This window comes from Pan paniscus, chromosome 19, assembly GCF_029289425.2.
Source record: "Pan paniscus chromosome 19, NHGRI_mPanPan1-v2.0_pri, whole genome shotgun sequence".
Taxonomy (NCBI): domain Eukaryota; kingdom Metazoa; phylum Chordata; class Mammalia; order Primates; family Hominidae; genus Pan; species Pan paniscus.
The window spans coordinates 60,140,474-60,284,652 of record NC_073268.2 but is presented as its reverse complement, the minus strand read 5'-3'; the positions used below and the strand labels follow the sequence as shown (position 1 = coordinate 60,284,652).

At 40.7% G+C, this 144,179-nt stretch overlaps 1 protein-coding gene across 1 annotated transcript; it reads right to left on the bottom strand.

Moving 5' to 3' along the window:
- Positions 1-30,526: 30,526 nt before the first annotated feature.
- Positions 30,527-139,434, bottom strand: HS3ST3A1 (heparan sulfate-glucosamine 3-sulfotransferase 3A1). The gene is made up of 2 exons (XM_003829387.8): positions 136,595-139,434; positions 30,527-33,305 (listed from the first exon to the last, which is right to left on the bottom strand). Exons 1-2 carry the CDS (start codon positions 137,191-137,193, stop codon positions 32,684-32,686), a joined length of 1,221 nt encoding a protein of 406 aa, XP_003829435.2. The 5' UTR covers positions 137,194-139,434; the 3' UTR covers positions 30,527-32,683.
- Positions 139,435-144,179: the final 4,745 nt, after the last annotated feature.

Sequence of the window (144,179 nt, the reverse complement as noted above, 5' to 3'; positions counted from 1 at the left end):
GTGGCATTTGGTTAACCAGCTCCCCAAAAACAAAACAAAACAAAAAACGAAAACCCCAAAGAACCAGGTCATATTCATAGTGTTTGCCAATTCCCATGGTTTACATACTCCCACTGTGGTAGTTCTCAGGACCCCAGCATAATATCACTGAATGTGGAATCCATGAAGTTGGGAGGAGATGCAAACAACTGTCTATACTGAGACCAGTGGGAATCAGCTGTGTCACACCATTGGCTCACAGGCTTGTTGGTTGATTTTACAAAGCTGTAATAGGTGTGGTTACAGAACTTCTTATTAACCTGTATTCCTGAAGCCAGCATGGATAGTAAAAAGGTTTCTGACCCAACTGATGGAAGGAAGTACAGGGGAGGGGTGTGGCGGTGGGTTGTAGCCTGAGCTAGATGGTATAATGTGCTTTAAGCTCCAGATTAAGACCAAATAGTTAAGAAGAACCATTCATTGGCCACTCAAGATGTTGAAGCAGGCAATGGGAACAGCGCTCCTGTCTTGATCCTCAAAATCCTTCTAAAGTGAGTCCAGATTATAAGGAAAAGCAGAATGGGGAACCAAATCTTATTTATTCAGCCCTGTTAGAAATCATCAGATTCTATTATGCTGGGCAGGCAAGAGAGGGAATCTGATCTGGTTTGACTGTGTCCCCACCCAAATCCCATTTTGAATTCTCACGTGTTGTGTGAGGGACCTGGCGGGAAGTGATTGAATTATTGGGGTGGGTCTTTCCTGTGCCATTCTCATGATAGTGAATGAGTCTCACAAGATCTGATGGTTTTAAAAATGGGAATGGGAGTCTCCCTGCACAAACTCTCTTTGCCTGCTGCCATCCATGTGAGATGTGACTTTCTCCTCCTTTCCTACCACCATGATTGTGAGTTTTCCCCAGCCACGGGGAACTGTAAGTCCATTAAACCTCTTTCTGTTGTAAATTTTCCAGTCTCAGGTGCATCTTTATCAGCATTGTGAAAATGAACTAATACAGAATCTAACTACCTTTGGGGGAGAAAAAAAAATGATCCTCACCAGTTATTTTCTATGTAAGTTGCTTTGGCTAAAATAAACTTGCATGAAGCCAACTCTACTCCCCCAACCACTGATCAGAGTTTGTTTAAGGACTGTTTAAAGGTTTGTTTAAGAATTGGTGCTTGATTCAAAAAGCAACTGCATAGGGGCTGGGACGATGGAAGTCAATGGACTTTGAGGTAATTTGAGGCTGACAGTTTCCAATAGGGTCACTATACTTCATGATGGCAAAATGACCCAATGGGGACCCTTTGTGGGAAAACATAAATGCGAGGTAAACACAGAAGAGTTTAGTCGTTTGCCCTCAGTCGGTTCTCTGTGAGGTATGAAAAGCTGCTTTGCTGCTTCTTTGTGAAATGTAAGGACATCCAGTGCAGTAACAGCTGGGCCCTACTCTCCCTCCTCTATATCCTTCATCACAGTACCCATGTCTGTCTCTGTTTCCATCCCACAGTAAAACCTGTCCAGCCCTGAAAAAAAAATAAGTTACAATCTAGGAATATAAAACTTGTCTATAAATAACAACGGACAATTTGAAATGTTATGAAAGGGCACAGATAAAGAGCTATGGGAAGAAGAGGAGATCACCTGAAGTTATGGAGTGATTGGAGAATAGGTTATGATAGACACAGTGTTGGAATTGGGCCTTGAAAGAGTCACAGTACGAAGAGCGGTGGAGACATTAGGAGGTGGGAGAATGGAAAAATATCGCAGAAAAGAGGCACCAGTGTATTGCAGTCAGGGAGGAATGACCCTCAGGTAGAGAGTAGGAGAGAAAGAAAGGAGTCGCAGAAAATAACATCTTAAAATAATAATAATTCAGACTTGGCACAGTGGCTTACACCTGTAATCCCACCACTTTAGGAGGCTGAGGCGGGTGGATCACCTGAGGTCGGGAGTTCGAGACCAGCCTGACCAACATGGAGAAACCCCATCTCTACTAAAAATACTAAATTAGCCAGGCGTGGTGGTGCATGCCTGTAATCCCAGCTACTTGGGAGGCTGAGGCAGGAAAATCGCTTGAACCCAGGAGGCGGAGGTTGCAGTGAGCTGAGATCGTGCCATTGCACTCCAGCCTGGGCGACAAGAGCGAAACTCCATCTCAAATAATAATAATAATAATAATTCAGACTGGATCATGGGAAAAATTTAAATGGTAGACTGAGAGGCTGGACTTCACAATGTAAATAGTGAGCTAAGGAAAATGTTTGACCAGGCAGGAGACTCCAAGAATTTCTGGAAGATTATTGTGGTGACAGTGTGAAGTCAGGAACAAAAAGGAAACAAGATCCCACCTCACTGATACATCCAGATAAATAATCCAACATTGAAACTTGTTTTCTGATCAGGATGCCATTTGTGTTAAAAGACGACAACTGATACGCTATCTGGCATCAACGAAAGGGTATGAGAGATCTCAGAGCCAGCTCTGGAGGTAACTTACTTCTGCCAGGATATTCTGCCAAGGCTTGGGTCACTGCCACAGGTGAAAGGCGATTCCTACCTAGGCTTACTGCACACAACAGTATGAACGAGGTATGAACAGTTAAAGAAAGGGAGAGAATAGGATTCACTCATTACATTTTTCTTTTGGATTTCTCTATAAAAGTGGAGTCTATAGAAAATGGCATCAATTCCATTACAAAGCTACTCTCAACAAGAACAAGGTTAGAAGGAAATGAAATAGATTCATCACGGTTGTTGGACAAAATAAGTATAAAATCATCTTAGCGCTATGCTTAGCATGTAGTAACTGCTCATAAATGCTTCACTGATATGACTTGTCTTTGAAACTCTCAAGTACAGAGTCCATAGTGGTTATGTTCCTTCATATCCAAGAGGCGGTAGAGGCTTGGCTAAGAATGAAGGTTCTGAAACCATCCTGTCTACTTTGCAATTAGGCTCCATCACTTGCCTCCTTTGTAATTTTATGTGAGCACTTGGCTAACTCATGCCTCAGTTTCCTTTTCCATAAGTGATGTTCACAAGGGACGGACCACAAAATGTTGTTGGGAATACTAAGGAAATCAATACATTAACTTAGAATAGTACTTAAACCATCACAAGAACCCAATAGATATTAGACAGGACTACCTATCAACTTCTCTTTGCTGAACGCTTACCTTGGTCTTAATCAGATATCATCCTCTGGCATCCAGACCAAAGCCAACACATGTTCATGCTTCTGGAATATACCTGTAGTGTTGTGTTCCCTGCTGCTTGTCAGAGATGTGGTCTTAATTAAGCCCATTTCAGTCTGTGAACTCCCTGTCAGAGTCTTTCTTGGGTGGCTTTCCAGAGTCTTTAAGTTCTCCTGAATGGCTCTGGATCCTCCCCAGCCTGCCCTTTTCTGTCCGTCTCATGCCAGGCCCAGCGCTGTCCCTGGAAGGATGTGAAGATGGAGTGGGAAAGCACTTGGCAATGGATTGTTCAGCAGCAGCATAAAGCCTTCTTTCCTCCTGGAACTCGCTTCCCTCATTGTCTAACTGGGCCCTTTAAAGTGGCCAGGTCTTTTTAAAAATTTTAACATTCTTAGATCACCACCAACTTCTTTAACTGTTTCTTAAGCAAAACTATAAAAAATGCTTCATTTTGTGCTGGTGGGTGCTAGTAAGAAATGTGACGGGATATACTCAGGTCTGTGCCACACACTCCATTACTACTTACTGGCCCAACAACATGAATTTGGATATTTGGAACTCTTTCCCCACTCCTAGTTCATGCCATTTCTTATTTCGGAGCTGATTTTATTCCAAGGTACTATATTTTCCTTCCTTCCTATATATATATATGAAGTATATACATATATAGGAAGTATATATATATATTTGTATATATATAGAAGTATATACATATACTTGTATATATATATAGGAAGAATATACATATACTTGTGTATATATATAGGAAGTATATACATATACTTGTGTATATATATAGGAAGGATATACATATACTTGTGTATATATAGGAAGTATATACATATACTTGTGTATATATATATAGGAAGTGTATACATATACTTGTGTATATATATATGGGAAGTGTATACATACCTTTGTATATATATACAGGAGGTGTATATACATACTCGTGTATATATATACAGGAAGTGTATATACATACTCGTGTATATATATACAGGACGTGTATATACATACTCGTGTATATATATACAGGAAGTGTATATACATACTCGTGTATATATATACAGGACGTGTATATACATACTCGTGTATATATATACAGGAAGTGTATATACATACTCGTGTATATATATACAGGAAGTGTATATATATACTCGTGTATATATATACAGGAAGTGTATATATATACTCGTGTATATATGTACAGGAAGTGTATATATATACTCGTGTATATATATAGGAAGTGTATATATATACTCGTGTATATATAGGAAGTGTATATATATACTCGTGTATATATATAGGAAGTGTATATATATACTCGTGTATATATATATAGGAAGTGTATATATATACTCGTGTATATATATAGGAAGTGTATACATATACTCGTGTATATATATACTCGTGTATATATATAGGAAGTGTATATATATATAGGAAGTGTATATATATACTCGTGTATATATATAGGAAGTGTATATATATACTCGTGTATATATATACTCGTGTATATATATACTCGTGTATATATATACTCGTGTATATATATACTCGTGTATATATATACTCGTGTATATATATACTCGTGTATATATATACTCGTGTATATATATAGGAAGTGTATATATATACTCGTGTATATATATAGGAAGTGTATATATATACTCGTGTATATATATAGGAAGTGTATATATATACTCGTGTATATATATAGGAAGTGTATATATATACTCGTGTATATATAGGAAGTGTATATATATACTCGTGTATATATATAGGAAGTGTACATATATACTCGTGTATATATATAGGAAGTGTATATATATACTCGTGTATATATATATAGGAAGTGTACATATATACTCGTGTATATATATAGGAAGTGTATATATATACTCGTGTATGTATATATAGGAAGTGTATATATATACTCGTGTATATATATATAGGAAGTGTATATATATACTCGTGTATGTATATATAGGAAGTGTATATATATACTCGTGTATGTATATATAGGAAGTGTATATATATACTCGTGTATGTATATATAGGAAGTGTATATATATACTCGTGTATGTATGTATAGGAAGTGTATATATATACTCATGTATGTATGTATAGGAAGTGTATATATATACTCGTGTATGTATATATAGGAAGTGTATATATATACTCGTGTAGATATATATAGGAAGTGTATATATATACTCGTATATATAGGAAGTGTATATATATACTCGTGTATGTATATATAGGAAGTGTATATATATACTCGTGTAGATATATATAGGAAGTGTATATATATACTCGTATATATAGGAAGTGTATATATATACTCGTGTATATATATAGGAAGTGTATATATATACTCGTATATATATATAGGAAGTGTATATATATACTTGTATATATATAGGAAGTATATATATATACTTGTATATATATATGGAAGTATATACATATATACTTGTATATATATAGGAAGTATATACATATATACTTGTATATATAGGAAATATATTTATACACTTGTATATATATAGGAAGTTTATAGATATACTGTATATATATAGAAGTATATATATACATATATATAGGAAGTATATATATATGTATATATATATAGGAAGTATATATATACTTGTATATATATAGGAAGTATATATATATATACTTGTATATATATATAGGAAGTATATATATACACTTATATATATAGGAAGTATATATATACTTGTATATATATAGGAAGTATATATATATATACTTGTATATATATATAGGAAGTATATATATATATACTTGTATATATATATAGGAAGGAAGGAAATATATGTATATGACTCATGAGAGGACTTTATTCACTTCTTTGTCACTCAAAACTTGCTATCTCTTGTTTATCTTGTGAACCAATCACCTCAGTCCAGCTTCAGAAATGCCATTCTTCAATTACAGGGAGCTTGAGCACGGCAGTATTTTCTTTCTGAAATTTCCATCAGTCGAACTTATTATTTTGAAGAAAATAATAGCTAATTCTTTTTCTTGTTCAGTCTCCTAAATATTTTTTTAAAGATTCAATCAATAAATGTACCATGGTTAATTCACAAGAAAGTGGGAGGCAGGCTTGTGTATACAGAACCCCAAATGGGAAGAGAGTAAAATGAGAGCTTTGAGGTTCTCTTTGTTCCCCCAGACACAGGGTTTCTGAAGAATTGACATTGTTTGTACGTTCCCTCTCATGCCCTCTCTGACTTTGTTTGGCAGTACCTCCCAGCAATTCACAGTTGTGTGGACTGTTCTGTATGACAGGGTCTCAGCAGGACTACAGGGCAGCCTCTGGAAAACTGTTTCAGCAATTGCCCTGCTATGGAGGTTCGAACACTCTTCCAATTTCCACTGCCCTTTGAAATGCTAAGGGAAACTGGATGATATTCTGGTCTGGAGCATGTTTTGTGTTGACCTCTTATTTCGCCTTTCAAACAAATGAGCACATTCAGTGCTTTTTTGCGCTAGTGTCTGCTTACAAACCTAAGCCAATCTCTAGGTGCCTCTGGAGGAAAATGCCAAGAATAGGATTCATAGGTATAGCAAAATAGCTGGGAGGAGGAATTTTCACCAAATTAGACGGAGGGTTTTCCCAAATCGGAAGAGAGATAGGACCAAAAAGAGAAGGAGTTAGTAGACAAGAGTCTGAGGACCTCAGGACCCAGGGTCATATCCAACAAGAATTGCTCAAAAAGGGAGAGGTCGGCAGGGCGCGGTGGCTCACGCCTGTAATCCCAGCACTTAGGGAGGCCGAGGCGGGCGGATCACGAGGTCAGGAGATCCAGACCATCCTGGCTAACACGGTGAAACCCCATCTCTACTAAAAATACAAAAAATTAGCCGGGCGAGGTGGTGGGCACCTGTAGTTCCAGCTACTCAGGAGGCTGAGGCAGGAGAATGGCGTGAACCCAGGAGGCGGAGCTTGCAGTGAGCAGAGAACACGCCATTACACTCCGGCCTGGGCGACAGAGCGAGACTCCATCTCAAAAAAAAAAAAAAAAAAAAAAAAACTTTGGGAGAGGTCCCCTCAGCCTGAGAAGCCCCGAGAGGTAGACTGTGTCAAGAATGACCCCAGGGGCTTCTAGCGCCAAGGGGCTTAGGTATTGGGTGTTGGGAGCTGAGCCATTGCCCTTGGGTCCTCCCACTTCACTGTTGAGCATTATTCGTTGGGCACTAACTACGGTTAGTAGATTTGTGGTGTTCAGGAGTGTAATTCCCCCGCCTTATATATGGTTTTATTTAAAAAAAATTTTTTTTTGAGACAGCATCTTCCCTATTGCCCAGGCTGGAGTGCAGTGACACGATATTGGCTCACTGCAACCTCTGCATCCCAGGTTCAAGCAATCCTCCTGCCTCAGCCTCCCAAATAGCTAGGATTACAGGTGTGCACCAACACACCCAGCTAATTTTTATATTTTTATTAGAGACGGGGTTTCACCATGTTGGCCAGACTGGTCTCAAACTCCTGACCTGAAGTGATCCACCCACCTCAGCCTCCTAAAGTGCTGGGATTACAGGCATGAGCCACCGTACCAGCCGCCCCTGCCTTATATATGGTTTAAAAATATTCTTTTAAAAAGTTCTGAGCTGTGAGAGTCCTCCAAAAATGCATCCTTTGCATCAAATATGACTTCCCTGGGTCACTGTTGAGACTTCTATTTCCTCATCTTGTGCTGCTCAGCAAAAAGGATATTTATCTAGGTTCCAAGATAATTGCTTCATTCCTCTCAACTCCGTGCTGCTGCACCGTCCTAGAACAACCAGCACCCCAGCACGCCCAGAACCCTGGGGTAAAGAAGGGGTGCTAGTGTTAGGGAAGTCTCTCGTATGTGTACTTTGGTGGGAAAGAACATTGAAGAGAGCTATTTCTCCCAAGCCAGGACACTCATTAATAACACCTTTCATTTCACTAACAATATGAAGAAATGGGCTCAGTTTCTTTCTTCAGCATCACTATGGTTAGGTTAACTGAAGTAAGAGTTTAGAGTTGAAAATCAAGAGCAGCAATAAATCTTTAAGCAAACGAATAATCAGAATGTAGATCAAGTAACTACCCTGGAGTGAGAAATGTAAGTTTGATATGTCGGAAAGCAAATGTAGAAAGTTGAACATTATGTGATTTCCCAAAAGACTGGATGTTGATTAACAGTCAGCCTTCTCCTATGTGATAGCTTAGTATTAAAAGTTTACAGAAGACAATATGGGTGAGCTATGCAAGGCGTGTTTCCTGGAATTGCAGTATAGCCTCCTGAGACTGTGCCTAACACTGCAGCTGCCACCAGGAAAGAGCAATATCCTTTACAATAGGCATCTTTTAAGGTGGCATGAGCACAAAGGGTGGGTAGAGCCAAAAGAGAGCACCAGAGATGCACAGAAGAAATCACACATCTACCAGGGCCAGAATCTAGAATACTCCTATTTTCAATACTTGTAGAGATAGAGGAAGAAACACAATTCTATAATTTACTCAGTTGGACAGGATGTGCTCAATCTTGCCCATACATAAATCTTTGCCAAGAGTCCTTGGTCATTTGATCCAATATTCTTGAGTGATATTCTTTGGTGGGTGGGGCTATCCTTCTGGAATAAACCAGGAGCCAAAGAGTCAGTCTTGCTGATCAAATCGGCTCCCATCCCACAATCTAGACTCTGGTCTTTCCCAAGTCCCTTTGGGAAACACTCTTTTCAAACTGTGTCTTCTCCATCGGTTCTTTGCCTTCTCTCACCTGACTCATGCCATCCCCCTGTCAGAATGAATTTGGCATGTAGTAAATTCCTTTGATTTTTGACCCTCCTAACAGCTATAACTACAGCTTTATTTGTACTGGACTCTGGCTCAATGGATTGGATCAACTCTCTCTGTCCTCATACCACTAGTGGTTTGAAATAATATCAGGAAGCACATCTTATGCCAGCCCTTGAGCTGAGCCCAATATGCTGCACAATACAACAAGCTTCATTTCTTTTTCCCAACTCTGAAGTCCCAGTAAGAACCCAGTGCTCTCTGTACTAGGTTTCCAGGTAAGTGAGAAAGAACCAAGCGTAGAGCTGAGCAAAAGCTTAAACAACCTGTAGGCCATGGAGGTTTTGGCTGGGAACACAGTGTGCCAGAAAATCCAGCATGTAGATAAAGGTTTGATTAGTCAGAAAGTCAGACAAAATGACATTACTCAGGCAAATTATAGAGTCCACAAAGGTAGGTCTGGATTGGCGTCCAGAAGTCAAAAGGCAGGGGTGACTGATACACGGAATCATTCGTGACATCCAACAACTTCTAGTGAAGTACTGGGTTCTCCCTTCTTTATCTCTTTTCTAATATCAAGAAAATTTTATCAATATGCTACTGACCAGCTGGAGTTTGCATGCACAGGAATAAAGTGAAAAGTCAATGGTTTCTTGTCGGAGGGCGCTCTCTAGGATCTCTTTATTTCAAAACAGTTGATAGAATAAGAAAGGCCCAAGGAGTTTCTTCTCGTGTACCTTGAAGGTCAAGAAAATCAAGACGTGACCATTGGAATACAAGACTAAGGTGATGGATTGAGACTTTGTCCAGGTCTTAAGGAAGCTGGAATAGTTAAGTCCAAAAAAATCTTTGAATTCCCAGATTAAATTAAATTAAAATGTAGAAAAATTAACCGGTTTTCTGCATTGCATTTAACATTTCATTGACAGTCCTCAGCATTTGTTTATGCCCCTGGCCACTCATATTGAATTCTTGGATTTTGGCTTAGAGGGTGGGAAAGGATCGAATTGCTCAGCTGTCTTTAAAATCCCAAGTTGCTAAAAAAAACTTTAAAAGTTAATGCATCTCCTATTTTTCATGAAAAGGATAGTGTAAGTTGTGGATATAATCAGGATTGAAACAACACATGTTTAGGGGAAATAATTAACATCACTGATTTCTTCTGCGTATCTTTTTCATTCCTTTCAAATATGATTTGCTTGAAGCAAAGGCAACAACAACAAAAAACAAAACCAAAAACCCCAGTGATTTGCCAAATTCTTTAATATCACTCTACTTTCTCTTTTACAGTCCTTTGGAGTGCTACAACGCATGGCCCGAAGGCACGAGGAGAAGGAAACGACTTGCCGGCCAGGTTTGAAATGGAAGTAGAAATCTCAGAACACTTCATAAATCTAGGAGGGCTCCCTCATGCCTTTTGGCAAACCCCTGGCCTCTGATCTGTGGGTCAGGAAGAATTGCACCTTTCCTCTAAGGATCTCCGACATAAAACATAACCCATTGTGCAACCAGAAGGTCCCTGAAGGCCAGCTGGCTCCAACTTTCACTGCTCTCCTGAAAGGAGGCCAATGTGTTCATCCGTTCTTTTTATTTTTAGGTTGTAAAATAGAGACGCAGAATCACAAAAAGCTTTTGACAATGACAGTCATTAACTTCCACCTGAAAATGTGATTGGAACCTGTGACCCTTCTTTGCTTCAAAGGCTACAGCTCAGCCTACAGAAACTGCATTTATTGCCAAGAGCGTGATGACAAAATCACTTTTCTTAATTGCTCTTGAATGTAATGAAGTGGAAAACAGAAGGCAGGTCTTCTGATTCCTAGCCTCATCAGTAGCAAATGAATCAAGCATTGCATTCCTGGATATCACGGGTTTTAACTAGTGATAGGTGTCGGATTTATTGGGGCAGATGGCTATGATATAGGATGTTGGTGTGTGAAAGTTCCCCTGGAGTTGGAGGGCTGTGTACCCAGTGGGGCAACCCAGTGCTGTGGAACAGATGTATTTCCTGCCTTGGTTACTTCACTTGGGTTCTGAAACTAAAGAGGTCCCCGATGACAAATTCTTCCAACACTTTTAAAACCACATTTCCCAGGAAGGTCTTTCTGAGGTGAAGTAAAAGTTAACGGGAAGCACTGTGAGGGGCCTGGGGTCAGGTTGCATTTGGGAAGTTTGTTATGATTCACATAACGTTGCAGATGCTGCAGACGTATCCGCTGTGCCATGACACGGTAAATGCAGAGGGAAGCAGGATTGCCGATTTTTTCACGTGGCATTTCTCTGGAGTAGAGGCAGAATGCAGTCCAGCCCACCCAAGAAAGGCTGTGTTGGTGGCAAAAGATGCCTCCCAAACCTCATCAAGAGGGTAGCTGCTTGGGAGTCCTAATTGATATTAATTATCAATGATAGCTATTATTTGCCAAGTATCTACAATATACTAAAGCACTACTCTGACACACATAACTTTATTGAATCTTTACAGTTCTATAAATTGAATGCCTTTAGTGCCCCCATTTTATAAATAAAAATGAAGCAAACTAAAAACACCATAAGTCAGCTCTTTAATATTTAGGGAACCCAGCTAACTTATGGGTATCTATCTCTATGTCAGTTCCACAACTGAGCCCCTGAAATGTGATCAAGTTAAAAGCTCTGTAAAAAGAGTTAGCCATCATTTGAGATTCCAACGATCTTGTCCATTTTCCTTTCCAGCTTTTTTCCCTCCATTCTATCCCTTTATATTCCCTGAGCTCTAGTGCAGGGATGGCAAATTGGCTTTATGGCATCAACCAGCTTCCATCAATTGGCAGTGTTTTCCCTAAGCATGAGGCTGGGGAGAATTCTCTGGAGAAATTGGAGCTAACTATATCAGAGTACTATGATTGATTAATGATGTCTTCTATGATCAACTTTTGATGCCTTCTATGATCAATTAATGATGAATTCTGTGATTGATTTATGATGTCTTCTATGATTGATTAATGATGCCTTCTGTGATCCATTAATGACGTCTTCTGTGGGCATGGGAGGGAGCATAAAGGGAAGGTAAACCAGGTTATAGCCATTCCCAGAGTAGGGACTTTGTACTTCTGTTGGTCTTCAATAGTGACCTGAAACAAGAAATTAATTTATTAATGTCATGGGGAAGATGGAAGTGAGTGGTGGGGAGCAGGGGAGGCCGCACATATGTATGTGAAACTGTCTTTGCAAAATTATGACACTGAGAGAAGTCTGGCGTGCGTGACTCCATCTTGCTTCCAGCCTCACAGCCTGGCTGTTCTCGCTCATTCCTGGGCATAGGTCAAGCTAACCATGGAAGAAATTTAGTTTATCATTTAACTTTAAAACAGGGATAATAGTAATACCTCCCTAAAACTGATCTCCTCCTTGCCTGGGGACAGAAACTGCCTTTGTAAGACTAGTGAAGGGCCACAAGATGAGGATTATGGGAGGGTCCTGAATTCTGCTAAAATGTACATGTAGCTAAATGATAGCCAGTCGTTGTCCCCTGGCTTGCCTCTCTATAATCCCTTGCTGCTCAAGAGTCATGTGGCTGGAGGTCACAAGATTTGTGACTTCCCCAATTGCTCCTATAGATAACATCACTACTGTTGCTATTGTAAAACCTAAGATTGGTCTTTTGAGATGTTTTTTCAGACTTTTGCTGACAGACTCCACCTAGACTCAGGGCTCCCAACTCAACTGGTTCTGTGGTCCCCACCCAGAGGTGGACTTAGTGCATGAGGAACATTTTCCATATCCCTATGATTTAATTCCCAACGAATAAGCAGCACCCGTTCCCAGCCTCCTGTCCACCAAATTATCCGTGAAAAACCTCACCTCTGAGTTCTCAGGGAGACTAATTTGAATATCAACTCCAATCCTTCTACTTGGCTCGCTCTGTGTTAACTAAACTCTTTCTCAACTGCAGCACTGTGGTCTCAGTGAATTGGTTTTGTCTGTGCAGCAGGCAGGAAGAACCCATGGGCAACTACATATGGACACTGACAAGAGTAGCAGCACAGCAAGAGACTTGGGGTGGGGTTATCTAAGTTCTGAGCTTTTCTCTCCCAAGGTGCATCAGGTTTTAGCCACACATAGCATAGTGAAAGGAAGAGTGGGCCTATAGCAGGAAGCATCAGTGCTGGAATAGGATGAGATAGTGGTGTACCAACAGGGATATGAGAAAAAGCGAAGAATAGCAACAGACACTTCAGGGGTGTGTGTGTGTGTGTGTGTGTGTCTGTGTGTGTTTGCTGTTTTCCTGTGAACAGTTCTAGTTGTGGCAGAGTGAGGAATGGTTGTAGCCTGAGCAGGTTGGAGAAGAGAAAAGAAAGGAGGAAAGAAAATAAAGTGGAGTTGAGTAAGCAAGGGAGATGTGTGGTGAGTGTGAGAAGAAAGAAGTCTTACGCAACAAGGTCTTCCAGGCAAGAGTCACATGGAGATTGGATCTGATAAAAGCAGACCAGGAAAAAACAATATGATGGCAATTTTTCCTAGGAATTGGTAAGTCAAAACAAAAAGTCATATTCCTATAGTTTGCCTATTCGGAAGCAAGGAATTTGATGATAACTTCAGATCAGCAAAGAAAGTATTCTTATTCCTCAAGAGGATGCACAAAAGAATGCACCAAGAGAAAGCAGGTTAAGAGTGTTAGAAAATCAAGTTATTCCACCTAATAAGATAAAAGTAAAGGCCTTGTTTTAAGTAGGAATTAAAAGTCACCTTGGATTGGTTAAAGACACCTTTCTATGAATGATTACTAATCTTAGCAAAGGCAGCAGATTAGTCTGGGCTTTTTATTGTCAAAACATAGATAAAGTTACTGAATGACTCAGTGTTTGCATGTCAGAAGTGGGCCATGATGAAAGGGAGTCACAAGCAGATGTAAATTTGGAGGTGAAGAATTTCTTTAGATGCATAGATTACAGAGCCAAAGAGAACCTTAGTGAGCTCCTACTCAGTCCCCTCATTCTCCAAGTGAGGGAACATATGGCAGACAGACTCTAAGGTGGGCCCTAGTGATCCCCACCTACTGATGTACATGCCTTTGTGTAATCCCCTGCCCCCATTCCTTCCACACCTGGAGTCTGGGAAAGACTTACTTCTAACCAATAGAATATGTCTAAAGTCATGGGATGACATTCTCATAATTATGTTGCATGACCTCAGACTCTATCTTGCTAGGGGACACACTCTGGAGGCTCTCTTTGCTGGCTTGAAACAAGTAGGCATGTTGAAGAAACCCACATGGTAAGGCATAATAGGTGGCCTCTAGGACTGCACGTAGCCCCTAGTTGCTGAAAGCAGCCTCTAAAAGCTAAAGTAGATTTCAGCTGACAGTTAGTAAGAACTAGGTCTTCAGTTGTAAAACCTCAAGAAAATGAATCCTGCCAATACCTTGAATGAGCTTGGAAGCAGATTCTTCCCCAGACAAGACTTTGGATGATAGTACAGGCTGATTAACTGCAACTTTGTGAAACTCTTATCAAAATATTGTATCTGATCTCCTGATCCACTGAAACTGAGAGATAATAAATATGTGACCATTTGTTCTGCAGTAATAGATAACATAAACACGAAACCCAGGTAGGAGTCATAATTTGTCTATGGTCTATTTAGTATAACTCAGTGAATATTTATTTAATGCCCTCTGAATTTATGGTACTGCTGTGGATTAAATTGTGTCTCCTAAAAAGATATGTTAAAATCCTAACTCCAGGTAACTGTGAATGTGAATTTATGTGGATGTAAGTGTTTGAAGATGTAATCAAGTTAAGCTAAAGTCACACTGGATTGGGGTGAGCCCTAAATCTAATGCCTGGTGTTTTTATAAGGGAAGAAGACTTAGAGAGGGCAGGCACACACAGAAGACAGCCATGTGAAGACAGAGGCAGAAATTGTAGCAATGCATCTGTAAGCCAGGGAATACCAAGGATTGTGGTAACTGCCAGAAGCATAAAACAGATTCTCCCTCAGAGCTTCCAGAAGTTACCAGTCTTGCCCACATTTTGGTTTCAGGCTTCTGGCCTCCTGAACTGTGAAAGAATAAAGTTCTGTTGTTTTTAAGTCACCCAGTTTATTGCAATTTATTAGGACAGCCATAAAAAACTAATGTAAATACTCTGAATAGCAAGCTCAGTGTCCCACATTCCCAAAGTTCTTAAATCTGAGTTCATTAAGACGATGAGATACCAGGAAAGAGTTAGGGATATGCAAGGCCAAATGAGAGCAGTGGAGAGAGGGAGAAATGAAGAGAGAGAGAGAGAAAGAGAGAGAGAAACACATGCTCGTTCAAACCACAACATAAGATTAGTCCTAAAAATGAGCAGGTAGAAGGTAGGGTTTACTACTAGAAACTAAGTGGAAACAACAGTTCTGTCTCTGTCATGGAACTAGGGGTAGGCATGGTGACAATCCAACTTTTCTGGGAACTTCCCCTGCTATTTCACAGTAATGAAATTCATCCTTTAAAAACTCACATTCATAAATCAACAAAGGAGATAAAATTGAATAAAAAGTAATCAATTAATCCAAAGGAAGAGAAAAATTGACATGGAAACAAATATGGGCTAAATAGAAAAGAAAGATCAAGATAAAAGGTTTGGACCTAACTATATCAATGTAAATGGTCTAAATATTGCAATAAATATGCAGAGGTTGACATAATTGGAGAAAAAAGCAAGACCCAACTATATAATGCCTACAAGAAAAAGACTTCAAATATAAAGACAAAAATAAGTTAAAAGCAAAAAGGACAATAAAAAGGACTTATTATGTTAACAGTAATCAAAAGAAAGCTTGAATGCCTATAGTAATATAATACCAAAGTATATTTCTGAGCAAGTATTACCAAGGATAAAGAATCCTTTATAATGATAAAGAGATAATATATCAAGGGAACATAGCAATTTTAAACGTGTATGTACTTAATAATAGAACTTCAATATGCATGAAATGAAATGTGATAGAATTATAAGAAGAAATAGGAAACTTTTGGGGTGTTGGGTACGTGAATTTTCTTGATTATGGCAATGGTTTCATGAATATTTAAATATCTGAAAACTTAAACCATATTCTTTGAATATGTACAGTTTAATTACGTTTGATTGTATATCAATAGAGCTGTTAATAAAGTCCTAGGAATCTGAAAAAACAAAATGAACAAAATATTTAATAAATAAACTGATGTAAATTTTTGCTTTATCAGAAAACAAAAATGCTTCACATTTTTTGCTTTTGGACCAAAGGAAAATTAGTTGTGTTTGATAATATGGTTTGAGTCTGTGTCCCAACCCAAATCTCATGTCAAATTGTAATCCCCAATGTAGGAGCTGGGGCCTTGTTGGAAGTCATTGGATTATGGGGGTGGTTTTCCTGCCTGGGGCTGTTCTCATGATAGTGAGTGAGTTTTTGTGAGATCCTGTTGTTTAAAAGTGTTTAGCACCTTCCTTGTCTCCCTCTTTCTCCTGCCCCGTCCATATGAAGTTCTGGTTTCCCCTTTTCCTTCCACCATGATTGAAGCTGAGCACATGCTGCCATGCTTCCTGTATAGTCTGCAGAACTGTGAGCCAATTAAACCTCTTCTCTTTATAAATTACCCAGTCTCAGGTATTCCTTTATAGCAGTGCAAGAATGGACTAATACAGAAAATTGCTACCTAGGAGTGGGACATTGCTATAAAGATACCTGAAAACATGGAAGTGGCTTTGGAACTGTGTAATGGGTAGAGGTTGAAAGAATGTGGAGGGCTCAGAAGAAGACAGGAAGATGAGGGAAAGTTTGGAACTTCCTAGAGACTTTCTGAATGGTTGCAACCAAAATGCTAATAGTGATACAAACAGTGAAGTCTAGGCTAAGAAAGTCTCAGACAGAGATGAGGAATTTATTGAGAACTGGAGCAAAAGTCACTTTTGTTATGTGTTAGCAAAGAACCTGTTGGCATTGCGCCCCTGCCTTAGGGAGCTGTGGAACTTTGAACTTGAGAGTGATGATTTAGGGTATTTGGTGGAAGAAATTTCTAAGTAGCAAAGCATTCAAGATGTGGCCTGGCTGCTTCTAAAAGCCTATCCTCATATGCATAAACTAATAAATAACCTGAAGCTAGAGCTTATATTTAAAAGGCAAGCAGAGCATAAAAGCTTGGAAAGTTTGCAACTTGGCCATGTGGTAGAAAAGAAAAACCCATTTTCAAGGGAGGAATTAAAGCCGGCTGCAGCAATTTGCATAACTAAAAGGAAGGGAAGTACTAATAGCCAAGACAATGGGAAAAAAGGCCCCAAAGGCATTTTAGAGATCTTTGCAGCAGCCTCTTCCATCACAGGCCCAGAGGCCTGAGAGGGAAGAATGGGTTTATGGGCCAGTCCCAGAGCCCCACTCCAGCTCCATCCATGGCTCAAAACAGCCCAGGTACTTGAGCTGCTTCTTCAGAGGGTGTAACCCATAAGCCCCAGTGGTTACCACATGGTAGTAAGCCTGTGGGTATGCAGAGTATAAGAGTTGAGGCTTGAAGGCCTCCACCTAGATTTCAGAAGACATATGGAAAAGTTTGGATGTCCAGGCAGAAGTCTACTAAAAAGGTGGAGCCTTCATGTATAACATCTACTAGGGCAGTATGTAGGGGAAATGTGGGGTTGGAGCCTTCACACAGAGTCTCCACTGGGGCACTTCCTAGTGGAGCTGTAAGAAGAGGGTCACCATCCTCCAGACCCCAAAACGGTAGATACACTGACAGCTTGCACCATGTGCCTAGAAAAGCTGTAGGCACTCAACATCAGCCCATGAGCACAGTCTTGGGGGCTGAACTCTGCATAGTCACAAGGGGAGAGCTGCTTAAGGCCTTGGGAGCCCACCTCTTGCATCAGTGCACCCTGGATGTGGAGAGATTGAGTCAAAGAAGATTATTTTGAAGCTTTAAGATTTAATGACTGCCCTACTGTGTTTTGGAATGGACAGGGCCTGTAGCCCCCTTTTTGGGCCAATTTCCCCCTTTTGGAAAGGGACTATTTATCCAATGCCTATACCCTCATTGTGTCTTGGAAGTAACTAACTTGTTTTTTCATTTTACACGCTTATAGGCAGAATGACTAGCTTTGTCTCAGATGAGACTTTGGGCTTTGTACTTTTAAGTTAATGCCAGAATGAGTTAAGAGTTTGGGGGACTGTTGTGAAGACATGACTATATTTTGCAATGTGAGAACAACATGAGATTTGGGAGGGGCCAGGAGCAGAATAATATGGTTTGGGTCTATGTCTTCACCCAAATCTCATGTCAAATTGGAATCCTCAATGTTGGAGGTGGGGCGTGGTGGGAAGTGATTGGATCATGGGGTCAGATTTCCCCCTTGGTGCTGCTTTCATGATAGTGAGTAAGTTATCATGAGATCTTGTTTAAAATGTATAACACCTCTCCCATCTCTCTCTCTCTCCTACCCTGGCCATGTGAAGTGCTGGTTTCCCCTTCAGCTTCCACCATGATTGTAAGTTTTCTGAGGCCTCCCTGGCCATACCTTCTGTACAGCCTGCAGAACTGTGAGCCAGTTAAACCTCTTCTCTTTATAAATTGCCCAGTGTCAAGTTTTCCTTTACAGCAGTGCAAGAAAAAACTAATACAGTTTTCAGAAAATAAAGAAATACATATAAGTCTAAAATTTTGATATTTTTCATTTTAAATAACATAATACTAACTTTAATATTAAAATCAATGTTCACCCCATCAGTAATATTAGCATCTTCAAGTATGATGTGCTGTAAATAGACATAAATGAATGAAAGCAACCATTCCTATATTGTAAGAAATGGATGTATTTTATTAAATGAAATATAAAACATAAGCAAAATTATTTTTTAAACAGAATAACAGCGAAGGGAAAATGTTCAATGTAAAATATGATGTGAAAAAAGGTGTTACAAGCTCTTTAAATCTTTACCATAAAACGTACATATTTTGTTACGTAAAAAGAGACAGAAAACCCGGTGTAGTGATGCAATTTAACAGATATACTTTAAATGAGATTTTCTCATTTTAAGCTTAAAATTTTAATTTATTGTCATTGCCTATAATTTTTCTGGTAGTTTTATTACAGTAAATGTACATTTAATACATTAAACAGTTTCCAATTTAAATTATTAGAGTGAAAAAGCTACAGAATTGAGAAAGTGCTTAAAGAAATATTTTGAATGAAAGGCCACTTGACAGGTTTTGTAAGAAATAATTAAGAACTATGGGCATAAAATGAAAAGTAAATTATATTTTCTATGAGAAAAAAACTGATACGTTATTTCAAGTGGGAAAAATTTGGGATGCTAAAAATATTTCAAAGAGTTAAAGCACATAAAAGCTACCATTTTGATGACTGAGGCTTAGAAAATTATTTTAGAGGAGCTTTGAAAGGCTTTTTTAAATATTAATGATCATCAGTTTGGGCCAAAAAACTTGGAACTTCAAATAGAGTGCCTCCTTAATATAGCACACATGTAATTTCTACTTCAGTAAATATGAGAAAACAAATTGCATCAAATTAACCACCACTACCAACACCACACGGTCTTCTTTTAGTCCCTTTTCCACTACAGTGGGAAGAAAATAAACAAAAATGTACAATTGGATTAACTGAACCAAACCATCAAGGGAAACTATTAATTTTCTTGTTTATGAAGAATCTTAATATATTTGCAAAAAGCCCTAGGAAGCCCAGATTTACCTTTGAAAATTACAACTTTTAATTTAAGGAAAGGCAGGGAAGCTAAAACTGGTTAACCAATTTGATTGATATATAAAACACAAATAGTCCTAGTCTATAAAGCTGGGAGCCCTGTAAAGTTTAACTTTATAACATGTAAGTTCATTTCATAGTAAATATCTTCATCTTGTGGCACTGCTGCTAAGGATTATTTTCATTATGTTGAGATTTTGCAACTGTGATCATGAATTGACTCCATGACCTCAAAACATTCTGATAACCAGAGCATCCCAGCTTGATTAACCTAGATTTTATAGCTATTAAGGTGAACAACATCCTTGGTAGTATATAGATTATCTTGCATTAGGCTTTTTTTCTCTAAAGCCTATCAGTTGAAAAATCAATATATTTTCAACTTCCATATTACCACCCTTTTTCCTCTTCCAATGAAATTATAAAATATGAACATAAATGGTTTCTGCACTAGAATTTTGCAGAAGTGGGATGTGACATAAATTCTAAATTTATCAGGTCAACTGTGCTCATGATAGTAATTTTTTAAGTAAAGAAAATACTCTGCCATGTTCTTACAAAGGTATTACTGAAGAAATAGTCTTGAACTTAGGCGAAATTGGTAGTGGTCAGGGGTCAAAATGGAAATAACCTCCTTTAAAAACACTGGGTGCTAAAGAAAAAAACAAATACTAGTCCGTGCCTACAAAAGACCTGTACAAACCCTAAAGTGTTCTACAATTGAAATGTGTCACTACTAGGATTCACCAGTCAGTTTGATGAACTGTTTTTACTTGTTTATACATTTATACTCGTTTAGAGCTAGTAGGAACCTCTGAAATCATTTAATCTAGTCCCTAATGAGCAAACTGAGACTCTGAGAACCCCCAAGGGTTTACGTAAAGTCATAAGATAGTGTCATTCATGAGCAAAACCCCAGATCTTGAGGCTGTTAAGAGCTGCTCCTTGTAGAGTTTCACAGCCCTGCAATGAAGAGATCTGTGAGTCACTTTACCAAGTAACCCTAAGCTTTGCTTTCTGTTAGATGACTTACGATGGGAATGCCTCTGTAGTCACCCTCCTGCCCATGACTTATGTCTGCAAAATAGAGATACATAACTATGAAATGATGAAACCAGACTCCATCAATCAGTGCTATAGACTGAACGCTTATGTCTCCCCAAAGGTTCGTATGTTGAACCCTAATCCTCAATGTGATTAGATTTGGAGGTGAGGCCTTTGTCAGGTGATTAGATCATGAGGGTGGGGATCTTTTGAATAGGATTAGCGCCCTCATAGAAGAGAGCCCAGAGAGTGCCCTTGCCCGTTCCACCATGTGAAGATACAATGAGAAGACGGGTGCCTATGAAATAGGAAGCAGGCCCGCATTTGACACAGAACCTACTGGCATTTTGATATTGGACTTCCCAGCCTCCAGAACTGTGAAAAAATAAATTTCTAATACTTGTAAACCAACCAGTTTATTGCATCCTGTTATGGAAGGCCAAATGGTCTAAGACAGTGGCTTCAAATTATTCCTTTCTACTTCTAATTTCTACTTAGCTGTTAGAGAGCTTTAGGATTTGGAAACTTCCAGTGCATATTTTAGCAGTTCTCTAATTTCAAGGTAAAATAATAACACGATATAATGCAATTATCTCAAATTATATAATCTCTGTGCAAAGAGACCTGGAATATAAGAATGCCTAAGTACACAAACATATTCATGCATAGCACTGTCATTTTAGAACCAAGAAAGTGAGTGAATATAAAGCTTCCAAACAACAGCTAATATAAAAGCTGAAACACATCCTAGTTACCATGTGCCAGGCATTGATATAAGCATTTTACATAATAATTTAATCCTCATAACAATCCTTTGTTGTGAATGCTATTATTAACATCCCCTCTTTACAGAAGAGAAAACTGAGGCACGGAGAGATTAAGTCCTGTTACCAAAGTTGCAAAGCTAGAAATAGGCAAATCTAGAATTCAAATTGAAAGGCCATCCTCTTAACTAATAATTTACATTACATTGATTCTTTGTAATAAATATTTATATTAGAATATAGGCTAAGAAGGGCCGAAAAAGGGTGTCAGGTGATTTGTAAGTTATAATTCCTTAGTTATCGTGGGTTTTGGCCTATGCTGACCAGTTTCACCTGGCACTACCAGCTAAAATTAAATGGCATCATCACCAGTCCTTTCAAATGGAGCAGATGGAATGATCTCCCAATGCAGTGGCTTGTCATTTGTTTCTTACACAGACCTATGAGCCACCCTTTGTCAAATGAATGCCATCAGCCAGATGAGAATGATGAGAATGAGGAAGAGGAACTGGAGAATCTAACTGAGGAACTAGGGGAGCGTGGGATTTGAGATGTACTAATCAGGAAGGAGGTGAGGCCAGGCGTAGTGGCTCATGCCTATAATTCCAGCACTTTGGGAGGCCAAGATGAGCAGATTGCTTGAGCCCAGGAGTTCAAGACCAGCCTGAGCAACATGGTAAAACTCATCTCTACAAAAAGTACAAAAGCTTACCCCACTGTGGTGGCACATGCCTGTAGTCCTAGCTACTTGGGGGGCTGAGGTGGAAGGATAACCTGAGCCTGGGAATTCAAGGCTACAGTGAGCCGTGATCATGCCACTGCACTTCAGCCTGGACATTGGAGTAAGACCCTGTATCAAAAAAAAAAAAAAAAAAAAGGTGGTAAAAAGGGAAGAAGTTTCATTCTGCATTTATGGCAAATTTTTCTTCAAGAATCAAGCAAGCAGGCCAGGTGCGGTGGCTCACGCCTGTAATCACAGCACTTTGGGAGGCCAAGGTGGGTGGATCACCTGAGGTCAGGAGTTTGGGACCATCCTGGCTGACATGGTTAAACCCCGTCTCTACTAAAAGTACAAAAAATTAGCTGGACGTGGTGGCAGGCTCCTGTAATCCCAGCTACTCTGGTGGCTGAGGCAAGAGAATTGTTCAAACCCAGGAGGCGGAGGTTGCAGTGAGCCAAGGTAGCGCCATTGCACTCCAGCCTGGGCAACGAGAGCGAAACTCTGTCTCAAAAAAAAAAAAAAAAATCAAGCAAGCAGAAGTGGATATAGGTTTAATGGCACCTGACACCCTGACACTCAAATAATTTTAGGGGTCCCTTCAAGAAAAAAATACAAAAGTAGAAATGTAGGGGCAAAGGACCCTGGAAGGCACTCATTGCCAGTGAAGAGTCTGAAGCTTGAGCTTTACTTATTTTGTAGCGAGTTGTGAATTTACTTGCATATGGCAGAGGCAGGAGAAGGCAGGAGGAACTTTTGCTATCTCTGTGCCCCATGTAGACTGCAGATTTCTTCACGAGAACCCTTCAGGAGAGACAACAGCTACCTGGGGACTATGAATTAAATCGAGAGGAACCAAAGATGCATAAGCTACCTTTCAAATTCCTATGAGAAATGTGGCCAAGTTAAAAGATAACATGCAGAAAATGTATTTAAAAACGTGTAAAGAAAAACTTGGGCCACAGCCATTGGAACAATTTTATTATAACTGGGCTTCCCTTGGCTTTAGAATAGACCAGGGAGGAGATCACTAAGGCAGTAAAATCAATAAAGAGGGCTACAGAGATTTTTTTTCCAGTGCTTGAGTGGATTGAAATAGAAGACTACTGTCCAATCTCCTAATCTGCCTGGGTATATAAAACAGGGGAGGTCTAGCAAGAGATATCAGGCATGTAGTCAAACAGATGGGTTTGGGTGGACCTCCTGATCTGGAGTAACTGAGGGAAGGGCTGGAAAGTCTAAAACCTGGCTATAGAGGTAGCAGACATCACTCAGCTGCTGGGCAGGACTGGACAATTGGGAGCTTGCTTACAGAAAAACAAAATGAGCTGAGTGATCAAAATTTGAGTATGCCTTCAAGGTAGGCGGGACCTCTGGTACCTAGAATAGAGACAGAAAGTAGGATGGTGGTTGCCAGGGACTGAGGGAGGAGGGAATGAAGAGTTACTGTTTAGTGGGTTTAGAGCTTCAGTTTAGGATGATAAAATATTCTGGAAATGAATATTGGTGATGGTTCTAGAACAACATTGTGAATGTACTTAATGCACTGAATTATATACTTAATGGTTAAGATGATAAATTTTATGTTACATATATTTTAACAAAATAAAAAAAATCCTTTTATAAAAGTGAATTCAAAAGACATCCCAGAACCTAAGTAAAATTCCACAAATCAAAGCCATGGGTTTAATTGTAAGGACGATAGAGGCTGGGAAATAAAGCAACAGATACTGCCTTTTCTGGTCACATAATAACCTTTGTGTAAATTGTAGACTCAGAAGGCATTTGTATGACCTATCAAGAGGTGAGAAGCCCAGTCCCCATTTCCAAATGGTTATAACTGTTGCACTGTCTGTAGAAAGAATTCAAAGGGTAAGGTACCTACCTCCTTTTGCAAAAGCAGGGAATGGTGCAGGAGACAGGAGAAAACAGGGCATAAAAATTCACAGAAAATAGCATATGTCAAAGGAAAACCACTGTGGGCCAGATCAAAGCAATGACAGAAGTAATGATTGAGTTTCTTTATAGCTATATTTTACTGTTCAAGGTAGGAGATTGTCTGTAAATTAAAGAGCCAAAAATGAATGGATTAAGATACCCATACCCTCAATTTAGAAACTGTTATTAAGGACTTTTTTTTTTTTTTAACAGAACTATTTCAGAAGCCTTAGAGCTCAGGAAGGGTGATAATGTTGGGACTTCAGGGGAAGTAGGAAGAAACACACAATTCAAGGGCAGTAACCACTTCTCCAACATTGAAAAATGTGATCAATTTCTATTGAAAGGAAAGATTCAGTGGCCAGCTAGCACTGATTGTTATTACTAAAAATAAACTTTGGTCACAGATTCAGCAGCCTATGAGAAGTTAGTAAAGTGATTGACTTAAAGATTACCTTTTAAGAGGCAGAAGAAAAATAATTATTAGTAACACCCTCAACCATAGAATGCTTCCAGACATATCACAGTTGGAATGAGACTAACAGAACTGTTAATCCTCTTCACTTTTTAATAAATGAAAAAATTAAGGTTCAGTGGGATTGAATGATCCATGCAAATTTTCATCATTTGTGGCCAAATCAAAAATTACTCACAAGATTATATACAAGCCATGGGGTTTCATCATTAGGGCATGGAAAGAGCTGGTGAGTCTAAAGAAAGAACATCATAAAAAAAGACGGGACCAAGAAAATGACAGATTAGATAAGCCATTGTTTTCTCTTTCATTGTATGAAGTACCACGTAAGGGTAAAATATATAATAAGCCAGGCACGGTGGCTCATGCCCATAATCCCAGCACTTTGGGAGACCAAGGCAGGATCACCTGAGGTCAGGAGTTCAAGACCAACCCAGCCAACATAGTGAAAACCCATCTCCACTAAAAAATACAAAAATTAGCTGGGCATGGTTGTGGGCGCCTGTGATCCCAGCTACTCAGGAGGCTGAGGCAGGGAGAATTGCTTGAACCTGGGAGGTGGAGGTTGCAGTGAGCTGAGATTGTGACACTACACTCCAGGCTGGGTGACAGAGCAAGACTCCGTTTCAAATATATATATATATATATATATATATATATATATATATATATATATAAATGTATATATATACACATATATATAAATGTACATATATACACACATATACATATTATATATATGTATATAATTTGCCTGTATGGCTGTATCCCTGTGCTCAAAAGGTAAGTGGAATGAAATGAAGGAAGGTTGCTTATGCTGATGACAGAGTGTCAGGGAACAGCCAACTCAGCACAGGTTTAGAGACCTGGAAAACATCAAAGTGGCAACCACATAAATAAGGGACACAATAGTAAAAATGATGAACTGGAATGAGAGTCCATTAAATAATGAAAGCATCACAGAAATAAATGGTAATGAACAAACAGAGACCAGACTGGTGCGAAGCCTAGGAGCAGACATGCAGAAATGATGAGGGAAACAGACTATGGGCATTGTTACACGTGGGAGATTTGCAACTTCAGTTAGAAGACAGGATGAGGCTGGTAGAAACAGATCTGCTTCCAATTTTTTTCTGTGTGTTCATTATATATAGCTTGGACTAGTAAAATGCATCATCTCATTGATAAATAACTTTTTATTAATGGCCTCACCAAATAGCAGGGGCCAAAGAGTCTGAAAAAGAGCTCATTACTTATGGCTAGATAGAAGAAGAGCTAGGTGTGTTCAATACGGAATCACTTTACAGTTGGAAGTCAATACCAGTTGGAATTTTTGCATTTCAGTGGGTCGGAAGGAATAAGAAAGCTACATCCACAAGAAAGTTTCAAATGCCATATTCATGAATGATAGTAGGGAGGGGATTTTTCTCTAAAGAGAACTGTCCCTGACATGGAAAGAACACAATTTGAGAAAGGGCAAAGAACATCAAAGAGGGTAGGATGAAGGCCAAGCACTTTGAAATGAAATGAAAAGAAAGGTATAATTTTGAGGCCAGATTGTTATAAAAGGGGGAAAATAACAATTAGGGGTCTTGTTGAAAAGAAAGGAGGAGGCCGGGCGTGGTGGCTCACATCTGTATTCCCAGCACTTTGGGAAGCCGAGGCGGGCAGATCATGAGGTTAGGAGATCGAGACCATCCTGGCTAACATGGTGAAACTCCATCTCTACTAAAAATATAAAAAATTAGCTGGGTGTGGTGGCAGGCGCCTGTGGTCCCAGCTACTCAGGAGGCTGAGGCAGGAGAATGGCGTGAACCCAGGAGACGGAGCTTGCAGTGAGCCGAGGGCCACTGCATTCCAGCCTGGGTGACAGAGCAAGACTCTGTCTCAAAAAAAAAAGAAAGGAGGAATAAAAAAAAAGTAAGATAGTTTTTGACATAAGGATTTTGATACAGGAAAAAACTGAAGAGTAAAAGTTTACTCAGATGAGGAAAAAAATAAAATCAAGAAGTGTAGAAGGAAAGATGCTGAAAAGACTTTTGTAAGTAATTCAGCTGAGGAGAAATGTGGGGTTTGTCCAAGGTGGGAATGAACTGCAATAGACCATATCAACTTTTTTTTTTTTAATCTAGAAAGGAAGGAAAAAGAAAAAAAAACTATTCAAGTCTAAAGTCTATACCCTCTTTGATATAAACATGTTTTGAATCATTCTGTATAAAGGTAAGGTATTACTACTATAGGATATTTAGTTGGACTTTGTATAATGAAGAACAACTGATCTAGAATTTAGGGGTAAGATCAAGTAGTCTGAAATAAAAATTAGGTTTGGCTATAAAGGTATCAGTTGATAGCACTTAATCAAAAACTCTTGTTGCCTCTGAAAAATTGCAGTGAAATGACTCTAAAGTTTCCTTGCTTCCTACAGTTCCCTGGTTGACCAGCTGTTGCAGGCCTGAAATAAAGAAATCTGAGCTTAGATAAGGCTTTCTGGGAAAACAGGTGGGAGAAAAATGCCACTGCCCAGACCAGAGGCAGATAACCTTTCAGGAGTGGAAGGCCACACATTGCTGCCCCTGGTTCTTCAGGTCCGTGGTGAGGGGTTGGGGTACTGGAAGCCAGGTATGCATCCTTTCAACAACACCTCCATCTCCTATGTCAAACATGCCTCCATTCTTTCAGATTCAGTTCCATCCATCCTCCTTTGGGGCCTTTTTTTTTTTCCTAATGTAAACCCTCTTGGGGAAAGTTAAGCCTACTTGACTTTCATCTCTCTAGGGGTCTATATCAGATATTCAGACTGTTTTTCCTGGAGCTGAAGTGGAGAACGAGTGCCCTAGGTGGGCTGCAGTTTTTTCCCCAGGAATCTGAAGTAGGAAATGGACATCCTCAGATATGGTACATCTGAAGAGAGGGAAGAATCAAATGCCAAAGATCACTAGTCACCGGCAGGATGTGGCAGAAGCCACCGGAAAGTGAGAGAAGCATGGAGGTAGAAGATGGGAGGGGGAAAGACTCATTATTCCTATTTGCAATGAAAGCAAGCTCCCCTTGGGGTGTGGGAGAACACTCTAGGTTTATTACAAAATGACTCTGGGAGAGACCTAATGGTCAACGTACAGATCAGACAGTTACAGAAAAGCCCTCTTAGGAATAATCAAAGTTAGCACCAAGTTCAAAATCTAGCATAGTCATGGATCATCCAGGCAGAGCTAATGAAGGACACCAGATCTCATCCTATCTGATCCTTCAAAGGTAACTAAAATATCATACCCAGACATGTGAGAGCAAAAAGGACTCACAGCAGAATGTGTTCCCCATTCAGTGTTCCCTTTTATTTTTACAGTAAAACTAGAGGAGAGTAAGTTGTTGAGCATATTGTTATTAAAAGAACACAACCAACAGTTGGAAATTAAACTAAAACAACTGGGCTATAGCCTGAAACATACTAACATTTTCTAATATCCCACAATAGAACCATATATTAGAAGCAATTTCTATATTCAGTTTTATTTCCTCCTAGTGTAACTAAAATTTATTATTTTATGACTTTGTATGTGATGTCACACTGCCTCATAATTTCCCCAAATTCATCCTTTTTCAAGCTTTTAAAGAAAGGCCTGCCATTTCAACATTCCATTATGTAGCAAACAGATTTATAATTTTCCTATCCATGTTCTTCTTCTGTGTATTAGAAACTCAATGCAAATCTGTTTGCATGTTGATGAAGATATTTCAAGGACCACAAATTCTACAATAACACCAATGCTTCACCAACAGGGCTTGAGGTTGGGCTTTTAAAATTCCACTCTCCTTCAATGATTACAGGATACAATAGGAGAAGAAGTAGGGGCCCTTTTTTTCTACACCAAGGCTTATATTGGAATGAATCCCAGCAACGCTTTTCCTGTGTTTGAGAACCATACGTTTTTCTGTTCTCTGAGTCTATCGAAACTACGCACAAAGTTCTGGGGTTTCTAGGATATGAGGCAATAGGAATTTGCTTTCCTTTGCTATTATTCAGCAACTCGAGGCTATTTGTAACCATAGCACATCCATCTGAATTTAACATTTAACAGAAATGGAGATATTTACTTCCCTCCCTAGGCACTTTGGTTTTGTCAGGTGACAAGAAATACAGTCATGGCCCTGTTGTGGAGGCAAATAGAAACTGCAAGACTTGAACTTGAAAGAGCCTTTAGAAGTGTTTTATTGGAATGTTATTTTCCACCTGAAGCTGACTGATGCCATTTCTCACAATTGCAGTTATCCATTTGTTACAAGCTGCTTCTGTATCTTCACTATAAAAACACAGTTTGGTTGCCTTTAGCATTTTTCCCAGCAAAGCACAACAGTAAACATTGCTCTGCTTATTAGAAGAAAAAGAGAGAGAGAAACAGAAAGAGAGGGAGAGAAAGAGAAAGAGAAAGAAAGAAAGAAAGAAGAAAGAAAGAAGAAAGAAAGAAGAAAGAAAGAACGAAGAAAGAAAGAAAAGAAAAAGAAAGAAAAGAAAGAGAAAGAAAGAAAGAGAAAGAAAGAAAGAAAGAGAAAGGAGGAAGGGAGGGAAGAAAATAATAGAAAAATGGTTTCCAAGAGAAAATATAGAATGGTGACTGGAGGAATTACCAGTCTAGCATTAATTAGAATCTGGCTTTTAGACCTGAGGCACACACTAGCTGTGACTGATACACATCTTAACTCAGGAAATGCAGCATGACTGACGTTTTGGTTGAGATCATTTTTAGTAATGGAGACTGTCTTGCGCTTTACAGAATGTTTAGCAGCATCCCTGGCCTCTATCCAGGATGCTAGCAGCACCCTACACTCCTCAACCCTTGAGGCAACCAAAAATATCTCCAGACGTTGCCCTGGGATGCAAAATCATGTTTTGTTGAGAACCAGTGCCTTAAGCCCTAGTGAAACTTAGTGAAACATCTGTGAAGTGAAACTAATGAGAGTAGAGAGCTGCTGTTGTTGGTATACGGTGAAATAATGCATTTGAATGATTAGTTTGCAATATATATATAAGGCATTATTATTTTATAGACATATTTATTTATTCACGTATTGAATTTAAGATATCTTCATGGGGAGCTGGGGACTCAGCAGGTCTCAGCTGGCAGAATACGATGAAGCTGTTTAGGAGAAATGTATCCTCTTTCTTTTCAACTGTAATATCAAGAGTTAAGAATTTACAGACACGTCAATGTTTTAACCCCCTGCATAACAAGTTAACGAAAGGATTCAGATGCTGAACAGGGCTTTGATCCAAATGACCATTGAAGTTGATTTCAGCTTTGAAGATCCTTTGAAAATAAGAAAATTAGAAAATTAGAGTGGGATTAATATTTCTAGAATAATCAATATCCATTCTCTAGAAGCATATTAATCTCCATTTATTGAAATAAAATTCATTTCCCTAGAAGTGACTAAGTTCTCTGGAGAATGGATACACTGCAGATGTGATCTTGGAAGCAAATTGCTTGAAAAGAAGCTGTAGATATTTTCTAGATATTCTTCTTGAAAGACAACACTCTACCTCTAAGAAACAGGAAGGGGATTGGAAGGCATGGCTTTGGAGCAGACAGCTCAGAGAATGGATGCTAAGATGTTCCAATCAAGGTCAAAGCCTATTATTTGGTGTAGCTAAATGGACAAAATAAATGTGAGGCCAAGTTTATGCACAGCAGGGACGAGTACTATATAGAGGCAGAAATGAATGGACATTCCTGTTAGAGAATACTGACTCTAAATCTTTATACATTTTGCTGGGACTTATTACTTCCAACACTCGTAGGAAGTCATAGAAGCTTGAAGATTTTCCCGGTGTTTTCCATAGTCATTCATTTTTAAAATAATATGAACAAAAATATCTATATTCAAAAAGGGATCCTTTGCATTCAATTCTGTTCTTTTATTTCTTTCACATTAAAAAAATGAAGGTTGCAGAATGTGATTGTTTCTTTGTGCAAGCCACTTTTGCATAATGCCAAGCAAACACTTACAAAAGAATCAGTTGTACAAACAAAATGAGCTAAGAGAAATGATGACAAGAGTTTAAAATGAGTATCTTGTTGCAGCTAGTGATTCAAGTAGAATAAAAACAGTCTGTGGCACTGGGAAATTGAGAGCATAGACATGAAGGAAATCAACTGAAAAAAGGTGACCTGGATTTGGGGTTTACTTAACTTCTATAAATGGGATATTAACAGATAAATCCAAAGATTTGGAGCAATGACAAAATATCTAACACTTAAAATATTTTTTCCTTCATTTTAATCCTGTGTTAAGCTTCTCAAGAAATATTTACATCACCTGATGCAGCAGCTATGGTAAATGTACAATTGTACTGCATATTTTAAAACAACTTTAGTTTCTTTTGATTGACAACATTAAAGAAGAAAAAGAATATTATTTTAGAGTGTCTGGTCCTTTAAATTTTGGCAGATAAAGAAAACTTCCATGAAATAGAAGATATTTTTCCTCTTGGGTTTAAACTTCTAATAAAATGTTGCTGACAGGCTAATTATAAATGTTTTATATATTTCGTGCATATGTGTTCCTCTCTAAACCAATTTAATTCCCATTAATGCTAATCTTGTTAATACCCACTCAGAGAGGAAAGGAATACTGTTAATAAACTATTGATTTATTTGAGTGATTTAAATGGGGGATGGGCAGAAACAGACGAGAGAAGAGGAAAAGCCACCATTTTACCCACAAATGCATTTCCTAGAATATTTTTCCAAATATTACTGAACATTAGGTTATAAATGGTATAAATAGGAAGTGGGAGGGGGGAATAAAGTGACAAAATGATAGTCTTCCACCCATGAAAAATAAAAACATTTTAAACGAATTGCTAATTAATTCTTTCAGAGTACTAGCTCCAAAGTTAGAAGTGAGATATTACAAAGAAAGGTAGGTTTTCTCTCTTTAAAAAGAGGTAAACTAAAAAACAAATGAGACTCATACCTGTAAGCACTAATTGAAATCTGTTTCTTTTTTTTTTTAAAGTCAGTTAAATCAACAAATGGGTAAGTTACGTTCCTAACACATCTTGTGCTACCCCTAGTGTGGCTGGCCACCTTGTCCTCCATGCAAGAATCCAATAATTCCTCTCCAATTCAATCAAGCATTCATCAGTCAAGATTTCCATATCTCAGTGTACTTTAAATAGCCAAGAGGCAAGATTGGCTCTTAAGAGAGGTTGTGTCCAGGTCTGAGTGGTTTTCTTGGACACAACTATGTAATGAGACTGGGTGCCATGAGGGGTAGCCTGGGAATTTAGAAAACAAGGGGCTCTCTTTCCCTTTTCATATCATCTGAAAACTACCTAACCATTTCTAAAGGTGCAGATGTCTTCTTTTCCATTCTCCCTGGAAAAAGTGACATGAAATAGGGAACAAGTGGAAGATGGAATTTTGTCCAGGGTCCATCCACCATTTGACCTTTAGATACATTATTTCACCTCCCAAAGACTCAGTTTTCCTTTCTGTAAAATGGGGATAATAATATTTACCTATTGTGCTCTTATACAACAGAGCAAGATTTCTTTTTTTATTTTAATGATCAAAAAGGTGTATTTGAAAGCACTATGAAAACTGTGACGGGTACAAACATATGATAATACTAACTGGGAAATAATTTAAGAAAAAGTGGCACAGGAAAAAGGGAGAAACATATAAGGATAGATATCAATTTTATCAGGGCCTTGTATTTTAAAAAAAGAGAGAGAGATGTTTAACCTCAAGATTTTCTGAAAACTTTTAATGACAACTGATGCTTATACTTTATGACTGGGTATATAGAACATAAAATAAAAACTGAAAATTGAAAGCGTTTAGACGAGTGAAATTTTCCTTTTCTGTTGATCCACGTGTTTGGTGTTGGTTATACATTAAGATGGGGCGGGAGTGAGAACAATCTCTTAACATTCATTGAAAAAAATACTGAAACATGTTTTCAGCACAAATATTAAACTGTCTCTTCTCTACAGATTGGTAAAAAAATATATTATATTTTGATTTTTTTTTCTTTTTAAATTATATGGTTATCCATCCCAGCCAAAGTCGTGCCCGGTCATCTGGTAGAACTTGAGGTTGAAAGGCCGGTAGAACTCGCGCAGCCTGCGCACCACCTCGCGGTCGATCTCAGGATGGGTCCTGCCCTTGGTCTTGCCCAGGCAATGGGGCCGGCTGCTGCCCTCCGCCTTCTTCAGGCAGGGGAAGCCCTTGGTCTTGTTGAAGTAGAAGTGCTTGTCCGTGATGATCCTCTTGAGGCCCAGGAAGTCTTGCACGCGGCCCAGTTCCCCGGCCGGGTCGCTGATGAGCCGCTCGCCGCTCACGAAGAGCATCTGGCGGATGGGGAAGTGGCGCAGCCAGTGCTCCAGGTGCTTGGCGTAGATGCCGATCTGGATGGCGCTCCACGACGTGTCGATGAGGCCCGCTGTCCTGTTTTTGAACGTCAAGCTCTCGAAGGTGGGGATGTCGGGCCGCTTGGACAGCGTCTGCGTGTAGTCCGAGATGGCCCTGGTCACCGGGTCCCGCACCACCACGATGAGCTTGGTGTCCTTGGACATGGCCGAGATGCGCGCGGGGGCCTCCCGCGTGACGAAGTAACTGGGCGTCTTCTCCATGGTGATCTGCCCGTCCAGGGTTCTGGGCATCAGGTCCCTGAGAAACGCAAAAAGGCATGTCAGAGATGTGCAGAGAGAGCTCAGTCCCAGGAGAGACTGTCAAGTACACGCTGGAGCCAGGCCGCAATTCCAGCCCCACCAACCCCCCACTTGCTAGACGTCTGATGGTGACGTCGCACAACGAGCCCCGAACCTCAGATTCCTAGTGTATTAAACGGAGAATACTAATATTAACCATTGCATACAGTTTTGTGATGATTAAATGAGTTAATATACCTCGACAGCTTAGAAAACTGCCTGGCACCGAATAAATGCCATATTAAGTTTCTGTGTTTTATTATTGTTTATCCACAATGCTGTAAGAAAATAACTTTGGTCAAAATCTTCAGGTGAATTAGAATATTGTCATAAACACAATTATACTGCTATGAGATAGTATTAAAATATCCTGAGCTTTTCCTGTAGTTTTCTTATGAACAAAGCAATCATATTCAACATAATGTAGCATATTACACAAAATACTTATGTTTGTAATTCTTGAGTTTTCCTGCAACAAACAAGACTTATTAAAGAATCCATCTTTTGCCTAATGATTTGAAATGCCATCATTATCATATTCTAAATATGTTGATTCCTTTCTACATTGGCCCAATTATAAGTTATTATCATGTGATAGTATATTTTCATGTACACCAAAGTAAATTCTGACTTTCTGTTGTTCAACATGTCCTTGATGATTCTTGTCTGTTTATTCCTCCTGACAAATGACATATCACTTTGTCACATTAAAAACAAAAATCCAATTGGAGTCTTGATACAGCAGATATTGCTTCTCTGTTCAAGCAGGCTTTCTACTGGCCTCAGTCAGGGCCAGTCAAAACACATGAACAGGAGACATCAAATCTATTTGTTCTTCCAACTTAAGTATACTGCAATTAAATGCACTATTTGTTGAGACAGTTACAGACAGATGGATAGATAGAGATCTTTAGTTATTTCATTTTGTAGTTTTGACTTCTCTTTTAATGTAGGCATTATCTAGGATTATATTGTATCTTTAATCCTGATGATAGATTTGTTACTTTTGTTCATGGAATTTGTGATTAGTTTTTATTTTGCATCTGCAAGGAAAAGATACACTTTGTATCATGGGAGCTTGCAGTTATTAATTCCCTGTGATTTTGTCCCACCTACACTATCTGGGCTAACTATATTTTGTGAGACATGTCAAACATAAACAAAAGCAGAGAAAATTGTCAAATCAATCTCAAACACCTCACATCCAGCGTCAAAACTTCATAATGGCCTATTTTATTTATAAATCCCCTCATTTCTGCTGCCCCACCAGGCCAGTTAGATTATTTTAAAGTCATTCACAAACATCCTATTAATGGATTAATAAGTATTCCTGCTCCCATCTGCATTATTTCTAGCACAAATTCCTCAATCTCTTGGGCAATCTGATGGCCCCGATACTTCCTTAGTTTTAATGATGCAGGTACTGGGACTCAGAAAACAGTACTCCAAAATGAAGGCCTCAAAAGCAGCCTCAGAAGCAGAAGTTTTTCTCTGAACTTCTCTTGCCCCTCTGTCTTTCAATCCCACTCTTACCAAAGACTAACCACAGAAACTAAAATCTCTCTCCCCCAAGGCAGGTCATACAGATCGGAACTCCTTTTCCCCAAAGCCAGCCATAAAACCTAAAAACATTACTCTAACTTTCCTTCTACTTTTCTGTATAAAAACTGTCCATAAAGAAATTATCTGACCTATCCTGTTTGACTGTAGGTCATAAGACCTTCATTCCTGAGAGGGTCCTGCCCCACACCTAGAAGGAAGGAAGGCATGTGCAGAGGCCAAGAAGCATCTAGACAGAGAGGCCTTGCAGGCTTCCCCAAACTGGGTGTATTTGGGTTAGATTATACCCTTTTTGTCCAGTCATATTTCTATACAACTGTTCAAATTTAGTTAAGCCCAAGCATAAAAATGGACAATTTCCTCTGTATCTTTGGGTCTTCACCCTGAAAATTCTTGCATACACAGTAATAAACGTGTATGCCTTTTCTCCTATGAATCGGCCTCTCATCAGTGATTTTCAGCAACCCTTCAGGAGTTGAAGGGGAAGTTTTCCCTTAGCCCATACTCAGATTTCCTCCTATTTTTTTTTTTGGGTGGGGGGTTTATTTTTGTCATTTCAGTCAGTTTATCTTTACTTTTTATAGACATTTGCTTTCTGTTTCTGAGCTTTTAATTTTTGAAATAAATGTGAACTTCCTTTTTCAAAATAACTCTTAATGGACCTCATTACCCACCTCTTAGACACACCTTAAGGTCTGGGTAAGAGTACGTGAACACCAGAGAGTTTGGTGTTGACACAAAGGAGACACATTGGCATAACCACCTATGTGATGCAGATTCCGTGGTGTGACATGAATGCATAGAACTCATCCCTCTGTGACTCCTTTTGTGGAACTGAAAAGTTGGCTAGGCCAGCCTAATATAAAAGCTTATGTTACTCTTGTCTAAGGTGAGCCAGGAGATCTATCCAGAGATGGCTGGAATTTCTCAGTGAAGGAAATTTAATCAGATGCGTGAAAAAGTTTTGGGCTTGGAAAGCAACCATCAACTACACTGAAGTGATAAGAAAGAGTATTTATAGATTTTTTTTTGAAAAAGCCATCATTACTTTCTCTTTTTTTCTATATATCTTTGACTTTTAACTACTTTATTTCAAATTTTGACCAGTAAAATAGAGAGAGCATAATACTTCACTTGGGAGCTCCTGGTTGGCCTGTTGGGGAAAGGGCTGGGTATATGGGTGGGGTTGGGGTGGGGAAGAGCTGTAGGAGACTTTTGCAGAGATTGAGGCTATAGATTGCGCTGGGCCAGAGGAAACACTGCTAAAACCACTAAAACAAGGAACCATATTTTAAATAATCTCAATAGAGTAGGGAAAAGAGCTATCCAACATAAGAGGAGTTTCAAGAGGAAACAGCTAAAATAGGATTGCAAAAGAAAAACACATTCATTACTGTCATTTGCAGGATGAGGAAAACTGACTGATTTAGCATGGGATGGGTGTGGAGAGTTGGGCTTAACTATAAGCTACCTGCAAGCTTCTTTCTACAAAAATAAAGAAACGATAGTCTAAATAAATCCTAATCAAGCTTACATTGTAGAAAATGGTTGCTTTGTAACAGGACTCACAACAGAATTCTTTAAATTGCAATCTTAAATTTTTTTTTTCAAAAAAGTCAATAAAAGGGATACAAAATTTTTTTCAAACAAGTCAAAGAAGGGGATAAATTTTTTTCATACTTTTTTATTGCAAATCTTACTGGATTTTAACGTTCAACAAAGCACCACACTGTCATATAAAACAAAAGGCATGTGTATGTTGGAATACTGCATTTCAAAATGTCTATAACTTGGAAATTGTTCTTCTTTACCTGAGTAAGGCACAAATTAGGTTGGTGCAAAAGTAATTGTGGCTTTTGCAATTATTGGCAAAACCGCAATTACTTTTGCATCAACCTAACACTTTTAATGGCAAAACCTACAATTACTTTTGCACCAACCTAATACTATGACTGTGCTTTGTGTAAAAATTGGGGCCCGGTTAGTGAAAGATCTATTACAGTATTATAAAAGGTCTGTAGAAATATGAGGCAGGCTATGGGAGCATGAAGGTGTGTGCACTGATAAATCACGTGAGGTTTGCCTGAAGACACAACAGGTGAAGAAGGATGGGAGAAATTCAACTGGATGATGGGAGGCATAGGTTCTAGGAGAACTTTCTTTCCAAGCTAAGTAGTGTAGACCATTCCAACCTCCCCTCTGAATAGTGAACAGGATTTGGAGACATTTACAGTAGGTATGAGGATGAGGAAATGGGTTGAGACCAACACTATAAGGAAAAAATATAGAAATGTATTTGTTTTGTCCTGAGGGAGGCAAAGATAAGCAGAAATTTCACAAGCGAATTAAGAATTATTACAAGGTAGGTTATACACAGTTGCTCTTCTCCCCGTAGAACTCAAACAGAATTCACAATAGCCAAAGGGTGGAAGCAACCCAAGTGCGTATTGACAGATGAACGGATAAACAAAATGTGGTTTATGCATACAATGGAATACTATTCAGAAATTCTGACATACACTCCAACATGGATGAACCCTGGGGACATTATGCCAAGTGAAATAATCCAGTCACAAAAAGACAAATACTGTATGAGTTCACTTATATGATATATCTGGGATACTCAAATTCATTGAGACAGCAAGTAGAATGGTGGTTTCCAGGGGCTGTGGGGAAGAGGAACAGAGAACTATTGTTCAGTAGGTATGAAGTTTGAGTTTCGGAAGATTAAAAGAGCTGTGGGGATCGATCACGTAACAGCGTGTATGTACTTAACACCACTGAACCTAACAATGGTTAAAATGGTAAATTTTATGTTATGTGTATTTTACTACAATGTTTTTAAAAAAAGAACTTAAGGGAGGACAAACATTTCAGTGGCATTGATAGAAATTAGTTAGACAAAAGAGTCTTTTTGCTTTATGGCTAATTAAACATTAGAACAAGGTACTGCTGAAGGGGGCTGTGGTTTTGCTAAAAGGGAAATACAATAATTTATGAGATTTTTGTGCAGCTGATCTCAAATCAAAAAATGAGGTTTGTGGTCCATGCCCACTGCCTGCTGCATGATCACTAGAGAGTAATTTAGCATCTCTATGCTCAGTTTATTCACCTTACCAGGAAAATCAAGCCAAAGGTTCAAAATTCCTGGACTGTAACGAAGTGTCAACATGGCCATTATTACTACAGGGAATACATGGAAGCACTCTTCTTAAGAATGTGACACCCAGTGTTCTGAATTCCCAACTTCAGGAGAACTCCACTTAGTTCAGCTAACAAAGGGTTCAGAGAGTTAGAACTCTTTGCCATGTTCCTGACACACCTGACCATTTGTCATTCAGACAGTGAGGATGCCTGGTTTGAAGGCCATGAGCTGGCTACATTATTTGGAAGGGCAGAGCCTGGCTTATTATCTTATTATGGTGTGAGAGAGATGGGCTCAGTTTTTAAGGGGATTTCATTTCCTTCCATGGCATGGGTGCAGTTGTGCCAGGAAGGAAACTGCTTGGCAATTTTCCTATCTGGCTCAAACATCATGCCGCTCTACCGTGCTAGGGAATTCCATTCTGGATCTGATCTGTCACCCTGGGTAAGGGTCTCGGGGCCTAGGGTTGTCAGAGCTGCTGTCTTTCTGTGGTGCAGGAAGTGTTATGGTCAAGCAGGAACCACGATACACATGCTAAGTTGTCCTCTGTTTTCTACCCCAGCCTTCAACCAGGTCAGGAATTAATGGTGGGAGTACTAAAATGACCCAGAGGACTTTCCCACTGCCACACTACTGAGGGGGCAGACCTGCCTCCATGGCTGTGCCTTAACGATGGTCCAAGAGGCAAGCCTAGCACTCTAGCACTGGCTGCACCACTGCCACCTCTATGATCAGGGAACCACCTGGGAGAGCTCTCCATGACACTCAACAACACATATGCATGGTGCATCCGATATGTGCAAGAAAGAATAAAAAGAACTTCCCCCATGTGCCTCACTCTTCTTATCAATTTGGGCCATTTGCCCTGAATTCTCATTGCCCTCATGTTGTCTTTTGCTCCTTCACCCTCCCTCTGGAACTGCTACTGGCCCTCTCTGGAAGTACTTCTTCCAAAAAACAATTACCCTATTACCCTTCCCCATTTTATTTTTAACCAATGATGTTTGGTCAATTTTCTATTTATATGGAAAAATAAATCTTGGCATTTGCCTCTGGCTATTTGGGAAAAATTAATTCCAGATCGCCTGGAGATACAAATATAAGTGGTGAAACAACCATCTTTTGGAAGGAAACGTAGAATATCTTGATGATTTTGAAGGAGGTAAAGTTTTGTTAATTTCTTAAAGGAGTAACTATAATGAAAAAAAAAAAATAGGGCTGGGGGTGGTGGCTCACGCCTATAATCCCAGCACTTTGGGAGGCCAAGGCAGGCCAATCATGAGGTCAAGAGAGCGAGACCATCCTGGCCAACATGGTGAAACCACATCTCTACTAAAAATACAAAATTAGCTGGGCGTGTTGGCGTGTGCCTGTAGTCCCAGCTACTCGAGAGGCTGAGGCAGAATCGCTTGAACCTGGGAGGTAGAGGTTGCAGTGAGCTGAGATCAGGCCACTGCACTCCAGCCTAGCAAGAGAGCAAGACTCCAACTCAAAAAAAAAAAAAAAAAAAAAAAAAAAGAAAAAAAAGAAAAAAAAAGAGCTCCTATAAATCAATAAGTAAAAATAGCTACACATCATAGAAGAAAAACAGGCAAAAAGCTGGAATTAGCACTTTTGAAGGAAGTAAAGTTTTGTTAACAAAATACAGTATCCACAAAATTACAGCTAGATAGGAGGAATAAGTTCTAGTGTTCTGTAGCACTGTAGGGTGAATATGGTTAACAACAATTTCGTGTATATTTTCAACAAGCTAGAAGAGAAGATTTTTGAATGCTCACAACACTAAAAAGTAATAAATGTTTGAGGTGATGGATATGCTAACTACCCTGATTTAATTATTACATTGTATATATATTGAAATATCACTCTGCGTCCCATAAGTATGTACAATTATTAGGTGTCAACTAAAAATGAAATGAAAAATAAATAAAGTAAGTAATCAATAAACACACGAGAAGGCACTGAACTTCATCGGTCATCAGGAAAATGTAAATTAAAACACAATACCATACTATGACACACCCACTGGTCATCTAGAATAAAAACCACAGAGAATTCTGAGTTTGGGTGAGAATGTGGAACTGGCACTTTGGTGGTTAAAGAGTAAACTGGCACAGTGACTTTAGAAAACTCTTTGGCACTATCTACCAAACAAGTGCATTCACTGTGACCCAGCCATTTCATGGCCAGGGCTATACTCATGGAAATCATATATGTGTTCACCAAAAGACACGTTCATGAATGTTCACAGACAATCCTAATAGTCCCCAATTCAAGCTCTCCAAATGTCCACCCAAAATACACGCACGTAGACACATACTGAGATCTTAAACAGCACACAGAATGAATGACTTAAAACCTGTGAGTGGGCTGGGTGTGGTGGCTCATGCCTGTAATCCCAGCCCTTTGGGAGGCCACAGTGGGTGGATCATGAGGTCAGGAGTTCAAGACCAGCCTGACCAACTGGTGAAACCCCGTCTCTACCAAAAAATACAAAAATTAGCTGGGTGTGGTGGCGGGCACCTGTTACAAGTCCCAGCTACTCAGGAGGCTGAGGCAGGAGAATAACTTGAACCCAGGAAGCGGAGGTCGCAGTGAGCTGAGATCACACCACTGCACTCCAGCCTGGGCGACAGAGCGAGACTCCATCTCAAACAAACAAACAAACAAACAAAAAACCTGTGGGTGAACATTACAATGCTAACAAACACAGCCAGTCACAAAAAAGGAAACACTGTATGATTTCCTTTATAAAAAAATGTTCTTAAACAGGCCAAACTCATCTATCCCATTCAATATCAAAATGGTGGTTACCCTTAGGGGGATCGGTGTCTAGAAGAGGGCATGAGAGGGACTTCCAGGCTGAAGGAAAAGTCCCAATTCATGACCTGGGTACTGGCCACAGAAGCGTATCCACTTTGTGAAAATTTATTGAGCTGTGTCCCATGATTTGTGTCCTTTTTTCTATTTATGTTGTACTTGAATAAAGATTTTACTATGCTTATAAAAAATAAATGGACCAATATCCCATAATGCTCCAAGAAAAGCATGATTTTTTTTTAAGGGTATTTGCGAAGCCCTCTATGTTTCCAATTTCTGTAAATTCAGATCACAAAGGTAAAGGAGTGGAGATCATATACCTAGGAGTCAGGCGTCCTCTCCAAGACCACTTCTCCCTCACCTCAGGCAAATCATAAGGACGGCAGCTGCCCCTCACATGGGCCACTATGAGCACAGTGCTGTGCAGTGTAACCTGGAGGATGTGTTTCAAGAGTGTGAACTCAGAAAAGAGAGAACTGAAGAATAAGTTATACTTGCAAAACATTTGGGTGACGACTTTCTCAGCTAATCTTTACTTAGCCAAAAAAGAGATAAGGTAGGTAATTACATTCCCTAATTTTTCTGACAAGGAAGCTGAGGTTCAGAGAGACTGAGCAGTATGCTGACGTGTTCACAATCAGGGTATGGAAGGTAATGGGTGTCCTCCCAATGCCTAGTGTGAGAGTATTTCTATTGCAGCAGATAAGAGAAAGTCAGCAGCCAAAGGGGATTACAAAAATAGTATACAGACGAAGGCTCCAATGGAGCAAATTCGATGGAGGGAAAACATGGGAACCTGAGAGAGTTATCCAGAAGGTAGCTGTGAAAATCCTGAAAGAACTAAATCCTGAATTGAATACAGATGAGACGAAGAAATTTGTCTGCTTGAACTGGGGAGCTGTATGAAATTAGACCAAAAAGATGATGACTTGATTAATGTCAGCGATATATTAAATCTGAAACAGTGTGCAGGTTTGGAGCAGGAAAGGACTGCAGGTGGTTTAATACTTTAGGGGGCTCTTTCGACAGAATCCAAGCTCGAGGAGTTAAAGACCTGGATTAGGGTGCTGATAGTGGGAAAGACAGGGTGGGTGAGGACAAAAGGAATATTTAGAGTATAATCGGTGAGGCTAGATAGCTGATTTATGACTGAAACAATGTAGACATCTTCAAAAAAAAAAGGCGGAAAAGAATAAAAATTTTATTAAAGTGAACAATTATTTTGAAGAAGGAAGTGGTGCCCTCTCCCCATTAAAAAAGAAAATTTGGGCTGGGCATGGTGGTTTACGCCTATAATCCCAGCACTTTGGGAGGCAGATGTGGGCAGATCACCAGGTCAGGAGTTCGAGACCAGCCTGACCAACATGGTGAAACCCCATCTCTACTAAAAATACAAAAATTAGCCGGGTGTGGTGGCGCGTGCCTGTAATCCCAGTACTCAGGAGGCTGAGGCAGGAGACTCACTTGAACCCGCGAGGCGGAGGTTGCAGTGAGCCGAAGTCTCACCACTGCACTCCAGGCTGGGCAACAGAGCAAGACTTCATCTCAAAAAAAAAAAAAAAATTGGATTTCTGTTTCAGTAGAGTTGGAGTTACTTTTTTTTTTTTTTTAAAGTTAGGGTTTCTGCATGAGGTTTCTAATGGAGACAAAATAGTATTAGTTTTATTCTAAACTATGACACAGATGGCTCATGTATCTCCATGAAGACAACATAGTTTTATAGGAAACTCAAAAGCAGGAATAGGAATAAGGATTTCAGCCTTGATTTTGCTATTAATAAGCTGTGTGATCTTGGGCAAATCACTTTCGTTCTCCTGGCCTCGATTTCTTCATAAACAAAAAAAGTTTATTGTCCTCAATGTCTGTAGGACTTTCCACCTCTAAGATTCCATGTAGGCAGTGGGACTTTAATTCATTTTTAACTTGTCATATTTAGAGCTCTGCGTAGCATCATGCTGCTGTGTTCTGAAGTAAGGCTCCACCAATCACATCAAGAGATTTGTATAAATAATTACACAGAGCAATTCTGCATCAACAGAATTGATTTCAAAATCAATGAGGTCTGAAAGAATGCAGTTCAAATAACTGATGCAAGAGAAAGTGCTGAGGTTAGTTCAAATGAAGGCTAACTTGACATATCCCTAAGGCTTGGGGGCAGCAGAAAGACCAGGAAATCTATGAGCAGAGAGGTCTCACTATATTCCACAAGGCATGTGATGGAGGAGACCCATGTCTATGCGATGCTTCCTCTGTGCCTGACACATTGAAATGAGATGTCAAAGTCAGGAGGCCGGGAGCGGTGGCTCACGCCTGTAATCCCAGCACTTTGGGAGGCCGAGGCGGGTGGATCGCCTGAGCTCAGGAGTTCGAGGCCAGCCTGGGCAACACGCTGTAACCCCGTCTCTACTAAAATACAAAAAAAAAAAAAAAAAAATTAGCCAGGCCTGGGGGTGGAGGCTTGTAATCCCAGCTCCTCAGGTGGCTGAGGTGGGAGAATCGCTTGAACCCGGGAGGCAGAGGTTGCAGTGAGCCAAGATTGCGCCACCACACTCCAGCCAGGGTGACAGAGCTAGACTCTGTCTCCAAAAAAAACCAAACAAACAAACAAAAAAAGATGTCAAAGTCAGAAGATGAAGTTCATAGTCATGGATAGGACTGCATTAAAAATAATAGATCCAGGGCAGCCAGAAATTCAAGTTCAGGGTCCTTGGGAAAAGCATCACGAAGACAGAAGAAAATGAACACATACTGAGCATTTACCATAGAACAAGGTCTGGTGTGTTATTTCTTGAGTCTCACAACTAAAATGAAGAGCTAGAATTATTCCCCTCATTTCACAGATGGGAAAATAGGCTCAGAGAGATAATGTGACTTATCCAAGCACACATAGTTGCTAATAGGTCTAGAATGAAAATCCAGCTCCATCCAGCTCCAAAGTGCATATTCTTTCAACCTTCCCAAACAGCCAGGGAACATCAGAGTGACTCTTTTGGTTGATATTCCTGGCCATCTTTGACATTCTGCCAAAACATATGAGTGTTAAATGCATTCTTTACCTATCCATCTCTGAATGCAAATCACCCTTCCTGAAATCTTGCGAACAGGTAATATATATCACATGTTTTTCAAAGGCTATCTTCTGCAAGGGAAGAACATCCTGCAAACGGAAGTCCCTGAGTTGTAATGCAAAGGTAGTGTGCCTTGAGGAATAAATAAATCTGGCCCATGTACATGTACTTTTTTTTAAGTCTATACAGCCAAACAGAACTGGGTCTGTTTTTGGAAGCCTCCGGCAGCAGAACATGCTAGAAAAACATGCTCTTTTCATGGCCATGGCAAGAAGGTAGTTCCTGTGGGTCCTCGATGGTGTGTGTCTGGGAGCAGGGGAAACTGCTGGAAACTCTCTGTGCTGTCAGCTCGCCATCCCTTGGGCCGAGCCCACTCACATCAATATTTCTTTTCCTGCTGTTGTTATGTGGGACCCCTCTGAAAATGTGACTTATAAGGATGGAAAGAAAACTCCCTTTACTTGTTGTTTGAATTGGCTTCTGTGGGAGAGGAAGACTTATGTTTTTGAAGCAGCTCCCACACTAACCGAATCTGGATATGCAATTCTAAGAACCAAATCATCATCAAGATAAGCTAAACATCAGGGTTAGAGTCCGGGACACTGACCAGTGCCATTGATAGCAGACTCCTTTTAAAACTTTTAACGACCAGGTAAAAAAGAAAGAGAAAAAAAAATGGATTCTTATTCTCACTAGTCTTTATGACGCAATATGTACCAAAGCTTACTTCAAGAAAACAGCACAGGGTTCCCTGGACTGTAGGGGAGGAGAGAAAACTCAAGGACTCTTGATCGGTAATTTTGGGGAACCTCATGAAAAGATAACGAATCCATCTGTAGTCAGGTCAGATCAAAGAGTCCTCCTGGAAGACAAGGGGTGAGAGTGTTTTGGGCTCATAAATTCAAGTAAGAATCCTTTATGTTTCTGTTGGATCTTAGAGTTTCCCAAGCAATTCCACACATTTTCTCTTTCATTGACTCTTAGAAACAGTAAAAATAAACCAGTAACTTACAAGGCTCATTGCTTCAACCCCTGATCCCCCTTTCTATGTTAACTTCGTTGAGGGAACTCATATATTCATAAGATGTAAAATACCATTTCTAAGACGGTAGGCATTGTCCCAAATTCTGTTTTAAAGTGGTTTCTGTCTCCTAGGAGCCAGTGTGCTTCTATCAATGTCCTATCAAAGTATCAAATAATATCCAGAGAAATAACTTTACAACACTGAAAACTAAAATTCACGAACAACCTAATTATGTCAGAATCTGTAAGACGATCAGAGCCTCAGAAACCACCTGGGAAAGGTAGGAATATATCGTACTTCCCTACCGTGGGGCCATCTCTGGACTTCCGACATTCTTTGTGTACCAAGCAAAAAGTAATATTTCCTACTCTGAGGGTAAGCATCTCTTTAATTTTTTTTTTTTAGCCTAAGTGCCAATCTTGCTTCACCCTGGTCCTGGCCCTGGCAGAGATCCACAATTTGAAAATACTAGCAAGTTTTTAGAGTTTGAGAAAAAAGGAAGAACTTCCTGGCATTTAAACAGAAAGAGAAACAAATAACATGACACCTAGGCTATTGACAAATGAAGGAGGAGATGGGGGAGTTGGGCTTTAGCCTTCAGTAATAAGTGCCCAAAGTGGAGAAGAGCTTAAAGGGAAAAAGACCTTTATGCTCAGCTAAGTTTTATTTCATTTGATGACATATGAAAATGACATTTTCAGATACGCAATGGTTTAAAAAACTTGACACCCATGTAACCCTGGGAAACAAACAAACTCGAAGGTTCATTTCAACTGAACAATAAATAGAGAAAAATTAAAAGCACAAGAATGAAAAAGTGAGTGTATTTCAGTAAAATGAGGGGCCATGTAAAATCAGTCAAAATAGAAATGTCTTAAAGAATTATTCTTAATGTGTCCATAAAAATGATGGTAAATACGTAGCAGAAATAAAATGTAATTAAGTTAGTTAGGATCTAAAGCCTGATCAATATTTACAAGCCCTTAGAAGTGTGTGTGTATTTGTGTGCGAGAGAGAGACAGAGAGAGATTGATAGGTTACAAGGAGACAGAGAAGAGAGCAAGAAGATAGAAGAAAAAAAGAGAAGAATCTAGAATCTACCAGAGATAGGAAAGTGCAAGGACTGTATTCTTCCAAGCAGCACCACTAAAAATTAGAACTGGAAAGAACCTTAGAAATCCCCTAATCCAGCTGCTTCATTTCACAGATGTTGAAAGGTTTGAGAAGGGGCTTGTCCTAAGTCATTCAGCCGAAAGAACACAAAAAGCCAGGCTTAGATTCTGAGTCTTCTGATGCTTGGCTCACTGTTCTTTCTATGTTACATTATTCTGCCTGAATCCTAGAAATATAATGTGCCCAGGGCTTGATTATCTGAAAAACAAAATTCATCTTGGGGGCTGGGGGTGGAATTCCCTCGTAGTGCTTCTGAACTGTGAAAGTTACATTAAATGTTGAGTCCTGATTAAAGGGAGAACTGGCTTTTCTTCGGCCTACCTGGTTCTCAGGTCAGCATCTAGAAGGGGCGAATGGAATTCTTATTCAAAGTTGGGAGAGCCTGGGCCAAGGGCAGGGCCCTCTCCTGGCTCTGTGGCGGCTGCCACAGCAAACCCCACATCTAGGCTGATCTGCGCTCTTGACAGGAGTTTTATAAATGATTAGTCTGAGAGCTGTGCTATCGGCTTTTGTGCAACTGCAGGCAGCTGCTTCGGAACAGAGCTCTCATCAGCCAGGAATTATCGAGTCTTTGCATATGTGCAGCTGGAGATAAGGGGGGAAAACGTGTTTTTCCTTGCTTGCAAATCAACAATCTAAGGAGAGTGGGGAAGCTGAGAGAGAAACATGATGAGGATAAATCAAAATTTTAGAAAGGTTCTTCGTTACATTTTGGCAATGGTGTTTTTTTGTTGTTGTTGGTTGTTTGTTCATTCGCTATTTTTCTGTCAGTTTATTTTATTCTACTAGTTAGATTCTGGACACACGGTAGGTGCTAAATCAATATGTCTTTTAAGTTTGAACCAGGAGAAGTGACTTGCAGCTATGATTTTGGCAGGAGTCTGGGGTCTTGAACTGCTAGGATATTCTTTCTAAAATTTGCCATCCTCACCCTGTGTGAATATCTCAGTGTCCTTGATTTTTTTTTTTTTTTTTTTTTTTTTAGACGAAGTCTTGCTCTGTGACCCAGGCTGGAGTGCAGTGGTGCGATCTTGGCTCACTGCAACCTCCACTTCCCAGGTTCAAGTGATTCTCCTGCCTCAGCCTCCCGTGTAGCTGGGATTACAGGCACCCGCCACCATGTCCTTGATTTTGAACAGGAGAAAAGGAGAAACATTTTGTCTCATACAGATCAAAACAAACTTCCAAAATAATCTCTTATTAATCACTCTTATGATATAAAAACTCCAAAATAATAATGTCATCATGAAATGAGGCATGCAGACAAAACAAACTTTGGGAAAGCCATCCCGGAGTTCGCATTTTACATAGCCTCTTAGTGCAGCTGTACCACGTACCACTACGAAGAAGTAAAACCATCCATCCAATAGGGACACAGGTAAGAAGGGCTCTGACTTTAAGTCCCAGAATTTGGTAGTTCCCACAAATTGCATACACACACAAATTTATTACAGAAACCGTCACTCCAGCATCAGCATAGTGCAACCAGAAACCCTAAATATCCACTCTCATATTTAAATCCCAGGGAAATGCTTCTGCAAACCTCTTGCCCTGTGTCTTTAAAACAAAAGGGCCAAATGCTGAGAACATACAGGGGTTGTGTTGCAGCAGATAGACACTGCTTCAAGTTTGGGGAAGGATTTGGGTGAGGGAAGTAGTTAGCTAAGAGAAAAAAAAATCAAATTAATTAGCTTATCCAGTGCTTCCTATCAGAGAGCATGAAATAGCCTCTTGAAGTAAAAGTATCATTTCCTGGTATTACTGAGTGCTCATTTCTCTGCTTCTCCTCCTAATCCAGTTCACGGTCCTGAAGATATTAACACATTATGGAGGTACTCACAACATTCGCACGTGGAGGTGGAGGGGCATATTTTATAATGAAGCAAACGATGCCACTCTGACATGTATAAATATGTAGGTCTAGATGAAACAGCTGAAGTATGGTACTGATTCTTTCTAGTGGCAACTAGATGGATGTTAAAAGCTAGAATGGAGAACAGTTCTAACTTTATAAATATGTTTGAGATTTAATTACAATTTAAAAATTAGGAAGTCAATTTAAAATAATTTTTATTTCAACATTTTATATTTATTAATTAGAATCTCTATTTTGTCTTTGAATTTTGATAGATAACTTGGAATATTTTAGAAATAAAGGCAACTTTTAAATACACGTGGAAATAATTTTCATTTCTTAAATTTTACATTTACTTTAATTCATATTTTGGATCAAAATATATTCAAATTTGTATACTTGCACTTCAAAAATCCTTTATATCAGAGGTCATTAAGCTATGGCCCACAGGCCAACACCAGCTAGTTTTTTAAACTGCATGATCCCATTTATATGACACATTCAGAATAAGCAAATCTATGGTGACAGAAAGCAGATTAGTTGTTGCCAAGGACTGAGGGGTGTGGGGAATAGGAGTGAGTGCTCAATAGGCATGACGTTTCCTTTTGACGAGATGAAAGTGCTCTGGGATTGGATAGCAGTGGTGGTCAGCTATTTTTGTCAATAAAGTTTTATTGAATCATAGCCATGTCCATTTGCAAATGTATCCTCTCGGCAGCTTTTGAACCACAAACACTGGACTGGGTACTTGTGACAGAGATCACGTGGCCTGCAAAATATTCATTATCTGGACCTTTTCATAAAACAGTTTTCACCTCCTGCTTTAGACCATTGCTGTCAGTAGAATAAAATTAGTATTCAAAATCTTGATTGTAGCATAATTAGTATTTTGTTGAAATTAAGGGATAAAAAAATAAATTGTACCGCGTAAGTATGTAGTAGTCCATGATCTGCGTACGTCTTTGTTTTATTACTCATCCCAACATTGCTGGCCCATCAACAGAATGCCCAAATGAGCAATAATAATTAAATTGAGTCATTTTTGGTCATTTGCCAACTTTCAGACATAGAAAAATAATAGATTCATATATTTTTTCTGTTTTGTTGTTAGGAAGGAATATTTGTCGAAATAGGAGAATAGGATGTATTTCATGTAACAGTTTATTAGCTTGATTCATAACTTTTTAAATGTTCAGACATATGGTATGCGGGCCTTCATTCAGGGACCTGAAATGTAAAGGGTGGGCCAGAAGAAAACACACCAGGACTTAGAGCTAAGTCATGGTGAAGGAAAACAAGGCCGGCAGACAGGCTGTCCATTCCAAAAAAGCCTGGGGCTGTCAGGAGCTAAACTTTCCAGATGAGGCACTTCACGCGGACTAGGTGGCTCCACCGCAGCAGAAATGCTGCAGACGCCTCACATCTGTGTGACGGAACAGAAATCCCTCTTCTTTCAGCACAGGAAAACGAAACATGCTAGGCTCTGGGGGGAGCAGCCCATTTGGAAAATAGCTGCTTTCCAAATGGGCTTTTAAAAAAATTAAACTTCAACAACATTCAAAAAATTCTACATGCAAAAAAGGTTCATTATAGAAAACTTAGAAAATTCCCAGAGAAGCACAAAATTCTAGAAAGTAAAATTACTCACCCACCGCTCCGATATAGCATTTAAAAATACATCCGTGCAGATCTCATTCTATGCAGAGCTTTATGTTAATAACTTATTTATAAAATTCAATTATATTGTGCACACACTATTCTAAACTGCCTTTTGCACTCTGGAATAAATAGAAACACCATTCTTGTCATTAATCACACATCTACTTCGTTTTAAATTGCTGCGCAGTATCCTATTTTATGAAATGCCCTAAAGTGTTTAGTGAATCCCTTATTATTGGATACATGGGTTGTTTCTAAAGTCAAACATTTTCATTCACATGTTTAATTGTTTCCTCGAAGTGGAAATGAAGGCATGAGTATTTTAAAAGCTTTGGAGCCATACTGTAAAACTTCTATGAAGGTATTTATATTTTGTCTTTGAATCTTAATATATTATTTAAAATATTTTGGTTCCATTTCAGTATATTAAAGTATATATTTTCTCATACACTCCTTAACACTTTGTATTATATTTAAATTGCTTCTAGTAAGCATAGGGAAATGATTTTTTAATATTTTAATACTTATGTTTTCAATTAGACCATTTCCCAGTTGTATATCAAGATTATGATTTTCAAAGACATTTTTTGGTTATGTATGTTTTGTCTATTTTTTTCTGATGGGATTTTTTTCTTAGATTTCAAACATTTTCTTTACATTAATGATATTTATCCCTTGTCTTTTAGGTAGCAAACATCCAGTATATCCTTTCTTGTTTCTTTTTTTATTTATAGTGGTTTTTAAAAAATAGTTTTAAATCCATCAATGTTTTTCTTTATGACTTTTGCTTTTCCTTTCTGATGTTTCCTAAGAAAGGTCTTTCTAATCTTAACATTAAATAAATAAATATCCATCTTTGACTTGTATTTTATTTATTTTTGAATTCAGTTTAAATCATGGTTAAAGTCAAATTGGAAATATATATATTTTAAAATTATGAACAAGTACCTGTCCTTTTATCCAGTACTGACATGCCACCTACATCGTATACTAAGTTGCTATGTATCCTTCATTTTGTGTTTGGAGTTTTGATACTGTTCTATGCTTGTCTTGGCATTAGTAGAGCACTCTTTTAATTATTGCAATTTGGCTGGGCGTGATGGCCCATGCCTGTAATCCCAGCACTTTGAGAGGACAAGGAGGGTGGATCATGTGAGGTCAAGTGTTTATAGGTATGGCGTTTCCTTTTGAGGAAACGTTGCCAGAGACGAGGAGAGGGTAAGACTACAAAGTGATAGCGTGAGATTAAAGTGATGAAACTGTTTTATATTCGGATGGTGGTGTTGGTTATGCAAATCAGTACACATACTGGATTTCATAGAGTTGTCTTCCAGAAATGTCAGTTTTGCTAAATGTTAATTTAAATATAAAACAAAATAAGAATTTTACTGAGGAACATAAAAGAAAATTTATATCAATAAAAGCCATATAATTTTCCTAGATTAATGAACTATATGTACTAAAAAGTCATCTCTTCCTAAACTAGTACTTACATTTTATGAAATGCCAATTCAAATGGAAATGAAGAGGGAAAGGGGATTTAATTAAAATATTGTATAATTCTTCAATGTATTTGGAAGAAAATACATTCAATAAAAAATGTTCTAGAATAGGAAATTTCACATTAGATCTGAGACATATAAAATTGCAATAACATATATTTTCTGAGACGAGTTTCCCTCTTTTGCCCAGGCTGGAGTGCAGGGCACTATCTTGGCTCACTGCAACTTCCACCTCTTGGGTTCAGGTGATTCTCCCGCCTCAGCCTCCCGAGTAGCTGGCATAAGAGGCATGTGCCATCATACCTGGCTAATTTTTGTATTTTTAGTAGAGATGGGGTTTCACCATGTTGGCCAGGCTGTTCTTGAACTCGTGACCTCAGGAGATCTGCCTGCCTTCGCCTCTCAAAGTGCTGGGATTACAGGCATGAGCCACTGTGTCCAACCAGTTTGTTTCAGTTTTTTTTTTTTTTTTTTTGCTGAATAGTATTCTATTGCCTACATGCACCACGATTTGTTTATCCATTTAACTGCTGGAGGACATCTTGGTCAGTAACAGTTTTCAATGTTTATGACTAGCACTGTTATTAACATTTTGCAGAGGTTGTATGTGAATACAAGTTTTACTGTAGGCTAAATAGTAAGGAGCAAAATTGCTGGGTCATTTAACAAGTATATGTGTAACTTTATAAGTAACTGCCAAACTGTTTTAAAAAGTGTCTCCCATTTCTCATTTCCCAAAAGCAATGTATGAGGGTTTCTTTTGCTCCACATCCTTGTCAGCACTTAATGTTATCAGTTTTTAAAAATAATTTTAGCCATTCTAATAGTTGTGTGGTGGTATCACATGGTGGTTTTAATTTACCTTTTCCTATTGATGAATGATGTTGAACGTCTTTTTATGTGTTTAATTGCCTCCTTATTGAAATGTTTATTACAGTTTTTTGCCCATTTTTACATGGGGCTGTTTATTTTCTTACTGCTGAGTTTTAAAAGTTCTTTATATATTCACAGGCCTGGCGTGTTGGCTCACACCTGTAATCCCAGCAGTTTGGAAGGCCGAAGCGGGCGAATCACGAGGTCAGGAGTTTGAGACCAGCCGGGCCAACATGAAGAAACCCCGTTGCTACTAAAAATACAAACAATGAGCCAGGCATGGTGCACGTGCTTGTAATCCCAGCTACTCGGAAGGCTGAGGCAGGAGAATCGCTTGAACCCAGGAGGCAGAGGTTGCGGTGAGCAGAGATTGCGCCATTGGACTCCAGCCTGGGTGACAGCGCAAGACTCTGTCTCAAAAAAATAAATAAATAAATAAATAAATAAATAAATAAATAAATAAAAGTTCTTATATATTCAAAATAAAAGTCCTTTGTTGGATAGGAGGTTTTTCCAAGTATTTTCCTAGTTTGTAGTTTGACTTTGCATTTATTTTAACAGTGTCTTTGGCTGAGCAAAAGTTTTTTAATTTTGGTGAAGTCCAATTTATCAATTTATTTTATGGATTATGCTTTTAGCACCTGTGTATGAACTCTTTGCCTAGACCCAAGTCATGAAGCCTCAATAAAGCTTTTAACAGGCAAGTTGTACACGCTTCTTGTTGAGATTATTTCAACATACTTTAATTTTTACTGTTATTGTGAATGAGATCTTGATGTTTCATTTGATCTAAATATACCTTAAGCTGTTCTTTTTTAAGATGCAGAAGTTATACTTTCAATCGAGTGATTTTTTGGAAACTTTTTCTTTCTCCCATTAAATCAAACAGATCAATGTACTTACACAGAATTATGGTCTAGTGCCTCAGCCTCCCAAGTAGCTGGGATTACAGGCGCCCGCCACTATGCCCGGCTAATTTTTTGTATTTTTAGTAGAGACAGGGTTTCACTGTGTTAGCCAGGATGATCTTGATCTCCTGACCTCGTGATCCGCCCGCCTTGGCCTCCTAAAGTGCTGGGATTACAGGTGTGAGCCACTGTGCCCCGCCAAGGCAGAGGTTCCTAACTTGAGTTCCAAGAATGAGTATCAGGAAACAGTGAACTTACAATAAGTGTATGTAAAAGTGTGGAAATGAGCATACATGAGTTTTTCTGAGGGAAAAATTTGAAATGTCATCAGATACTCTAAAAAGATCATCCCTTTTCAATTAGGCACATTCATATTCTAGCCACACTCTCATTTCAAACATATCTAAATCACTGAACAAATTTAATAAATATTTACTGAATGAACGTTATTAATAAATGGCTAACATTAGGTTTGACCTAAAGTGCAAAATTTTTATTTAGTAAACATTTATTGAACGTCTACCTTGGCCAAGCATCCTATTGGCTACATGAATAAAAAGGTAATGTCCCTGAGACAAAAAGCTTACCATCTAGAGGGCAGGTAGATATAATAACAAATGTATTTCAATGGGAAAATTACTATAAGGGAATGTTTATGTTCACAGAAGGAGTACTGAATCTGCCTGAGGAATTTAGAAAAAGCTTCACAAATACAGAAGTGCTTGAGTGAAGAAAAGAATGATGATAAAACTAGAGCCATAAGTGACCTCCCAATAATTTGCATATTCTGTAAACTTGAGATGTTGCAGAGTGAGTCAGATATAGAGAATGGGAACTAATCATCAATTATATGTAAATTTATTTTATTATTATTATTATTTTTTGAGAGGGAGTCTCACTCTGTCGCCGAGGCTGGAATGCAGTGGTGCAATCTTGGCTCACTACAACTTCCGCCTCCCAGGTTCTAGCGATTCTCCTGCCTTGGCCTCCCAAGTAGCTGGGATTACAGGCGCCTGCCACCATCTCTGGCTAATTTTCAGTAGAGACAGGGTTTTGCCATGTTGGCTAGGCTGATCTCAAACTCCTGACCTCAGGTGATCCGTTGGCCTCGGCCTCCCAAAGTGTTGGGATTACAGGCATGAGTCACTGTGCCTGGCCGTAAATTTATTTTCTAATAGAGTTTTATTATAGTTTATCAGGGTCAACTGGGAGAGGAAGGATTCTAGAAGAAAAGTGCTTGAAAAAATGGAGGCATAAGAGATTAGTGCTTGTAAAAATGGAGGCATATTCAGAGAACTATAAGTGGCTCAGTCTTGCTGGAGGGTGAAGTAGGAAGGATCCTACAGTCTGACTTATACAAATTTAATTTACAGAAATTACAGTGGAAATACACAAATATTTATGTAAGATGGTGTCTATTGTAGCACTGTTAACAAACTTCTCAAAACAGGAAATAACTTAATCATTATTAGCTTAATCCATCATTAGAGGACTGCTGAAAAATCTCTAATTTATTCATACAATGTAACATTTCCCAATGTTAAAAAGATTGAGTTACATCTGTTTCCAATGACTTAGAAAGAGCCCCAAAATAGTATTAGGTTACAAAACAAGTCATAAAACAATAAGATACTATCTCATGTTTGTAAAAACAGGCAATAAAAAAAAATATTTTGAGTTAGAATTTGTTTTAGTATTAGGTTGAGTGTGTTGACGGGTCCAATTCTTCTTTCCTCTCTTTATCCCTGCCATTTGCCATGGACTTTCTAGTTTTTTCATCAGGAGTGGAATCTGTTTTCCCATTTCTTGATACTTAGTTTATCCATGTGACTTGCTTTGGCCAATGGAACATTAGCACTTGTGCTACAAGAAGAGACTTGAAAATTCTCCATCACTGTGAGGACATCTCTGGACTAGCCTTCTGAAGGATGAAAGACAGATGGAACAAAGTCAAGGCACCTCAGTTATCCCAGGAAAGCCCTCCCTAGGTCAGCCTTCAGCCAGCTAATTCCTTCTGCACAGGCTCAGCCAAGATCAGCAGAGCCATCTGGTCGACCCACAGCTGACCACAGACACATAAGCAAGGCCAGCTGAGATCCCAAGTTAGCCTGGATCAGCTAAAACCTGAAGACTTATAAAATAAATAACTGTTATTGTATGTCTCTGAGGTTTTGTGGTAATGTTATGAAGCATTATTTTAGCCCTAGATAACTGATAGGCTATATTTGTATATAATATGTGCTTACCAAAAATCTGGACAGATACATAACAAATTATTAACAGTGGTTACCTCTAGGAAATGGAATGGTTGGTTAACATTGTACTTCCATACACTGAAAGTATTGATGTACTCTCTAAGAAATTGAATTTCTGTTTTTGCTTTGATCCATTTTCTCTCCTTAATGTGTTCTTAAAACACCAAAAATAGGTAAGAAAATAGGTCTTGATCCTGGTGGCTGCCTAGGGCCTTAAGATTAAGTCTGAATGGTTACAGAACTAACGTTCTAAAAAGTTTGAGAATAATTGGCTTTTGTTCTTATCTATCACGCTGATAGGTTGAACATCAGTGAATGAGACACTTAACCTCTATTTTAGCCCATTTTTCTTTATTTATAAAGCTGCAAACGGCTGATGCTGGGGGTGAGATCATTGAGATAATGATTATGTCTATTTTGAAGAGGAACAGCCATATAAGAAACTGTTAAAAGTACCCAAAGTTCTGTATAAATGTATTATAAGCTGAAAGTGCTTAGAATAGCAATGATGATGATGATGATGATAATTTAATTTTAACCCACACTAAGAGCCAACTGTCATATGATCTATTAATCTTCTTGAGATTGACCTAATTTGGCCTTTCAGATTATTGAAAGAGCTGAGTTATTTTATAAGTAAGTGGATTCTGATGTATGGTTATTTTATTCATTCATGCCAACTCTCTGGGAGAAAATTTAGTTATTGTTTTAATCTTTACCAAGTCTAGAAAAAAAAAAGTAACTCCAACCTATTGATTTGGTTTGATTGCTCACCCCACATTAAGCTTCAACCAATAGTTTTAACAAATGGCAAGCATTTAAAATAACTGTAGGCATCCAAAATATCAGAGAGTCTTCTCCCGTGTGAAGCATAGAACTTATTAGAGGTAGCAGGATGGGAAAATAGCATGAAACTATGTCAAGTTTGAGGATTAAAAGTACCTGATTCCATCTCCTAATAACTATCTGACCCTAAGTTTCTTAATTTCTGTGTCTTAGTTTCCTCATCCATTGAAAAGAAATAATGAATAGAAAATTCATGTTATAGAAATTAAATTCAGTTGCTTGCCACCACCTCCCTACATCTATCCTCTAATTAATAAAAAGGCTGGTAAAGGTTCAATAAAGAATGGATATGCTATTGCTATTGACACTCTTCATGTCTCTTATGCTATTGCTTTGACTCATTAATTTTCTTTTCCCCAGTATGCTATTATTTTCTAATGTCTGCTTAAGCAGTGATGCAAAACAAAATCTGATATAATTTAGGACAGTTTCATTATCATCCAATCCTCTTAAATCTACAGTATGTTTGAGGGGAAACAAACCTTTGAAAACTGTATCAGTCCTACTGCACATTCGGATATTATAAGATCCTGGTCAGAAGACAGGGTCACTTGCCAAATGTTACATCAACCGAATAGGAACAAAAATCTAGGACCCTATTCTGCAGGCCAGAGCAACGTCTGAAATATTTCCCAACCAGTCTATGTCTGTAGAACCAGTCAATAGTGAGCTAACAATGCTGAAGAATATGCAAATATTTTCATTTCTTTCTTTCTTTTTTCTTTTTTCTTTTTTTTTGAGATAGAGTCTTGCTCTGTCACCCAGGCTGGAGTGCAATGGCCCAATCTCGACTCACTGCAACCTCCACCTCCTGGGTTCAAGCGATTCTCCTGCCTCAACTTCCCAAATAGCTGGGATTACAGGCATCCACCACCAGGCCTGGCTAATTTTTGTATTTTTAGTAGAGATGGGATTTCACCATGTTGGCCAGGCTGGTTTCTAACTCCTGACCTCAAGTGATCTGCCCACCTCGACCTCCCAAAGTGGTGGGATCATTTAGATTTTTAAGTGCTTATTCATTGGAAAACTGGAACAATATACTTGTTTGTTGAATTTGGTGACAGTTCGCTCTGACAACCTCAAACCTTCCAACCAAAAGCAACTTCATGAGCTTCTTTCCAAATTCTCTATGGTTTACAAGCATTCTGTTGGGCTTCCCCAGTCCCACTGACACCCTTTTTTCTACATGGCAGCAGCTGTCTGTGGTGGCAGAACTCCCAAACTCTTGCTTCTGAGTTTGAGTCACCATTTGCCTCTTGGCCGGGTTGGTCTACAGACTCCATCAGAAGTCCTCGTGTTTTGTGTTCTGCTTTCAGATCCTTTGCTAATTGCTTCTTTCTTTTGAGGGGCACAAAAACTGCTTGAGCTTCCCTGCCCCAGTAGGCAGGATGTTCTCTGCTTTCAGATGTGTCAGCCCTTCCAAAATGTAGTCTTGATCTTGGGAAAAGAAGTAATTAGCCTGATGGGGAATAAACTGCTGTTTCAGCAGTTTTCTCACTACCGGGTTTTGAAGTAATAGAGGGCCAGGCAGGTCAGAAAGAAGTTGAGTGCTGTTGAGTTTCAATGCCCCACTAAGCTCACATAGCAACTACTGGCACTCAAAGCTCATTAGTTCTAACCCAACACAGCTAATCTCCCCGAGTGATGAATCCGCTTTCATGGACACTTAGAGAGGCATTCGTTAACGTTTAACCTCAACGTGCCCTTCATGGCCTTCAAGGTCTCACAAGTTGATATAAACTTGAAGAAAGAGTACATCAAGCACTATAATAGGAAAGATGGGCCTACTTTGTGGGGTCTTCATATAGACGAAAATTGCTCTAATTATTACTGTTAGAAGAACTTTATCATATTGTTACAGGCAATGTTCCTCTCTTCTTGGTAACCCTAGGACTGAGGGAAGTGTGTTTACATCTGTGGATACAACTCTTTAGATATGAGTTTCTCAACCCCAACACGACTGACGTTCCAGGATGGATAATTCTTTGTTTGGGGGCTGTTCTATGCATTGTAAAATGTGGGCAGCATCTCTGGACTGAATAGATAGATGCCAGTAGCAACCTCCCTTCCCTCCACTCCCCCTCTAGGGTGTGATAACAACTGCTAGTGTCTCCAGACGTGGCCAAATGTCTCCTGGGGGCAAAACTGTCCTCTGATGAAAACCACTGCTTTAGAAAATTGCCACCAACATTTAATTTAAAAAGTGGAATACAGTAAAATAGGATCAGATAAAAAATATCAGACAGCATAGCATAAGAGAAATAATTGTTTCGTGAACATATATTTCATATTCATCTGTTTGTGTGTATGTATATGCAGATAAATAACATGGATTATGGTAAAAAAAAAAAAAGTTAACAATACCGAGACAGTATCTTGACCCTCAGAAAGCCTATTATTTATCTGTGCTATTACTAAGAGATGGGTTATAGTCTCCCACTTAGAAATCTCTATTTCTCTTCAATATTGTATTGTATGCTTTTGTTTGGTTGTTTTTAATTTAATATGGTTTTCTTTCAACAACTAATGGGCACTTTGTTTTCTACCTTATTAACACAAGTTTAGTGATTTCTGTCTACCTTAGATAATATAAAAGTATCAAAACAAAATATCATGGGTCATTCAGGAGATTAAGGAGTCTATATGCTGAAGGAAATAGCAAAATATGTGCGAAGCTGCCCAATCTTGTCATCTCTGGGCTTATTATGTATTTCAGGAGACAATTATTAAGCAATGTGTATTTAAATCTCACTTTACAGACAGATGACACAAGTCAGATGGTTAATATCAAGTCAAATTAGACAAGAAAATGGCATTTGCTGTCAGTTGGGGGCATATGCATGAACACATAAAAACTGAAACAATAAAAAAAGGCAAAATAATATTTAATGATACCAAAGCTGTTTCAAGTCAAGTCAAGCTTCATAATCACACACACACACACACACAGAGATGCACACACACACACACACACACACACACACACAAAAAGCAAGTACAAAAGATAACCTTTTCAGTTTTGGCCATAAGTTTGTGGTAACCATAGAACACAGAAGTGGAGCTTTATCGAGAGTGGTAAAGCACACATTCAAGCTAAAACAGACAGCTAGGGTGAGTGAGAAATGCCGAATACTTAGAAAAAAAATAGAAGAGGGTCAAGATGGAAACCAAAGGCAGAAGTGAGAAGTTATACAAGCTAGGAAGTTCACAGAAGACAGAGGATGAACTAGGTCTCAAGAGTCCAGCATCTGAGACTCTAGGATCAAGCTAAAGACAAAGTGAAGCTTTCTCTATTTTTTTCTTAAATATTTCCTTTCTAGAAAAGAAAAAAACAACCCAATCTGCATTTGAAGAACTGGCCATATAGTTGTGTGGAAAGTGGGTGAAATAACAAGGAAACGACAAAGAATATGGCCAGTCTAGTTAATTTCTTGAGCGGGAAACTGGATCAGTTAACGGAAACAAATAACGTAGTAATGGGTAAGACAAAGCCTGGATATTTGAGAGCCCACATTTGGGGGAAAATTACGAAGACAGAGGGCAGTGTCATATGGAAGAGGAAACGAAAAGGATGCAGGAAATCATTTTTAAATGTACCTGTGATCTATGGTGTTGAATATCAAATGTTGCAAAGATGTTGAGAAATGGCAGATCTGATAATGGTGGATTGCTATTGCCCCTGGAAAGAACTTTCCATAGAATTTGTGCCCTTCACACTAAGAGAGGTTTTCTGGGTGCTACAGAAAATAGATAAGAGTTAGTTTTACACGGAAAAATCTCCAATAGTTTTCTCTCGGTAAGTTTTTGCCTGTTTTCAATTGGTTGTTTTTGCCTGCTTTGTTTCCCACAGAGAGTTTTAGCAACTTGTGTCTTTTGATAGAGAATTTATTTCAGATATATTTAAAATTCATTATTGTAGAGTTATGTAATGTATGTTTTATAATTTCTTTGTTACTTTTGGCCGTATCTAGTCTCATTGTTTTATTACTTTTTGTTCTTTTTCAAGTTTGGGGTCATGAATGCTTATTTACCCATTTTCATTCTTCCTACCTTAATACTAAAATACATAAAAATGTGAATTCATTCTATTTACATCACTGACTGTACAAATATGATAGGTATATAGTGTTATCATTTGGCTCTTACATACATGGTCTTTAGCTGCATGTTTGATTTCCTCTTTACAGGTTTTAAAAAATAGTTTTTAACCTTATATTGATTTTATTAATTTTATTTTTCCTTTGTTATTACTTGTCACTCACAGAGTATGAGTTTGTGGCCAAGTATATACACATTTTACAAATACTTCACAGACTTTTGAAACGACTATTTTCTGTGTAGATAAGTAGCCTTCTGATAGCTATTTATCACATCAAAATTAAGCCTATATATTTGAGACAGGGTCTCACTCTGTCACCCAGGCCAGAGTGCAGTGACATGATCTCGGCTCACTGCAGCCTCAAGCTCCAGGGCTCAAGCGATCCTCCTGAGTCAGCCTCCTGAGTAGCTGAGACTACAGGCACACACTACCACACCCGGCTAATTTTTGTTTTTTTTGTAGATATGGGGTATCACCACGTTGCCCAGGCTGAGGACTCTGGTGAGCTGCCTGCCTCAGCCTCCCAAAGTGTTGGGATTACAGGTGTGCGCCATTGAGCCCGGCTTAAGCATATTTTTGATATTTCTATATTTATTCTTGTTTTTCCAATTGCTCTGGCAAAAGTTCAAATGAATGTATTAGAATATTCCACCAGTACTGTGGTATTTTTTTAAAATTTCTACGTGTTCTATGGATTGTATCAATATCAATTTCCTGGCTTTAATATGGTACAATAGTTATAGAAGGTGATAACACTGGGAGAGGCTGGGTGAAGGGTACATAGGAACTTTCTGCAAAATTTATTCACATTCCTACAAATCTATAATTGTTTCCAAATAAAAATAAAAATAAATTTTAAAAGTCACTGCTTGCATTTCTAACAGCTTTCATGTCATATATTTTGATGTTAGTGGTTATGCCATCTACTACATAAAGGTTCATAAATATTAAGCTATAAATTATACCCTTGATTATTAAAAATAGATATTTTTGTTTTATTTAACATGTTTTACCTTGAATTTTACTTTGCCTGATGCTAATTTTGTTACCCCAGCTTGCTTTATTTTATTTTCTTTCTTTTCTGTCTTGGAGTATGTATGAGTGTGTCTGCATACTCGCAAGTCTGGTAAGTCAGCTTTGACCATCCTACATTTTTAAACTTATTTCATATTGTTTTAGTATGTCTGTTACAAATAAGAAATAATGATCACAGATTCTTATTCCTCCTATTATGATATAATTTTAGTTCATTCATTTTTATTGTGATGTCTTAACTTTCTTTATACCTTAACCATATCAGGTAATTTGGACAGTTAAAAATTATTGTCCTAATTTTTTTTTCCTTAAAACTGTAATATTAGGCTAATGCTTTCTGAAGTGTAATATTTCAAGGAAGACATCTAATGCCAGCATTATTTTTTTTCCTCTGAGGCAACCTGTTTTTGTCATCTAGATAATTGCAGGGTTTTTGTGTGTTGATGTTGTTGTTTTCCCTTGATTAAACTTTTCTCCTTGGAATCAGGATACATTTAGGCCACTTTCATTACTTTTGCATGATACTCAGTTAACCTTTTCAAATTACAGACTGAAATCTGGAGAAAACAAATTAGAGATTTTCTCCTGTTTTCTCCCATTTCATACTGAAACTCTATATCATAGAGGGTCAGGAAGGCAGGACATTCATTCTGATCCCTCCAATTGACTCTGTTCTTCTAAACGACTGAGTTTTATGTTTGATCATGTTCCTTCCTGCTGACCTTACAGGGCACCAGAGGTGAATCTATATTTGTCCATATTTGGGACTGAAACGGCTTCTGTTTTTCTGAGTGCCTGTTGAAATCTGTTCAGGGCCAGAGGAAGGGAGAAGAGAAATGTTACCCTTTTTTTTTTTTTTTCTGTGATTTACTTTATCAAATTAAAATTCAAATAAATATCCCAAGAGGAGGAGGCAGGGAGACAGCACAGGAACTGGTATGCCAAGGCTCAGACCTGAGGCTGGCTGCACTAAGCCCCCAGCTGTATTTGACATGATATCCTAGGAGACTGGGATATCAGTCCTCCAGGCACCAACCTTGCCATCTGCAGGCCTGACTCCTGCTTGTTCAGTCCTGGCCCTTGGCGTCTCCACAGGGCAGTCTTAGAATCTGCCCTGTGTCACTGCCCTACGGTGCGCCCTCCCTGGGGCCCAGTATCTGAGCTCTGGGGTTTGCAGATGGTCCCTTCTGCTTCCTTCTGAGAACAAGCTTTCCTTCAGAGGCTCCTGTCCCAACTTCCCAATTGCTGTCGCCTCAATCCAGACTTCCCTGCATTGTATCTTAGAGAATTTATGAGCTCTTTAGTAGGTAGATGGTGATTGTTCTTTTTCCATTACTGACAGTGCTTTTTCCTTCTTGCTACTATTTCTTTGGCCATGTCACTGGGAATTGGGGGGAAGGAAACACTTAAAGCAAAAATTTTTATTGCCATATTGAACTTGGATGCAACTTTAATTTATATATATATATATATAATTGGGTTGGTCTGTGATTAATTTTCATTTCCTCAAGGTTAAAAAATATATATTCTCCTCACCTGAGGATACTAGGCAGATCAGAGTAAAGTTAAAGCCACTCACAGTGGTCATTTTCTTTTTATTTTATTTTATTTTATTTTTTATTTTTTTAAGACAGAGTTTCGCTCTTGTTGCCCAGGTTGGAGTGCAATGGCATGATCTCGGCTTACAGCAACCTCCTCCTCCCAGGTTCAAGCGATTCTCCTGCCTCAGCCTCCCGAGTAGCTGGGATTACAGGCATGTGCCACCACGCCCAGCTAATTTTTTTTTTTGTATTTTTAGTAGAGACGGGTTTCTTCATGTTGGTCAGCCTGGTCTCGAACTCCCGACCTCAGGTGATCTACCCGCCTTGGCCTCTCAAAGTGCTGGGATTATAGGCGTGAGCCACCGCACCCGGCCCACAGTGGTCGTTTTCTATGGGGGCTGCCACATACTTTGCTGCTGACTGAGAATCCCATTTCCAGAGAGTTCCTGCACAATGGATTGTTCCAGCCCCAAATAACCTACCTGCTTTGCCTTCCTCAAGCCCCAAGAGCTGAGGCTGCTATACGTGGGAAACAGCAGGTCCCAGGACTGAACCCAGACAGCCTGGGTCTGCACTTACCTTCCACCCCTCTTTCATTCCTTTAAACTGATTTTTTTTCTCTCTTGCCTGCACTAAAGACACTGAACTATGTTCCTATCTGCTATATCCACAAAATGATCCTTTAGAAAAAGGAGAGGGAGGGCATGGAGCATTAAAAAGAAAAAGACATAGAATACCCAAGGGACACAGAGTTGATTCTGTCTAATTATACTTTTAAAATTCCCCTAATTGCTCTGTTTAATTATTGATGTGGAAAGTGTTTCCTTTTGGGGAGGGAGTTAAGTAATCAAGAGCCCTCAGGACCAAGAAGACAGACATCACCTGCTCTGGGTTTGGTAATTAAGGCATTATCCATCACCCCAGGAGCGGAGTGGACCCTGGTGGGAGAGTGAAGCCCCCCTGCTCCCCACAGCACAAAGATTGCTCACCACAAAGTGCCAAGAGCCCAGGTCTTTGGAAATGCGTCTAAGATAACTCCACAGCCCAGCAGCTTCTAGGAAGACTGATTGATCAACAGAAAGGGAAACAAACTCTGCTCCAATGTATTCCCATTCTGCTCATTGATTTTCCTCCTTTTACAAACAAACATTTGTTCGTAGGCTTCCAACTATGGCTGCAGCGGATCTGGCTTTGTGGAGTTTAGCTCCCCTCCATTATCTGTAATTGCGTGGGGACTTCAAGTCACAAAAGGCTAATATTTAAAGTGTCAATATTCTTGGTTGCTGTTTGCTTTTTTGGGAAATGTATAATTAAAGTACAATGACCTACTGCAGATATCACGATATCACTAATAATGTTCTTATTTTTTTTACAGCTATCAACATTCATTCTTCTTGGCCCCCAGGAATAAGCAGTGCCCCCTGGGGTGGCCAGATACATGTATACTGATCCGTGTCATCGGAAAGAAGGAGGGGATCTACTGGATTCTGATTTGGGATCCAATTCAGAATGGATCATACAGTCAGGGAAGTTATAATGCAGTATGAGTAACGAACGTCTCCATTCCTAATGGAATGTGAAGGCTGCACTGCATGGGCTCCAAAGTCCCATCTACCTCTAACCTTCTGGACATGTGGGTCAAGGAATAAAAACTCTGGCAGGCAACAAAAAGGATGGGAAATGTGACAGGCACAGAGATGTGCTACTCAGATCACCCTTCAGGAAAGGACTGGCCTGCCATCCAGCTGTGTGACGTGTGGGCAGCCGACAGGTTTCAGCTGTTAGAGCCTTTAGGCTCCATCTCACTATCAAGCTCATGGATTGCTCAGAGCAGAGCTTGGTCAATAGTGGAACAAGGTGATGACACCAAGGCTTAGCCCAGTGACTCCTGTGCTGAGCCATCTTTGCTCCAGAGTTCCCCATTGGTCTGGCAGAGACTGTCAGGTCTGCATGAGGGTCTGCCCAATCCAACTTCCCTTCCTTTACTTGTACAGAGTTCCCTCTCTAAGACACCTTTTGTACTTCTAACTCCCTCTTAGGATCTGCTTCCTGGAGAACCCCCATGGTGACAGAGGATGAGTTGCAAACAAAGTGGCATGCAATGCAGAAGAGGGTGTGATGGATCCAACCACTGGGGGAACTGAGGAAGGCGAAGTCATGAAGGAAACTGCATTTGAGTTGACTCTGAAGATGAACAGGAGTTGAATGAGTAGGAAAGAAGCAAATAGGCATTTCAAGCAGCGGGATGGACACATGCACAAAGGCATGATATAAAGAGCAGGATGTGGGAGCATGGGTAATGCATGGAACCATGTGGATGTGTGCAGTGGTGGGGGTGGGGGGTGAAGCGGGGAGATAAAGCTGGGAAATACGGGATCCAACATAAACAGCTGTCACAAACACTCTATGTATATACTCCTATTGGTTTGTAGACTCTGATAAAGGGAAATGGTAGTCCTGGGAGAAGAATGAGCTGTACAAAGCAACAAAATATGTAGAATTCCATAGCATAGTATTTTTGACAGCCCTAAAAGAGATATTTTACTTCTATGTAGGTGGTTTCCTTGAAAAAATAGCACCTGCTATTTGTTAGGGAGAGAATGAATTGCTTGTCCCATGGTACAGTTAAATCAATCATATCATAACACCAATCTATCATGTAAAATTCATTCTCTAGGCCCACGTTTTGAGGAAAGAAAATGGCAGTTAATATTCCTATTCCTGACTACTTATTCAAGAGAAGAAAAAGACATGTTTATGTGGTTCTAAAATAACTTCCTTAAGCCCATTATCAAATTCTAACAAGGAAGACCATCCATCCTAAGGAAGTTATTTTATAAATCATAATTTGCTTTTATTAAAAAAAATTACCAAACTGCATTCCAAGAAACACAGAGTCCTGTGGGTTTTTCATTAAAATGCTTTCCACTGTCATTGTAATATGGGAAACACTGTATGTGACAAATCCCATCTGACTTTTCACAGTGAATCTTAGAAGTCCATAGACTTTAAAAGTCTACTGTAAAAAATCCATTTATGTTTGTTGAATTCATTTCCTATTCATATTTGATCACAAAATCCTCCTACCTTCACGACTCTCAAGAAAGATATGGAAATAACACTACAGGGAAAACATTTTGTGGGTTGACTTTGAGGAATTCAAAAGCATTTCCTATCAAAACTTGCTGAACACAACCCCAAAGTCTCCTTGTAAATGTTTTAGGGTTACTCCATGAAATGAGAGGGTGGCTAAGCAGGTGGGTTCTAGAGCCCCCCCCAATTCAATCATCATGAATTGTATTATATATTAAGAATTTGTAACAGATATTTAAGGAAAAAAAATGAGTTCTAGTGCTACAAATATTCGAAACCACAACAGCAATCAATCAATTTATGTAACTACACACACACACACACACACACACACACGGGTTGGGGTGGGCATATATCTACCATTAGGAAAAGGAGAAAGACCAGGGGCTTGATCTCAGAAGAAGAAATGCCCCCTTTTCATTCCTTTGAATAGATGCAATACAAAGTTCCCAAAGGACACTCCTGCTCAGACATATGCAGTCCCACCTAAGATATAGTTCTTATTTTTAGCTTTGAATAAGTTAAGAGGAAATTGCAAGGATCATTATCACTAATCATTTGAGGTATAAATGATGTCTACAAAGGATATCCAGAAAAGATGGTGACAAGAAGTTATGGGTCAAATGACAATCACAACAGTAATATCAACAAGGTAGTTCACATACATCATCTCTAATCCTGACAAACGCCAAGCAAGGTGGCATTATTATTCCCACTCTCCAAATGACTGAAGTGTAGAGAGCTTCAGTAACTTGTACCAAGTTAGCCAGATGATAAGGAGGTGTGGAGAGACTTGAACCCAAGACAGGCAGATTTCAAAGGTGGTCCTGTTACAAAGGCAGTGGGTCACACTAACTTTTAAAAATCATATATAGACAATCTAACAATCTGTTTGGTTATGAAACAAAATAGATTGATGCTTCTCAAAGTTACCTCCCTTTGTAAGACTTGGGGGAGCCTGCCACCACCCCAAAAGCTGATAGTCCTGAATCATGGCCTGTCTCTGCTTTATCCTCCCCATGGCCACAGTCAGCACAAGTCACAGTCAATACCAGTATAAGCAACGCAATCTCTCAGTTTTCTGTATGTGGCTTTTCATTTTTTCAGTGTGACAAATGAATACGAGGCAGGCATTTTCTTTCTTCCACCCAGTAGTTTTACAGTATTGACTCAAGCCCTTCCTCTCTTCCCCTGAGACCTCTTTGAGGTGGGCCAGTGAGGATCCTGATCCCTCTTCTCTGGCTAGAAATGAACCCAGTGACTTTCACATTCTGATAAACAGAATCAGATGCTATTGAGTGTTTCCATTTGATTGGGTCAGGCAACTATTCCTGAGGTCGATTCAGTGTCATCTGAACTCAAGAGAATCCATGTATTGCATGAGCTTAAACTTCTTAATTTAATCCAGCATTTAGGGAATAAGCACAAAAAGATGGCTGTGCAATTTTATCATGATATCTTTCCTAAGTGAATTCAAAGCAAAGCATGGATTGAGTTTGCTCAAAGAATGACCAACTCTTAAAACATGTCCATTAGTAAATAGCTCACTCTTCAAAATCAAGAACTCGGGGTTGTATTTTCATCCATTTTTCTCACAGTTGCAATTCCTGATGAACTAGATCCCGTTGCATATCACCTTCCCTTTCATCAGAACAGGAGTTTTCAAATGGCAGCTATAATTGTGGAGTTTGGGTGGGGTGCTGATCCTACCCACATCCCAATATCTGAGTGAGAAAAACGAAATAGGTTTTGTCCCCTTTAAAAGTGTTTCAGACAGGAAAGACCTCCTTGAATGTTATAAACTTGAATGGGAAAAAATGTTCATTCTCCTTCCCCACCCCCACCCAGTTCCCAGCATCTTTGTTTGAACCAAGTCTCAAAAAACATGTAAATCTTGGCCCAGACTAAGCAAATCACCTTAAAAAGGAAGGTTAGAGAACTGTTTATTATTTGAAATGTCTCTCTCCAGACCTTATTTTTGATAAATTGGCTTCAGCTTCATTACTTCATGATATATCTCCCTTGACATTTAATTATACTTACTCCAAACACATTAAGCGAATCAGTCTGAACAGCTTCTTATTAATATGCAAATTTCTCCTTTGAAAACCCATGAATCTGTGAAAAATCTCTTTAGGCTTCCATTAAACCCACTCAGGAAGTTGTATACCTCACACAGACACTTGCCTCATTCACTGACTCAATGATTCAGCATTTACTAATTGTCTGAGTTAACTATTCTGGCCACATCAAGGGGAGGTGGTAGGAAAGAGAGAGGGGACAGGGAATCAAATGGGATTCAGAAGCTGAACACTTAAAAGATGAATGATCAGAGGACAGGCTTGAATTAGCGGCTGGTAATTAGAGCTCAGAATCAAGGCTCTTTGCAAGCACAATCAGCCAGATGACTTGAAACAGCATACTTTAAGGGGAGAAGCCACGGACTTAGTTCACCAGTGACTTCTCTGGCAGTTCTGTTTCAGATGAAGACAGGCTGCTGAACACAGGATCTTCTACACATCTCTTATGCCCTCCCAAGTGCTGGCTGCACTTGTGTTCCTTTACCATTGCATTTGCAAAAGATCTGATTGTCATCAGGTAACACAGCGGGGCATAGGTAGAGTGGTTCTAGTTAGCAATGGTGCCAGGAAGACCAGGGGCTGACCAGGAGAATGCTGAGTTCAAATTAGGAAACAGGGTCCTAAGGCTGTCGGGGGTCAGAAGCAAATTTCAAAGAAGCCTGGGTTTTAGAAACTGAGAAACAAAGCCTAGCGCTTCAGGAGCTAGCTGAACACCTAGCAACAAGGAGATGGAAGCAAGATCGTGAGGAAATGAGTTTTCCAGGAGAGTCCAGGGCCCGAGGGGGGTCAGAATGAAAGGGGAATAAAGTGGAGATCAACACAAGCAAGATGTCTGGGTATTAGGAGTTTACGAGAGAGTCGTTCTTAAATATCTGCTGATGGAATACTGAAGATGGGCAAAGACAATCATTTTCCATAGTCCTATCAGACAAAAGTCTGAAATTGGGGACATCTGGGCAGCAGGAGATAGAAGCATCAGAAAGCAGCATGCAGGATTCAGGTTCTGGTGGTTTTTATCATCTTTGTTGAATATTTCCAAGACATATTTGCAACTAGTAAACAATATGGTTATGGTTACACACACACAAATACATATATATATACACACACACATATGCTTTGACTTATGATAAAAATGGAGGAAATATAATAGGCTGTTTTCAGTGACATCTGGATCTCACCCTGAATAATCTCATCCACTCTAAACCTCAGTTCCATCATCTTATCAAAAAAGGACAGCAGCACCTGCTCCATCCTTTTTATAGTGTTGCTGTAAGAATTAAATTGAATAGAATATGTCAAGATTGTGGAGGAGGGGGGAACTGTGTAAAGTGTAAAATATCTACATGTATAAGGTTAACATACATAGTCAAGTTAGGCTTTCTCATTTGCATACCAACCTTGTAAATGGCATGCACTGCTGAATAGAAATTAAACTGCTTAATAAGGGAAATAGGAAAGAAACGAATATTTAATACACATCTGCTACAATCCACACACTGCTTAAGGTGACTTTGTAGGTTATCTCACTTTATCCTCACAGCAACCTTGAAGAAACAGAAAAAGGAAATGTCATTGTCCTAAGTCTTGTTTGGAAGGAGAAAGGTCTGGAACAGAGACTCTGTTTTCAATGAGTTCCCAGACCTTTAAAGGGGAGGTAAGAAAAATAATAATGAAAATATACAAAGAATACTTATAAACTGAAGTTATTAATTTTTAAGGCAACTCTGTATCTGTCATTTGAGATTGGTTCCATTCATTGCAAAGAATTTAAATCAAAATAACAAAAAGCCGGAGAAATCTGATTGCATCACGATAGAAAGATGTTACTTTCATGGAAACAACTTCCTAAAGCTTTAGATAGGGTCTATAATTTGATCAAATAGGAGAGCAATAACCCAAAAAGAAACAGAACCAAACAAAATCGTCAGTGACATTTATTGTCGTCAAAGATCATAGTCTAGAGTATAAAGTTCTTTTCTTGCTTGTTTAAAATTCCTGCCTTATATTTAATGTAACAAATCAGAAGAGAAAGAACTTAACATAGGAAGGACTGTAAATCCCTGAAGAGCTTCTCTGAGGGCATTTTCACAGATGTCTCAGAGAAAGAGAGAGAAAGAAATTAGGATGAATTTAGTATTTTTAAGAAAACTAGCCAGAAATATCAATTTGGGTACTTTCGTTTGTCTCAATTCCATAGATCCCGAAGCAATCACAGGCATTAGAGTCTTGTTATGAAACCATAACCTGCAAGTTTTCTTCCCCTTGACTAGGTAGGTAGAAGAATGTGGGAGGATGAATGCATGATGTGGACAGTCCAAATCCTGCTTGCCCTACTTAGTAGTAGCTGTGATAACTCAAGTCTTTGTTTCTATAAATGGGGTTAATGTCTAACTTACAGTGTTACTGAGAAAATTAAGGCAGATACATATTTAAGATGCTTGGAGTAAGTACTCAAAAATGGAAAAGATTGCCATTAAACACACTCCTTGAAGATAGGATACCTTTTATTGTACTTTGCCTCCTTCAGGGCATTTGAACAGAGCAGACTCTCAACACATACAGTCAGTTCTTGTTATTCTAAGTAATTATGTTCTATAAAGTTGCTGCAGTCCAGGTGTGGTGGCTTACACCAGTAATCCCAGCACTTTGGGAGGTGGAGGGAGGTGGATTGCTTGAGCCCAGGAGTTTGAGACCAGCCTGGGTAACATGGTGAAACTTCATCTCTACAAAATACAAAAAAAAAAAAAAAAAAAAAAAAAAGTTAGCCAGGCATGGTGGCATGCACCTGTAGTTCCAGCATCCTGGGAGAATGAGGTGGTAGGATTGCTGCAGCCCAGGGAGATCAAGGCTGCAGTGAGCCGTGATGCTGCCACTGCCATCCAGCCTGGGCAACAGAGTGACACCCTGTTTCAAAAAAATAAATAATGGCAGGGTGCGGTGGCTCACACCTGTAATCCCAGCATTTTGTGAGGCCAAGGCAGGCAGATCACCTGAGGTTGGGAGTTCGCGACCAGCCTGACTAACATGGAGAAACCACGTCTCTACTAAAAATACAAAAATTAGCCAGGTGTGGTGGTGCATGCCTGTAATCCCAGCTATTAGGGAGGCTGAGGCAGGAGAATCACTTGAACATGGGAGGCAGAGGTTGTGGTGAGCTGAGATTGTGCCATTGCACAACAGCTTGGGCAACAAGAGCAAAACTCCATCTCAAAAATAAATAAATAAATAAATAAATAAAATGAAACATTAATTAGTGAATACTGAACCAATGCTCCTAGAGGAAACATAGGGCTAGGTTCCTATGAGTTTCTGGTCACATTTTGTCAAATGCTCAAATCATAATCTTGTTTTATGTGTTTCTGTTTAAAGACACATTATTTAATATGTAGTTGATGCATTAACAGTAAACTCATGGCCAATAGTGCTATACCTTGTGCCTGAAGGGAGTTTGTTAACATATGTATTTTCCCTGCAAGGCACATCACAGCCTTCTTGTGCTTAGGAACACTAGATGGCAATTTGGCACTACATTTAGGGGCCATTTTAAACAGTGAAATCAACAAAAAGCATGAAAGTGCAAAAACCAAGTCACCAAATACATGCAAGAAAGCCAGGTTACAGTATGAGAGCTAAAACAAGAAGGGAGAGTGTTGTTTCATTCAACCTCAGCTGCAAACCTCAAGCAACTCAAATTTTTGGCAGCTCTGGGCATGCCCACAAATGACTGTGAAAGTGCTACAAGTCTTGGTTCTGGAGCTACAAATAAATTTAGCAAGTAGGCAAATTTGCAGACACAAATCTGTGAATAGTGAGGATCAACTGCATTTGTTAAAGGGATGTATAAAAAAAAAGAAATTAAAAACCCTTGAAAATAGGCCAAATATATTGGGATGTCTGTTCTTCCAAATCAGCTTTCTCCCTCTTAAAAAAAATCTTTCTTAAAAAAGTAAAAATATGTATAAGTCAGCAACACACCTGTTCAGTGCAAAATGGCAAGTTGGTATAAAATGGCTTTTCCAATGCTGATGAATGGTTTCTAAGGTTTTACTGACCCATTGGCTACCCTCTGGGGTGTGAACAGAGAAAACTAGCAAATTCACAGAATTATACTAGATTCTTTCATTAAGATGAGAAACTGAAATATCAGCAAGGTTCTGGTGACTCCAGAACCTTCCCAAAATGACCTAGAGAACCACAGTTACTAATTTTGCAACTGCTGGACAGAGTTCTATTTCTCAGAACTTATAAGTCAAGTAATATGCTTGGGTTTAGCGATACTTTTACGGTTAAAATAAGAAAAGTTATACTTCATCCCATTCTCATTTGTCATCTCCCAGAAGTTCAACTTCAGAGCCCAAGCTTGAAAGAAGGCATTTTGGTTTCAAGGTCTCTTTTCAAACAGATAAACCTGTCAACTTTGCCTGCAATGTCAGTTCCAAGATAAATGAGCTTATGCTATTTTTTAAAATTTCTGTTTGGAGACAAAAAAAAAATTTAAGTTGTTTTAGAAGAAAGGCAGGGGCTAATTTATGGAATGGACTTGATTTTCTTTTATAGACATGAGAAAATATACTCTTTGTTAATATAAGTTTTCTTTTGCTCTATAAGACAATGGACACAAGCTTTCTGCTCCCCATCTCCTGGGTACCCAAGAGAGTGGGTATTCCCCTCTGCACTGTCACATGGTTCCAAAAACAGGAAGGGGAAAGTTTTCTTGGAATTAAGATTCAAATTCCATAATACAGAGAAGATCCAACCTCACCATTAATGTTGCTAACTGACCACGCCCACGTTTAACACCCCTAGGGTGAAAGCTGCTGATCACTTCCAGTTGGCTTCTCTTAACACACGGAAACTGACAGTCCCAAATGAGAAGCTTCTTGTCACAAAATCATGGAGCCAGGTTGGGCTCTCTGGGCATGTAACCCATGAAGTCCCACAGAGTCCTGCACTCAAAAGATCACCATACTTAGAAGGGTTCTGCCTTTGGTTTAATGCACTGACACTGCAGTCTTAAAATTCTCATTTTTCTTTTTAACAAGGATCCCTACATTTTCTTACTGCCCTGGGCCCTGAAAATTATGAGCCTAGTCCTGCATGGAGCTAGTTGGTAGCTGAGGAGGATTGCACAGACTCCTTGTCCAATACTTCTCCCACCTATGCTAAGTGACCTGACATCAGGTCTGCGAAGGACAGAACCTCCTCCGCAACTATGATAGCTCACATACACAGACTTCTGTATGGTGTCAACTTTGTGCTTCAGAGCATCCATCCATCCATCTGCCTAGGGCAGGTCATGAGCCAATCACTCATGCACTCCTAGCATCAAACACATTGGAATCATAGCCTGAGCTCTGCTAGGTAGAGGATCAGTTTATCTTTATTAAAAGAATGAGCTAACAGACAGGCAGGTTAGGAATACAATCTTTTCTTGGATAAATAGAGTGGCCTTCATTCACTCCAGCTGCATCATGTGGCATATTTTATGCATATGTATTTTTATAAAGCAGCTAGAGAAATAAAGCAATCTTATATCATCTAAGAACAACAATCTGACTTTCTATTTGGCAGGCTGCCCTGCAATCCTTCCTTTCTCAGCTCCTCCATCTCTCTTCCAGGCTCCGGGGGCCGCCTCCCTCTTGTCCCCATTACTTTGCCCAAAGGTGAATAAATCAACGTGAAGCTCTTATCATCTTATTTTCTCTCTGCTCCCTTCTATTCTGTCCTCCCAATCTTGAATGGTTTGAGAGAAATTAATGCCTGTGTCTCTGGCAAATGTATTGCGCCTATAATTCAGTTTTAAAACAAGCATGCCAGCAGTGGCCAAACCTTGGGTAGAAGATTCATTTTTCACATGAGTAATTGGATCCTTCCATTCAATTTTCTTTCAAGTATTAAAGACAACTGATGCCTCACTGAAAACTCCTATAAAATTTCTACGAACACTTGTCAACTGAGGGTAGAGCTACCCTGGAGGGCAGGTGGTGGCACTGGCAAAGCATTTTCCTACAGTTCACAGGTAGAAGGTTATTCCAAGGTAGTAAAAGTAATAAGAAATCTTTATTTCATCAGCCTCCACTTTATGCCATCAATATTTCTGTAAGGTTAAAAACTCAGCTTTGTTGTTTTCTTAGGTGACAACATTATTGGATTTAACAGAGTTGTTCAACTAATACAATAAACATTCTTTAGCGATTGCTTTACTGTGCCAGGGTTTCAAAAGATGCTTGTATTAAGAAACATCTATTTGGTCTGTCAGGGCTATATTTGTGTATTTTAAATGACACATCATCTCTATAGTGTTTTTTAATACAACAGAAATAATGTGTCTTACTACTTAATGGTTAAACATCCAGCAACTGCATTTTGCAGAATGAAATTCACCATGATATTGGATACTGGGATAAACCCTTTGTGTTTACAGATGGTTATTCTACTTTTTTTGCAGACAAATTTATTTCAGAATTGACTGAAATGGCTCAATTACTGACTGACTCCAAGCCATCCCGATTAGCCACAGAAGTGATCTGACCATTTTGCAAGTCATCAAGGTTGTCTGTTGCTATTTTCCTAGTAGCACTTAGAAATTCTTAGAAATTCATTCCGCTTACCCTGGTTACCCAAGAATTGTCTAATTTTTCACTTCTGATGCTTATCACTAACCCCTTCTTCCTGGGGTATTGAATTCTTTAGAAAGTAATTGTGGGCCACCTGTCCATGTCTTCTTCTGTAATGGGAAATGAAAACCGAATGCCAGCATAATACTCTGACCCACATTTCTGACCACTCCTGAAAGGTGAGAACATTAAGAGACTCAGGCAAGATCCCCCAACCACATCATCTGCTTGGAAGGAAAGGAAGACTGTGCAGCGTCTACCAATGAGGAAGTCCCAGGTGTTTTGGTTTTGCTTTTCTTTTCAATCAAGATTTGGGGTAAAATCAGGGGACACGAAAGTAGGAGAGCCTATCTGGAGAAGGAAGAGGATCATGGAAGAGTCTATAAAACAAAATCTATCAGAAATCTCTTGGCCAACTAACTGTCATGTACTGCTGTTTAACAAAGCATCCTTAAACTTAATGCTTGCAACAATACAAAACATTTATTTGCTCATAATTCTGAAATTTACAAAGGGCTCAGCTAAGTGATTCATCTGCTCCATGTGATATCAGCTAGAGTCACTCATTTAGCTTTAGTTGATGGAGAGGTCAGCTGGGGCTAGAATGATATCGAGGTGGCTTCACTCATATATCTGGGTCCTCAGCTGTGGTGGCTGAAGATCTGGGAGCTGTCTGGGCCTCTCCTCAGCAGGGTTGTTGAATTCCTTATTTGGTGGCTCAGGGCTCCAAGGTGAGCCACAGCAGAAGCTGTCAGGACTCTAAGTGGCTAAGCCTGGAGTTGGCACAACATTGCTGCTGCCACATTCTAGTAGCTGATGCAAATCACAAGGCCAGCTCAAATCCAAGGGGAGTGAACATAATTAGATTCCATGATTCCGTATCTGGATGGGGTAAATGGAATGCACAAATATGGGTGGGAGAAATAGTTGGCATATCTATGGAGACAGTCAACCGTACTAGCTCCCAGTGTTTTTCTCAACCCTAGCGTGGATGAGGGTACTAATGGTCAGCTCAGGGAGTTAGTGGTCACTCTCCATAATTTCACTTCACAGGTTAGAGACATTGGCAAAGAACATCTTTTTCTTTAAACATCACTGCATGTTTGTTATTAGATTCTCATTTCAAATTAACTTGAGCTTCAGACCAGTTCTAGCACCATGAGTCAATTTGTAAGTCAAACAGGCAGCTTGTTTAGGAATCAGAGCACATGATTCATATTCAACCAATCAAGCACAAAGGAGACAAAACACACCTTATTTATGCTGCCTTCCTCAATTCGAAAGAGACGTTAGCTTCCAATGTCACAGGAAAAGGAACATGTCAGTGAAATTTCCATAGACAATAATATTAACACATGATTTGTCATTGAGCTTCTAAGAGTCTGAAGGGTCCTCAGAAAAAAATTCTGATTTTGTATGATCTTTAACTTCTTTACTCATTTTAGAAGCTCACCACCAATTATGTAAGATGAGATTCCACCCATTTGCTCAAAATGTGTCACTAGAGCTACAAACAGAGGGTGCTCCTGTGCACCCCAGTTTGGGCTTAGTTAGTAAATAAGCCTAAATCCCCTCTCTAAAACATGGTTTAGATTTGCAGATCAAGACTGATAGACTTGTCTTTTGTGTTCCAACAGAAAGTAGTCCCTTGGGATCCACCTTAGGTATAAATAAAACATATTTTTGTGCGTGAGAAAGTAAATGATTTCTTTCTAATTTCTGATTGACCTCTGATTCCTAGGTTTTTATGACGGACCACAATGTCTTCAAGCAACAATCTATAATGTTCTAGTGTTATCTGTGTCACTGACCAGCAGCTTGACACTGGCAGGGTGGTTTTTCCCTTTCTGAGTTTTTGCCAAAGGGTTCAGGGTTAAACATTAAAGGCGCATTAAAGCTCTAGTTAGTGGAAGGGGTTAAATATCATCATCAAATTTTACTCTTGCAAAATGTTTCACAGGTTCCAAAGCATTTTGTGTAATTGCCTCATTTGATATCAATTTCTAGGGTTCCTTCCATCTTCAACATTGTATGATTTGATGGATTAAAAATGCATGCTCAATTGATAAAATGTACCTTTTTCCAGTAGTTTAAATAGTCAAAGACTTAAGTGCTCCTGCTGTGGAGAAAGAAGTCTGTTTCTTTCATCTCTGCATTTACGTTGGAAGACCAGATATCACTTTCAAAATATTTTTTCAAAACTTAAGGAGAGGTGTGACTTACTACTTAATGATCAGCCTTTGCTCACACATTTCTGTGGTTCATTGAGCGAACTTCACTGTAGAACAAGAGTCTCCTAGAGAAAAAGCATTCAATCTATCTTCCTGGAAGATCTTGGCATTCATTCCCCTTAGGGGCTACCCAAAAGAGCAAAAGGGAAAGGCAGAAGGGATCTCTGGGACCTCACATCCTTATTTAAGCAGAGAAACTCCCCTTTTATCAGTGTTCATTTTCACTTCAGCGTAAAGTTTCATTTGAACTAGGAGTTCTAAGGTCATCAAATATTTGAAAACTACTGCTTAAGGGAACACATGTGGATTTGTAAATCCTGCTAAATCTATTTATGTATTGTGATATAATTCTCCCTACTGATGCTGTAAAAAAATGTTTTAAACTGAAAGCTATGATATAAACTATTCCAACTGACCCCACATATCCCCAAAGGCCTCCTTTAAAGTTCTACCCTGTGGTTTGAATGAGTTTTTGAATGGATGCCAAAGATTTCCTATCTCCTCTGCTAAAGAGGCTAAGACTACAAAAGAAGCCAAGCCAGGGGGAAAGAAAAATTCCAGCCATAAAGTTTCAAAGAATTCTCAGATATTAATTCTGACCCAAGTGCCAGAGTGATTCACTGGCGGGTGATGCTGACTAATCTTACTTTGGACTCTTAATCCATGTTCTATTAATGGATTTTAGCCACAGCTCAAAAGGTTAGGAATTAAAGACCCCATTTCCACCTCTTTTTATTAAATTATTCTAACCTCATCCTGGGTAATTCATCACTGTCTCACTCGCTCTTGGTACACACATTGGGAATGGAAGGGCCAGTTAATATAATCACCCTGTCCACCTTCCCAAACACATTCTAATAAAAAAAGAGCCCTAAGTCCAGTTTCTCTGAGATTTGAGAGGGTGGTTATTCCAATTTTACATTCAGTACTGCTGAAGAGTCAGTTCCTAGAGACTCTTGCTCCTTAAGGAGTCTCTTTCTTTAGTAGAATCATACCCTTTGCCTTAGTTTTGGTAATTTTCAATGTTGTTTAGGTTGAGCCTTTGAACATCATGACCAGATGGTCATCTGTTGGCAGTTTCCATAGCATTCGTTCAGTGGGCACAAATCTTGAAGGCTACTTGAAGAAAGAGGATGAAGTTCAGATGGTTCACACACCTCCAGAAACCTCTTTCAACTGTGAACAGTCTTGGCTTGCTGTGGTTTCTGTACATGTAGTAAAGCATGTTGAAGGAATGGATGCCTTGACTTCATTGATACCTGGAATGGACTGAATTATGTCCCCTCAAAATTGGTATGTTGAAGCCTCAGCTCTCAATGTGACTGTATTTGAAGATTAAAGGGCATTAAAGGAGGTTATTAAAGTTAAATGAGGGGTCGGGCACAGTGGTTCATGCCTGTAATCCCAGCACTTTAGGAGGCCAAGGCAGGTGGATCACTTGAGGTTAGGAGTCTGAGATCAGTCTGGCCAGCATGGCAAAACCGCATCCCTATAAAAAATACAAAAATAGCTGGGCATGGTGGCGTGCACCTGCAGTCCCAGCTACTTGGGAGGCTGAGGCATGAGAATCACTTGAACTCGGGAGAGGTGGAGGTTGCAGTGAGCAGAGATTGCGCCACTGCCCTCCAGCCTGGGCAACAGAGCGAGACTCTGTCTCAAAAAAAAAAAAAAAAAAAAAGTTAAGTGAGGTTGGAAGAGTAGATCCCTGATCCAACAGAATTGGTGTCCTTAAAGGAAGAGGAAGAGATACCAGGAGTATGTCTGCACAGAGGAAAGGTTGTGTGAAGACACAGAGAGAAGGTGGTCATGTGCAAGCCAAGGAGAGAGGTCATGGGAGAGAACAACCCTACCCATCCTCAATCTCAGACTTCCAGCCTCCAGAATTGTGAGAAAATAAACTGTTGTTTAGGTCCGCCAGCCTGTGGCACTTTGTTATGGTAGCCTGTGATATTTTGAAATATCACAGGCTACCATATTTTGATATTTGGTCTTCCTGTTTCCTGGCTCATCATTCCCAAAACCCTTGGAATCTAAAGCAATAAATGTCTTTGTGAATGTTAATGAGATGACTGGTGGCTGGGGGCTCCTGGATAGCCTCAGGATGGGGGATGGTTGCCAGGGGAATGTTGTAATTAGAGGGCTGGAACTTTCAGCTCCCCCACTACCACCACACACACACCTCTGGGGTGGAAAGAGGAGCTGAAGATTGAGTTCATCACCAATGGCCAGTGGTTTAATCAATCATGCCTATGTGATGAGACCTCTACAAGAACCCAAGAGTGGGTTCTGACAGCTTCCAGAGAGCTGCACACACAGCAGTTCCTGGAGGTTGGTGCAACCAGGGATCTGGGAGCTCCAAACCCCTTCCTACATACCTCGCCCTATGCATCTCTTCTATCTGGCTGCCCCTCTGTATCCTTTGTAATATCCTTTGTAATAAGTGGGCCAACATAAGCGTTTCCCTGAGTTCTGTGAACCACTCTAGCAAATTAAACAAATCTAATGAAGCATTCATGGAAAACCCCAATTTATAGCCAGATAATCAATCAGAGGTATACTATTCGCAACAAGCATTTAAAGTGGGGGGCAGTCTTGTGAGACTGAGCCCTTAACCTATGATATCTGATGCTATCTACAGGTTGATGGTGTCCGAACTGAATTGAATAAGACACCCAGATGATGTGTGCTGGAGAATGTAGTGTCAAAAGTGTTATATCGAGAGATGTGTGGAACTACAGAAAAAAGATTTTTTTTTTCTCTGACATAGCCCAAGCAGACTAATACAGTGCCACATAACTTCAACATTTGGAAACAGTCTGAAGAAGAGAAGTTTGCAGAAGACATTATGGCTGTTTTTAAACATCTGAAGACAGTGACTACTTTTAGGTTGGTGCAAAAGTAATTGCAGTTTTTGCTATTACTTTCAATGACAAAAACCGCGATTACTTTTGCACCAACCTAATACATGCAGAATCAGATTTGTTCTCTGTGAATCTAGAAGGAAATCTAGAACTGGTTGGAAATGTTTTAAAAAATAAGGAATTTGTCTCCATGATAAAAAAGGAATTTTTAACTGTTAAAGCTTTTCAAAAGAAGAATGAGAATGAGCTACATAACAAAAGTGGGTAAGATCCCATCTCATAAATAACCATCGATCTGGATTCCGAAGCATCACAAAGAATGTTGGACTACCAGGACTCTATGATGACTTTTAAGTGGTAAAAGTAGGATTTTAAAACCCTCTCATCAAGGGTTACCACTAAGTAGCTCATTATCTTGGGCAAGTTGCCCAAAGTCTCTTCATCTCAGTTTCCAAAAATCTTTTTAAAAAGGAAGTACAGTTTTTGTGAAAATTGAAAAGAATATATTAGTAAAGCATCAAATAAATAGAAAACATTATCATCATCATCATGCCATTGGTGTCATCAAATGAAAATATTCCAAGAAAAGAAAAAATATATAATGCTTTCCATTCATATGATGAAAATATATAAATTTTTTCTTACTTTGGGTTTGCTTTAAAAATATAAATATAACTGTGTTTCTCATGAAAAGGCAATCATATAAAACCATTAAAAACCCAAACCCTGGAAGTTTGCCTTACATCATAAGAAGAAGAGCAACAAAAAGCCTTAGTGAAACTGAACATAGTGTTCTCTTTTCCCTGATGGGTGAGATGCGATCTGCACAAGCTGTGAGTGTAGAGAAACAAATGCTAGTCCTTCAGCTGTAGGGGTCTGGGACGACCTTCCTAACTAAGGCAAAACTGCCTTTTCTGTGAGTCACCCTTTGAAGGAAGGGCTCGCTGCCTGGGAGCAGTTTTACTGTTTCACATTTCTTTCATTCATCACTTTTCAGGCCCTGCGCCGTCTGGCACAGCCCCAGCCTCTTTGTGTGGATATCTGGCTCTCACTGGGGCAGAGAAGTGATGTCAGGAGGCTCTGACTCAGGTGAGCAATAAGGAGCAGATGGCGGCTCCACAAACCCAGAGCCTCTCCCCGCACCCTGCTCCTTGGAACAAGAGTAATTATTATAAATGGAATGGGTGGTGGGATAAGCAAAGATCCAAGTTTTCTAAGAGGATCTGCAAAGCTGAACCCTCCAGGAAAAAAAAAAAAAAAGTGCAGCCACCAGCATGGACAACAGAAAGGAAACCTGATTGGAGATTGTTTAGGAACATGGTGCTCACTCAATTGGGCATTGCGCTAATCTGATTAATGAAATGACGATGCTAAGCGGGGCGTTCAGCTTGCTGCATCCGTAGCTAAGGCAAGTTGGGCAATTCCCCCCAGAACATCAATTATCAGCACCCTTGTCAGATAATTGTTTATGAAAAGATGAATGCATGTGGCAATCTCGGGTGAAGGAGGCTGATGCATGTGTTGTTAATGATTGAAATAATCAGTTTGGTAGTAACTGGCATGTGCGCCTGTCAAATGACAGGCTGGGGAGCATTAGCATTCCTCAGGCATGGACGCCTTTATCTTCAGGCTGGTGTCTGACAACTACCAAGATCACCCATGAATAAATACCGGGCCTTACCCAGACATAATTAAACTGCCAATGCAGATATACCTAAATAAAATTGATATCTTAATGACACCAGATAGTGTTCAAGTAATGAAAGCAGTGTGAGAGGGACCTGCACAATGAATGGAGACATCAATGCTGGTTCCACAGGGGACTCTTCCCCCAGTAACTCCTCACAGAGGTTGCTTCTCATCGTGGTGGAGTTTTATTTCCGGCCTTTTCTCTTCGATTGGCCTGCCTTCACCATCTGAGAAATCTTTCCTTCTTTCTCCCTAGCTATACCGGAGAGCTATGCATCTCTCTGCATGGAAGAGGTTTGTGTATCTTTTGTTACACTCCACTGGGCCACAGAGATTTTGGTTTTGTGACATCTGAAATAACCCCACTGTGCTTAGGACACCAGTGTTTGCTGATCCTGGAGCTGCGGCTGCATCACCTCCTCCACGGAGTCCCGGGAGAAACCTCCGTTGCTCATGTCTGCATCACTCAGTACATCCAGCAAAATGCTAAAAAGCATCAGGTGGTAATCTCAGCATTTTCGGGGGCCGAGGCGCGTGGATCACTTGAGGTCAGGAGTTCGAAACCAGCCTAGCTAACATGGTGAAACTTTCTCTACTAAAAATACAAAAATTAGCTGGGTGTGGTGGTGCGCACCTATAGAGTCCCAGCTACTCAGGAGGCTGAGGCAGGAGAATCGCTTGAACCCAGGAAGCAGAGGCTGCGGTGAACCGAGATTGTGTCACTGCACTCCAGCCTGGGTGACAGAGCGAGTCTCCATCTCAAAATAATTTTTAAAAAAGTACCAGGTGAATCTGATCTCCAGCCTCTTGCCAGCTCTGGGGGTCGTTTGAGAGAGAGAGTGCGTATGTGCATTTATTTGACTAATTTCCACCTGTCCGCCCTCTCTGACTTCATAAAATTGACTGTCTACCACGTGGACCAACTCCTCACCACTAAGATGCAAGCACTTTAATCTTATCTAGTCCTTTATCTTTATATGCCACTCCCAGGAAAAAACGAATCTGCCTCTGAAACCATTTCTACAACTCCTTATCATGTTTCTTTTTTCTTTTTCTTTCTTTGTTTTTCTTTTCTTTTTTTTTTTTTTTTTTTTTTTTTGATGGAGTCTCACTCTGTTGCTAGGCTGGAGTGCAGTGGCGTGATCTTGGCTCACTGCAATCTCTGCCTCCCAGGTTCAAGAGATTCTCCTGCCTCAGCCTCTCGAGAAGCTGAAATTACAAGTGCGTGTGCCACTACGCCCAGGTAATTTTTGTATTTTTAGTAGAGACAGGGTTTCATCATGTTGGCCAGCATGGTCTTGATCTCTGGACCTCGTGATCTGCCCGCCTCAGCCTCCCAAAAGTGTTGGGATTACAGGCGTGAGCCACCGCACCCAGCCCATATTACGCTTCTTAATTGCCGTTATCTTGCAGTAGATTTTTCCTACTGATTTCCCTATGGAAATGGCACCCCCTCTTTCATCCTCTCTTTTTAACTACCTCCTTTGACTAAAATATGATTATTCATAGACTTAATTTGCTCACCTGAAAATCGCTGAAGTTGGACAAAATCATCATTTCTCAAACTTTGTTCTCTAGAACACCAACTTTTCGTAGTACAGTGCCAAGCAGCAGTTGTTCAATAAATATTTGTTGAATAAATGAAAATACTTGTGTCATGATAAAAGGGATTCTGGAGACAAGTGTAGGGAGAGCTGAGAAAAATGTGTTTAATCTTTACTCTAAAACTTTTCAGACCTTCCGATGGGCTACTAAGCAGTATGAAACTTCATATGGTATGCAACTTTTAGCAAACTTATTTAACCATTGAATTTCATGTTTTGCAGTTGCCTAGGAACCCGTCACAGAATATACATTAGATTTAATGATTACCAAATTTCTTTTGGCTATTAAATTCTATGACCACGTGTCTTACACAGAGACCCACCCATCACTCCCATTCACCTCAAGGGAAGAAAATAAGTCTTCAACTTCATCCCTCCCCAGAGCATGTAACACTATGTTTTTCCTTTTAAAGTCCTGTGATCATTAAAAAAAATTTGGTCTTTGTCCCCAGTTCCTGACACAGCTCCTAAAGCCCTTGGAATTTTGGGAGTAATAAGTGCCTTTTGCAAGTAAATGTGATGACTGATGGTTGGGGGGCCCCTAGATAGCTTCAGGGGAACGGGTTGCCAGAAAGACCAATGCACCATTAGAGAGGTGGAACTTTTAGCCTCACCCTACAACCTCCCTGGAGGGGAGAAAGGGCTGGAATTGGAACTAATCAACAATGGCCAGTGATTTAGTTCATCATGTCTATGTAATGGAACTTCCATAAAAGCCCCTAAACAACCAGGGTTCAGAAAGCTTACGGAGGTGCTGGGAGGCTGTGCACCCAGAGAGGACATGGGAAGATCCATGCCCTTCCTCCACACCTTGCCCTAAGCATCTTTTCCATTTGGCTGTTCTTGAGTTGTATTCTTGACAATAAACTGGTTATAATAAGTACAGTCTTTTTTGAGTTCTGTGAGTTATTCTGGCAAATTATTGAACCTAAGAAAGGGGTTATGAGAACCCTTGATATTTAGCCAGTCAGTCAGAAGTACAGGAGGCCTGGGACTTGGGATTAGCATCTGATACGGGACAGCCTTGTGGGAGGGACTGAGCCCTTAACTCCAGGGATAGGATGCTAACTCCGGGTAGATAGTGTCAGAATTGAACTGAGTTGTTGAACACCTACTTGGTGTCTGGAGAGTTGGAGAATTGGTTGGTGTGAGCAAAAAAAAACAAAAAACAAAAAACAAAAAAAAAAACCACACGTTTGGCGTCAGGTATGGTGTTATTAAACACAGCACAGTAGTCCTGATTATTTAAATATACTAACCAAGTCTAAATTCTCACTTTCACACTCTCATGGTTTCCAGTAGCCATTTTCATTGTCTGATGACTTTGTATCTGTATTACTTCTCTAAATTGTTACAGTTACTTTGGGTAGCTATAACAAAATACCACAGACAAGATGGTTTATACAACAAATACGTATTTCTCCCAGTTCTGGAGGCTGGGAGGTCCAAGACCAAGGTGTAGGCAGATTCAGCATCTAGTGAGGGCTCTCTCCCTGCTTTGTAAATGGCCATATTCTGTGTCATTCTCACATGGAGGAGTCAGAGAAACCCCTGGTCTCTTCTTCTTATAAGGGCACTAATCCCGTCATAGCATCTCTACTCTCATCCTCTCACCCAAGCCTGATTATCTACTGAAGGTGCTACCTATACCAATACCACCCCACAGAAGATAAGGGCTTCAATGTATGAATTTTGCAGGAACATGTTTAGTGCATTATATCCACTATGTGTCTTAACATCTTAGTGTTCAGATTAACAAACCGTCTCTAATCCTATCCCCCAGTCTACCATATTCTTAGACTTCACTGGCAGTCTCCACTCCACATGTTGAGAGGTGAAGCTGACTGGGCTTCTGGGTCGGGCGGGGACTTGGAGAACTTTTCTGTCTAGCTAAAGGATTGTAAACACACCAATCAGCACTCTGTCTAGCTAAAGGTTTTCAAACGCACCAATCATCCCTCTGTAAAAACGCACCAATCAGCGTTCTTGTGTCTAGCTAAACGTTGACAAACACACCAATCAGCACTCTGTAAAAAATGCACCAATCAGTGCTCTGTGTCTACCTAAAGGTTTGTAAATGCACCAATCAGCACTCTGTAAAAACACACCAATCAGCACTCTGTAAAATGGACTAATCAGTGCTTTGTAAAATTGACCAATCAGCAGGACATGGGCGGAGCCAAATAAGAATTAAAAAGTGGCCACCTGAGCCCGCAGCAGCAATCTGCTCCGGTCCCTTGCCACACTGTGGAAGCTTGGTTCTTTTGCTTTTCACAATAAATCTTGCTGTTGCTCACGCTTTGGGTCCGCACTACCTTTATGAGCTATAACACTCACCACAAGGGTCTGCAGCTTCATTCCTGAAGTCAGCAAGATCACGAACCCACTGGGAGGAACAAACAACTCCGGACACGCTGCCTTTAAGAGCTGTAAACCTCACTGCGAAGGTCTGCGGCTTCACTCCTGAAGTCAGCAAGACCACCAACCCACTGGAAAGAAGAAACTGCAGACACATCTGAACATCCGAAGGAACAAACTCTGGACACACCATCTTTAAGAACTGTAACACTCACTGTGAGAGTCCGCAGCTTCATTCTTGAAGTCAGCAAGATCAAGAACCCACCGGAAGGAATAAATTCGGGACACAATGTCATCTACCCACAAAGGCTCATAGTTGTTATTGCATTGCACTGCTCACCCTCTGAGCTCTCTTCCTTCCTTCTGTGTAAAAATTTCCTCTTGCCGCATTCCTTTGTTCCACCGCTGTTCGACAATCCTCTGACCTCAGGGCAATTTCCTGAACACTGATGACTTCCAAAGCACTAAGTCCATTCGTCCTCTTCTGATGGTGGTTGCTCCCCACTCTACTGGGCTCCAGCACTGGACTATTGGACATCACCTAGCCAAGCCCCCTAAACCCCCATACAGACTTAACATGGTTCCGTGCCGACTGTCACACAGGAAGCTCTTCAGCCACGTGCTTGGTTCCTTTTAGCGTCTAAGAAAATTATTGGGAAAAGTCACAAAACTAGTTTATTTTAGTTCACCATAAAGAGTTGCCAATTCTCATAACTGAATTAGTTATTGTACCCTGAGGACCCTTGATTCATTTCTTATTGATTAACTTAAACTTTCCTTTCCTGTAAACCCACTATCTCCAAAGTGCTGACAGGATACTGATAAATATTCTATGGAAAGAAGGTTCCATGGTCATATAGATATTGGGGGAATATAAGGCTAAATTTAAATAAACTTGTCTCATTTATTTTCAGAGCCTTAAAACGCTAGCATGCATTGTGAATTTGCTAAATGTTGTATATGCAACACCACACAGCATATACAAGTTTATGTGATAACTGAATCTGTTTAGTAGTAGTAATCATTTTGTTTTGTTTTGTTTTAATTTTTTAGAGTGCATGGACTAAATTTTGAATGACTTTAGTTTAAATTTTCTTTTCAGGACTCATGACAGAAAGGTTCACTGGCTGTTCACCCAGCCTATTCCCTCTTCTTCCTGAGAACACAGCTACACCTCATTTACCAACCTCCCTTCCAGTATGGCATAAGGTGTGAATGACCTCTGGCCAAGGAAATTACGGTAGAGATGACGTGCATTGCTTCTTAGTCTGGTCTTTGGAAACCTCCCTCCACACACGTCCCCCATGTTCTTTTCTGGTTCTGGCTGCTGGAATGGAGCTAAGCCCCTGAGCGATCTTAGAAGCATGTGCTGCGTGAGGAGCCTGGGTCCCTGAATCACCACTTGGAGCTGAGTCACCTGACCAAGAACGCCTGCATTGTCAGTTTTATGAGTGAAAAATAAACTTTGTTATGTAGACACTAAAATTTGAAGATATATTCAGGACCAAGATTAGGATACGACAAATGCGGTACTTACTTGCTTTAGGTGCAAAATGGAAGGCGAGCACCAAAACAACAACAACAACAAAACAGATATAAAGATAAACAAGATGCAATATTTTTTAAAAATTCAAATCAGGCCCGGCGCAGTGGCTCACGCCTGTAATCCCAGCACTTTGGGAGGCCGAGGCGGGCAGATCTCGAGGTCCGAAGATCGAGACCATCCTGGCTAGCACAGTGAAACCCCGTCTCTACGAAAAATACAAAAATTAGCCGGGCATGGTGGCAGGTGCCTGTAGCCCCAGCTACTGGGGAGGCTGAGGCAGGAGAATGGCATGAACCCGGGAGGCGAAGCTTACAGTGAGCCGAGATCGCGTCACTGCACTCCAGCCTGGGCGACAGAGTGAGACTGTCTCAAAAAAAAAAAAAAAAGAAATCAATTCAAAAAAATCTATAACGAGTAAAATACCAATAATCACGAGGTCAAGAGATCGAGACCATCCTGGCCAACAAGATGAAACCCCGTCTCTATTAAAAATGCAAAAAAAATAGCTGGGCATGGTTGTGTGTGCCTGTAATGCCAGCTACTTGGGAGGCTGAGGCAGGAGAATCGCTTGAACCTGGGAGGCAGAGGTTGCAGTGAGCTGAGATCGGGCCACTGCACTCCAGCCTGGCGACACGGAGAGACTCCATCTCAAAAAATAAATAAATAAATAAATAAATATAAAAATAAATACAGGATCACCATTTACTTGCTACAGCAGGCATACCCAGCTGACAGAGGTTTCCAACACTCACACAGCAATTGATAAACAGTCCCACCACTGTGGCCATGTCACTGTCCTGTTCAGAAGGGGTTACTAGATATCTCAAAACTGCCCAGCCAGAGTTCTTCACTTTTGGCTCTAAACGATTTTGCCTGCTTAAATAAATTTCATTCCAAGAAAAAAAAAGGGGGGGGGGGAGTATTTTTACGTTATTTTGAATAAATTGTATTCACTTATTTCTTCATGCTTGTCCTCAAACAGCTTCCCATTCCTAGAATTTCCTTCTTGATCATCTTCCTGATCATACCAAATCCTTATTAGTTAAGGTCCAATGACCTCCTCTGTGCAACTTGACCATAATGATTTGTTTTCCACGCATTTGGTATTTCCTTGTGGCATTTCCTCTTCCTCTTGTATGTTTTTTCTTATATAATTTAACTTGAGGATTACTAGCTAACGCTTCAGATCTGAGTCTACTCTATCTAACTAAGCTGCATGCTTTGTAAAAATAGGAACCCTGTCTGAATCCTCCTTCTGTTCCCACCTGCACAGGACACTGATGGGCACTTACTGATTTGATTTACACCTGATTTTATTGCTGTGTGACTGGCAATTGCTGTATTTGGTTCTTGAACACTTTATTTTTTTTATTTTTATTTTTTGAGACAGAGTCTCGTTCTGTCGCCCAGGCTGGAGTGCAGTGGCACGATCTTGGCTCACCGCAACCTCCGCCTCCCAGGTTCACACGATTCTCCTGCCTCAGCCTCCTGAGTAGCTGAGATTACAGGCACACACCACCACACCCTGCTAATTTTTTGTGTATTTTTAGTAGAGACAGGGTTTCACTATGTTGGCCAGACTGGTCTCGAACTCCTGACCTCGTGATCCACCCGCCTCGGCCTCCTAAAGTGCTGGGATCACAGCCGTGAGCCACCGCACCTGGCCGGTTCTTGAACACTTTAATTTTCCCTTGGCTGACCACAATACTGATAACCTAAGCACCAGGCATGGCAGGGCAAAATACGATTCCAGTGTTGATCAGTACAGCTTCCCCATGGAAGCATTCTCAAGGGCAACATCAAAGGGGGATTCAGAAGAGGCCGTTTCTGCCTCATCTTAGGTGGCTGGCTTTGGCTCTGTCACCTCATTTCTAAGTTTACTTATAAAGAGAATCCCCATGTATACAGAAATATGTCTTTCTCCAGAACTCTGCCTACTGGTTGGAGGAACAGTGCTGAACCCAAAATGATTAACTGTTTTAGGCAAGGCTGGAGAACTTTTTCAAATGCAAATGAAGACAAAGAAAGGCACAGCTAAAACCTTTCCCAATTCAGCATGATCAGCTGCCCTTGTGCTTGAGAAGTGGAAATGGATGTGGTATACTGGAGAAAAGTGATTCCCACTTTTCACATTTTCCATTGCATGCACATTATTGGAGCCTTGAATAAATCAAGTCAAGAACTTCTTCCCTCTCTGGTAGACTTACAGTCCTCCCCTTTAAGCAAGAAGGAGAATTATAATTGACTGCCTGGAAAAGTTGCCTGTAGTGCCATTTGGAATTCTAGTCCCCTGGGTCTAAGGCTTCCTGGTCTTTCTAGGACCATGTTAGTTAAAGCTTCTTTTGTTTTTCATGGGGCAGAATCTACAATGTTTTTCATGGGGCAGAGACTACAAGAATTGCTTTGGCTAAAGGGTGCAAACAAAATACAGGATCCCAGTAACAAATGATTCCACTGTGTCTCTATGGCTAAGTAGAGAGCTGGAGTCATTCCTCCCTTCAGCAGTGACAGTGCTGGGTTGAGGAGAGGTGTTCTGTAAGTTCACAGGACAGGAAGCACTGATGCTCCAGCAGGTGCAGCATTGGGGTTGGCCATGAAGACCGCCATGACATACCTTGTGTGAGAGAAGCTGCTTGCAGAAAGGAGTGGGTCTTGTGGCTGCATTCACCAGTGGTTTAAGCCAGAAGCCATCATTGCACTGGCAGCTTTAAATAACAGCATCATTACAGACCTCTTTGATGAGGATACTGTGCCTTCTCTCTTAGTTGAAACAACTAAGATCTTCTCTACCCTTGATTTTGTTGGGGTCCTCAAGACCTGTCCAGATTAGATTACATTCTAAATAAAAAATCCATATCTCAAATTCTGAACAGCAGTTCAAATCCCCTGAATGTCTTCGATTTGATTCCTTACCAATCAAACACCTGTCCACATCATCCCTTGTTTTAAAAGATTTTCTTCTGAGATGCCCCTAGCCAGCTAACTTACTCTTTTCTGGCAACTCCTAGAGTTCTTTCTAGACATGTGAAATAATACTAGTTTATCAAAATACCTCTTTTTAAGCTCATCATCCCTAATCCCCTTCTCTCACACATTCTCCCCTCTCAGGTACTTCCTTTGGAACCTGTAAGTAGGCCCCTGACCTAACTATCCACATCTTAATTAAACTTCCCTTAAAATAACATCCAGGAGGAATTTTATTCCACTGATACTGCTTACAGATAGGAGCTATAGAGCAATAGACGATCTAATAATTGTCCTATAAAAACTCTAGACAGGAGTCTGCAAGGAAAATTAGACACAAAGGTAAGGGAATGATGCCACTGATATCATCACCAGGAAGCGTGAGGGCCAGAGACTCAAAAAAAGTCACAGATTCAGAAGGAAAAAGAACATTTTTGAAAACTTCCTGCCTCATAAGCAAGACATTCGATTGTACATTTTTTCTGAGAGTTTCTATTGAGTGGCTAGTCTGTGTTCTAGGCAAAGGCTTGGCAAGACTGCTGGTCCAGTTGCAAAGCCTAAGGCCAAAGCCTGGTGGTTTGAGTAGCTCTGAGCCTTCCACGGATTCCAGAAAAGTAGCAGGAAAATTCACAGCGCTCAGGAGGTAATTGCCAGTTATTGCTCTACTGGTTCCAATTTTAGTAGCAAATGAGCAATGTATAATGTATCAAGCTTATTAAAAAATATAAATGAGAAATAAAAGTGCTAACAAGGGGAATGGGAAATTCACAAAGTTTTACAAGATACAGTCATTACCAGAGCTGACATCTGACAGCCGCTAGGCCCTGTGCGGTGCTGATATCTCTGTGATGCCTTGTGGGCTATGTGCTCAAGGCAGCTCAGTGCAAACCCCTGAGGGGCGCGCAGCTGATTATTGCCTTTCTTGTTGAGGGGTGCTGACTTTGGAACTGTTACGTCCCCAGACCTACCAAGGCAATCTAGTTCGAAGCATGCTCAGCCTCCTTTTGAAAGAGAGATAAAGCAAAGGTTTTGTCTTTCAAGCACGAAGAGGAAATGTTCATCCAGATTTTCAAAACCTGCAGGGTTTGGATAAGATGCCATCCCTGAGGATTTAACAGGTACCACCTTCCTCCACCATACCCTCCACCCCCAACAAGTCTAGTACCTTATTATCTTGAAACTAAACGATGGCAATATCCCCATAAATTATCTCCCCACAGGCAGACTGCCCCCTAACTCTATTCCACCCTGTGTCCTGGTGTGCCAAATTAGTATTCCTCAAGCCCCCTGAGAATAATGTCACTTAACCTCATTCAGCAGCACGTGCCTGATTTGCAAATAACTCACAGACATTTCAGTCTAGAATTCACCATTTTCACCAATGGTGTCCCACGCTACCTACCTCGTCAGTGTTCTCACCCACTACTCCCCAGCGGTGACCCCCATTTCTGCTGAACAAAAACACTTATGGCTTCCTGAGCACAGATTACACCCTTATGCCCCCCGCTGGGTGGGCCTTTTCTGCCTGGAGTTCATCCTCCCTCCATTCCACTCCAGGAAGTCTTTCACAAACCCTTGTTTTTATAAACCTACCGTGTTTCAAGCAGTATGGGAATGGAACAGGTGGAGGAAGAAATGTAATCTACTTTTGTATAAAGGGGTGTCGCATTAAACATTAAACCCATTTCACTTACACAGATTCAACTTGGCAATGGGGAGACACAGCACAACTGAAATGATGCAGGCAATTTAGCCTGGTGTTCAACTAGGAGCCTGTGTCCTAGAAAACAGAAATGGGGCTGAGACTCACCTGTCTTCTCCAAGGTCCCCAGATCCCTGAGGGCCCCTTAGAGCGGAAGCATCTTGCCTCAAAACCATCCTAGACTTTATTAAAGAGTTTCTCAAGTCGATGTTAGACTGTATTAAGAGCTTACTTACACGTGGAGTTTTAGACCTAAACCCAAACAAAACATGATTTCTCTACATGCACAAATATGTCATTTTTTCATAAAATAATAAAAATGCAAAAGATATTTATAATTAACAGAAGGTGCTGAGACAATCATTTAACTACTTGAGATAAGAAATGAAGCTCCAGCAGCACCTCAAACCACATGCAAAAGTCAACCCCAGATGTGTTGAGTTAAATGTGTCTGAGAGTATATTATATTACATATAAGAACTTGAAAACAGATGAAGTCATTCCTGAAGAACTGTTTTCTAAGCATAAAAGCAAAGGCACGAATTATGAAATAAAAGATACCTTTGGTTTCATTAGATTTCCTCCTTCTCTTGTCTTTCTCCCAATCTTATGCAAAATGACCTAAGAAGAAGAAAAATCTGGGAAGCCCTTCTTCAGTACTGAGCTCTAGTGAAGGGTAGCATCCACATTCAGCTTTGAGGAATCAAGTTAAAGGGTGACACCTAGGGCCATGTTGCACAGATATAATACCTTCCCGAAAACAGTATGTGATGTGATGAGGGGCTACACCAGAAGGACTTCAATCTCTCTAGATTTGGGGAGAATTAGAAAGCAAGGCAAAGCCGGCCGGGCGCGGTGGCTCACATCTGTAATCCCAGCACTTTGGGAGGCCGGGGCGGGCAGATCACGAGGTCAGGACAGGGCAGACCACCCTGGCTAACATGGTGAAACCCCGTCTCTACTAAAAATACAAAAAAATCAGTGGGGCCTGGTGGCGGGCACCTGTAGTCCCAGCTACTCGGGAGGCTGAGGCAGGGGAATGGTGTGAACCCGGGAGGTGGAGCTTGCAGTGAGCCGAGACTGTGCCACTGCACTCCAGCCAAGGCGACAGAGTGAGACTTTGTCTCAAAAAAGAAATAAAATAAAATAAACAGATAAAAAATAAAAAGAAAGCAAGGTGAGGCCGGGCACGGTGGCTCATGCCTGTAATCCCAGCACTTTGGGAGGCCGAGTCAGGCGGATCACGAGGTCAGGAGTTCGAGACCAGCCTGGCCAACATGGTGAAACCCTGTCTCTACTAAAAATACAAAAATTAGTCAGGTGTGGTGACAGGCACCTGTAGCCTCGGCTACTCGGGAGGCTGAGGCAGGAGAATCACTTGAAACCGGAAGGCAGAGGTTGCAGGGAGCAGAGATCGCGCCACTGCACTCCAGCCTGGGCGAAAGAGTGAAACTCCGTCTAAAAAAAAAAAAAAAAAAAGCAAGGTGAAATCAGCATAAACAGAAATGCACTCAGAAACTCAATGGCAGCCATGCTTGCACATACTTGCACCCAGCAGAATATCCTCAGGACAGCGAACAGATTCCCTGAAAGAGCAGGTACCAGAATAGGCAATAGGTTTGACACAGTCAAATTGTATAGCCACAGAGACGCCTTAGCCCACCCAAATTAAAACCAATGAGAACAACAAACTTCCAACAAACAAAACGATACATACAAAGCAAACATCTAGCCCAGCAGATTCATAAAAATGAGCACGGGTAGGACGAAGGCCCAGAAATGTTTCCTTAATGGATGCCCTGCGATTCCGCCTCTTTTCCCCTCTTCACAGTTGCTGAATCACTTAATAAGAATGGATTTTTCATCAGCTAGACCTCCTGTTTATCTGAGGCGAATCACACACTCTACTTTTTGAGCAAATTAAAGGCCTGAGTAAAACCCTTGAACATTTAAGCATGAGTCAACAGACATCAGAAAGAGAAGTTACAAAATTAAAAGAAAAAGACAACCTCTAAAGAGAAAGAGACAACAAAGGCACCTTTCAGAGGGAAGAAAAAAGAAGATTTGTAACAACAACAACAAAAAAACCCGAGGTAAGAATTAAGTGATACCTGTCCAATACTCTCACTAAATGTAAATATGGACTTCATCAAACAGAGATGAAATTGGAAATAGTAAGAATAAAGAATAGTAAGAATAAAGACAGGTTAAGAAGCAGCTACTTAAGAGGTGAGCAGTAAAAAAGGACAGGTGAAATCATTCAAAGAAACTGAAAATACAAAAGTAGAAAGGTTAAGTATCATTGTGGAGGCCAAGCTTGAAGCCATCTCCTCTCAAGCTGCAGAGAAAAGCTACTCAGATATGGGAACAGGAAGAGGAGCAGACAGGTTGAGATCAGAGAATGAAGCTCCACGATGCAGGTCATTGAATGTTTTGGAAAAAGATCTCAAGACCTGGAATCCTCAGAGAAAAAATGTTCATCATTAACAAAATTGCTGCAAAGGGACAAGCATTTGCTGTGTCCTGGTAAACGTTTTGAATTTTAGGAATAAAGACAGAATCCTGTAAGTTACCTAAAAGCAAGATAAAAGAAGTGGTCTAAGGCCTTTACTTAACACCATTAAATACCATAAGACCGGGGAGCAGATTCTGCAGAAATCTGAGGGAAAATATCTATGACTCAGGAAAGCTATAGTCCACCAAGATTTCATTTATAAGACAAGATTTAAGAAAAAAATGGAAAAGCCAGGCATAGAGGCTCGAGCCTGTAGCTCCTTGCTGCTTGGGAGGCTGAGATAGGAGAATCCCTTGAGCCCAGGAGTTAGAGACTTGGTGTACTGCAGTTGTGCCTGTGAATAACCATTGCACACCAGACTGGACAACATAGTGAGACACTGTCTCTAAAACAAACAAACAAAAATTGTATGTGCAAAAAATTGTAAATGTTGAAAACATTACTTTATACTATACATATGGTATTATTTATAATATATATAAAGTATTATGTACTTCAATAATACATAGATAAAATAAAAATTTCAAAGATCAATTATACAATTTAAAAACAAAAACAGTAGTGATCTATGCTATATGTAAGTAATAAAAAATTCAAAGTAAGAAAGCAAATGATAAAAATGTTAAAGAAGATGATTATCTCGAGGGAAGGAAGGCAGAGGGTGGAATCTGACACAGGCACATCTGCCTGTAACTACTCCAGTTTTATTTTCTTTAAAACAATCTCTATCTATCTGTAGCTATGTCTGAAACAAACAAACATGGCAAAATATCAAATCTGGCATGTGAGAAGTTAACTGTACCATTTGCAGACTTAATATATTGTACATGCTTTTTAAAAGAACTGAATAATGAAGAGATTAGAGACTGCAGAGTTGCATCATCAAATAAGCTAAACACGGAAGTCTAAAAAATTGTCACAAAAATGTTTACGAAATGCCAGTGTAAAAAATAGCCCTTGAAGAAAAAAACCACAATGCTACTGAAAAGTAATAATAAAAGGCCAGGTGGTAGATTACAATGGTTTAAGGCTTGAGCTCAGGAATAATACTGCTCTGTGCTCAGATTCTGACTCTACCACTTAGCAGTGATGTGGCCTTCAGTAAGTTACAATGCCTATCTGAATCTCAGCTATGCCCTTGTACAAAGGCTAATAATAATACCTACCTCATGGGGAAATTGTAACAATTATGTAAAACAAGGAATACAAGTCCGGAACACTGTTGTGTAAAACAATGAATACCAATCAGCCTGGAGCCTGGCACATATGAGTATTCAACTAATATTAACTGTTAGTATTATTATGACAACAAAAAAAGAGACTGGGTGGAGATGCTTTGTTTTACTCCAGTCTCTTAGCCCCTCAGCTGGGGGCTACCACCCAAGGCAAATCTGGAACAGGTAATTTCGTATTAATGGACACACCTCTTCAAGCATCTAGAAATTCAGACAGTTATGTGTCCAAACTCTACTTCTACACTCTTCTTACACCTAAAAGTAAAAATATTTTTGAAAATATATTGTTTTTATTACATGTGAATATATATTCAATTATATACATATATTTTAATGTTCTATATAAAATTTAATTATATAACATATTACATTAATTACATATTAAATATAATCTTATATTTTATGATATAATTTTATTTATATTATATATTATAAAAGTTTGATCTTGTATCATATGTTTAATTTATTATTGGCTAATTTATTTATTATTAAGGTCTTAGGCAATTGATTATCTTTAAAGTATCCTTCCCCTTAGAAAACTCTAGAAATGGAAATGAACATGTTCCTACCAAATTCAGTGAACAGCACTTTCTTCTTCACATTCCAGGTACAGGATGGAAGCACAGGCTATCCCTAAGGCAACTGTGGAGACTGAGGGGCAATGTGTAAATACACATTTTTATTTTATTTTATTTTATTTTATTTTTTGCTTAGGTTGTACAATTAATATTTATTTTTCAAGCAGCAAGTTTGGTTTTGGTTTTTTTGCAAAAGGCCCATCTTGTTTTCTTAACAATTCTTTGATCCTCTAAATTTATATTTTGAAAATTTTCAAAGTTACAGGAAAGGTAAATAGTAAGAGTGTATTGGCCGGGCGTGGTGGTTCACGCCTGTAATCACAGCACTTTGGGAGGCCGAGGCAGGCAAATCACCTGAGGTCAGGAGTTCAAGACCAGCCTGGCCAACATGGTGAAACCCCATCTCTACTAAAAATACAAAAATTAGCCAGGTATGGTGGCACATGCCTGTAATGCCAGCTACTCGCGAGGCTGAGGCAGGAGAATCGCTTGAACCCGAGAGGTGGAGGTTGCATTGAGCCGAGACAGCACCACTGCACTCCAGCCTGGGCAACAGAGGGAGACTCGTCTCCAAAAAAAAATTAAAAAATGTATTACCTACATACTCTTCAACTGGAGTCACCATTTCTTTTTTCCTGCCACCTTTGCCTCTCTGTGTGTGTGTAAGTGTATATATTCTTTCTGAACTGTAATAGAGTTAAACATCATGACATCTCACCTCAAATACTTCCACGTGTATTACCTACAAACAAAAACATTCTCCTAAGTAATCATAATACAATCATCATACTCAGGATATTTAACATGGAGGAAAACAAATTTTATTACAGCGTGTGTCTGGATTTTTGGTTTGGAATATAGAGTTTCTTTTAGTCTGGATACCCTGCTGATTATGCCTATGGTAAAGTGAGCTGACTAACAATATAGCTCCATTACTAAAAATCATGAGTAAATATCTCTAAATAATTAACTATTGCAATTCCATTTTGATCAAAGTGCAATTTCAACACAGGTGCCTGATAGATAATCTGGTTTGGAACTGAAGTACTTAGTACCTCAGGAAAACTTATTAAAATGTTTTCTTCTTGTAAAAGACAGGGGAACCAAAGTGTGGGAAATTAAAGTGACATTCCTCAAGTTTACAGAAGGAAGGTTGGTAAAATTCAAACTTAAGTTCCAGCAATACTGTACAGCAAAGCACAGATCCTGACACCATGTAGCCTATGGGAGAGGTGGGCACAGACGATCCAGTAAGAGACCAGAAACACATTGCTTCCATCTCCCTCATTTCTGTTTGTAACACATCTCAGCCAGAGGCCTCTATTCCTTGATGGATGTTAGAGTCATCTTGGGAGCTTTTAAAAGATGCAGAGATGCCTTGGAGCCTACCTCAGACCAATAAAAGTAGAAATCACTGGGGACAGAACAAGGATGCTGGTATTTACAAGCTCCCAGGTGATTCTAACAAGCAGCCAGAATTGAGATCCATTGCCCTAGAGGAAAGGAAGTTTGGACTTTGGGTACTGCTGTGTATTCTTGTCCACCCCTACCTAAGTCTCTTGCCTTAGGAAGCGACACTGCACTGCATTTTTCCTTCCCTCTGCTCCTGATTTTCTTGTGAGCATTCGAGCATTCACCCTGAGATACCAGATCATACTTTTTTTTTTTGGAGACAGAACCTTGCTCTGTCGCCCAGGCTAGAGTACAGTGGCGTAATCTTGACTCACTGCAACCTCCTCCTCCTGGGTTTAAGCGATTCTCCTGCCTCAGCCTCCCAAGGAGCTAGGATTTGGGATTACAGGCACCTATTACCATGCCCTGCTAATTTTTGTAATTTTAGTAGTGACGGGGTTTCGCCATGTTGGCCAGGCTGGTCTCGAACTCCTGACCTCGTGATCCAACCACCTTGGCCTCCCAAAGTGCTGGGATTACAGGGGTGAGCCACTGGACCTAGCCACCAGACCATTCTTAAATGCATTGTCCACAATGTGTCAGACCTCCCACCAGGCTGGAGACACTGCGGGATTCCAGCAGGAGATGGACGCCACACCCAACTGCAGGCATTTCACTCACACAAGCGCAAAATGACAGAGCTGTGAATTGTGCCGGTGCCAATGTCCGGATCCCAGGGGTACAAAGAGGACAGACAAAGGGCAAAAAGAGAGTGTAGGGTGCGGATCTGTGTGGTGCTGAAGGCGGCTTCCTCAGATGAAGCTCTCAGTGGTGTGGGCTGTCACTGGGCCCAGGAGCTTAGCTGGGGAAGAAACCTGTAATTGACAAAGTCACGCCGCCCATGTCCCTTATAAACAGTTGAATTCTCAAGCAAAGACCAGCGTTTGTGACAGGTCACAATACCTGACTATGTGAATAAATAACGGATATACCTCCCTCTTCTTTCCCTTCTCCCCATGGCCATGACCACCCTGTCTTTTTGGAATAGGCAAGCAGTAACTTTGGCTCCGTCTCTAGGAAAAAGGAGCCGCAGCCTGCAAGAGTGGACTGAGCTTCCATCACATGCCAGGAGATGAGTCAGACACAGTCATGGTCTGGAGGAGTCCAGGATCGCTCATTCTGCAAGAGGCAGGGACAGACGTGTGTGCCGTGGACAGACAGACAGCCTCGTCTATTCTGCGAACATTTCACATCCTGTCACCAGTGTGGCTGCTCGGGCACACACGAGGGACAGCGGGTGGTGGGGGGAAAGTAACCCTATCCAATTCCTGACATTGCAGCCCCCTCACACCCGCTCTGATCTCCATTACATCCTGGGATTGAATGGCCCTATAAAAATGTCCACCGTGAAAGACAGATTCAAAAACTGAAGAAACAGTATCCTGATGGAAGTCCTTTAACATCCTCCACCCTCAAGCTTCAGGCCCTTCCCCCAGGCTCTACAATAGAACTCCCATCCCCAACCCTGGCCAGGCAGAGAATTTATGAGCTCTAAGTCCTGTTTTTCTACATTGATGGAAATCACGGGCAAACGTTTCCACTGGGCCAAACTCCATCCAGAGTCAAATATCAAGGCACCCAGCTGAGCTCCAGGAGCCAGCGTTTATGAAGCCAGTCGATGTGCCCTGTGACCGTAAACCATCTTATATTTACTATGACAGGACAGTATTTGAGTTAATAAAAAGACGATTTTTCTGCCTAACTTTTGTTGCCTGGAAGGCCCTAGCTTCTTTTACAAGGGGATTGTGTGTCAGGACCCGATACAGAGCCTGAAAAGCCAGCTGTTTGCTCATTTCATTGGGGTAAAGAAATTGAGTCAGACGTAAAGGGGCCCTAAACAAGATTCCATAGATTCTTGAAGGTCCACGATAAGTGGGAAAAATACATACCTGTTATCTTGTATGCTGCAAATGGGAAGCAGGGAGAAGAGAATCACTTTATCTCCCCAGCCCTGCCTTCTCCAGGGATACCTAGACCCCATTTGGAAAAAGGGACAGTGATGAGCCTCTGAAATGTTCGCCAGAACCGCAGCAAAGGGTAGAACCACATCATCAATTTAGGTTGGTCAGGCTATGGAAAGAAACTGAAGTTGGGGTATAAAGGGAATGAAGGGATTTAGGAGGGAGCTTCCTGCTGCAGAAGGGACAACACATTCTGGGCTCTTTCAGTTACCTGGAGGGTCTGTGGGTTGTTTGCTACCAACGTTGCATTTATTTCACTCAAGTCACTCTGCAGGAGGACCTATGCCAGCTGGGGCCAAGGGAATTGGAGCAGGATGTATGTAGGCATTTTGTGAGGATGTAAGCAAACTAAGAAAATGTCAGATATGTCCAGCTACTAGTCTAAAGTGTTGGCCCCAGTGTGGGGGGCAGAGAGGGAGCATGTAAATTGTCCTCATCTCTAGAGCAGCTTCACAGAAATCCAGAGGTTCTTTTAGCTCTGACACTCTCTAACTCTGGGAATCACTAAGTCAATGGAGTTCAGAGGGTCATAGTTGAGCAAAGCCTCAGGAAACAGCCTTTTCAAAGGACACGCACAAGTCCCCAACACAGAACTGAAGGCTGCTGTCTCTCTTTCTGGCAATGGGTATTTGTTCCTGGAGTACGCGGTTGCAGCTCCTTCCTTTCCTGATACACATTTCTGTACTTTTTAAATGCTATTAATTAACTGTGAAAGGACAACTTAAAGATCACAAAATTGCAACTATGAGCACCAGTGCCAGACACTAGTTTTTCTTAATTATTAAGAAAAATTAATTTCTTATTAATTATTATTGAATAAATGGATCAATCTACGATTGCACAATAAAACATTTGGACTCGTCTCGTGGACCACAAAGCTGAATTACCATTGCTCTTCAGGAAGCTAAAGAGATTAGATGGGTTTTAGGAAGTTTTTACTGTTAATCCAGGAAAGCAATTCTGCCTCCATCAGCAGCACCTCATGACATGTGTTAATGATATTTTTTCTGTACCCTGAACTTCCTTTTGCCAATGCTCAGCAACATGCATTTTTACCCCTTGACGCAGAAAATAACAGAAGTGAAATATCCTGAGGAAGATTAAAGGCAGTAGGGATTTTCTCAAAAGGTTCAGATGCTTTTTGGCAGAGATTTATTTTTTCTGAGTAAATTATCCAATCTGAGACTCCTTTAGTATTTGATTTTAATCCATTTAAATTTATTTTGATTACAGTTGTCCCTTGGTATCCACAAAGGATTGGTTCCAGGACCCCCTAAGGATACCAAAATCCATGGATGCTCAAGTTCCTTATATAAAGTGGCATGGTATTTGCATATAACCTACACACATCCTCCTGTATACATTTAAATCTTCTCTAGATTACTTGTAATACCTAACAGAATGGAAATGCTACGTAAACAGCTCTTAGACCATATTTTTTAGAATTTGTATTACTTTTTATTATTGTATTGTTTTGTGGGAGGGGGGGCTGGAGATTGGTTGAATCCCTGAATGTAGAACCCACAGACGTGGAATGTCCCCTGTGCTTAGAAATTTGGACTTCTTTCCTTTTTTATTTTTTTTTTTAAGAGACAGAGTCTCACTCTGTCACCCAGGCTCGAGTGCAGTGGTGCAATCGCAGCTCACTGCAACCTCCACCTCCCGAGTTCAAATGATTCTTATGCCTCAATCTCTCAAGTAGCTGGGATTACAGGTGCATGCCACCATGCCCGGCTAATTTTTGTATTTTTAGTAGAGACGGGGTTCTGCCAAGTTGGCCAGGCTGGTCGCAAACTCCTGACCTCAAGTGATCTGCCTGCTTTGACCTCCCAAAGTGCTGGGATTACAGACATGAGCCATCGTGCCTGGACGAAATTTGGACTTGTTTTCTATCATCTTATTTGATGCTTTCCATGTACTATGTCTGTTTGTTTTTTTCTTTTCTTTTATTGGAGTAGTCAAGTTTATTTTATTGAATCCCTTTCCAGTTTAGAAATTATTATTTCAGTGGTTACATTTCAATTTTTGCACGGTAGTTAATTTAAGAAAACCTCAAATTACTATTGCAATCCTTCTCTATCAATGCAAGGGTTTAAAAAGCTTGAGGCCAGGCACAGTTGCCCCTGCCTATAATCCCAGCACCTTGGGAGGCCAAGGCAGGCAGATCACCCAGGAGTTCGAGACCAGCTTGGGCAACATAGTGAATCCCCATCTCTACAAAAAATACAAAAATTAGCTCGGTGTGGTGGCTTTCACCTGTAGTCCCAGCTACTCCAGAGGCTGAGGAAGGAGGATCACTTGAGCCTGGGAGGTCAAGGCTGCAGTGAGCTGTGATCGTGCCACTGCACTCCAGCCTGGGCTACAGAGTGAGACCGTGTCTCAAAAAAATAAATAAATAAGTAAAATAAAAAATAAAATGCTTTAACACTGCCCTCCACTTCACCTTTCTCTCATTCTAATTTTACCATTGGTAAAACTGCTATTAATCCAAGCAACATATTACTTTTATTAATTTTATAGTCACAGCTCGTTTGGATGGATGAGTGTGTTTACCATCTTCTCGGCTCACCCTTGCTTTTAGTACATCTTGTTTTCCTTCTGGATTCAGTCTTTCTTGCTAAAGCATGTCATTTAGTAGTTTCAGTAAAGGTTTTGTGTAGTTACTTCTCTCTTTGTTTATCTGAAAGTTCTCCATGTTCTGTCCTCTGGAAGTTTTGTTAAATGCATTTTGGACCTAGTAAGTCTATACTCCGAGTGTGTAAACCACCCTTTTACAGTTCCATCTTTTTATCTCTTTAAGAAGTTTCTCAAATCTTTTCATTGTTAATGTTTTTCAGCTGTTTTCCTCTGCTGTTCAGTAAGTTTATCATTTACCTTTTAGTTATTACAGGCATACCTTGCTTTATTGAGCTCTGGTTTACTGTGCATTGCAGATATTGCATTTTTTAAAAATTGAAGGTTTGCAGCAACCCTGCATCAAGTAAGTCTATCGGGGTCATTTTTCCAATAGCATGCTCACATGCTGTGTCTCTGTGTCACATTTTGGTATTTTTCTCAATATTTCACTTTTTCATGACTATTGTATCTGTTATGGTGATCTGTGATCAGTGGTCTTTGATGTTACTATTGTAATTGTTTTGAGGTGCCTCAAACCACGCCCATAGAAGACAGGCAATTTTATTGATAAATGTGTGTGTACTGACTGCTCCACAGACCAGCTATCCCCCATTTCTCTCCTCCTCAGGCCTCCCTATTACCTGAGACACAACAATATTGAAATTAGGTCATTTAATATCCCTACAATGTTATAAATGTTCAAGGGAAAGGAAGAGTTGCACCTCCCTCACTTTAAATCAAAAGCCAGAAATGATTAAACTTAGTGAGGAAGGCATGTTGAAAGCTGAGACAGGCTGAAAGCTAGGCCTCCTGCAACAGTTAGCCAAGTTGTAAATGCAGAGGAAAAGTTCTTAAAGGAAACAAACGTGCTACTCCAGTGAACACACAAATGATAAGAAAGTGAAACAGCCTTATCGCTGATCTGGACAGAAGATCAAACCAGCCACAACATCCCCTTAAGCCAAAGCCTAATCCAGAGCAAGGCCCTAAGTCTCTCATATTTTATGAAGGCTGAGAAGGTGAGGAAGTTGCAGAAAAAAAAGTGTGAAGTTAGCAGAGTCTAGTTCATGGGGTTTAAAAAAAGAAGCCATCTCCATAACATAAAAGTGTAAGACGAAGCAGCAGGTACTGACACAGAAGTTGCAAAAAGTTATCCAGAATATCTACATAAAATTATTGATGAAGGTGGCTACACCAAACAACAGATTTTCCATGTAGACAACATGGAAGATAGAAGAAGATGCCATCTAGGAATTTTATAGCTACAGAGAAGTTAATACCTGGCTTCAAAGTTTCAAGGACAGGCTGACACTTTTGTTAGGGGTTAATGCAGCTGGTGACTTTGAGCTGAAGCCAATGCTCATTTGCCATTTCAAAAGTTCTAGGGCCCTTACAATTTATGCTAAGCCTATTCTGCCTGTGCTGTACAAATGGAACAACAAAGCCTGGATGACAGCACATCTGTTTACAGCATGGTTTACTGAATATTTTAAGCCCACTATTGAGACCTACTGCTCAGAAAAAAAAGATATCCATCTAAATATTACTACTCATTGATAATGCATCTGGTTATCTAAGATCTCTGAGGTATAAGATGAATGTTGTTTTTTATACCTGCTAATACAATATCCATTCTGTAGCCCACAGGACAAAGAGTAATTTTGACTTTCAAGTCTCATTATTTAAGGAATATACTTTGTAAGGCTATAGCTACCATAGATAATGATTCCTCTGATAGATCTTGGCAAAGTAAACTGAAAACCTTCTGGTAAGAATTCACCATTCTAGGTGCCATGAAGAACATTTGTAATTCTTGGGAGGAGGTTATAAAATATCAACACAAACAGGAGTTTTGAAGAAATTGATTCCAACCCTCATGGATGACTTTGAGAAGTTCTGGACTTCAGAGAAGGAAGTAACTCCAGATGTGGTGGAAATGGCCTGAGAACTAGACTTAAAAGTGGAGCCTGAAGATGTGACTGAATTGCTGCAATCTCACAATAAACCTTGAACCGATAATGAGTTGCTTCTTATGGATGAACGAAGAATGTGGTTTCTTGAGACGGAATCTCCTCCTGGTAAAGATGCTGTGAGCATTGTTGAAATGACAACAAAGGATTTAGAATGTTACATAAACTTAGTAGATAAAACAGCAGCAGGATTCGAGAGGATTGACTCCAATTTTAAAGGAAGTTTGACTGGAGGTAAAATGCTATCAAACAGCAGCATCGCATGCTGCAGAGAAATCTTTCATGAAAGGAAGAGTGGATCAATGAGGCAAATTTCATTGTTGCCTTATTTTAAGAAATTGCCACAACCACCCCAGTCTTCAGCAACCACTATCCTGATTAGTCAGCAGCCATCGACACTGAGGCAACACTCTTTCTCAGCAAAAAGATTACAACTCACTGAAGACTCAGCTAATCATTAGCACTTTGTTAGCAATAAAGTATTTTTAAACTAAGGTATGTACTTTTTTAGACATAATTACATAGCACGCTTAATAGACTATAGTATAGCATAAACATAACTTTTATACACACTGGGAAATCAAATAACTTGTTCAGCTCACTTTATTGTAATATTTGCTTTACTGTGATATTTGCTTTATTACAGTGGTCTGGAGCAGAACCTGCAAGATCTCTGAGGTATGCCTGGACTATGTTTTTCTGCTATTTTAATCTGCAGTTTATCCTTCCTATTGAGTTTTTAACTTCAACATTTACAATTTTTCATTTCACATTCTATTTGGCTCTTTGTCAAATATTTTTATGCTGTCCAGATTTTTCATAATAATTTTAATATTTTCTTTTGTTTCTTTAATTTGAAACAAGCATGTAAGTATCTTTCAGAGTGTTATGATTTTGAGGTCAGTTTGGGGTTTGTTGGTTCTACTGCCTCTTCCACACGGTAGGTTTCTTTCTTCGAGTGACTGAAATTTCTAACTGTGTTTCCCATCCTCAATTGTGGTCGTTCATTCTGGGGTAGTCTCCTGGGAACCAAGTTGTAAAAAATCATTCGGAACAGCTTCAGTTTTTCTTTTGCCAAAGATACCAAGGGTTTCAATGGTCCTGAGACCAGTTCTTCTGTTGATTTCTCAGCTTGTGGTTCTCACACTTCACGGGAAGCATAAACTCAGGCCACATGCAAACATAGAGCTCAGACCTGTGGTTTTAATTCCTTATGAGAGACTTTTTTTATTTTTATATTTTGTCCAAAAGTCTACAGAGAGGGCAAGCTTCCTGGCACTTTTGCTGAGCCTGGGAGGCAGGGTTTTCTAATCTATGAGGTCAAGGAGCATGGAGCGTGTCAAGATGCTTGGCTTTATGTGCAGGCATGGTTTTGTCTCCAGGGGCAAATGCAGGCAGTGGCCAAATTCCTGAATCCCAGCTTTCAACCCAGGTCTTTTCTCCTGTTTATCGTCTGTGGGCTACAGCAGCCTCAGCCCCCACTTACTGCCCTGGCAGGATTTCCTTTCTTTGAACTTTGGCTGGGTATACTTGTTTTTGTTGTGGTAGCTGTTACATTTTATGCAGCGTTCTTTTGTGTTTATTTTGGGTGGAAAGAAGAGAGAAGTAGATCACTTCTTTCTTCAGCTCAGTCCCTCTTATTGCTGGAAATGTTTCTGTGATAATTAAAGATTTTAATTATGATGCTTTATTGGCACCATATTATGTGAACAGAGGCTAGGCATCCAAGCTCCACATGCATTGCTGCGAGACATGGCAGATACACACACCAGTCCCAGCCCTCCACCGGAGACTGCTGCGGCCTGCCAGCAAGTACACAAAGCCTGCATGAATCAGGTGATTCACGGCCAGTGTCCCCCAGCCATGCCCTGCCAGCTCCTTCCATTTCTATCTCTCTATACAACCAGTAGTGATTTTTCAGGCGTTCATTTTTTACAACTATCAACTTCTGAAACTTTAATGCAAGAGACCTCCACTGGGAGTAAAATTCTGATGTAAATTCAATCCCTTGGGAAAGGTAGTGAAACAAAAAGTAAAATGTAACTGAAAAGCACGTCTGAAGAATCTCAGTACTACCTCTCCTTTGGAGCTGGCTTATCATCAGCTCTGGCTGTCACCTTCCTGGTTTTCACATTCTCTGTTCGTCTCCATCTAAAATGGGTCTTTAACCATTCCACACTCCTCCCACCTTCCTGCTCACAGAAGCTGTGTCCTAGACGTGTAGGCTGGAGATTCTATTCTGGGACTTCCCATTAATCCCTCTTGGAAAGTGGCACTGTGCAGAAGATGGGAGTTAGCTGGTTAACAAACAGTTATTCTAACCTTTCAAAATCCTCTTATAGCTCAAAACTCGTAGAAGAAAAATCTTCTAGAATTATTGATATATGAATATTCTCACCACATTTGAGAGATTCCAGCTGTTACTCAGAGATGCAATGTAAACCAATGGTCTTAGGATATGGAAGACGGAAATTGTACTCAATGCTACCAGGAGACAAAGAAGGACCTTCTCCATGCTATTTCAATCTCTGTCTCAAATGACTCGTTGTTTCCTTCTTGAACTAAGTAACTACTACAAAAGTCATTTCTTGCTGTTTGTCCTAAAAGTGAAAAGAATATTGGATGCTTAGTTCTAATATGCTTTTTCATGATAAAGGTAATAATATCACCTTATACAGTTTTGAAAAAAAAGATAATCACTCATCCATAATTCCAGCATTGCTAGCATTCTAAGGTTATTTCCTTTTTGTTTGTTTGTTTTTCGAGACAAACAAACTCTGCTATCTAGGCTGGAGTGCAGTGACACAATCACAGCTCAGTGTAGCCTCAACCTCCTAGGCTCAAAGTGATCCCCCCACCTCAGCCTCCCGAGTAGCTGGGATACAGGTGCATGCACCAGGCCTAGCTAATTTTTGAATTTTTTGTAGAGATGGGATTTCATCATGTTGCCCAGGCTGGTCTCCAACTCTTGGGCAATTCGCCAGCCTCAGCCTCCCAAAGTGCTGGGATTACGGGGGTGAGCCACTGTGTCCAGCCTACAACTTATTTAAACACAGTTAAAATCAAAATATCCATTATTTTTCACATATTTACAGGAGTTTTAGGTTCCTACGCATCTCAGTTTTGTTTTGTTTTGTTTTGTTTTTTAATCACAACAACCCTTTCACTAAAGCAAAGTAAAAGTCCTTGGCCATATTTGACAGAGAAGGAAACTGAGACGCAGGCATTTGGCAATGAGTTGCTCAGCATTAGAGATATAGGAGAAGCCTGTTGTTACCAAGGCTGTCTTCTTAGGTGTCCGTAAACCTAGGGAATTCACAATTGCGCTATCAGCCCATACAAATTCATGGGTAGTTAGAACTAGAGCCAAACTGGAATTAAAGGGAGAAAGGTGGGAGGAAGGGGGCTTTGCAAAGCTGTGATTATGAATCTAATCAGTGTATGGCCTGTCTAGAAACAATAAAGCCAGTTTCCTTGTGACACATATAGTTCTAGAGGGAATTCCAGATAAAAATCCCCCGAAATACTCTGTGTGACGGCAATACTAGAGTAAGTACATAACCTCTGCTGGGGACTGCTTTGATGGACATTACTTAATTGGATCTATAAATTATGTGTGTCTGTTTTCAAAGAAACTCAGTCTTCCTATTCTCATATTTTACATAATTCAGTTGATGCATTATTTTAGCAAGTGCTCTACGCTTTGACGACTGCAGGAAGAAAATCGCTTTCTGAGGGCAACCTAGATGGCACAGGTTACCAACTGGCCAACCTCACTTCACCTCAATGACTGACAATTTTCCATAACTTTACTGCAAGCCTCTGATGTCTCAGGACAGTCATATCCTCAGAGGGATCAAGAAATCAAAAAGGGAATTAGTGCTGGAGAGAGAATAGGTAGATGGAAACATATATGATAAAAACAAGTTTAGTAAAATGTAAAGAATAGAATCTAGACAATAGGTAGATGAGTTTTCACTATAAAATTATTTTAGTGTTGCTATATACTGAAATTTTCATAATAATGTTTTGTTGTTGTTGTTGTTTTGAGATGGAGTCACACTCCGTTGCCCAGGCTGGAGTGCGGTGGCATGATCTCGGCTCACTGCAGCCTCCACCTCCCAGGTTCAAGCGTTTCTCCTGCCTCAGCCTCCTGAGTAGCTAGGACTACCGGCATGTGCCACTGCATCTGGCTAATTTTTGTATTTTTAGTACAGACGGGGTTTCGCCACGCTAGCCAGTTGGTCTCGAACTCCTGACCTCATGTGATCCACCCACCTCGGCCTCTCAAAGTGCTGGGATTACAGCCATGAGCCACAGCACCCTGCCAATGATGTTTTTAAAAAACAGAGAGACTCCACAGGAAAATGCTTTTCTGGGTAACCAAATGTTGCTGGATAGATTTATTTTTTCTGTCTCTCTTCATCTCTCTCCTTACCATGTCCTTTTTACGTCTATGAATTGTTTAGGGATATTTCTCTAAAGATGAATGAATATGCTCAGAAAACATTTAATCAAATGTATTTTTGAGAGGATCATACTGAGTCCTAAAGAAGGGAACTGACTTATCCCAAATCAAGTCATCATATGGCAGGTGCAGGATCAAAGGTTGGGCTCCTGCGTCCAAGGATCCTTTCCTTCCTAGGGGGTGACCGCTCGGACCACTTTCTTGTGGGACCCTATCTGGAAGGACTAGGAAAACAATGCATTTGGAAATTGTAAATGGAGGTTTAGAGAAAGTCGGGGTGCTAAGAAATACCCATGAAAAAAGGGCATCAAGGGGGCCAGCAGAAAGGATGTGAGAGCTGCTACAGGGATTTGATCCTGAGGTTGATATAGGGCTCACAATTGTATTGGCTGTAATTAAGTCTCTGGCTTCTGTTCATAGAGGCTGGGCTCCCTAGAGGAGAGGTCCAGGCTGTGTTTTAATTTGTTAAGGTCATTTCACCTGCCTGATCTTCACACCCATGCTTTTATTTTACAGGATTAAGTAGATGGGGAATTCAACAGCTATTTTCTGAGTTTTTACCATGTGCAAGGCACTGTGCCAGAAACCACAGGAAAATAAAAAATTGAGCCAAACACAAACTCAAGGAACTAGCCGTCCTGTTAGGGATATGGGAGGCAGGAAAAGAATAAGTTAAAATTGTATATATTGAATTAGGGAAAGCAGATGACCCTTTTCCGCCACAAGACCTTGCTTATTTAACAGCCTGATCCCAATGAACAGAAAAGGACTTTTATGTGGAGTCCTGGAGTTCAGGAGGTCCTGGAAGAAAGATTATAGCCAACTCCACTAAAGTTTTTCCACTGATGTCTGGATTTCAGTCAAAATATTGAACACCATGAGATTCCTCACCCTGACCTCCTAGTTGACAAATCCATCAGATTTTCAGTATTCTTGGCTCTCCTTAGCCTCCTTCCTGTCCACATTTAAAATGACCTTTCCCCGACCTCTATGGCATTACAGTTGCCCTAGATCTCATCCCCCTTCTCTGAATGCATTTTAGAATACCCCAATGCCCACAGGGAGGCTTCTTCCAAGACCTCCTCCTTCCAACTCATAAATACTCAATCCATCCATGCTTTGTCTTCTCACTTCCAAGCAGATCATTCCAAGCCTCCATTTATAGTATTACCCCTGTCTCATGGAAGGTTCCACCTAGAACTCGAAGCTCCCCACCTGACCTCTCTGTCTATCCACAACCATGCCCCCTCAGTTCTACCCATTTCCACACCATCATGCTGCAAAGTTGGGAAAGTCATCATTTATGATTCCTTTTTAGTCTCCTGAACCAACCAGAAATCGAAATCTGATGATTCTTCCTCTCCAGTCTTTCCTGGTCCAGGTCTTCATCGCCACCAGCCCAAAAGACAGTAGCTGTGTCTCTGGCAGAGTTCCCACCTCCAGAACCCTCTATCCTCACAATCAACATGTGACTGAGCTCAATGTTGAGTGTGAGTGTCAACAACACGGGCTGAATGTTTGTACCCCTCCCCCAAATTCATATGTTGAAACTGTCATCTCCAATGTGATGGTACGAGGAGCTGGGGGCCTTTGCGAGGTGATTGGATTTAGATGAAGGCATGAGGGTGGAGCCTCCAAAGTGGAGTTAAGGGCACAGGGGAACTTGCCTCCTTCTCTCTGCTCTCTCTGATATGTGAGAATACACAAGAAGATGGCAGTCTGCAAACCAGGAAGAGTGCCCTTACTGGACACCAGATCTTCCCACACCTTGGTCTTAGACTTTCCAACCTCCATAGAAGTAAGAAATCAGTATTTGTTGTTTAAGTCAGTGGTATTCTGTTACAGCAGATAAACTAAGACCATTCCCTAATGCAGTTCTCACCCCAGTACTCTCTATCCTTGTGCTCAATTAATTCAGTATATACCCATTGCCATATCACTCTTTTTTTTTTTTTTTTGAGATGGAGTCTCACTCTATCGCTCAGGCTGGAGTACAGTGGCGCGATCTCAGCTCACTGCAACCTCCACCTCCCGGGTTCAAGTGATTCTCCTGCCTCAGCCTCCCAAGTAGCTGGGACTACAGGTGTGTGTCACCACACCTGGCTAATTTTTTGTGTTTTTAGTAGAGACGGGTTTTCACCGTGTTAGCTAAGATGGTCTCGATCTCCTGACCTCAGCCTCCCAAAGTGCTGGGATTACAGGCGTGAGCCACTGCGCCCAGCCCTATCACTCTTAAAACAGTGGGTCGGGTGTGGTGGCTCACACCTGTAATCCCAGCACTTTGGGAGGCTGAGACAGGCGGATCACGAGGTCAGGAGATCGAGACCATCCTGGCTAACACGGTGAAACCCCATCTCTATTAAAAGTACAAAAAATTAGCGGGGCATGTTGGCGGGCGCCTGTAGTCCCAGCTACTCAGGAGGCTGAGGCAGGAGAATGGCATGAACCCAGGAGGCGGAGCCTGCAGTGAGCTGAGATCATGCCACTGCACTCCAGCCTAGGCAAGAGTGCAAGACTCCATCTGAAAACAAAACCAAACGAAACAAATACACACACACAAAAAAAAAACACACACAAAAAAAATGAAGGGCATGTCTCATAATCACCCTGCTCAAAAATGTTCCCCATATCAATAGATGGTAATTGTAAAACACTAAAACTGATGTCCAGGGTCCCCTGAAAGGGGGGTCTGCTTTTTCTTTCCCATCTCACCTTGAAATACTGCTTGAAGACAAAATATCCCCTATAGTCAAATTAATCCTCTTGCCACCATCCTGTAATGCATCCACATATGCTTCCCTCTTCCACTTCACAGTTGCCCCTACCTGGAATTTTTTCTCAGTGTCTCTCTGTTTATCTAATTCCTATCCATTTTTTAATAATCCCATCTCCTTCAGGAGGCTTTCCCCCATTTGCTTTAGCATACCAAGGGCACTCTTGCTTGCTCTCTCAGTTGTGAAACTCTCTGATAATTATTACCTATACCCTTTGCCTAGCATTACATGTACTACCCATGCTGAAGCTCTTTTCTGATTCCTCCATCAAATTGCAAACTCCTACACTAAGTAGAGAAAAAGCATCTTTTAGATTCAAAAAAGAAATGGATAATGGATGAGGTCAGAAAGACATGAAATTCCCAGCCTCAATTTTGATTTCATAATTTGCCAAATTCATAAGACATTGCAAATGAAACACACTGGTAAGATAAAGGCAGGGGTATGCTTTGAAGAGGAAACTATAGAGCATGAATCTATACCTTGCTGATTCCTAGTTCCAATCAGGGAGTTTTTGCTCTCTCACTTCTAATTGTGGTGACATGCATCAGGAAAAGAATACAAAAAATCTTTCAGCTCACAGCTTATTCTAGGGGTCAGTCAAAGATTTTAGCTCCTTCTGCCTGTATCTGAGGTTCCCAGATAGCACAAGACCAAACCAGAGGTTAGCAAAGAGTCTGCCAATAGAAGCTAAGAAGGGAGGGAAATTGTATTGGAAAATAATGAGCTGATAATTGACTAGTGGCTGGAATGTCTACCGAAAGCCCAGCAGGTTTAGAAGCCTCAAAAATAACCATTGTAAGTATTAACTGTCATTCCCATCAATGCTGGGAAGCAGAGGCTCCAGTTAGATTGGGGGAGCTAGAAACATTTCCCAGAAAAGTGCCAGGGAAAAGATTTACCCTGCTGTGAACAGCATATTCACGACAAGTCTTTCTGGAAAGCAGATAAAGGTCTTGTCGCTCAAAGGATGATCTCCACACTAGTAGCATCAGCACTACTTGGAAGCTTGTTAGAAATGCAAATGCTCAGGCCTCATGTTAAGCCTACTGCATTGGTATTTCTGGGACTGAGGCCCAGGAACTTGAGTTTTGATGAGCTCTCCAGGTGATTCTGATGCAACTTAGGTTAAGCACTGCCTTAGCAAATGGTGGTGGTGGCTGCATTAACAATTGCGGCACAGCAAGGGACTCTAGACCTTAATAGCTTAAAATAACAAACATTGATTATCTCACACAGTTGCCCAGAGTCAGGAATGCTGCAGCTGCTTAAGTGGGTGGTTCCAGCTCAGCTCAGTGTATCTCTTGGGATCACAGTCATCAGCTGGAGCTGCAGACATATGGATGCTTGAATAAGGTGGAAGAGTCACTCCAAGCTCACTCAACGTGGCTGTTGGAAGACTTCAGGTCCTTGCCATGTGGGCCTCTCCATAGGGGCTGCTCATAAAACATGGCAGCTAATTTCTGCTACTTCAAGTCACTCCAGACAGAGAACGCACTCAAGACAGAAAGCACAATATTTTAACAAGCCAAGCGTGGAAGATACATCTCATCACTTCTCTTATATTCTTTTTGTTGCAAGTGAATGACTAGGTCTAGCCCACATCCAAGAGGAGGATTATGCTTTAATTATTAAAGAAAAGAGTATCAAGAGTATATGACTTTGTGGACATATCTGGAAGATCACCACAGCGGTGTTAAGGGTGTCCAAAAACTTTTAATAACACCTAACATCTGAGGCATCTGATTTTAATTAATGCCTCTCCAGCAGTAGAGATCAAGGGACATTCTAAAAATTAGTTCACTATTCCTAGAGCAAGCAACAATCCTAATGATTTTTTTAACCAATAAACTGGATGGTGCAATTAATCACAATTTTCATGTCTAGCACTAGATGGCAGAACAGACATTTGGTTGGTAGGATGGCCTACTGCATTAGTACATTCTCATGCTGCTGATAAAGACATATCTGAGACTGGGTAATTTATAAAGGAAAGAGATTTAATGGACTTACAGTTCCACATGGCTGGGGAGGCCTCACAATCATTGCAGAAGGCAAAGGAAGAGCAAAGGCATGCTTTACATGGTGGCAGAAAAGAGGGTGTGTGCAGGGGAACTCCCCTTTATAAAATCTTCAGATCTCGTGAGACTTATTCACTATTGCAAGAACAGCACAGGAAGGATCCACCCCCATGATTCAATTACCTTCCACCAGGTCCCTTCCATGACACATGGAAATTATGGGAGCTATAATTCAAGATGAGATTTGGGTAGGGACACAGCCAAACGATAACACCTACTCAGCATGCTATTAATTCAGGGAACTAAGGTTTCTTCACCCTGAGTCTGCCTGGCCAGGACTGGAGGAAATCTTGCTAGTCTCCAGTTCTCCAAGCTATTATCAGTTCATTGTATTCCTGGGGTTGCTTTCTGACTGCCTCATGAAAGAAGACCTTCCTTCCCCACTGCCTTCCACTCTGAAGAGCCTTTTGGTCTGGCAAGGAAACCAGTACAGCTAACTTCTCCCTCCCGGGACAGAGGAATAATGAGAGCTTGAGGACAATCATGACAACAGTCATACCCACAAGCTTTCCTTAGTCAAAATTTACATAATCCAGGACAGAATACATATAGAATAATACAACTGTAGGCTTGGAGGAAACCAACAGAAATCACCAAATTTGACATTTTAATTTAGAAGATGAAAAAAACTCAGTCAGAGATAAAACACAAGTACCTTGTACAAGTTCACCAATTAATTAATGGCAAAGCCACGGCTAGATCCCTACTAGAAAGTGCTTTGTTATCCTAGTCAATATGACTACCATTTGCATCAAGTTCAGGCCCCAGCTTTTATGTCTAATGACTATTTTAAAGAAGCCAAGAAATTTTGGTAGCAGTTTCTGGTGTGTGTGTGTGTGTCAAAAGAATTCTTAGAATAGCTCTTAATCTAGAACCCAATCAAAACGGGCATCTTCACACTACCAGAGACAGTATTTGATACAACTTTTCCAAAGGGCAATTTTGTAACAGGTGTCAAAAGATTTAAAAAATGCATATATCACTTTACTCAGCCATTTTTTCTGCTGAGAAGTTATCATAAGAAAATAATGATAGGTGAGCATTAAAGATTTAGTTACAAGGAGTCCACGGCAGTTTTAGTCATAGTGAAATATTGGAATCAAGTTAAACATTGAACAATAAGGATTGCCTAAGTGACTTATGGGACATCCAGACAACAGAATCCATGCAATCTTTTAAAAAATGCTTAAAATCTTTTTAAAAGTCAGGGTTTCCAGGCCGGGAATGGTGGCTCACGCCTGTAATCTCAGAGCTTTGTGAGGCTGAGGTGGGCGGATCACCTGAGGTCTGGAGTTCAAGACTAGCCCGGCCAACACGGTGAAATCCCCGTCTCTACAAAAATACAAAAAAAAAAAAAAAAAAAAATTTAACTGGGCTTGGTGGTGGGTGCCTGTAGTCCCAGCTACTCGGAAGTGGAGGTAAAAGAATCGCTTGAACCCAGGAGGCAGAGGTTGCAGTGAGCCAAGATCGTGCCACTGCACTCCAGCCCGGGTGACAGAGCCAGACTCCATCTCAAAAAAAAAAAAAAAAAAAAAAAGTCAGGGTTTCCATAGTGGTGTCTGAAAATTTATTCAATCTAATCTGAAGCCTGGGCCCAGTCTCTCTTAGACATACATATCCAGTGTTCAGTACAGTGCTTGCCACAGGAAAGAGACTTGGTAATACTGAACAAATGAATGTTGATTAGATTTTTAGTGTAACACCAGACACACCCTAATAACAAAATCTTACCTGAGTAAGAGGAATTACAGAGATCATGTCAATATAAGCAATTATTTGCAGGTGTGTCAAGTATTTGACTGTTTGAATTACTTCATGTATTCAAAATAGATGTTGATTTTTCATTATTAAAGATACTCAAATTTGTCATTTTTATTAAATATACAAAATATGCAAGCAACATGCAGCTACCTAGGAAAACATTTATTACTAGATAAGCTGAACATTTTCTTGACCATATCACATAATTATATATTTTTAAATTCCCAGATGCCCAGCACTGTGTATCTTTTCAAAAAAGAAAGCCATTCATATAACTGGACACATTTTTTCATTTTAATGAAATTTTTTGTCTTTGTTGTTTCAGCATCATAAAGATGTGGAAACTCTACCACTGTTCTATTGGTACAGTACTGCCGGGAGTGTAAATTCATACAACCATTTTGGACGTCGATTTGGCAGTATGTATCAAATGTTCATAGCCTTCGACCTTATGATTCCACTTCTTGAAATGTATTCTAAACTCTTACTCAATATTAGAAATAACATTACAAACAAAGATTTCCATCAAAAGTATCCCTTATAATAGTCCCAAATTAAAAAGTACCTTAAAGGGGTAATGATTACTATGAGATACTCTTAAAAGAGGATTTAGGCTGGGCCTAGTGGCTCACTCTTGTAATCCCAGCACTATAGGAGGCCGAGGTGGGCAGATCACTTGCACTCAGGAGTTCCAGACCAACCTGGCCAACATGGTGAAATCCTGTCTCTACTAAAAAATACAAAAACTAGCTGGGCAGGTGGCACATACCTGCAATCCCGGCTACTCGGGAGGCTGAGGCAGGAGAATTGGTTGAACTTGGGAGGCGGAGGTTGCAGTGAGCCAAGATCACACTACTGCATTCCAGCCTGGGTGACAGAGCCAGACTCCATCTCCAAAAAAAAAAAAAAAAAAAAAAATCATAAGAAATTATGCTTTGGGAGACTGACAGAACTCCTCAGATCACCTGAGGTCAACATGGGGAAACCCTGTCTCTACTAAAACTACAAAAATTAGTGGGGCCATGGTGGCGCTTGCCTGTAATCCCAGTTATTCGGGAGCCTCGGAGGCAGAGGTTGCAGTGAGCTGAGATCGTGCCCCTGCACTCAGCCTGGGTGACAGAGTGACTCTGTCTAAAAAAAAAAAAAAAAAAAAAAAGAAATTATACATATACTATGATCTTAATTAGGTTAAAAACAAAACAAAAGCAAGGCTACCAGTTTTGCATTTGCCATGTCTTGCATTTGCCATTGCATTTGCCATGTTTTTCGTAAGGGGGAGCATATACAGTCTGTTGTGCTATAATGCCAACACACGCATTCTTCAAATCACTATGCTGATAAAAATTCACAGATTAAAAAAACCACAGGACTTAGAGGAAAATAGGATTAGGGTACAACACTTAAAATTTTCTCAGTGGTACATTAAAAAAAATAAAAAGAACCTAAATAACAATGGTAACACAGTTCCATACATGTTGATGGTTAAGAAATCCAGAAATTCTAAAATAAAAATGACACTTTGACTTTGAAAAAGCCCTAGTGTTTTCTCATGGAAGTGGGCATTGGAGGGGTTGCAGTTTGTGAATTATTGTGAAGTGGTGAATGGAAGGTTATCTAAAATCAGATCAGCAAAACATCACACTGTACCCTGTTTATACATTTATACACAAAATTAGTATTTGTCCATTAAAAACAAGTTAATAAAAAATAATAATTTTAAAAAGAAAAACATAGTAAAGTAAAATCCAGCTTAGAGCCAGATTTTATGAGTAAGACTCAGAACACACACAGTGGACCAGGTGCAGTGGCTCACGCCTGTTATACTAACACTTTGGGAGGCTGAGACAGGCAGATCACCTGAGGTCGGAGTTCGAGATCAGCCTGACCAACACGGAGAAACTCCATCTCTACTAAAAATACAAAATTAGCAGGACGTGGTGACACATGCCTGTAATCCCAGCTACTCGGGAGGCTGAGGCAGTAGAATCGCTTGAACCCAGGAGGCGGAGGTTGCAGTGAGCCGAGATCACGCCATTGCACTCCAGCCTGGGCAACAAGAGCAAAACTCCATCTCAAAAACAAACAAAAAAAAGAACACACACAGTCAATTGAGGTCTCTGGTAGGCAGTTGGGGCATGTACCTGCATGTGTGTGCTTGTGTATTCCTGTGAGGCTGGGTGCAACTTTCGCTTTTCTGTATTCACTGCCGTTTCTTGTGAATGAAAATGCACATAAGCAAATGCAAAGCTCACATTATGTTCAAATGGTATGCTCAAAGATATTAATATTAATATTTTAATTCCATTGGAACAAATTTGCATTTCAATACAAGCATTACAGCAGAACTGACTTAACTTATGTGTCTATCATATACATTTATATATGTGCTATATACACATAATAGTAGAAGCTTCTGCAGTGGGTGGATCACCTGAGGTCAGGAGTTGAAGACCAGCCTGGCCAACATGGCAAAACTCTGTCTGTACTAAAAATACAAAAATTAGCTGGGTGTGGTGGCACGCACCTGTAGTCCCAGCTACTCAGGAGGCTGAGGCATGAGAATCACTTGAACCCGGGAGAGAGAGGTTGCAGTGGGCTGAGATCGAGCCACTGCACTCCAGCCTGGGTGATGAAGTGAGACTCTATCTCAAAAAAAAAAAAAAAAAGTAGAAACTTCCTAATTAATAAACTTTAACATAAGCTAATAAAATAATATTTCTAAAGTTGTCTACACACCCAACACTGTCTGAAAACAACTAGCCACACAAATACAGAATAAATAGATGTGAATGTGCTTGTCAATGAGCAGGCAAAGCAAGCAATGGACTGAATAAATATTTTTACCATCCAAATAAGTTATGTTATATCAATGTTTTGAGAACTTATCTTAAAAACATGATTTGATGACTAGAATAGCTACAGAACTGTTTTAATAAACTTTGGTCTATCAGATAAGTATTGGGCTAAATGACCCCAAGTTCATTTCCAATGCTAATAATGAGATTTTGTGATAGTGTACTTTTTTCTTAATAACAAGGTACTTTATATTTAGATAAGAATAAATAAACTCAGTTCCCAGGGGGTCGCCCTTTAACTACTGTCTGGGCATTTCTGTGCCAATAGAACGTAACACACAGACTCATACTTTTTTATTTCCTAAATGTCACCTGAGAACGGTGTGAAATTTTCTTCCTATTTTAAAATTACCTTGACTTAAGCAAACAGACACACAAAAAAAGACTTTCCTGGCAAACAGTTTGACCAATGAACAAATGAAAGGAAGTGTTTCTTCTCTTTTTTTTTTCTGATGGATGTTATAAAAGGGGAAACAACTCGTTTGGCAAAGTATAGTACATCATCACTCAAATCTGAGTTCAATAGTTCAAATTTTTAGCGGCCTTGGGGAGGAAGAAAAAGAACTTTCTGTTTTCAAGGAAAATGATTTTGCCTGAGCTTTTAAAACTGAGCTAGCATATTCTACGCAATTCTGATAATAGGCATACATAAAAGTCATATGCCCAAATCAATGTATAGAAGTTGCTTAAATATCCAGTTATTATTTGGTTTTTAAGAACTTCCTGTTTAAAAGGGCAATAATTTTGCCCGAACCTTTACAACTGTGCTAGTATACTATGATAATAGGAATACATAAGTCAGAAGTCCAAATCAATGTACTTATGTAGCTATTTAAATGAACTATGATTTATTTGCTTTTTTATAAATGAAGGAAAAACATGCTTGCATGAATAGAGCCAAAATATAATCTGTCCACTGATGTGGTTTGCTAAACGATCAAGGAGTTGCACGTGAAATGAAACATTTAATGCCCAGTGTATTTCTAAGATTTCAAAATAATCACCTTTTCATTTGCATAGTACTACTTTCTCATTCATTACATTACTTAATGATTTTCATGCTTTCTTTCCCTGAGAAATCAATCAGTCTATCAGAAATCATATTTAAAATACTATGGTGTCTTTCCGAGTGACTTATTTTTTAGATAATGCTGTAATACAGAGTAACCTCTGGCAGGCAAAGATTCACATTTGCTCTTTGATAATGTGTAAGTAGCCTGCACAGTTCCTGAGACTCAGTCATTTGTTAATTTTGTAGAGGCAGATCGTTTAAATTCCTGTGAAGATGTTACAGCCATTCATTCTCCAGATATGAGAGAAAAATGCAACTTTGTGAACAAAATTATAGTGGTAACTGAAAGGCAATAAATTGTGGGTATGAGGAAATTCACTGGAAATCCACGGCCATAGAAAGGCATGAGACGCGGGAGACGTAGAGAAGATACAAACATTTCGGCATCTGTGAATTTTAGGACTCACAGAAGTCTTCAGAGTTATTCCTTGAAAAAATCTGACTCGACCACTAAGAAAATTTGAAACTGCCTTTAAATCACATTCCCCTTCATGTTGGCCTCTTTGCCCTTTTATTGGTGGGCCTCTGAAGCATTTGATGAGGGCTACTTTCTCTTTTCTCTTCCCCTTTTGGTTTTCTATTTTCTCCTCTGCTGCAGTTGTGTGGAGTTTCTGGTCATGCAACGAAATATTCTAAATTTTGTTACATATATGCAGAGAGTCACAAGGAGTCTGGCTTTATTTTAATCAGGATATTAGAAAAGTGAAGATCTCAGGCACTTATTTGTTTAAACTTAAGCCACCAGCTTTTACATTCTCCTGTTTTCTGGGCTCCTCATACTCTCAATTTCTCTTCTCCCTCATCTCCTCCAGAAAAATGCCCCTTAACACGTCACCATGCTGCTAAAGGCCTACCCTTAGATTTTTTTATCAAACTGGAAAAGAAACTCATGGTGAAATACATTAATTACTTGCAATATCCCAATATTAAATCTAAAGAGATGACATGAACATAGTTGCTGAACTTTACATACAGTCACTCCACTTATTTTAAATAACATTCAGCTTGAAATTTTCTCTAATTCTTTTCTCTACGAACCTCTATGAGTTGGAGAGAAATATTCGCTGTGAACTAAATGAGAAATTGAACACTACAACGGCATTTGGCTTAGTTTGGTTTTGTTTTGCCATGAGCAGTACATTTGTGAGTCAGACAATAAAGCAATAATACATTGGTTTGGTTTTCTCACTCCTGAGGGTTTTTGCTTTGCTTCGTTTTTGAGGATTTCTCACCATTACCATGATTTCCAGAGAAGAAAAAGGAAAGTATTGAATGCAAAGCAAAGAGTACCTGGATTTTATGTGCTATCTTGTATTCATAGTGAACACATAAAAATATGTCACTGATGGAAGAATAGCCAATGGTTAAAACTTTTTAAAAGCCTTCAATGTTAATGAGGAAAAACCATAAGGTATTTAAATTTCTTCATTCTCTGATGAAATCTTCAAGCAAGTATTCAAAAAATGGAGATTCTTAAAGCAAGTTTGTCTTTATTTTCATACTTGCAATGGAGCTTAGAATAGACTGGTACAAGTGCTGCCTTGAAGAAGAACCGCTATGCTTTTACCAAAATGTTCACGAAAATTAAACAGGCATTTCAGATGCTACATGGCTACGTGTGTTTAATCATTAAGGATGGAAACCATAAGCATTCATCCAAAGAGCACAACCTGCAATTTTCAAAAAAAAAAAAGAAGAAAGAGAGAGAGAGGAAGGAAGGAAGGAAGGGAGAGAGGGAGGGAGGGAGGGAGGCAAAGAAGGAAGGAAGGAAAGAAGGAAGGAAGGAAAGAAGGAAGGAAGGAAAGAAGGAAGGAAGGAAAGAAGGAAGGAAGGAGGGAAGGAAGGAAGAAAGGAAGGATTGATTTGGCTAAAACTCTCTGATAAAAAAACAATTAATCATGCCACTATACATAAGCAAACACATAAACACAGAAACCAGGGCATCTAGGTGCAGTAACCAGGAAAAAATACAGTAAGCACATTCTAAACCCTCTTTTCATCTCAGGAAGTTTTATTCACGTGGATAACTAGTCATAATCATCACAAAGCAAGTATGAGGATCCCATTGGGTGACTCAAGTCCAGGAAAGATAGGGAAGGTGGCAAAGATTACACAGATACACTGGTGAAGTTCATTACATTCCTGTGTCTTCTGACACATTTCCATTTACTCATCACCCCATGCCATGTGGCTTCTGTCACACCGCAAAAGCCCACCTGGCTTCAAGGTCACCAATGACTTCTTAACTCACAAGGCAAATAATAAAACCTGTATTCATCCTTTCTGTAGTATTTGATACCACGGACCTTGAAACCATCCTCCCATCCTCATTACCAGCATTTATTGTGGAAATGTAAATTAGAGCAAAACTTTGAAAGAATCATACCATGAACAACCATTTAGCCACCAATTACAATCTAAATACTCATTTTTCTGTGTTTTTTTTTTTTTTGAGACGGAGTCTTGCTCTGTCGCCCAGGCTGGAGTGCAGTGGTGCAATCTCAGCTCACTGCAGCCTCTGCCTCCCGGGTTCAAGCTATTCTCCTGCTTCAGCCTCCAGAGTAGCTGGGACTGCAGGCATGCACCACCACGCCCGGCTAATTTTTGTATTTTTAGTGGAGACGGGGTTTCACCATGTTGACCAGGCTGGTCTCAAACTCCTGACCTCAGGTGATCCACCCGCCTCAGCCTCCCAAAGTGCTGAGGTTACAGGCATGAGCCAGTGCACCTGGTCCTATTCTCCTTTTTTTTTTTTCCTTTTTAAAATGCATTTCAAAGTAAATTGTGGACAGCAGTTCACACTAAACATTTCTGCATGCATGGTATAGACTGCAGAAATTCTCCCTTTGGGTCTAGAATAGAAATAAGCACAAGTAGGACTCGGAAGACCTAGGTCTGCTCCTCTACATACGTTCACATCTTGGCTGTGCTGGCCACTGACACAACCGTAGTGATCATAGCTCCCAAATCTGACCCCTTACTCCTGGGCTCCAGCTTAACCCAGAGCGCTTTCCACTTTATGTGTATGAAACAAAATTGCTCGTTCCCCTTGAGACTTGTTATTCCGCCTTCTGCGTTTTTTTTGTTTTTTTTTTGTTTTTTTTTTTTTTTCTGACAGAGTCTCGCTCTGTCGCCCAGGCTGGAGCACAGTGGCGCAATCTCGGCTCACTGCAACCTCTGCCTCCCAGGTTCAAGCAATTCCCCTACTTCAGCCTCCAAGTAGCTGGGACTACAGGCGCGGACTACGACGCCCGGCTAATTTTTTGTATTTTAGTAGAGACGGGGTTTCACCATGTTGACCAGGATGGTCTTAATCTCCTGACCTCATGATCCGCCCGCCTCAGCCTCCCAAAGTGCTGGGATTACAGGCGTGAGCCACCGCAACCCGCCTCTGTGTTCCTTATCACAGTTACAGTTACTAATAACTGAACTACTCTCCCTTTCCTCCTCCTTTTCGCATGGCTAATATTCCACACAGTGTTATAAGTCCTGCTTCTGAAACATCTACCAAATCTTTCCCTCACTTCCCATGCATACCGCACTGCTCTAGTTCAAGCCTCTATCATCGGTCCTCTAGATTCCTCAACGGCCACCTATCCCAGTGGGCATCCGTATGCCACCGAGAACTAGATTTCCACAGCAGAACCAGAGGGGGTCTGTGAAATCAGTCCTCCACCACAAGCCTTCAATGCCCCCTCCTCTGACTCTGCCTCCAGTGCCTTGAGCAGCCAGTAGAATAGCCATTGGCTTCATGAGGCTACTGAGCTCTTGAACTGTAGTTAACACAAACTGAAATCTGCTGCAAGTGTAAAATGCATACTGGATTTTAGGCCGGGCGCGGTGGCTCACGCCTGTAATCCCAACACTTTGGGACGCCGAGGCGGGCGGATCACGAGGTCAGCAGATTGCAACCATCCTGGCTAACACGGTGAAACCCAGTCTCTACTAAAAAAATACAAAAAAGTAGCCAAGCGTGGTGGCGGGCGCCTGTAGTCCCAGCTACTCGGGAGGCTGAGGCAGGAGAATGGCGTGAACCCAGGAGGCGGAGCTTGCAGTGAGCAGAGATCAAGCCACTGCACTCCAGCCTGGGCGACAGAGCGAGACTCTGTCTCAAAAAAAAAAAAAAAAAAAAAAAAAAGTATACTAGATTTTGAAGACTTAATATGAAAAACTACAAGATTTCTTACTAATAATGTTTTATTTTGATTTCATATTGAAAATATAATATTTTAGACATATTGGCTTAAGTTAAAATCTTATTAAAATTAATTTCACCTCTTTACTCTCACCTTTTTAAGGTAACTACTAGAAAGTTGAAATTACATATAAGGTTCTCATTACATTTCCATTGGACCGTGCTGTCCTTTTGAATAAAGTCCTAACTCCTTAAACATGCCCCCTTAATAATCTTTGAGGCCAGGCATGGTGGCTCACGCCTGTAATCCCAGCACTTTGGGAGGCTGAGGTGGGCGGATCACGAGGTCAGGAGATCGAGATCATCCTGGCCAACATGGTGAAACCCCACTTCTACTAAAAATACAAAAATTAGCTGGGTGTGGTGGCGTGCGCCTGTAGTCCCAGCTGCTCGGGAGGCTGAGGCAGGAGAATCGCTTGAACCCAGGAGGCAGAGGTTGCAATGAGCTGATATCGCGCCACTGCACTCCAATCTGGTGACTGAGTGAGACTCCGTCTCAAAAATAAAAACAATAATAATCTTCAAAAATCTTTCCCAACCTTTGTCCCTAACTTGATGTCTCACTCCTCACCTGCACAGACAGATGAGTGAATAACACGCTGTTTCAGTGCAGAAGTCAGGTGACAATGAAAGTGACCTCACTGTACCCCTACTACTCCTAAATGATTCATATGGTACCCAGGCATCTAAAGGAAAAAGAGAGAGCAGGGGATGATTTATAAACTAAACACACTCAAGTACAAAGTCAAGGAAGCATCAAAACAGATGATTAAGCTTGAAAAAAAAGACCTACCACTACTTTGATTGGTGTTTATGTCTATTTCAAAACAGAATATTTGTAGTTGAGCATATAATCACATTCTAGAAAATGTCATCCTCCCAAACAACTTTGTGCCTTTCAAAAATACAGGTCACTGGCATGCAGTTCCAGAATGCATGACCTAATCCCATTCCCACACAGCCACAGGGAGCTCTGTTATTTCTAAATTGGATCTTGAATGGCAGTTTCATCACCTACATTCTGCCTCCCTAACATTGCCATCAATATTAGCTGCGGGTGCTCACCTGAGAGTAACCCATAAATAAAGGAAGCACATATGAGATATTTGAAGCCTCTGGCTTAGCCCAGAAGTCTGCAAACAACAGCCAGTGGTCTTATAGTTTGGTTCAATAAAGTTTTGTTGGAACACAGCCACACGTATTCATTTACATATCGTCTGTGGCTGCTTCCTGCTATACAAGCAGAATTGAGTGGTTGTGATAAACACTGTACCACCCACAAAACCTAAAGTATTTAGTATCTGGCCCTTTCCAGAAAAAAAAAAATTGCTGACACCTGGCCTAAGGGGTCATTAAATTGTTGTTTTTTCATTAAACTCATAGTGATTCTATTCGTGGTACAGTTCCAAGCCATGGGCATATAGGGTTAAAAGAATTGAAGTTTAGAATCCATAGCATAGAATGTTCACACTTAGTTTCTCAAGGGGCCCTGAAGCATATTCATTTTAGTCTTTTCAAACATGACTTCCATGTACACTAGTCAATGTTTTTCAAACTGTTTTTTTCTATTGGGATCCACTATAACAAATACATTTTACACCCAACCCTTTCAGCACACACACATCTATATAAGTAAATATAACAAACAGAACCAAGTTTGTCAAGACAATACTTGTCTTTCTTACTACATGGGATTCACTCTCTTAGTACAGTCCATTTTATATGTAGTTCCATTTTTTTTTTTTTTAAGATTGAGTCTCGCTCTGTTGCCCAGGCTGGAGTGCTGTGGCACAATCTCAGCTCACTACAAGCTCTGCCTCCTGGGTTCATGCCATTCTCCTGCCTCAGCCTCCCGAGTAGCTGGGACTATAGGCGCCCACCACCACGCCCATCTAATTTTTTTGTATTTTTAGTAGAGACGGGTTTTCACTGTGTTAGACAGGATGGTCTTGACCGTCTCGGCCTCCCAAAGTGCTGGGATTACAGGCGTGATATATAATTCCATTTTTAAAGAATGATTGATTTTATCAGACATTCATGTCTTGTGATTCACAGTTTGAAAAACTCACTGTCCACTCCAGCTGTGGATTGTCTAACTCTGACCTTCACCACACGTCACAGGCTGTAAACTTGCAGCCATTCACTTCAGTTGAGATTGATTCACTTCATCCACACAGACGTTTGTTTGGTTTTCATGTGGGTTTTGGTTTTTAATATGTAAATTATTTTCCAATCTGTTTTTAAAAAGTCGATATTCCAAGTTTCTTTAAAAAGTCAGAGGACAAGGCACTAGGAGCCCTCCTTCCTACTTGGTAACAATCCGTGGGAGCTGAGCAGTTTCTCCAAGGCCTGCTCTCCAATTTGCCACCCTTCGCCAACAGGGCAAATGCACCTGAATATCCCCAGAATTGTCATCACAAGCTTTAGCTCCCTGTGACCTTTCCCCACATAAATATAAAACAGATCCAATCTGTTTTCTTTCCATCATTAAACCCTAGCAGGGCATTCTAGTAGACCCTCTGGCTTTGGGGAAAGCCCTTTTGAACAAATAATGTTGTAATCCAAAAGTCTCCTACACCAAGGAGTAAGAGTAAGGCCTCATTAGAAAGAAAAAAGTGGCCTTTCTTTCTTAAAACAAGAAAAAACAAAAAAGCAAACACACAACATTTGACAAAGGAAAATACAAGAATAATTAGAGTTCACCAGAAAATTAAACACACACACACACACACACACGCACACACACAGGTGCAAGTTTCTGTTTACTTTGTGAAAAGCTTTGTCTGTGAAATGAAATCACTGCATCGTTGCAGCGTTTTTTCAAAACATGGAGTTAGGGCAAACATGGCTTCCGTTTAGAAAGGTGACGAGGGGAGCAGTTAGCTCTGGGAATGTAACTTTAGTTGCAGCTTAATCCAGTTCCCTTTTGTTAAATACCTGAACTTAATGAGAATCCGCAGAGATTTATGACCATAACAAACACATCATTTTTGACTTTGTCATTCAAACCAGCCTGGCAACTTTGATATTTCCTAGTGAAAGGAGAGATCTAATCCAAGTAAGAACTCTGAAAAAAGGGAAAGAAATTTTATTCCCATAATTTGATTGATTACTTCCTACTCTGAACACTCGAGAGAGAAAAAAGCAAACTTTCTCCTGTCCATACTCAGATTTCTCCTGCTAATCTTTAACAAGCAGGCAACGGCCATAAAACACAAATTATTTCCAAGGACCCAAAGACCAATCACACTCGATGGGTTCCCATACCTCTAAGTATCAAAATATTGTGGAAGACATCTGAGATGAAAACCAGAAATTTAAAGATGAATTGACCATTGATTCAATTCAATTCAATGCTTTAATTTAATAGCTCTGTGAGGTTAAAAAAAAAGAAAAAAAAAACAATGGTACGACTGGTTCCATTCAAAAAAATATTTTTATCATTGTTTCAAATCTGCCAAAACTAAACTTACATTTGTGGAGATGGGCAATTATTTCCCAATTGCATTTAAGAATTATACCGTTGGAATTAGAAGCCCTGAGTTCTTGTCTTTCAGCTTAACCTGGGCAAAGCACTTCTGTTTCTTCCTATTCGGAAGACTATCTTTATCTTTCAGATACCTTCTACCTCCAACATCCTATCTGTTTATGATTCTATCTTATTGGAACTAAAGGAAGTTCAGATCAACAGTCATGTCTTATGTGACTAATGGTCTGACCACTCCAGTAAATGCTTGGTGCTAATAATGACCAGATGACAGGAAATCAATTAGACAAACATTATTAATAACAATAATAATGAAGATAGAATAGTACTTGGGATAACAACCAGGCTGTGCTCTCATTGGGGGTATTAACATATCTGAAGAATTTTTAAAAAGCATCAATCCAAAGGTGAAAATATGGAACAGTGAAAAAGACAGACTGGCAGAGTGGCTCAGCAAGGTTCCAGGAGAGCACTGGATTGGGAGATCCCTACAGTGCAAAAGGGACCTCAGGGTAGCTCGGTGACACTAGCCACGGCACACGGGCCTCAGCTCTCCTTGCTCCAATTCCAGGAGCAGCAAGCGTCCTTCTGATTACATTTATTTTCTTTTTGTTTTTTTTTTTTTTTTTTTTTTTTTTTTTTTTTGAGACAGAGTCTCACTCTGTCAGCCAGACTGGAGTGCAGTGGTGAGATCTTGGCTCACTGCTACCTCTGCCTCCCGGGCTCTGGCCATCCTCTTACCTCAGCATCCGGAGTACCTGGGATTACAGGCATGGCCACCACACCCGGCTAATCTTTTGTATTTTGGGTAGAGACAGGGTTTTACCATGTTGCCCAGGCTGGTCTCGAATTCCTGACTTCAAGTGATCTGCCCGCCTCAGCCTCCCAAAGTGCTGGGATTACAGGCATGAGCCACCGCACCCAGCTCTGATTACATTTCTGACAACATATTGGCTTTCTCACATAGCAGTTTAGAGAGTGTTTTTAGTGGTTATTGTTATTTTGTAATAAATGGGGGAAAAATCAATTGAATGACACAAGATTTCTAATATGTTCAACAAGATAAGTTCTGTGATCAGACAACTTCTTTAGAGAAAAAGGGAGAAAAGTTGACAAAAATGAAGGCGGTTTTAGTTATTCCATAATAGGCCAATTGACTAACAGAGGTATTTAAATACTTTTAAAAATTCACTTTTACAACCATATTTTAAGGTATTGCCCAAATTTCCTTTTTTCTTTTTCTTTTTCTTTTTTTTTTTTTTGAGACAGAGTCTCACTCTGTTGCCCAGGCTGGAGTGCAGTGGCGCAATCTCAGCTCAATGCAGCCTCTGCCTCCTGGGCTTAAGCGATTCCTGTACCTCAGCTTCCCGAGTAGCTGGGATTACAGGGCGTCCACGACCACATCCGGCTAATTTTTGTATTTTTAGTAGAGATGCGATTTCACCATGTTGGCCAGGCTGGTCTCGAACTCCTGCCCTCAAGTGATCTGCCTGCCTCTGTCTCCCAAAGTGCCGGGATTCCAGGCATGAGCCACCACACCTGGCCCTAACGTGCTGCCCAATTTTCTAACTAAAGGTCCAAGATCAGAATGTCCAAGTCATCTACCACATGGGGCAGCCTTTCAATCCCCTGCACCTTTGAGACACTGATGGCTTGCTATGTAGGCAGGTAGCAAGAACTACCTCTGGGCAGTTCTGCCAGAGACCATCACAGAGACCATTCACCCCAGTGGTGAGGCTCTGGCATGCTGGAGGTGGGTGAATCTGGGTTTGGCAGTAGTTCTATAACGTACATAGTTCTATGACCTTGGACAAGTTATTTCGTCTTTCTGAACCTCTTTTCTGATCTACAAAATGTAGAAAACGATAGGACCTGCATAAAAATATAAATCCTATTAATAACATCAGACTACAAGCAACAGATCATTCCACATCATCCAGCACATAGTGTGGCCTCAACAAATACAGTTAATATCACCTCACCTCTAAAATGATAGATTTCATCAAAGATACACCGCAGGGTCCAGTTATTTTGCTATTTTAAAAAAGGCTAAAACGCATGAAGAAAAGTGTATAGCCACTAAAATGGAAAAATGCCAAACAAGTAGAGAATGGTATTAAATCACAGAAATTATTTTTAACTACATAAGCATTTGCAGTCTATCCCTTGCACGAAAGCAGTTGATAAAACGGATCCCATAAAGATAAGTGAATGAACGATTCAAAGAAAATACTGTTAGTTTCTCGGAGTCTCTTGATGGCGTGGGTGTTGTTTTGTTTTGCTTAAGTAAAAATGTAATGTGGATAAAACTATTTTTACAGTTGTTAAAAATATCAGAGGAAATGTTTTGAGGGAGATTTTCATTACTCTAGTCAACCAGAAGCCCAGATAAACATAACTGTGTATTTAAAAACAGAAGCAGAAAACGACAGCACACCACCTAGACAGGAACTTTGAGTCTGATAAAGCTGGGAGTCTGGCTGAGCAGTTCCAGTGGAATAAACCCGCATAGTTAGAAGGTGCAAAGAAACTGGTCCTCCAGAGCTCTGAAGGTTGCACTTTCTCTCTTCTTGCCTCTTCCTTGAATGCGTTAATTGTTCCAGGTCTGTTTTGCTCCTATGGAAAGTTTCATAACCCAAAGTGTCTACAACAAAGGTTAAAACAAGCGAAGTAAGCAGATAAAATTACTAAGCTGGCCTGGAAAATCGGGACCGTGTTGTCATCTTTGCCATAAGGTGCATCCACAGCTCTGGCCCTATCTATTTTCCCTATAACCAGCTTTCAACCACTGACACCTGTTCCTTCTATGTTTGTAGCCAAAAAAAAAAAAAAAAAAAAAAAAGTCATACGCCCAAGTCTGATTTTCCTCTGACCCTTATTTTAGTTTTTAGCTCTTTGTGCCCTCAGAGACCTGTCATTTACATCAACGTTTTTGTTCTCTATGACAAGAAGCTTTGGGGAACCTTTCACACCTTCTTCACTTTACATTTGCCTGCCATAGAAGACAGAAAGAAAGGAATACAAAACTGTCTCTGTGCTTGGCTCGGGAACAAGAGAGTAGGAGGGAGCCGTGAGCCAATATGATTATGAAATCAGCTGAGGGAAAGATCAGCATGTCTGGAAGCAACAGGTGCGGGGCAGGGGAGGGGAAGCTGGCGGGCCCATCCTGGGGGCCCTTCCGAAGGAAACGAAAGAAGAAACACGGAATAAAAGAGAATCGGCACAGACAGGATTTCAGTATGAGCCCTCATCCTTCAACGCCTGTTAGGCTTCTCCTGCCTTCTTTGCTGTTTTCACCTTTGATTTTAGAATCATTTTAGATATTACAATTGTGAAAAATAGTACAGAGAATTCGCATCCTCCTTTCACCCAAATGATCATCTTAGGGGATATCATAACCCTAGAACAGTACAACGATCAAAACCAAGAAACTGACGTTGGTATAATGTTATTAACTAAACTGTATACATTATCCACATTTCCCCAGTTTTCCCATAAATGCCTTAGTTCAGACCCAGGATCCGACCAAAGGCACCCTCGTGTTTACTTGTTAGTAATGACTCACTTTTGTCTCCCCGCATCTGGGATAGCTTAGCGGTCTTGGCATTGTTTTGTATGATCCTGACACTTTTGAAGAGTACTGGTCAAGTATTTTGTAAAATGTCCCTCAATCAGTGTTCGTCTAATGTTTTCTCAGGGCTCTACTGGGGTTACGGATTTGGGGGAAGATTACCGCACAGGTGAAGTGCCATCCTATTGTATTACATCGGGGATCATGATCTCAACACAACAGGGAATGCTAACCTTGGTCACTTGGTTAAGGTGGTGTCTGTCAGTTTCTCCACTCAATCTGTCCTATTTGTCCCTTTCATCCTGCCTTCCTTTAACCTGACCACCACCCTGCATCCCAGCCTGCTCTCCCAGGCCCTGGACTGCAGGCGTAGAAATGCCTGTCCTATCGGAACTCTCAAAGCGCTTTCCTGTGAAGCTGTCCCGTGTGTGGTGGACAGGATTCTCAACAGGGCATCTCAGGCACCTTAAGGGTTAAACAGGCTTCTGTTTAGAATCACAGGACCCTCCTCCAGAGCCTGTACCACACAGGGGAAGGAACAGGCCTGCATTACTGATGTTGAAATAAAATCATCTGGAAGTATTTTCATTTGAAGCTGGCTTTCAGACACAGAGGCAAAACACACTAACAAAAGTAATCTGGGGCATATGGTATTCCTTTCAGTCATAGGCATTTTTAATATAAATCCCCTAATCATTTATATCTTGGTTTTCAGTTTATTGTGAAGCCAAATCTCTTATTTCTCTCCAAAGAATAAACTCCCTGCCTAAAAGAAGTGAATTATCCTTGCTTGAAAAAAAGGCAAAGTGCAGCTCATCCGTACTAGACAGATCATCTTGCTATAAGTGCTACCTAAACACAAGCTTTTGTTGTTGCTGTAGTTTCTTTTTTAAATTGAGACTGCAAATATGCTCTATCATGATGAGGTTTTTCAAAGTTCTCCCTTTAGGGGTTCCTTCCTGACTCCTCCTCCCACTAGGTGGCGCTACACATCACATTCAAATTGGGCTGTTCGAGTCGGTGAATAGTTTGTGTTGAAACCTTTGCAAGAATGTCTCTCGAACTCCAGATGGCAAGTACTAAACTCCATTGTTAATTAAACACTTCCCCTGTCTCTTTTCACATTTATTGTCATCAGACAACTGAAACAGGCCAGTTCTGAATTTCTGTAATACAGTCGGGCAATCTTAGGATAAATGTAAGTTTTTAGGGGCCTGAAGAATCATGACCACATAGTAAGGCAAAAATTCAAGAGTTACATCACGAAGGCAAGAAACTGGGGAAAGGCTTCCATTCACTAACTCAGCATTGCCTGGAATATGATCTCAACAGTGCCCCCCAATTCTTCCCTACTCAGGATGTCCAATACTGCTCAGAAGTTCCCCAACTACTTAATAACATTCCTCTCATAAATTCAATTTCTAAATTTTGGCTTCACAACAGTTTATTTATTCACTATATAAATATCCCCCAGAGAGATTTTTAAACTGTATCAAATTAGCAAAGGTTTTAAAGTGCTGACAAGCATTTTTAAGACATCCTTATAAAATGCAAAGAGGAGGGAGTACAATTTCCTCTGATTACATATTAGAGGCACATATTTAATAAGAAACCTTATGTTCACAATTGCAACTCATCGCTTAAGCAGAACAAATTTTCTAAAAGCTTGGAGTTTAATATCATTAGGAAACCCATACCAAGAAACGATGCTCTTTTTCAGCCAAGTTACTATCACTTGGTGGAGGAAGATTTCCCCCTAAGGAAACGAGCTAAGAATATCAAGTTCCCGACTGGGCCCAGCAATTTGACTGATGGTAATTGCAATTTGCAATTGTTCAACTGTGTCCCGGAGAGATACGAGGCCTTTGTTGTTGTTGTTGTTGTTGTTGTTGTTGTTGTTGTTGATATCAGAGAGTTTTGTTTGCTCTGCAACACTCTTCTCATGAAGTAAGCATCTGGTCTATGTGAGGTTAGCCCCTATTGTCATTAATTACACAGGCTTATTTCATTCCCATGACCCTGCCAAAATACAGATTTGGCACTTATTCTTTCCTGGCCAATCAACAGACTTATTTAAAGGAGACAAATATTTTGGCCAGGGTATTTTCTTTTTAAAGAGCAGGCAGGAGATTATAACGTAGTGGTGGATTTTCATGGAAGTCTGTGAATTTCACATAAAGTATAAGAGCGTATTATAAATCTCATCCCTGTAAAGGAATATCCATTCACACAAGGCATTCCAGTCCAAGCTCTACCAAGTGTTTTTGGTGTTGTTTAATGCCCGGACTATGATCTCAATAGTGTCCCCAAACTGTTCCCTACTCAGGATGTCCAATATTGCTCAGAAATTCCCCAACTACTTAGTAACTTTCCTCTCATAAATTCCATCATTGTCCCTGCCTTCTCGGTGTCTGCTCCTGCATGTGTGAGGGTGTGCGCGCGCACGCGCGCGCACACACACACACACACACACACAGAGGAACTAGGCTGATCAACTTGCACTTCTGGTTGTCTATTGGGGATGAGCCCAGAGTTCAGACATTTAGCAAACTAGATGACAGTATTTTGGGTCCCCAACCTGTGACCAGGTGGGGAATGTCTAGGTACTGAGAACTTCTATAGACAAGTACGCTAGACTCAGAGTCCGAAGTAACATCTCACTCTCTTCCTAGCCCTCATCTATTCCCAATGTTCTTTCCTCTGCCCTAAGGACAGAGCGCCCTTGGCCATCAGTCCACATGACCTTGCATGGGCGGCCAGACTGCAGCTTCGTGGCTCGGATTTCATTTCAAACTCTTCACACAGAAGGGGCTTGCACAGTACAGGAGGGTGGGAAACTGCACATGGAGGGACTTTGCAGCTGCTCCCAGCTGCTACGAAATGCCAATTTCTCCTCCTAGGACTCGAAAGGGCCTCTGCTCAGTATGCCTCTCTAATGGACTTGAAAAACGGGGCCATGATCGTTCGAGGCCAGAAAATTTCAAATTTTGATGAAGTCAGGGGAGCACTAGTTCCTAAACTGTGAGCTGGACAATCTTTGATCTTCCTGTATGCTCTAGAATAAAATGATTCTAGTGATATCCTTCTCTGCTGAAATTGTCCAGACTTGCTAAAGAAAAGAAACTGAAATATAAGAAATAGACATGCTAGTGTAAGAGACTGGATAATAAATATTTCCTATCTTGTACCAAAATAATAGACTGAAATATTATTGAATCTAAACATTTATATACATACATATGTATGTGTATGTGTACACACATATTTAACTACTTTATTAATAAGTATCTTTTGGCTTACAAGAAAAAGGAGACATACCTTTTAGTTGGTACAGACAGAAACAAGCAGAAGAGAGCCTCCTTATTAAATTCTAAGCTCGCCTGCTCTTGAACTACAGTAGAGGTATTCGGTCCTGACTTCCAGCAAAGATCTCAATGTTTTGAAGCTAAGGAAACTTTTTCCTTTCCTTTATGAAGCCACCATACATACAAGAGAAATGGACACTATTCATTGCAAGGGACTGCTTTACCGTGACATGCGAGCCACAGACATTTGTTTTAGTGATATCATGTCTGCTAAATTAAGTAATGAGGAGTGTTTTTTTTTTAAACTCCACCAGGGTCGAGTTTCTCAGCATATAAAAATTTGCCTTTGTTTTATTTATTTTAGAGAAAGTCTATTAGGACATTTAAATTAGTGAGAATAATTTTCTTTCTAGAGACTTTGAATAATAAATATTTTCTTTATCTTTACTACAAATGTGTTCAAATGAAGGAAGTGTTTATTACTTCACTCTTGGAAAAAACTTCATAAAGTATTTTATTTTCTTCCCAGTGAGAGTAATTGACTGAAAAAGTTCAGCAACAGGCATTTCTAACTCACAAACTCATTCTCCAAGACACTTTCTTCAAACTTGCTAATTGCAGCAGATTTGTCCCTTTGTGAGGACAGTAGGTGGCACTGCCACCACAAACTATCATGGCTAACTGAGTGATTTCACTGGGCAAAAAAAGGCTAGACCTTTTAGGATTCTCCCGTGTCAATGTACACCTAAAAATAATTATATGGGTTTTTCTCTTCCATAATTCACTGCTGGGTGCAAAATCTGGAATTTATTTCTGTTTGTGTGTGTGTCTGTGATAGTGTGGTCGTAAGTGTGTGGTACAACTCCTGTATTGCAAAGTTTGGGCTGACTCATGCAGGTCTAACTGAATCCCCTGTTCTAAACTATTAGCTAAATATAAGTAGCTAAAATGCACTTAATATTTAAGTGGCATTCTGGGTGGGAGATTTTTTTTTCATAGACGAGCCTTCAGTCTTGCTCACAAACATCAAACTCCAAGTTCAGAGCCAAGATGAAAGAGAACTGTGGGGAAATTTCATTAAATAATCACATAATCCAGGCTCCACAGGTTGGATTTTTTTTAAATAAGTTTCCTATGTAATTGAGTTAAACGTAAATTTATGCATCCAATAAAAAACCACTGCAAATGGGAAAACAAAGACATTGCTCCAACACTTAGAAAATTAAATTCACCAAACCATGAAGTCTACTGTGCAGTTATTTTTGTAACCACCATAAATTGCTTTACAAAACTCTTCTGCTGCAGTAAACAATCCAAGAAGAGATTTACTTTATAGCATGCATTCAGTTTCCAAAGGAAAGAGTGGCCTACAAGTTTATGACTCTTTTCTTTCTTTCTTTCTTTTTTTTTAAAAAAATACTTGTGTTTCTAGTTACCTTGAAACCTTCCTCCCCTTACAGGAACTCAGAAAGGTCCACGGAAAATAAGATCCAGGTCTGCAGATACACTGTGCCCTCAAATACTCATTTCTGGAATAAGAAGAAACAATCCTACTTTGTGGAAATAAAGTTTATATGGCAAAAGGAAAATAAAGGGTTTTAGTACTAAATATTTCACCATATTTAATAGCACCTCAGAGCCCAACGTAGTGTTAGATGTTTCAGACAGTCAGCTTGAAATGTGTTCGCTTACAGCACGGTACGAGGCTGAATTCAATGCAAACTGCTATAGATAAGAGTTTTAGGGGTCTTTAATCACTTCTTTCTCGTGTCCTTGATGGAAAAAACAGAGCTGCCTTTGTGCTAAAAAGAAGGACCTGTTGTTTCCAGATTCAACAGGTCATTTTTATAAGAACTTCCCAGAGGATACAACATAAATGACAGAAACACAAGGGGATATTTTAAGTGGCTGATGATTTTAAATGATATATCATCTATATTAAGGGAAGGTTGTTTGTTTTTTCTTTCCAACAAATGGAAAGTTACTGTTTTAAAAGTGTTTAATGTTCAAATTCTATTTTTAGGGCCAAATCTTTTCTCTCTGAGTGGATTTACTGTAAATTCGGCTCCTGAAATCAATCTGAGACTGCAATTAGCCCCTCAAGTAAATAAACTTGTCAAATCATATCCATTTCTGTGTTGGGGATGAATGATTAATTTAATGGGCTTTTTGAAAATACCTAAATTGTGTTGTAATTTTTGTAACATTGTTTCAGTTAAAATAACAAAGAGAATGCATCTTTTATGAACAAGATAAACTTTATAAAATGGAAAATTCTAGCAACATAATTTTTACTTTGAAGAAAGAAAAAAAAAAGCCAATATATTATGGCAAACAAAATCCAGGCAACACTAGCTTTATTAGAATCTGGCTGATTTTATTATTAAAGGTGGTCTGAATTTGAAGAGACTGGCAAATTTAAGATTAAGATCTAAGCCAGACTTATTTCCTAAACTGTATTGGCAAAGTTGTGCCAATGTATTTTTCTCTCTTTTGTCTTCTTCTTTTAATTGGCTACCTTATTTGTAAAGAGGATTGAAGATCTTTAGAAAAGTTTCTGTCAGTCAAAAGACAAAAGTTACTTTTCCCTGCAAATATCAAAAGCACTTTACAAAACTCATTCCTTGCCCTCAAACAAAAGTTATTGCCAAGCGTCCTTTAAAATACAGTGCCTGGTTGCTTTCCCTTGCTCAGACAGACATATATTTTCCAAACTACCCAGATTCTCTGGTTCTTGACACTTTTACTAAGTCTCTATATTACTTCCCACCTAGGACAACTATCTGGCAAAAGGTCAAGGTAAATAAATACCTGATGGTGTGTTAACCACAAAGAACTTTCCAAAAGATAAAGAATGAAAACGGGCTTCCTTGGGAAGGAGAAGGCAATCTATTAATTGTTGAACAGGTTTCTAATTTAGAAGAGAATTTTTTTTTTCCTTTAGTTAAATACATGAATACTTTCGCAGAGCAGGAGAAAGAGACCAGACTGGCTATTTGCTGGCAAGGGATTCCCAAGGATGAAAATTATGAAGGCCAGAATTTCCCTCCCACTCTCTCCTTCAACATCCACTTCCCAGGAAGGAGAAGGCGGAGAGGGAAGAAAGACCCTTGACGACCCTTCGCCTTCTGCATGAAGTGGGGAGGAGGGCGAACTGGGGGTCACCGAGGGCTCCTCCACGTCTTTCCCAGCCCAGGACCCCCGGATCCTTCAGCCCCAGCCCGGGCCCGCCCCGCTCACCGGTACCAGGCGAGGCCCTTGTCGTAGCTGCGGTCGAAGAAGTGGGGCTCGGCGCCCACGGCGCGCACGTCGGGGTGCACGCGCAGGAACTCCAGCAGCGCCCGCGTGCCGCCCTTCTTCACTCCGATGATGATGGCCTGCGGCAGCTGCTTGCTGCCTTCGTCCAGGAGCAGCGCCAGGGTCCCCGGCGGGGCCTCGGCCACGGTGCTTCCGGCCCCGGAGCCGCCCGGACCCCCTGACAGGCCAGGGGACTCTTCTTCCCAGGCCGCCTCCTCGCCGTCGTCGCGGGGCGCGGGCGGCCGGCGCCTCCGCCACTGCGGCAGTTGCAGGAGGCGCTTTCTCTGTGCCGCCGCCGGCCACACCGCCAGCTCCCTCGGGCCTCCGGCCAGGACGCCGCCACCAGGGGCCCCCGCCTCCTCGCCGCCGCCGGACAGCCCCACGACGGGGCCGGACAGGGTCTGGCAGCGCTCGGCCAGGCAGTAGAAGACGTAAAGGGACGTGAGCAGGGAGCAGAGCATCAGCAAGAACTTCCGGAAGATGCTGCGGGACAGCGGCTCGGCCGAGGTGGAGAGGGCACTGGCCGGGCCCGGAGGGGCCATCCTAGCCGGAGGCGACGTCGGGCAACGCGCCGGCCATGCTAGGCCTGGACCCCGACAGGTGCCAGAGCATCCCCCCGGCGGGCCAGCGCGCTGGACGGAGGCCACATCGCCGTGCGCCCCTGTGGCCGTGCGAACTGTCCCGGGAGGCAGCAGCCGGGGCTCCGCGGGGAAACGGAATCCCGGGGGCCCCGCGCAGGATCCCTGCCTCCAGTCGAGGGGGCGGGAAGGGGAACGCGGGTCCGTGCTTAAGAAACCATCGTCTTAGACTCGCCCAAGTCCTGAGCTTGGGGCAGCCTTGGCCCCTCGGTTCCCCGCAAGAGTCGCCGGAATCGGGGTCTTGGCAGCGGTGTCGAAGGCGTGCGTCTCAGCCCCGGCCCCGAGAGACTTCTCGGCGCGGATCTCCGCTCAGCGATCCTGCATCACTGGCTCGGTCCCCGTGAGGGCACGCGCGGCTGCCGGGCCTCTGCGCTCCGTGCGCTCCAGACAGTGGCGAGCGACAGTAACTTCCAGCCCCGGCTTTCTCTGGTCCCCTTGCCCGCCTGGGCGCGTTCTCTCCGCCCGAGTTCAGGTTCTCTCGGCCAAGGAGCGAGGTCCCCCCGAGTCCCTCTGCCCGAGCGGGAGACAGGAGGCCCGTGCAGAGCCGTCCACCCCTCTCCGTAGCGCCGGGTTGCTCCAAACCGCTCTTGGACCCCACCTGTGAGCCGCGGGGCTGGGCTGGGCTGGGCTGCGCGGGACCTGTCAGCGGCCCCCGCCACTCTGCTCGCAGGCGCTCACCGGCTGCCTCCTGGGCCGCCGCTGCCGCCGCCACACGTGGGACGCCGAGGGCAGCAAACTTGCTGGTGACGTCAACGGCCCGGGCCGGACCAGCCCCCGGACGAGCGCAGCGGGGCGCGGACCAGCGGCCAGGCGGGGCCAGACGGGCGGGGTGGGATGGAGAAAAGGTGGCACGGACTCCGCAGCAGCCGCCCAATGGCACTGGAGAGGGCGGGGGCGGCAGGGGCGACGCCCCTTCCCCAGTGTCCCCCTTCCTCCCCGCGGCTTCGCCCCCTTCCAGTGGATCCGGTGTCTGCGGCGGCTCCGGGGTTGCCTGAGTGACAGCTAAGGCCGGCCGGATCTCTGGGGGCCTGACTTCCACCCAAGACGCCACTAGCTTGGTGAGGGGCTCCAGAGCTCTCCACCGCAGCTCAGCCCTCCGCAGCCCTGACCCTCTCCAGGTTCCACGCGCTCTGCTCCCCTCTTGGCACTGTTGCCCTATCCTTCCCCATCCCACTGCTTTCCATCGCCTGGAACCTACTCCTCGTCCCCTTGGAAGTTTTGTTTGCAGCAGTTCCCAGTACTGCGCTGCACGCCACGCCCCCGTTTGTCTGGAGCAAACCGAATTCCTCTGCAGCAGCTTGGACTTCTACCTACTCAACTGTCTGCAGCGGGTCTTGGAGCAAAGCTCTTTCTCCCATCAGTCTGTTTTTTGTTTGTTTGTTTTCTTTTCTTTTCTTATTTTGATTGTTTTCCCTTGGATTTGTATAAGATGATACAGTCCTCCAGGGCCTAGAAAGGAACAACCTCTTACAAAAAAAAAAAAAAAAAAAAAAAAAATGCATAAATCAAAGGCAAAATTAAAATTAAAAAAAAAATTCAACTCCGATTCCAAGTCCCTATGCCCAATTTTTAATGTAGTGTGTATTTCCTTAATGTTGTTTGTACTTTTGTGTGTGTGTGTGTGTGCGCGCGCGCGCGCGCGCATGCACGCTCGCAAAGGGGTTAAATGTCCTTTCATAAACTGCGGTTTCCTCTTTCCCTTGCCTCCCCTGACCCTATATCCTCTTCGTGCGCTCCCCGGAGAGCAGGTCAGGAAGGGATACAAACCGCCTTGCTGTCTAATGGAGGGAGGTGGCCCGTGGAAGCTGCATGAGGTGGTTTTTTGTTCTAATCCTATTTGTTCCTTATTTTTTGGCTTCCTTGCCTCCACGGGATGCCTCACCATGTGGGCGGCAGCTTGGGAGCTTCTCACCAGCCCCTGCAAGCTGTGGAGGCAGCTTTCTGGGACCTCTGCGGGTGCTAGCAAGGGCCCACCGCAGGCTCAAGGTCCACGGTGCAGGAAACTTACCAGGCATTTCTGCGTCCCCATGCAGGAACTTCGCAGCCTTTCTGTGCTCTATTTGACCACGGAAGTGGAAGTCAGCTTCCACTTTTTCAGCTTCCAAGGGGCACCTAGTGGTTCTAACTCTGGGCTTGCATGGATCCATGAATTTGTGCCCTGCTAGATACTCACTGCTGGATATGGTTTATGGTTTTATGTTTATGAACTACCAATCCCAACTGATTCGACAACCAGTGAAGAGCTTTTTAGATTCTGATGCCATGAAGCGCTGGGCATTTACGAGGATGGACAAGCCCTGCCAAGCTGTAATGTCCTTTTGTGTTCTAAAATTGGATATTGACAAACCAGTTGAGATCTAATGCTAACTTAAACTTTCCTGTGTTTTCACATTTTTTCCCTAAGTACTTCAGTCAGATTTGCAGAAGGAAGACAACAAAACAAAGACCATTTTTAAGTTGTTTTGAAGGCATGCAGTCCCGTGAATGCTTATAAACATGCCCCAGTTTCCTGGACTGGAAAATGATGGACTCGAAGTTCCCTTCTAGCTCCAACATGACATCATAGCATGTGTTTAGTCTTTCACTTTCTGAGCACAGGTCTTTCCTTTACGTGGGTATTAAAGATGCTCGATGTAGGAGACATGGTTCTCACCATCACTTGCATGACATGTAGGGCAGCTCTGCACTTTAGAAGCAAAATGTGAGCCACAAATAAAAGCTGCATGGATAATTTTCAATTTCTAGTATTTTTTTTCCGTGTTTTTTGAAATGGGGTCTCACTGTCACCCAGGCTGGAGTGCAATGGCACAATCTTGGCTCACTGCAACCTCTGCCTCCCGGGCTCAAGTGATCTTCCCACCTTAGCCTCCTGAGTAGCTGGGACTACAGGCATGTGCCACTACACCTAGCTAATTTTTTGTTGTTGTTTTTTGTAGAGATGGGGTTTTGCCATGTTGCCCAGGCTAATTTCTAGTAAATATTAGCACCTTACAAAAGGTTAAAAAAGAAGCAGAGAAAGTTATCTTTTCATGATATATCCCATACATCCAAAAATGTGACTATAACATGTAGTCAATATAAAAATGATTGAAGTCATGTATGTTCTTTCTTTTCATACAGTGTGAATGTTACACTTCTGCACATCTCAGTTGGGACTAGCCGCATTTCAAATGCTCAATACCCCTAGGTGGCTGGTGGTTACCCTAGTAAGACAGCACAAATGGGGATGTTGTTTTGGTGGGAGGGGTGAATCTGTCAGGGTCTTAACAGGAATCAGACAGCACATTCAAATTAGGATAATGCATGGAGGGTTTATTTACAAAAGATCTGTTTATAAAGGACTAGAAAAGACAACAACCCTAAGCTAGTAGCACTGGCGCTGTCACTACCCTTATGTCTGAAAGAATGAGGGAAAGGAAGGGCTACCAAAACCAGGAGGGAAAAAGTCCATAGAAGAGGCCCTTGAGAGTGGCAGCAAGCTTTCGTGGTGACACACAGCCTGTCCAAGGCACCTCTTAGGAAAGGAATCAGGGAAAGAAATGTTCTTGATAAGACAATAGGGGATAGGTATGTGGCATTATGTTTAATCGTGACGAAAATCAAGAAGGGTGATTAAAGTCTCATCATAAAATTAGGTACAGTCACGCTACATAGCCTTTTAGAACATGTCTTCTTTCATCCACTTAGATGCTTACACTAGAATGGAAACAAGTTGGAGCTGTTGATTATTATGGTTCTTTAATGGGGAAATAAATGCCTACCAAAATACCAAAGAGCGCAATAGACTTTGTTGCACAGCTTCTTCTTGTTGTTCCCTTTCTCTTTGTTATTCCATGTTTATTAGTCAAGGTTCTCCAGAGAGATAGAAGTAATAGGATATATGGATATAGATAGACATCAATATAGATAGATGGATTAGAGACAGATGATAGAGATAGAGAGATGAGAGGTGATTTACTAGGGAATTGGCTCACGTGATTATGGAGGCTGAGAAGTCCCACGACAAGCCATTTGCAAGCTGCGGACCCTGAATGCTGGTAGTGTAGTTCAGTCCAAGTCTGAAGGCCTCAGAGCCCAGAAAGCCAATGGTGTGAGTTCTGAGAACCAGAGGTCCACTGGTGTAAGCCTTGGAGTCCAAAAGCGAGACAGCCTGGAGTTCCGATGCCCAGTAACCTGAGAAGGAGAATGTATCCCAGCTCCACGAGGTAGATAAAGATACCTTTGGCCGGGCTCAGTGGCTCATGCCCGTAATCCCAACACTTTGGGAGGCCGAGGTAGGCAGATCGCCTGACGTCAGGAGTTCAAGACCAGCCTGGCCAACATGATGAAACCCTGTCTCTACTAAAAATACAAAAATTAGCCAGGCATGGTGGTGGGTGTCTGTGATCCCAACTACTGAGGAGGCTGAGGTAGGAGAATCGCTTGAACCCGAGAGGCGGAGGTTGCAGTGAGCCAAGATTGCACCACTGCACTCCAGCCTGGGTGACAGATTGAGACTCCATCTCAAAAAAAAAAAAAAAAAAAAAAGACACATTTGCCTTCCCTCTGTTTTTGTTCTCTCTAGGCCCCCCAGCCAATTGGATAGTGCCTGCCCACACTGAGGGTGGATCTTTCCAACCTAGTCCACTCAGACTCACATGCTAATCTCCTCTGAAAACATCCTTACAGAAAGAACCCAAAATAATGCCTTCCCTAGGTATTCCTCAGTCCAGTCAAGTTAACACCTAAAATTAGTTATCACATCATGTTAAAGCATGCTTTCAAAACCCTTGAAAGCAATAAGGCTCTGCCTTGGAAAAAGCTCCAGGTTTATCTTGCTATCACAGAAGCTGGTCTTATGCTTGGTGGTGAAATGGGTGAGGTCTGTGTTCAGTGACTTTCAGCTTCCCTGTCTGTACCCTTCTGGCTTCCTTACTGTGATGCCTACTCTTGCAATGCCACCCAGGGTCCTCTGAAGCCTCCCACCTTCAATCCCTTCCCAGGCCTGGATCTTATAAACCTGTTATTCTACCGTACAAGCATTGCTTACCATCTCTCATGCCCTACCACAGAGGTTTAACATTGTAAAGTAAGTAATATTTTTAAAGAGGACTCACTCCCACTGACCCGTATATTAATAGTTTATACTCATTCAGAAAACTTAATATACATTAATATATAACAAATAAAACAATTACATCCATATGCACATCCACCTCTTTCTCTTCCTCTCTGAGAGAGAGGTGGATGTAGATATATGAGAGAGATAGATTGACAGATTGATCAACAGACAGAAATACAGATGCTTTTTAAAAAAATACTAAAAGTTTCTAGTAGCGTGGAGAATGTGGAGATCACCCTTTGGCCACCTGTAATAATGCACATAATTGATGTGCATGAACTCATGGATAGTCCTGCTCCAAGAATTTAGAGTGCTTCACCGAAGATTTTTTACCTCCCCTTTCCCCAAAGACCCACATATCTGAGAAACAACCCTTACAGCTCTCCAGAGCCCTGCTCCTTTCCTATCTGTCTCTCAGTCACATCCCTGCCTCCATCGCCTGTCAGGCTACCACACACCAGCCAAACCAACACAGAAGCCAATGAGCTCAGGAGCCCATTGATGTGATCTATATCGAGGTCAGGATATAGATTAAGGGTAAAAGGCATTCAGAACACAGTATGTCCCACAAGTGGGGAAACAGATTTAAGAGCTTATGAGCTTAGTGAGCCAAAACATGAACACACCCCTTAGAATGCAAAATTATATTGTATTCAATAAACTATCAGACTTCATGTTCCACACTCACCAGATTCATTTTCAATTCACAAATTTCACCTGTTTCTTTCTTTCTTTCTTTCTTTTTTTTTTGGAGGCGGAGTTTCGCTCTTGTTGCCCAGACTGGAGTGCAATGGCGCGATCTCAGCTCACCGCAACCTCCGCCTCTCAGGTTCAAGCAATTCTCCTGCCTCAGCCTCCTGAGTAGCTGGAATTACAGGCATGCACCACCACGCCTGGCTAATTTTGTGTTTTTAGTAAACACGGGGTTTCTCCATGTTGGTCAGACTGGTCTCGAACTCCCAACCTCAGGTGATCCGTCCGCCTCGGCCTCCCAAAGTGCTGGGATTACAGGCGTGAGCCACCGCGCCCAGCTGACCTGTTTCTTTCTGATTTGAGGCACATGGTGTTTCTACCTAGAATGCACCGCTCCCCTACCCCAACCTGTCCTTCACATATCAGCTCGAAACTCATCTTCAAGGATGTTTTCCTGGTGCATTTCTTGCCCCCGGTTTGATGAGATCTCCTGGTATGGATTCTCATAGTGCCCAGCACTGTTCCTTACAGACTGTATGAGAGTTTCTTGCTATATAGATGTGTGGTTGTGTCTATGCCTCCGCCTTAGACTACAAGCACGCCAAGGGACCCTACATCGTTGCCCATTAGTATACCTAGAACATCTAGCTTATTACCTGTTTAAGGAGATGCCCAGTAAAGATGTGTTGAATGGACTCATGCATCCAGAGGTGGGGCAGGGCCTGAGCACACTGCATAGAAAAGCCAAGACGCCAGGCACAGTGGCTCATGCCTGTAATCCCAGCGCTTGGGGAGGCCTAGCTGGGCAGATCACCTGAGATCAGGAGTTCGAGACCAGCCTGGCCAACATGGAGAAACCCCATCTCTACTAAAAACATAAAAATTAGCGGGTGTGGTGGCATGCGCCTGTAATCCCAGTTACTCAGGGGGCAGAGACAGGAGAAACGCTTGAACCTGGTAGGCGGAGGTTGCAGTGAGCCAAGATCGTGCCATTGCACTCCAGCCTGGGCAACAAGAGGGAAACTCTGTCTCAAAGAAGAAAAAAAAAAGCCAAGAGACCAGAGAGGACGTGGTGTGCTGTGGACAGCTTGTGTTT

Excerpts from the sequence above, each read along its gene's own strand:
- HS3ST3A1 (XM_003829387.8), bottom strand. The coding sequence starts at position 137,193 with ATGGCCCCTCCGGGCCCGGCCAGTGCCCTCTCCACCTCGGCCGAGCCG. Across the intron at positions 33,306-136,594 it reads AAGGGCCTCGCCTGGTACCG|GGACCTGATGCCCAGAACCC; the intron begins GTGAGCGGGGCG and ends TGCGTTTCTCAG.